General features: G+C 41.1%; 1 protein-coding gene, 2 non-coding genes and 2 pseudogenes across 4 annotated transcripts; 4 read left to right on the forward strand and 1 right to left on the reverse strand.

Moving 5' to 3' along the window:
- The first annotated feature begins 4,995 nt into the window (after nt 1-4,995).
- On the forward strand, nt 4,996-110,556 carry TNPO1 (transportin 1). Of its 2 annotated transcripts, none has more exons than XM_075541157.1 (25): nt 4,996-5,125; nt 54,739-54,852; nt 59,263-59,338; nt 63,161-63,310; nt 69,558-69,664; nt 72,184-72,317; nt 73,423-73,504; nt 76,281-76,403; nt 78,521-78,639; nt 84,341-84,401; nt 84,948-85,116; nt 91,477-91,629; nt 92,304-92,529; nt 94,893-95,064; nt 96,066-96,152; nt 97,237-97,344; nt 97,428-97,586; nt 97,666-97,753; nt 99,670-99,768; nt 99,950-100,045; nt 102,797-102,872; nt 103,736-103,835; nt 106,671-106,745; nt 107,506-107,648; nt 108,961-110,556. In XM_075541157.1, the coding sequence occupies exons 1-24, from the start codon at nt 5,111-5,113 to the stop codon at nt 107,611-107,613; spliced, it is 2,697 nt and encodes an 898-aa protein (XP_075397272.1). In that variant the 5' UTR covers nt 4,996-5,110; the 3' UTR covers nt 107,614-107,648; nt 108,961-110,556. The 2 variants fall into 2 exon arrangements, with proteins under 2 accessions (XP_075397272.1, XP_075397273.1); XM_075541158.1 differs by lacking the exon at nt 4,996-5,125 and adding an exon at nt 54,483-54,605.
- LOC142442034 (U7 small nuclear RNA) lies at nt 11,544-11,604 on the forward strand. The gene has a single exon (XR_012783297.1). It is a non-coding gene; the product is annotated as a U7 small nuclear RNA (small nuclear RNA).
- On the forward strand, nt 69,865-71,177 carry LOC142438787 (nanos homolog 3 pseudogene; annotated as a pseudogene).
- Nucleotides 110,557-122,160: 11,604 nt separating the features above from the next.
- LOC142441784 (U1 spliceosomal RNA) lies at nt 122,161-122,326 on the forward strand. Its single transcript, XR_012783125.1, has one exon. It is a non-coding gene; the product is annotated as a U1 spliceosomal RNA (small nuclear RNA).
- Nucleotides 122,327-141,701: 19,375 nt separating this feature from the next.
- Nucleotides 141,702-142,108, reverse strand: LOC142440835 (small ribosomal subunit protein eS26 pseudogene; annotated as a pseudogene).
- Nucleotides 142,109-144,179: the final 2,071 nt, after the last annotated feature.

Genomic DNA, 144,179 nt, shown 5'->3' on the forward strand with positions numbered 1-144,179 from the left:
CCTGGAGAAGGATATCATGTTTGGTAAGATTGAGGGGCAGTGAGAAAGAGTGCCCTTCCTCTTGAAGGCCCTCAAGGAGATGGATTGACACTGTGGTGTAGCAATGGGCTTAAGCACAGAAACATTTGTGAGGATGACACAGGATCAGGAAGTGTTTCATTCTATTGTGCATAAGGTAGCTATGAGTTGAAATTGACTCAATAGCACCTAACAGCAACAACAAGTAAGGGTGGAGTGCAACCTCTCAATGAAATCACAACCTGAGGATGGCTCCTTGAGGGTGTGGCCTTCTTTTAAGAAGAAAAGCCTTTTTCTTTCTCTGGCCATTCTGTCTTCTTGCTTGCTGAGAATCTTCTTGCTTCTGGCCACAGGCTCATACAGGCCACCTGACTGAGAGCTGTCAGTGCCCAGCCACAGTTTGACACAGTTGCTATGACAATATGCTCATTTATTATGAAAATGGTGCAGGACTAGGTAGCGTTGTGTTCTTTCCTACAAAAGAACTGACTTAAGGGTAAATAACAACAACCACAACAATTAATCCTGTAATAGAAACTCCCTCCAAACTGGGGTCATAGCAGAAAGCAAAGAGGCCAGAATTTAAAGCATCACATAGGAGTTCAAAGGGCCATATTAATTGGTTACATCTCATGCATATAGTCCTAGGCCTCTAAGCTTCAAGGGTTCTTTTGTTTTGCTTTTTGTTTTAATGTTATTTTTCTTTCTTAGGTGAATGTTTAGAGATAGGTTTTGTACTTAAAGCAGGTGTTGACTCTCAGTCTCTCACTCACTCACCCACTCACTCTCTCACTCACTCACTCTCTCACTCACCCACTCACTCTCTCACTCTCTCACTCACTCATTCACTCACTCTCTCTCAGTCACTCACTCACTCTCTCTCACTCCCTCTCACAGTCACTCACTCCCTCTCACTCCCTCTCACAGTCACTCACTCACTCTCTCTCACACTCACTCTCTCACTAATTCAACCACTCATTCTCTCTCACTCACAAAAAAAAAAGCAGGTGTCATTCTTTCTTTAAATGTTATTCTGTAATTTATACATTATTACATGTTATTCTGTAATTCACACCAATCTTTATCTTGGTCAATTTATTCAGTATGTTATTTAATAATACCAATTATTTCTCAAAGTTTTACCATTCTGAATAAATGTATTGCATTTGATAGCAAAGAAAAAAAACACTACTAGATATCTGATAGTTCATGGGTGAATCAAAGAGAAAACATAAAAGATAAATAAGCAGTGTCAGTAAATCCTCATTAATATTAATATTTACTGTTTGTTATTGTTATGAGCCTATGACTCATAGCAACCCTAAGCACCACAGAAAGAGACACTGCATGGTCTTGTGCTATCCTCCCAACTGTTCCTATGTTTGAGCCCATTGATGCAGCCACTGTGTCAGTGCACCTTTCCACTTAATCAAACATGACGTCCTTTTCCACGGAGTGATCCCTCCTGACAATATGACTAAAGTATGTAAGATGAAGTCTAGCCTTCCTTGCCTCTAAGGAGCACTCTGTTTTTCTTATACAGATCACTTTGGCCTTTTAGCAGTCCGTGGTACTTTCAATAGATGGGTACTTCTCCAGCACTATTCGAAGGCATTGATTCTTCTTCAGACCACCTTATTCCGTGTCCAACTTGCACATAAATATGATGCAATGGAGAACACCATGGCTTGAGTCAGGTGCACCTTAGTCCTCAAAGTAACTTCCTTGTTCTTCAATACCCTAAAGAAGTCTTGTGCAGCAGATTTACCCAATGCAATACAGCTTTTGATTTTTTGACGGCTGCTTCCAAGAGCATTGATTGTAGATCCAAGTAAGACAAAATCCTTGACAACTTCAACCCTTTCTCCATTTATCAAGATGTTACCTTATTAGCCCAATTGTGAAGATGTTAGTCTTCTGTACTTTGAGTTGTAATCCATAAAGAAGCTTACAATGCTTGATCTTCATCAGCAAGTGCTTCAAGGTTGTGTTATCTGCATATTGCAGGTTGCTATTAAGCCTTCCTCCAATCCTGGCGCCACATTCTTCTTTATGCAAGTCAGCTTCTCTGATGATTTGCTCAGCAAGCAGATTGAACACGTATGGTGAGAGGATACAACCCTGATGTACTTCTCTTGATTTAAAAAAAATCATTTATTTTCTTGATTTTAAACCATGCAGTATTCTCTTGTGGTGTGCACAACTGCCTCTTGATCCGTGTATAGGTTCCTCATGAATATAATGAAGTGTTCTGGATTTCCTATCCTTCTCAAGGTTATCCACAATTTATTATGATCCACATGGTCCAATGCCTTTGCATAGTCCTGACAAGTCAACATCTTTATGGTGTTCTCTGTTTTGAGCTAAGAGCCATCAGACATCAGCAATGCTATCCCCTTATTCCATATCTTCTTCTGAATTCGGCCTGAACTTTTGGCAGGTACCAGTCAATGTACTACTGCAATCATTGTTGGATAATCTCAAGCAAAATTGTACTTGCATGCAATGCAATGATATTGCTGTATAGTTGGAGCATTCTGTTGCATTACCTTTCTTTGGAATGGGTACAAATATGGATCTCTTCCAGTCAGTTGGTCAAGTCACTGTCTTCCAAATTTCCTGGCACAGACAAATGAATTCTTCCAGCGCTTCTTTGACTTGCTGAAACACATTAATGGTTATTCCATAAATTCCTGGAGCCTTGCTTTTCGCTAATGAAGAGTTACTGTTTAAAAGATGCCTTTTATAATTTAACTTAGAAGTGAGACAAAAAGGCTAATTTCTCTGTTAGTCTGGGTTGACTAGAGAAACAAATCCAGAGCCACTCATATGTGTTTAAGAAAGAGCTTTATATGAAAGAGCAATTGTATATTGAGAAAGCATCCCAGTCCGGTCTAGATCAAGTCCGTAAGTTCTATGTTAGCCCACATGTCCGATCCCAATCTATAAATTCCTCTTCAGACTCACGAAACACATGTAAAGACGCCGCATGCAGGAAGATCACAGGCCAGTCGGTGGAAAGTCTTGTGGATCCAGTGGCAGTGTAAGCATCTCAGCACTGGCAGGGTTCTCCACAAGGTCCCTCTGGCTCCAGAACTCTGGCTACATCAGCACAGCTCTATCAGGCTTGTCAATAATGTCTTGCAGGGAGTGACTGTGCATCCCACCCTCTGCAAGCTATTTATCTCCTTAGCCCTCCAAATGAGGTCATCAAGCTGCGACCTGATTGGAGGCTAAACTCCACCCATTCACTGTTAATACTCTTTTCAACACAGATACCATTCATTTAAATTTCATACAAGCAGGGATATTTAATTTGTCTAATCTCAATTTCACAATGTTTGACCATCAAGATTTCTTTTTCTCTCTCAAAAAATGTTGGCCAATATACCCTTTTACGTACTTGAACTAATGCTTCCCTTTAAAAAATTCATTAAAAATTACCCAAACTATTAAACTGGTGACTCCCTTACTAATTATCTAAACAATAAGTCATGGACATTTTTAAAGCATTTCTGCTGAATTTTAGCTGTTTTGTGCCTTCCGGCTGCTCCTGCCTCAGAGCCATCCTATTTTGACAAGGGTTTCCAAGGCTGTAATTTTTATGGAAACAGTTGTCTACTTTCTCCAGTAGCGTAGCAGGTGGGGGTCAAACCTAACCTTTCCATTATCATCTTCAACATTGGCAGCCAGGACACCTTTGTTTTTCGTTAGCAAACCAGATGCCACATATCTCACGATTTGTACAGAACAGGCCTCTGCATCCACAACTTAACTTTTCAAATGTAGAAATAAGTGAGGTTTGCTATTTAGATAAATTCCCCAGATGCCCAAACTACCATTTGGCAAGATTCAGGTTACATTTTTTTTTTCTTAGTGATCAATTCCTATTTGGGGTGGGGGGCATTTTCTGATGTACACTACTAAATTCAATTGCAATCAAGTAAACATGAGGAAACCTTTAAATAATGAAAACACGTAAACACGCTTAAAGAACATGCTGAAAACATATGAGCATTTTAGTCATTGAAATAGTTTCCTTTGCTATGTTCAATGTCCTAATGATGAAAATGGTCCTTCTGATTCAGGTTAAATCAGTCATCCCTGTAAAATGACTATGGTTACAAAATAATTATTAACAAAGTCTATTTTAGAGAAAAAAATTTAAAAACTCTCTAGCATTTTCTATTGCAGTTGTACCTAAAATACACTTGAAAAGCAACTACTACATTTTCCAACCATAATGTACAACACTTGCAGGAAGGGTAATTGGGAAAAAAACAAACCCCTGCATTTTACATGCATTGATACATGGGAAGAACAGCTTCCATGACATCGGAAATATAATGATCTGTAGAAACTTGGAATATGCATATGCTGTAAAGTTACATACAGGAATACGCAGAGGGAAGGAAAAATTATACGTATCTATTCGTTACCATCTGAGTACAGAAAGTCTTGTCTCTTCCATTTTGAACTATTTCCTCCTCAGAAACCAGACGACATTTTAACGTTTCACGACGATGGGGGAGAGGAGTTCTTAGTTCTAAAGTCATGTAATCAGTTTCCCGAAGTCCACACCTGACGACGGGAAACCGAATGTCACGTTCAATTTTAGCTACGAAGCGGTGGATAGGAACCCCACGTGCCGCCAGCCCATCGGGTAGGGTACTAAGCAGGCCCCGTGGGCCCTCTTCCACCCACTGCCCACCACGCGGCACTGCGCGGTGGGGCTCGGGGCTGCCGAGCAGGCTCGGAGGGGCCGCACCTGGGGAGGGTGCTCACCGGGAGCCCACGCACTGCCCGCCGCAGCCGTGCCAGGGCTGCTCTGCCCGCCGCCCCGCAGCACAGCGGCCGCAGCACGTCGGCGCCTCGCGACCAGCCGCGCCGCCCGCGGGGGCCGCGCTTTCCCACCCCCGCCGCCGTTGCCAGGGCGACCGCCGCGGAACGTTCCCGCGGCGGGCCCCGCCCCCCGGCCAATCGCCCCGGCGCTCGCGGGCGCCCGGATTCCCTTTGTTCCGCAGCCATTTCGGTCCCCGCACTGGAGGCAGCGCCGCGTCGGCGGAGGGCCCGAGCGCCGGAGGCGTCTGGGATGGTGTGGGACCGGGTAGGTGGCCCGAGGACGCGCCGCCTCGCACCGGCGGGGCGGCCGCGGCGGCTGGGAGCGGCGAGGCTGCTCGCCGCGCCGCGGGAGGGGCGCCCGGCCCGCCCGCCCGTCCTCGGGCGCTGCCCGGCCGTTTGGAGCCGGGCGGCGGCGGCGGCGGCGGCGCGGTTCTAAGCCCAACAGCTGCCGGCCGGGGCCTCCCGGCGACTCGGGGACAGGGCGCGGGAGGCGGCCGCTCCTCAGGTGTCTAGGGCAGGCGTGGCCGGCAGGGCCCGCCCGCACAGGGGAGCCTTCCCTCGGGCCGGTTACCGCACGGCGTGTGGGCCCCGGGGGGCTGCAGTTCGCCGGGCCCTGGACCTCCTGCTTCCTGCCCGCTCTAGGCGTCCCCGGGTGGGCCCGGCTTTGTGCGGCCGGGATAGGGGCTGCCCGCACACACCTTTGCTCGCCTTCCCACTTCGCTAGCCGAGCCCTTTGCTCCAGGCAGCTTCTTGCCTCTTTCCCCTTGGGGCTTCTTGACCTCCCCGGTGTTTCCACATTTTTCACTGTTCGTAATTGCGCGGGTTTTGTGTAGATATTTGCGTGTGTGTGTGTCTGTGGCTTTATGCTTCCGCTCCCACGCGTACACGCAACAAGGGGACAGCTGCAGAGCAACCGACCGGCTCCCACAATCAACCTGTTTGCAGGATTGCTTGCTTCCATTAAAAATGATCTTGTGATGGTCATGGGTTTTTAAAACCAACTGGGTTTTGCAAGGATTGCTTACAGTGCACGTCACTTGTCTTAGCCACGAAACAGCGTGGCCCAGCAGTAAAGATCAATCTAGAGCCGTTCAAGTTGGAGGTGAGCCATGGATTTTGACAGTTGGATGAAGAAGCTTAATGAACAACCCTGTGCTGAAGCTGTGATGACTTTCACGATAATGGACAAACATGGCCCTTTTTTTTCTCCTTACCCCAATGAAATGCTTTTTAAATGCAAGATGTGCGGTGTACTAGGGGTTTTTAAGGGTAAGGTAAGATGACTGTCCTGACGGACTTCCTATTTAGGATTAAAAACAAGTTTCTGCTGGAAGTTTTCCTGCTATACCGGAGCATTCACATTCCAATGCTCAAAGTCCTGCTTAGTGGTGTAGTCCACTGGGGCAAAGAGAACCTTTCCCACCTTTGCGCTTGCGTTCTTGGAGAATGACTGCACCAGGTTGAACATTTGCACCAGGGAGATGGAAATAATCCGTTTAAAGGGGAAAATGCCCTCTCTGGCTATCTCTTTCTCTGCGTATCCAAGACCTAGATGCATACAGTTTGGCCGTATGGTTTTTATTCCATGGAAGTTCATGAAAACCTAAGGAAATATTAGTGCCCCGTTTTCATTTTCCTCAGAGGTATACTAAAGGGGACCCTTAAAGGAGTCCTCACCCTGGATTAGCGTTGACGGGGCTACTTCTAAAGTTGAGTTGTTACAGGAGCAAATCCATCAAAATTATTACTACAAGAGCATGAGAGCAAAATTAGGTTGGTGAAAAATGGTAAATGGGTCTGGCTATAAAGATTTCCAACTTCAATGTTAGAATGTATTGTTTTTATCCAGGTGGCAGTTCTTGTGTTTCTTATTTATATCATGTTAAACCCATCCCAGGAATGCAATTTCTCTAAAGCCTAATGAAGCGCAATGTGTGAAATGTACATGTCCTATACTTAGAGGGATTGTTTGCCTTTGAAGCCCGCTGGGTTCAGCATACATTTCTTAAGGAAAGGAATTTGGCTATGAAGAAAGTCAAACCAAATGGCATGTAATGAAATGCATTTATCAAATGGAGACTGCAGAGAGAAGCACAAGAGTAAGCAGGAGTTATTTTTATTGTTCAGGATATAAATTATGAATATTTCTTCCTGGAATTGATTCCTTGGATGTATTTTGCTGCCCAGAAGATCTGGTTTCCTTTACCAAAAGGAAAACAAAAAGAATGTTTACCAGCAAAAGGGTGAGAACGTCGGGAGAATCAAAGCAAATGATGACAGGATGCGGTTTTCCAAACGGCTGGAGAATAATACCGTCTCCGGTAAGAAGTAAAAACGAGCTCTTCTCAGAGAAGTCCCCCAGATGCTGAGGATCTTTCTTAGTTGGTCCCATTTAACCCAGTGATGCTGTAGGTATCAGGACAGAGGGAATGCACTTCACAACAGAAGATCCGATGTTTGCAAGGGTTGTAACTGATTAGTAGCTCTATGGGTAGGTGTGAGTGCAGGAGACGGGTTCTAAGAACCAGACTGGGTTTCTCCAGGCTCTCCCCACTGGGTACCTTGAAGTGCTGCCACTACGTAATAGGTAGGAATCCTTAGAGTTGTAGAGCCTCAGTAGTTCAAGGAGATGTTGGCACAGGGCATGGGGGCAGAGTTGTCTTAGAATTGTCTAGTGAAGGTAGAACCTATACAGGAGTGGTGGCTAGCCTCCTCTCACTCCAGGACGACACCTGACGGCAGAGCATGTCCTTGGACTCTGATCCGAAAGAAAGCTGACAGCTGGAAGAACACAAGGTTTGGATTGATCGATGCGTCCTGCATGATTAAAATGTAAAAATGCAACAACACTTTTCTGTGTAGTGTAAAAGTTAAGAAAGGTGCTGAAGAGCCAGACTGCTTGAGTTAAATCACTTCTCAAAACTGTATGAACGTGGGCAGGTGGCTGAATCTCACCCGTGCCTCAATTTTCTTCATCGCATGTTATGAGCTTAAAGTGAGTGTATACGTACGGTCTTAGAATTGTATCTGGATCAGTAGTAATTGCTGTCATCATCATAATCACTGTCACTTTAGAAAACTACAGAAAACAGCCATGTTGTTCTCCCTCACTGCCACCGAGTCTACTCCGATTCATGGCAACCCCATAGTGCAGAGTGGAACTGCTCCTGTGGGCTTCTGAGACTATCAATATTTATGAAAGGAGAAAACCCTCTTCCGGAGGAGCAGCTGGTGGTCTCAAACTGCTGACCTCATGGTTAGCCATGAGGAACCTTCATGTGGTTAGGTGCTGTCAAGTCAGCCCTGACTCATCACAACAGAATGAAATGCTGCCCAGCCCTCCACCACCCTGGTAATTTTTATACTTGCACTGCAGCCACTGTGCCAATCCATCTTGTCAAGGGTCTTCCTTTTCACCGACCCTCTACTGTCCCCACCACAGATGGCCTCTCCTGACAACATGTCCTAAGTACGGGAGACACAGGCTCCTCATCCTCGTTTCTGGGGAACGTTCTGGTTGTACTTCTGCCAAAACACACTGGTTTGTTTTTCATCAGTCCCTGGTACTTTCAGTAACCTTCACCAACACCATAATTTAAAGGTATCAGTTCTCTGATCTTGCGTATTCTTTGTCCAGCTGTCACATACGTATGATACGATTGAAAGCTTCATAGCTTGGGTCAGAAAACAACCGTAAAATAATTTTCAAAGTTTTTGTAGTATCAGGACTATGGGATAATGAAGTGATAACCAATGTAAACCCTTTGGTGCATTTCCTTCCAATATTTTTTTCTGAGTTTATTTGATTTTGAACATTTGAGGACTTTTGTGAGTCATTTGTGCTCTGCTTATTTACACTTAGCTTCCTAAACATTTTCTCATACTATTAAGTTATTTTGTCAACATCTCTGTAAATGCACTCTTAATGTTGCTTTGAGTTTCTTACAATATTTCCCTGTTGAACACTTGGCAGATTTCTAAAAAAAATTTTTTTTACAGGTGCACTATTGTGAGCATTTTCTGCATTTTGGATTATTTTGTTAGGATAAATTTCCCCAAATGAAAGTATTGGGTCAAAGTTGATGAACATCCATCGTTTGTGGTCCATATTACCAAATGGTCTTGCTTAGAGGAGTTTGACAATGGACTTAAAATAATTGAGACAGCACAGTACTTACTGTCTTTATTGCTTCGGGTGGGAGAGGGTAGGATAAGTGACTTAACATTTTCTTCTAATGTGCTAGACCTTATTTTAGCATTTATTGCGACTTTCATGTACATTGCCCTTGTTTACTATCATAGCCCTGGGTTGTACATGGGAATTCTTCCATGTTACCGATAAAAGATCTGAAGTAGAGATCGGTAGATGTGAGGGGGTTTCAGAAGTTCACGCTGTAAGCGCTAGATAGAGAACCCCAAAGTGGGCAGCTCGAACCCACCAGTGCAAACCCACGGGGGGGCGAGGGTGGGGCAGGTGGGGAAGCTGAAGCTGTTTGCTCCTATAATTAGATTTATGATCTTGGAAACCTGGTATAGGGTCTCGATGGGTTGGAATTGACTGTATATGGCAGTGGGTTTTTCTTTTTTTCACTTTTTCCAGGGGCTTGGCGTGTTCAAGACTGGATCTGAAATCCAAAATGACCTTATTGCAAAAGTTCATGCTCTTGTGTGTGTGTGTGTGTGTGTATATAATTTCAATATAATGTACGAGGGAGTACTCCCTTAAGAAAACGGACACCCCCCCCAAAGCTATGTATTTAAATTTTTTCACAAAACAACTTTAACACTTTCAAAGTAATCTCCATTACACTTAATACATTTGTCAAATCTGCCATTCCATTCTTGGAAACATTTTTCAAACTCTTCTGTTTGGATGGCTAACAGCACCTCCCTCATTTTTTTCTTCACCTCTTCTAAGACCTCATATCACTGCCCTTTGATGCCCCTCTGCATTTGCAGAAACAAAAAGAAGTCGTCACAAGGAGCAAGGTCAGGTGAGTCAGGTGTGTTGGGCAAGAAAGGTATGCTATTTTTTGTTCGTTTTTTTTTTTTTTTGCCCCAAACTGGCACCCTGAAATGGCTGCGTGAGCAGGTGCGTTACCATGGTGGCAGAATCAGTTCCCATCTGCCACAGATCAGGCCTTTTTTGGTTGCACACTGTTCACAATATCTGTTCAGAACCTTGATTAACAGGCTGACCTCTTAGACTGAACTCCAAATGCACGCAATTGTCGTCCATTTGGGATGTTGACAGATGTCCAGAATGAGGTTTGTCATCCATCAATCAACATTTCTCCTTTTTTGAAGTGAGGAAACGACCCATACACATGAGTGTTTTTCATAGCATGTCCTTGTAAGCTGTGTTCAACATCACAACAGTTTCTGCAGCATTTTTTCTGAACAGAAAACAAAATTTCACAGCCTCACACTGTTCTCTTAAATCAGCCATCACAAAAAACAAGGTTTGAGTGAAACTGCTTTCATGAAAAAATTCACTATGACCAGAGAGAACCGTCCCAGGCACCACCACTGGGTGCACTAACTCAGAGTGGATGCTTGCCTGGAGCGGGGGGGGGATGCTTACTATGCAAGCTCTGCCCAGGGGAGTTTTTTTCCATTGGGATGGGGGGAGGGGTACCCCCTTGTATATATGCAGAAAGGAGTCCTGGTGACATAGTAGCCCATGAGTTGGCCGGCTATCCCCACAGTCAGCAGTTCAAACCCACCTGCGACACTTCAGGAGAAAGATGAAGCTTTCCTTCCTGCTCCTGTTCCGAAACTTAAAGGAGGCAGTTCTTTTCTGCCCTGTGGAGTCCCTGTAAGTCAGAATCAGCTCAATTCTATTTCAGTATTTTTTTTAATGTGGCGAACTGCCCACAGGGTCAGCAGTTCGAAACCACCAGCCACTCCAAAAGAAAAAGATGAGGTTTTCACTCCCAAAGAGAGTTAAACAGTCTTGGAAACACAGGGGCTTTACTACCCTTTCCTATAGAGTCGTTATAAGTCATAATTGATTCAGTGGCAGTGAGTTTTGGCTTGGTAGATCTTAGACCAGATTTTAAAATTGTTCAGTTAGGCTGGCAAGGATTCTGGGGGAAGTTGGCAGAGTTAAATGAGGCAGGCTTTAATTACATAAAGGAGAGTAAGAGGAGTCTATCTGTAAGAATAATGACTATATAAATGAATTTAAAAGCTACAATTGCAGTATTTGTGAGTGAAGCATTAAAAATCTCAACACAAATGTGTTGTTTTGTTCTGTTGACTTGGTTCTGAACCGTATGCAACAAAATGACACACTACCTGATCCTGTGCCATCCTCACAATCTCTCCTGTTTGTGCTCCCTGCTGCAGCCACTGTATCCACCCATCTCCTTGAGGGGCTATCCTTACCCCCCACTCTGTTTGCCAAGCGTCAGGTTCTCTTCCAAGGACTAGTCCCTCCCGATCACACGTCCTTCGCCTTCAAAGTGGCATCTCTGCTCTTGAACACTAAAAACTTTGTTTCCAGCTGGTTTGCCCAATGTAATATGCTCTTTGATTTCTTGGCTGCTGCTTCCGTGACCAGGCCCTAGTGGTGCTGCTGGGTAAGTGTTGGACTACTAGCCATGAGGTGAGTGGTTTAAACCCACCAGCGACTCCACAGGAGCAAGATGAGGCTAGTTTCTCTATAAAGATTGGCAGCCTAGTGCTACAGCTCTTTTAGAATTTGTCTAGCAGGTTTTCTGGTCTTCCCGGAAAACCCCTTAAAAAAAAAAAAAAGATTGGCAGCCTTGGAAACCATATGAGCTGGTCCCAGTGAGTTGGAATTAACTTGATATTGATGGGTTTCGGGGCTTGCCTTCCACAGGTATTGATTGTGACTCCAAATAAAATGAAATCCTTGAAAATTTTCATCAGAAATGTTTATCAGAATGTTACTAATTAGCCCAGTTGTGGATGGTTTTTTGTTGGTTTGGATTTTTTTTACATTGAGGCATAATCCACACTGAAGGCTGTAGTCTCAACACAAATTGAGGGTAGAATATCAAAGAAGTCCATCAGTTGTAGATGGGATTATATTAACAAATATGGGAGTTAAGTGACTTGGAAAAAGGCACTTAGTAAAACCTCGGGCAAATTAATCTGTCTTAAGGAGGAAGTATCAAAGAAGCAAAAACGACAGAGGTGTCCAGCTAAGGAAAATAAAAGACTAGGCGTGCCACTAATTTAATACTGAACATGAAGAACAGTAGGAGTTGCATTTTACAGGTGACTCGAAAGCTGTTGATACACTCAATGGAGCCCCTTAATCTTTTTTTTTTAATCTTAAAGTGCAGAAATTACAGCAATAGATGAGTGTACAACAGTTACTCTTCTCTTCCATAGTATGTAATGCCAAAGGCTGTAAGGGACCCATGGATGTGGCCAGATAGGGTGGGCACTAATTGGTAGAGCTGTATAATATGCCCAGGCCAGGGAGGAAGACCAGGCTTTTTAACAAGGACAGTTCTACCCGGTGCAGTAGAACTACTGTGAGTCAGAATTTACTTGATAACAGTGAGTTTGGGGGTTTGGGTTTGTTTGTTTGTTTACATTTATCCTTTAATACAGTTACTCATGTGGTAACCCCCCAACCATAACATTATTTTCGTTGCTACTTCATAACTGTAATTTTGCTACTATTAGGAATCAGGTGACTACTGTGAAAGGATCATTTGACCCCCAAAGGGGTCTCGACCCACAGGTTGGGAACCACTGATCTAAGGGAACTACAAACCTCTAAATAGCTTGATTAACAGTCTGACCTGGTGGAACGAACTCCAAATGCACTCTTCCTCATATAAAAAGCAACAAATGACCCTTGTATATAAAATTTTAACAGAAAGACAAGTGACTCAATCATAAAATGGGCAGCAGGCTTGATATTTCACCAAAGAGGACATTGAAGTGCCCACTAAGAGGGAAAGAATGTTCAGCATCGTCAGCCACCAGAAAGATGGAAATTAAAACCACAGTGAGAGATCATTTCCCTCCTACTTGGAAGGTAAAATTAAAAATCCAAAATGACCGGTGTTGGCAAGGGTGTAGGGCAGTTGGAACGTCTGTCCTTCATTGATGGAAATATAAAGTGATGCTTCCATTGTGGGAAAAGGCTGGCGATGGTCCCTCCAAGGATGCAAAGCTACAAGCTGACCTTGCAGTTCTACTCTTCGAAATTTCTGAACATTGATCTTTTAGCCAGAGCCTTTGTTACTCATGCCACATGGCCTTTTTTCCTGATGAGTCTGCATAAGAAGGTGGGGGAAGATACTGATTGGATGATAGGGTTCTGTGTGAGTGATTGTTAACAGGCCTTAATTGTGATTGCCATCTTGTTGGGAGTAAAATCAGATGTCTCAGAATCAGGAAGTGGGAAATCTCACTGCCTGACCAGCAAAAGAGGAGTCAGGAGTGAAGAGCATCATATGGATCCCAAGATGAATGTGCATCGAACCACCTTGATCTATAGACAGCTCTGACACTAGAGGACCAGTGTAATTCCCATCCCACGGAGCAAATAGAGCTAAAGTGCTTTGAGGCAGAAGGCTGATTTGTGGAGTGCAGTGCCTCGGTACTCAATTGGGGGAGCTGAATTTGCTGATTTACAGAACTGGAGCTGCGTGGGGTTGGGTTGAGGCTTATAGTGGAGTGGCATGCCCTTTGAGCATTTATTGGGAGCCCTAACTAAGCAGAGGAGAGGCCAGGACAAGTGGCTGAGAGCCTACAGTCACAGCAGAGAAGAAACTGTCCTGACTGAACAACTATAGCCTGAGCATTTCTCACCTGAACTGTTACGTTGTTCACTTCCCTAAAAACTCCATAATCGTGAGCATCATCTGTGAGTTCTGTGTGGTCATTGCATCGATTACAGAAGCAGAATGTTGGGGGGAGGATGGTTGGTATCAGAATAGGTTCAAAAAGGATGGAGGATAGAGGCATGTCTGACTTCTGCCTTGAGTCAATTGACTTTGGAAGCCAGAGGAATCAGATGTGACCCACATGCCTCTTCAGCAACTGCACCCCCAAAGACTCGAAAGCCGAGACTCAAAAAAGAGAACACCAATGTTCATTGCAACCCCATTCACAGTAGCCAAAAGATGGAAACAACCTAAATGGTTATCAACAAATGAAAGGATAACCAAAATGTGGTGCACGCATACAATGGAGTATTTGTTATTCATTCAGTGGGGAAATGAAGTCTTGATACGTGCTACATGGAGCTTGACAATATTATAAGTGGAATAAGCCTGACACGAGAAGAAATATAACAAGATAAAAAAAAAGGCAAATGTATAGAGACTAAAATTTATTACCAGTTAGCAGAAGGAAGGAGACGGGGAAGAGGGTTAGTGGTGAAGGGAAAATCTCACTGCTTGAGGCTGGTGGTACAGCCAACCATTGTAATTGCCGTGAGTAAGTACACTCCTGTAAAATGTGGGTTCTTATGTACAACCAAACGTCTCATGGAATTTGGTTCCTTGGTTTGAAGGTAGGGCTGTGGTTTCATAGGACACCCAGCAAAGTGGCATAATATTTGATGCTTCTGTTTAACCTCCGAGTTCTTGTGCAGTGACTGGGGTTCTAAAATCTTGCAGGCAGCCCTCCAGGACACAACAACTGGTCTCTCTTCACCGGAAGCAATTTCTCTTGCTCCACTTTGTCAATATTTTTTTCTCTTTATTGGATTGCTTCCATCAGCAAACAAACATGCTATTATTTCTGCTGTTTAAAAGCAAACTTGATCTACTCTTCTCCAGCTGTTTCCCTGTTCTTTCGTTTTCTTTTGCAGCACCTCTTGAAAGAGACATCTGTGCTTGCTATTGCCATGCGCTCTCCTCTGACACTCTATTAAGCCCACTCTTAGCAGGCCTCACCGGTACTACCACTGAAATGGCTCCTCAGGTTCACCAGTAACCACATTGCTAAATGCCATATGCCAATGAATTTCTTCATATTTGACCTTTCACCAGTACTTGGCACGGCTGTTTGCTCCTTTTTCCTTTAAACATTTTCTTTGTTTCCTGGTGATGCTTCAACTCACTTAATGTGGGAGAACCCTAGAGCTCAGTGCTTAGTTTTTGTTTTTATCTCCACTCATTCTCATGGGGATCTCAATGCCAGTAATGGCCTAATATGGTGTTTAGGCCTGACCACTCTCCCTGAGTCTGGCTCACTGTGTCCAACTGCTATTAAATATTTCTACCTGGCTGTCTTAACAGTAGGCTTACACCTCAGCACATGCAAAACTAGACTGTTGAACTACCTTTCTTACCTACAGGCTCCTCCATCTCTGTCACTCCAAGTCCATCCGTCTAGTAGCTCTGGCCAAAACCTCAGAGTTAACCTTGACTTATCTTTTTCTTTCATTCTCCAGATACATTCTGCCAAGACAACCTGTTTTCTGTACCATCAAAATGCAAGGAAGCTTCAGAAAGTTGACAGAAAAATGGGATGACAAGATAATGATGCTTTCCCATGATCTTTTTGAAGCCCCTCCTATATCTAGAATCCTGCCATCCCAACATCCTATCCCTTTCACTACCACCACCCTGGTCCAAACCCCTGCTGTCATGTCTTGTTGGATCACTGCTCAGTCTTCCCATTCTATCCAGATCCCTCCCAACAGTCTTTTCTCAAGACAATAATCAGAGTGAGCTTTTTAAAACGTAAGACAGTGTATGTCACTTCTCCATTCAAAGTCCTGTAGAGGCTTCCCATTTCATTGAGAGAGGAACTAGTGATCCCGCTTAAGGCCCTATGTCATCTGCACAACCCTGTTTTCCTTACCTTACTGACCTAATTTCCTACCATCACTTCCCCCACTAACTCGCCGGCCTCCTTGATCTATTTTAAACACCTCAGTTGTGCTCCTATCTTAGGGCCTTTGGTCTGGCTGGTTCTGTGGTCTGGGATAGACTCCCAGTAGCTGCCTGACTCACCCACCTCACCTCGGGTCTGTGTTCAGAGCTTATCTTCTCTAACCACTCTGTTTAACACTGCATCCCAAGTCCTCTCCTACATCAAGGCCCATGGGCTTATAACCTGTGTTTGGCAGCCCGTGAGCTAAGAACGTTTACATTTTTTTAAGAAAGTTCCACTGACATACAATTCATATAACAAACAGTTTAAATACTCAGTCATATTAAAAAGAGTTGTGCTATCGTAATCACTTCAGAAATTTTTCTTTCTCGAACTCATTGTTAATTCTCCATTTCCATCCAACCTCCCTTGCCTTCCCCCTAGTGAACTCTTAATCCAGTTATTGTCACTATAGATTTACCCACCCTGGATTTCATAGTCATAAAACAAACAGAGACCCAACAACAGTGACAAAACCCAAACAGCGAAAAGAAAGAAAATATTAAAAGCTGGAACAACTTTGAAATGGGTCAAAAGGGACATCAAGTGATCGGTGTTACATCTTAACCTAACCACATCCGCCCTAATTGATTTCAGAGTGCTCTCTGACGGACAGAAACGCTATTCACACCCCTTGACTGTGGTCAGCAGGCATTCACCAGAGGCCTAATCCGCACGAGGACCTTGCAAATGGATAAAGAGCTATAGAACAAAGACTACAACCAACTATGAAGTCTAACGTATTCTACTGACTGGCTTTTTGCAGAAAAAGATTGTACTGTATATTCTGTTTATGGTCTAAGCTTTCTTTAAGTAAATTGCTTGAATACTTTTTCCTGTAAGAACATAATTTTTATTGAATTATTTATGCATCTATAGCAAATGGAGCAGTGGCTAAGATATAGTAAGCACTTAGTAAATGTTTGTAATGGCAAAAGAGTTGATCAGTAAGCTGAACTGCAGTTACATAATGGAACTGTGTGGACAGGTGCAGCCAAGTCACCTTCATTCAACTCGGCCCCTGTGATAGTAGCACTGCTCCGTGGGTTTCCTGTACAGCAGTAGATCGCCGTGTGGGTTTGGACCACCACCCTTGCCAGTTTGCCATCAGGTGCTTAGTTTTGTTCCTTAAATAATGGCGTATGGCAATATGTAATGGTTAGGAAAGTGAAGATATGTTTTGAATTGGTTGCTATAGAATCTGATTGTAACCTCTTAAAAATTTCTATACATATATGTGTATTCAGGTGCACAGAAAAGAACTTTGCAAGGATACAGATTGGATGAATAGTGGAGTAGCTGTGGAGAAGAGATCAGGGTTGGGAATGGGGATAGCACTGTATTTGAATTTTAACTGTATTCTTTTTCCTTTTTTTCAAACAGTGAAAAGCAGTTAAAGGCCTTTTTTTTTTAAGCAAAGAGAAGGGGACAAATAAAATAGGTAAAGAAAATAAAACTGATAAGAGACAGAAATGTCTTCTTTCCTAAATGTCATATTTGGTCGGCAGTCTGAATGAGAGGAACGAACGAGCAATGTGAACATTTAGGAAAGAAGATGCAAGAGGCCTCAGGTGGGAACACGCTTCCCATAATGAGGGACCGGCAAGCAAACCCGTGTGTCTGGGACAGAGTGAGCAGAGGAGACAGCCTGGTCAGAGTTGAGTTCAGACAGAGGCAAGGACCCAAAAAGTAGGGACAGTTTTGTAGGCAATGGTAAAGAGATTAAGTCTAACTAAATGTAATGCGAGACAACTGGAATGTTTTGATAAGGGAACGACATGATTTCATTTCAGCATCGTTTTTGTTGCTTAGGAGAGAACAGGCTGCAGGGGAGCAAGAGGAGGCAGGGCAAGCCATTGCTTTGGGAGAGCATGGCGTCTGCACTGCAGTGAAAGGTGGTGGAGGGGAGAAGTGGTCCGATGCAGTGGTTTTTTGAAGGTGCATTTTAGGAGGACTAGCTGACGTTTGGATGTGGGATGTGAAGGAGAGATAGGAGTCAAAGATGACTATTTTGACCTGAACAATTGGATAAACACTGGTAGCAGTTAATGATGTTAGGCAATTAGGAGCCCTGGTGGCCAAGTGGTTATGAGACGGGCTGTGATCTGTAAGGTCGGCAGTTAGAAACCACCAGCCAGAGGCCAGTTCTACCCCGTCCCATAGGGTCCCTGTGAGTTGGCATCAATTTGATGGCAGTGAGTTTGGTTTTTAGGCATCTGGGAAAAGAGCTCAGTCAGTCAGTGTGGGAGTAGGGAGGGGAGTCAAGAAACTGTTAGAGCCAGTGAAATCTGTGATATTCATTTAATAAACAGGTGGATATGTCCTATAAGAAGCTGGATGTCTAAGTTATTTACTGGCACAGACTGGTTAAACATACTTAGGAGCAGGGGGGCCAGTAACCCAGATGGAAAAAGAGCTGCTAGTGAGATAAAGGAGAAACCAGGGAGATGCGTGTGGTGCTGCGGGTTGAAAGATGAGAGTTTGGAATTAAGAATAAGCACTTGTTTTGAGGAGAAGAAGAAACAAAGATGAGCCCAGGGAGAAATTGTTGGATTTGGTTTCACAGAGATTTCTGCCTCAGTGGAATAGAGTGAAGAAGGGGATACAGTAGACTATACACCACCTTTTAAAAAAATGCAAGGGGGTTACCAAAAATAAAACAAAACCAGATCTCCCCCTCCCCCCACCGAAACTATGTATTTAAAATTTTTTTTACAAAACTCTTTATCACCTTCTAAGTACTTTCCATTACACAATACATTTGTCAAATCTGTGATTCCATTCTTGGAAACGTTTTTCAAATTCATCTGTTTGGATGGCTGACAGCACCTCCCTCGTTTTTTCCCTCACCTCTTCATCATCAAATCACTGTCCTATCATGCCCTCATCTTTAGTGGAAACAAAAAGAAGTCAAAGGAGCAAGGTCAAGTGCGTGGGTCAAGAGAGGCTTGCTGCTTTTTGCCAAAAACTGGCGCACTGAGATGGCTGCCTGAGCAGGTGCATTGTCGTGTCAAAACCAGTCCCTACCCCCACCCCCTACCCCCCGTCTGCCATAAATCAGGCCCTTTTTGTCACTATCTTTTCAGAACCTCTAAACAGAAAGTTTGATTAACAGTCTGACCTGGTGGAACAAACTCCAAATGCACGTCCTTTTGGGAAGTTGATAGATGTTCAGAACGAGATTGTCATCAGTTGATATTTCACCTCTTTTGAAACGAGGAAACCACTTGAACAAGAAACACCGTACACTTGAGTTTTCCCCATCACATCACAACAGTTTCTACAACATTTTTCCTCAAGCAGAAAGCAAAATTTCCCAGCCACATGCTGTTGTTCTCTTAAATCAGCCCTCACAAAAAAATGAGGTTCCAGTGAAACTGCTTATTAAATTAAAAAAAAATTCATTGTGACCAGAGAGAACCTTCCCGGGTGACACCACTGGGATCCCTAACTCAGAGTGAGTTGCTTGATGCTTGCCTGGCAGGAACTTTTTTCCATTTTTTAGGAGGTGCCTCGTACTTGATTTTGTTTCAGGTAAAAGTTTACATGGCAGAATTAGGTTCCCGTTCGACACTATTTGTACAAATTGTTTGGTCATTGGTGGCATTTTTTACATTGTGTCAGAACCTCCTAATGCCCATCCTGTTGGTTGTCTCCATTGACCCAGCATGCCAGTCTTTACTTGCCTTCTAGAACCTTTTCTTACTGAACACAGCTTTAAAGACATTCTTTCATACTACAGTGATTCCAAATGCAGAATTTGTAACGTTTTGCTGGATCTGTTTGTTCTCTTTCAGTGCCTCCCTCCCTCCCTTTCTTTCTCTCTCCACACACACACCCCCACACAGCTGACTTTTGGGTATTTGAGAATGACTTGCTGTCCTCCAGTGTCTTCCATGTGGCACGTGGAATATCTGAAGTTCTTATCTCAAGAAGATAATAAGTCAAGCACGTAGATCAGCAGCAATGGTTCTTACAGCAAAAGGATAATTTTTAATTTGCACACATGGGTTTTAGTGGTGGATCAGAGTTTAATTTGCCATCCTGGGGAGCCTTAAGACAGGAGGGAAAACGCTATTTAAACTTTTGTATAAACTGTATCAGACTTTGGCATAAATGATGAGTTTTTGAGTAACTGGTGCTGGTTGTTTAGAAATGTAAAGTAAGGTAATCGGCTTAATTCTTTAATGGTAGAGTTTAATTGATGACTTACCCCTGGTGGCAAAGTGGTTAAGCACTTGACTTCCTGCTAATCAAAAGGTTGAAGTTCAAACCCACCAGCTGTTCCCTGAGAAGGATAAAACAATCTACATCCATAAAGATTACGGCCTTAGAAACTCTGCAGGGCAGGTCTATGTAGGTTTACTCTGAGTCTGATATTGACTCAGTGCCAGTGAGTTGGGGTAGTCTTTATTCATTCGTTCGTTCATTCATTCACTAACTAGGAACCCTGGTGGTTAGTGATTACACATTGGGCTGTGATCTGAGTGGTGGGCAGTTTGAAACCACCAGCAACTGCTCTGGAGAAAGACGGGACTTTCTACTCCTGTAAACAGTTACAGTCTAGCCAAATACTGGATTGTTGAGTTTAGTAACTCCAAGAAACCTGGGAATTTCCTAATTTATCCTAATTCCAGATTTATTGTATTTGTGGTTTCTACCTATGCACTCCTGCATCTGATACAAGCCGTTACTGAATTCACACTTACTGAGTTAACTCCTGTGCGTCCTTCCGAGTGCACATCCTACATGCAGTGGTTACGGCTGGTGCCATCCAGTGGGTTCTGACTCATAGCCACTCCATACACAGCTGCTCAGTCCTGCCACCACCTCAGTTGTTCTGTTGGAGCCCATGCGCCTGTTCTCATTTTCAATGACCCTCTACTTTACCAAGCATGAGGTCGTCCTCCAGGGACCGGTCTCTCCTAAGAATATGTCCAGAGTACCTGAGATGAAGTCTGGCTGTCCTTGGTTCCAGAGAGCATGCTGGCTGTCCTTCCCCCAAGGCAGATTTGCTTATTCTTCTGGCGATCAGTAGTACTTTCTATTTCAAAATTCTTCACCATAATTCAAATGCATCAACTTTCCATTCTTCTGTGTCTTCTGTTCAGGATTCACATACATAGGAGGCAACTTAAAGCACCATGACTTGGGTCAGACGCACCTTAGTCTTCAAAGTGACATCTTTGAGCTTTTCCATTTTAAAAATAGGTCTTGTGCAGCACATTTTTCAGTGCAATATGTCTTTTGATTTCTTGACTGTTGCTTCCATAAGTATAGGTTGTGGGTTCAAGTAAAGTGAAATCTTAAACAACTTCAATCTTTTCTTCATTTATCATATCTATTTGTCCAGTTGTGAAGATTTGTGTCTTCTTTACATTGAGTTATAACCCATATGAAAGCTGCAATCTTTGATCTTGATTACCAAAGGCCTCACGCAAGTCATCTTCCCTTTCAGCAAGTAAGATTGAGTGATCTGCGTATCACAGATTAATGAGCCTTCCTCCAAACCTCCAGCCTATTTCATAGAGTCCAGCTTCTCAAATACACGCTTAGCTTACAGATTGAATAATTATGCTTGAAGGATACAACCCTGCACCTACCTTTCCTGTCTTGAAGCTGTGCATTGTTCCCTTGTTCTGGTCTAATGACCGCTCCTTGGTCCAAGTTTGCATGAGCACAATTAAGTGTTCTGTAATACCCATCCTTTGCAATGTTATCTATAGTTTGTTGTGACTCATACTGTCAAATCCCAATGCATAGCCAATAAAACACAAGTAAATATCTTTCTGGTATTCTCTGCTTTCAGCCAAAATCCATCTGATGTCAGCAATGATAACTCTCTTCCATGTCCTTTTCAGAATCAAACTTGAATTTCTGACAGCTCCCTGCTGCAATTGCTTTTTAAATTATTCTCAGGAAAATTTACTTGCATATAGTATTAATGATAATATTCTATACTCCCTACATTCTGTTGAGTTGGAATGGACACAGATTGTGTTCTCTTCCAGTCAGTTGGCCAGGTAACTGTCTTCCAAATTTCTTGGCAAAAATAAGTGAGTTCTTCCAGTGCTTCATCAGCTGTTGAAACATTTCAGTTGCTATTCTCTTCATTCTTGGAGGCTCTTTTTCCCTGAATGCCTGTAGTGTCCCTTGGACTTATTCCTTAAATACTATTGTTCTTGATCATATGCTACCTCTTAAAATGGTTGAATGAACGAACGCCGGTTCTTTCTGGTAAAATGATTCTGTGAGTTACTTCATTTTTTTTTTTAGGAGTAGGCATATACCGTACATATATGATTTGGTCATTCAATCATATTAAGACTTGTGACTTCCGTCTTTTAATGCTTTCTGTATTGCTCACTCTTGTGCCCATAGAATCCTCCAGTATTGCAAGTTGAATCTTGAATTTTTTCCCTCAATTCTTTCAGCTTGAGAAATGCTGAGTATACTCTCTTTGACTTTCTGACTCTAAGTGGTTGCACGTTTTATTGTAATACTCTTTTCTTTTCAAAATTGCATTTTAAAATGTTCTCTTTAGTACTTTCACTTTATCGTTTCTTCCCTTCTGCATTCAAGAACAAGTTTTATAAGTCTCTTTGCTTTCTTCATACTTTTTGTTTGTTTGATATTCTTGGTGTCATTTCACAAACTGTCAGATCTCTTGGCATTAGTTTTCAGTGCGTCAAATCTGTTCTTGAGATGGGATATACTAGAGGTCGTATTTTGACTCTCCTGGACTTGTTTTAATATTCTTTAACTTCAGTCTAACCTTGTATATGAGCACTTGAGGGTCTGTTCAAAGTCAGCCTCTGGTCCCGTTTTATTGTTTTGTAGAAATGATTCATTACCCAGATATAAAATACTCAAACAGCAAAATTATTATATATTTTAGTGTATACTAAGGTCGCTATGAGTCAGAACCAACTCAGTGGTACTTAACAAGTGTCAGGTGTAAATTATTTGTAGTTAGGGACGGCATGGGAGCCACATCTGATGTCCTCCAGCCATACAGGAGGGAAGAGGATCTAACGCCACATCTGCCCTTGGGTGGTTGCTGTGAGGCTGAGGTCAGACATACTTGCATCCTCTAGCTTTCTTTATCCTATTCTGGCCCCATTTGGCATTCCTGTAGCACTCTACTAATCGGCTGGGTTTGATAACCCCTGGCAGTGGCCACACAGAGCTCACAGACAGTACTCACCCTTATGGAGGGGTTATTGGGGAAGTTTAGAGATGACCACAGGTCAGGATCAGAAAGCATTATAAGGATACAGCCCCTTTGTCCACAGCAGCACCTCCTCTTGCCCATGTACATCTCTCTTTGGTCCTTGACCTCTCAATTGTATAGTCCCTTGGCATCCACCCTGCTTGGGCAAGTGTTACAAAGCTCCTTTAGCCCTGGTAAATGTCTAAAGGGCACCGCACTCTGCCAGCCAGCCTCTCCCCTGAAGGTACTCGGTTTTATTCCTCGGCCCTATGAGCTTTGTCTCATGGCCTCAGTGCTGCAGTGGTGCCGTCTCTGGTGCCTCTGGTGCCTTCAGGCAGGGATCTCACAGGATCCATAACTCTTCTTCCTCGTCTGTCATGGGATTCTGTCTGTTCTTATTTCTGAAATGGCCCATTTTATGCCCAGAAGAATGTCAAAACTGGCCAATTCCTGAATTAGAGTCCTCTACACCTTATTTGCTTGCTTCAATTCAGTGGCAAAGAATATGGCTAAAAGAGCCATACCAAGTAATTTTACTTCACTGCAGTGATATGTACTTAGATTGAACTTAGATTTATTTTTGCAATAGAAAGTTTATTGTGCAGTAGCTGGCATTTTTTTTGCTTAAATACATATGGTTATGAATCCTTGACTTATTAATATTACTAATAGTATAGTACATGGTTTAATTGAGCTGTGCATTGATTTTTTTTCTTAAATAGCATTTTCCAAATTGCGTATTCAATGTTTTCAAAAATTGGGAAGTTGAATAAAGGATGTTTGTAATTGATATTCAGGATATTTTAGTAGTCATAATGCTTTTTTTGTTTCATAGTTTTTGAATAAAACTCACATTAATGTATTGTTTAAAAGACATTATTAAAATTATTTTCATATATATGATATTAAAACAGCTGTCACAGCTCAGTTATTAGGTGATTGAAAATGTCAAACTCGCTGCCATCAGTCATGTTGACTCCTTGCAACCCTCTGTCAGTTTTGGAGACTGTAACTGTTTACAGGAGTAGAAAGCTCAGTCTTTTGCCAGAGGAGCTCTGGTGGTTTCACACTGCTGACCATGGGGATGCGCCTAAGACAAGTGAGGGTTGATTGCCACAGTCCCTACATCTCCCACTAGTATAAAGTGTAACATAAAGAATATTGTAAACATTGTATTTTCCTTGATGACAGCAATGGCAAAATAGAGCCAAAATAGTCATTTGGAAGAGATGGAGGGTAGAAGAAGCTGAGTGGGTGGGGAACTCTGTTAGTAAAGAGAGTGCACCCTGAGATGGGAGCTCAGTTTCCCCTTTCTTCTTGCCCAAGTCTACACCTCACTCTTTACACCCGGTACTATGTGTAATGGAGACTTCCATGTCAGCGCTCAGAATTACAGTGCTGAGCATTCTCAAAGGAACGCTCTGATAGTCATCGGTCTTCACTCTAACAGCCCTGTCGCTCCTAGAAACTCCCTAGAAAGTTCCGTTCCTTCTACTTAACGTGAATGCTGCTTAGGAATCACTTGTGATAACTAGTTTAGGGTGATACACACCTAGGTAGCTAGTCTTCCTATGCTGACTGGACTCTTAGTTCCAAAGAAGGGACACTCATTTAGATTTCCTAGGACAAAGGGGAGGTTTATTTTAAGTCACTCTTGGATTAGCAATAGAGAGCCTGTAGGAAGCAAGACAGCTCCTTCCCAGGAGAGCCTTTACTCTCACCGGTGGACCATGTGGTGGTGTGTGCACTTTCTGCCTCCTCTGCTAGCATAAAGTTTCTGCCCCTTTATCATTTTCTCTTGCACATGAAGTCTCATAGTGGTCACCTGCCTCTTGATTTCTGCTTTCAGAACTGTTCGTACTAAATGATCTTATATTTCCTAGACAGAAAATCTGGTTGATTAACTCATCTTTTAGTGTGTGTGCACCAGAATTCATTATATAGAGGATCAGGTGCCTAAGTCTGGTTTAACCAAGTGAGATTAGGAGGTGAGGTCGCAAACTGGAAACCGTGGCATTAAACCCATCTCTTCGACCTATGTTAGAGGCCACCCAAATCCTTTTGAGGAAACCCTTTGGGTTTAGTGATTGACACCTATCAGAAAAATCCATGTGCTGTGGGGAAATGTTGGGGAACCTCATAATTGAGTCTCATTCTTCCCTTAAGTTTCATGTTGATTTCTGGGTCATCATTTCAACATCTTTAAATCAGTGCATTGGATGTATGCCATCAAATGCTCTCTCTTGCAAGATGCCATGATAGTCATTCTTTAATTACTGTCTACATGGATAGCCCCACTTTTCCTGGAATGAGGAGGATGAATGGTGCAGTGCAGTGAATTACTTAACACGACCCGCCTGGTAGTCCTCCATTTTGTGATGTATGGTAAATCCTAGCCTCTGTGTCTGTGGAGATAGGCCCAGTGAGTTGTCTGTTGTGTTAATGAGACAGGATTAAGGAGGGATGTATCCTGAATCCCTGTCTTACTAGAGAGTGTTACTCAAGTCTCCTCATTTATTTTCCTTGCGAGTGTGGTCTGTGTTTAGTATATGTAGGAATTGGGCTTAAGTTGGGATTCATCTTTCCCCTTGTAAAATCAGAGGAGGTCCCATATGCCATTTTTATTACCAACATGATAAGGAGCTGGTAATCATTCGGCATCTTGCTTGCATTTTTACTCTAGTGATCCTTTTAACCCTAGACTCAGTTTTAAGGATGCATATAAAACCAAACACTTTATTAATACGTATAATAAGTTAGTATTATCCTTTGTGCCTCCTGGCATCTCACATCTCTCTCTAGATCTTAAACTTTTTTTTTAATGAATCCTGCTTGATTTCGATTTTGAATCTTCTTTGTCAACAGCAATAGGAAAACTTCCTTCAGCATTTACAGAATATGTGCTGTTTGGGTTTTTATGGTGTTGGTGGTATAGTGCCATCATCTGATATTACTGTTCCATTTGGGGATTACCTTTTAGGATATTTCTTGTGATTTTTTTTCTTGCCTGTTTGTAAACTCTGCGGACTAACTTCAAACAATTGCTTAATTTTTGCCCTTATAGAATTTTTGCAGACTGATTTCATTCATAACTGTTGTAAGACTCATCACTTGATTTCATTTCTTTTCCTTGTTACTCTAAAATCAAAACCAAACCCACTGCCCTTGAGTCCGTTCCAGCTCACAGCTTCCCTGTAGGATGGAGGAGAACTGCCCGTAGAGTTTCCAAGGATGTAAATGTCTACAGAAGGAGATTGTCACGTCTTTCTCCCGCAGAATGACTGGTGGGATTTGAACCACTGACCTTTTTGCTAGCAGTTGAACACTTTAGCCACTGTCACACCAAGGCTCCTTTTGCTACTTTTGTTGCTGTTGTTTGGTGCCATCAAGTCACTTCCAACTCAGAGCAACTCTGAGTACAACAGAATGAAACACTGCCCAGTTCTGCACCATCCTCACAATTGTTCAGTTTGAGTGCATTGTTATAGTCTGTCAGATCATCTCATTAAAGGTGTTCTTCTTTTTCACCTTCTACATGACCAAGCATGATGTCCTTTTCCAGGAACTGGTCTTTCCTGATGACATGTTCAAAGTACATGAGATGAAGTCTTGCCATCCTCAATTCCTAATAGCATTCTGACTTTACTTTTGCCAACACATTTTTGTGCAGATTATTTCCAATACTCTTCACCAGAACCATAATTTAAATGTAACAATTCTTCTTCCATCATCTTATTCAGTATCCAACTTTCACATGCATATGAGGTCATTTGAAAATACCGTGGCTTTCACTTTAGGCCTCAAAGGGACTACTCTTTTTTTTTTTTTAAAACAATTTATTAGGGGCTCATACAACTCTTATCACAGTCCATACATATGCATACATCAATTGTATAAAGCACATCTGTACATTCTTTGCCTTAATCATTTTCTTTTTTTTCTCCTCTTTTATTACATTTTATTAGGGACTCATACAACACTTATCACAATCCATACATTCCCTGCCCCAATCATTCTCAAAGCATTTGCTCTCCACTTAAGCCCTTTGCATCAAGTCCTCTTTTTTGTTTCCCCTCCCTCCCCGCTCCCCCCTCCCTCATGTGCCCTTGGTAATTTATACATTGTTATTTTGTCATATCTTGCCCTATCCGGAGTCTCCCTTCCCCCCCTTCTCCGCCGTCCCTCTCCCAGGGGGGAGGTCACATGTGGATCCTTGTAATCAGTTTCCCCTTTCCAACCCACTCACCCTCTACTCTCCCAGCATCGCCCCTCACACACTTGGTTCTGAAGGTGTCATCCACCCTGGATTCCCTGTGCCTCCAGCTCCCATATGTACCAGTGTACAACCTCTGCCCAATCCAGCCCTGCAAGGTAGAATTCGGATCATGGTAGTTGGCGGGAGGAAGCATCCAGGATCTGGAGGAAAGCTGTGTTCTTAATCGGTACTACCTCGCACCCTAATTAACCCATCTCCTCTCCTAAACCCCTCTATGAGGGGATCTCCATTGGCCGGCACTTGGGCCTTGGGTCTCCACTCTGCACTTCCCCCTTCATTCAATATGGTATATATATATATATACACACACACACACACATATATATATACATATACACACATATATCTTTTTTTTGCATGATGCCTTATACCTGGTCCAAAGGGACTACTCTTATGTCCCTAATATTTCTTCTGTGATTTTTTTTCTCTATAGATTAAATTTTATTTTTGTCAACACAATATTTGCTTGCCAGTTTAACATTTTTACATATATTCAATGAAATAAAAATACATATATTTTGGGAAAGCTTATTTTTCACTTTCTTTTTCATTTTCATTAGGAATTAGATGGGGGTATAAATTTCAGATAATCATTTTTGTATTTGTGTGAGTCTGGGTTGACTAGAGAAACAAATCCATAGAGACTCATATGTGTATAAGAAAGAGCTTTATCTAAAGAGTAATTGCATATATATATATACATTTTATAATAAATAATTTTATTGGGGACTCTTAGAACTCTTACAACAATCTGTACATCATTTGTATCAAGCACATTTGTACATATGTTGTCACCATCATTTCCAAACATTTTCTTTCTACTTGAGCCCTTTATATCATCTCCTCTATTTAAAAAAAAATCATTTTATTGGGGACTCATACAACTCTTAGCACAAGCCATACATACATCCATTGTGTCAAGCATATTTGTACATTTATTGCCCTCATCATTCTTAAAATAATTGCTTTCTACTTGAGCCCTTGGTGTCACCTCCTCATTTTTCCCCTCCTTCCCCATCCCAAGTAATTATATATTAGGAAAATATCCCAGCCCAGTCCAGATCAAGTCCATAAGTCCATTATTAGCCCATATGTCTGGTACCAATCTATAAATTCCTCTTCAGACTCATGCAACACATGCAATGATGCCAAATGCAGGAAGATCACAGGCCAGTGGGTGGAAAGCATTGTGGATCCAGTGGTGTGGTAAGCATCTCAGGGCTGGTATGGGTCTCCATGTGGCTCCTCCAACTCCAGGACTCTAGTGTACCTCCATATGTCTTGTCAGGAGGAAGACAAAGCAGAATGTGAGTGTGGGACCTCATCTCCAGTGAGCTGTTTATGTCCTTTGCACTTCCAAAGTGAGGTCATCAAGCAGAACCTAAATGCCAGGCTAGACTTCACCCCTTCGCAAGTTGACAAAAGATTATATAATCACCACAGACCACCCCTTGTCAACTTGACACTTTGATATAACTCTTTAGCCATACATAATTTTTAACAAAACAATAATAAAATCATATCTGTACCTAACAGGATAAAACTGAAATGCATACAATTCAATATGTACCAATTCAATAGCCTTATTTAAACATAATATTCTATAAGTGAACAATGCCACAAAAGTCTAAGCCTAACAATTGCAGTTAAGTAACACCTACACCTTAATTCTGTAATCCTATGAATATATTCCCCCACCTATGAAGGTTTATAAGCCAGCCACTTCATGCCTTTATCCGCCCAATTTTTGATATCCAATTTCTATTCTATCCACTTACATCAACCCAGTGCTCTGAGGAGGCAATCCTAATCCTTGATGTGAAGAATCTCATTCCCCTTGGAACCTTGTGAAGTCTGCATCCATAAGCGAAATCAAATCAGGACAGGCCATCCATAATGTCAGCAGCACTATGTACCAGTTCACTGGCTCAAAAATCTTCATCTGGTCGGGTTCTGGTCACCTCAGTGTCGGCTGCCTCACTTAGCCTCACCTGGGTGACCATAGGTCACTTTGCCTTTAGACTATGGCCCCATCACAAATTCTCAATAACCCCAGCCCCCTTGAGCTAGGTCATAGCATAGACTCAGGTTTCACACAACTCTAAACTTCAGAAGCCAACCCATTCTTGTCTTCTCTAGTTCCTGTAAACCAGATTCATGATGGCTGGCCAGACTCAACCCATCCCTTTAGTGCTGCGTTTCTCCCACTTCCACTCAAGTTGATCCAGGTGGTCACCTAGCAAGCATCTCAGCCTGCCCACAGGATCCCTTTAACGTCTAGTGCTAGAGGGAGTTTTCTTCATGGTTCCAGATTTTTTCCAGTTTCTGATAAAAGCCACTAATTCAAAATTTAAAAATCCAAAGAGTTTTTTTTTTTTCTCAATCTGTCAACGGTCCCCTAGGCAAGTATTCAGCTTTGAATGTCCTGAGCACTCAAGACACTGGGTGGGGCTTATCTTTTCAGAACCTTCTTTGCAGGTGTGGCCTTAACTCATTTAAGGATCCAATTTTAAAGGCTGAAGACAAGTGGGTTTACAAGCTCTCTCTTTTCATACTTCCAATACACATTTCTATCATTCATTATATCAATAACAATAGGCAGAAGAAATCAGTATAAACAAAGTAGAATCAGATCCTAAACTCAGTTCTAAAAAGAGTGAGGTTCAATCCTTATCTAGATTATCTTAATCCTTATCTAAACTGTTGCATTGATACAAAATATGACCTCAGGCTTCTGGCTGAGTACCAGGCTTCATGTCAGCCATTTCGACCTTCTGTCAGTCATTTTCTCAAAGCAGCATGGTCCCTGAGAAAATTCAAGGGGTGATTTAGTTCCCTGAGCTCAAAATACACATTGATCACATTCCTTCTCACGATTTCCCACAGGAATAACCAAAGACAACAAGCAAACAAAATAATCAAAACATTAAATTGCCATATTCTTTCCAGAAAACAACCCAGTAAACTGCATGTCCATATTTGACCTTTGGCTAGCCAAAGAAGAAAAACTATCATGAGGCAGAGGTCAAACAAGCACCCACTCTCCATCTTTATGATTTGTTTCTTTAGTACTCAACTCCCAAGGTACCATAATGTGTTGATCTGGGTTGGCTAGCAAAACAAATCCATAGACACTATGTGTCTATAAATTCCTCCTCGTCACTCACGCAACACATGTAATGATGCCTACTTCAGGAAGTTCCCAGGCCAGTGGGTAGAAAGTCTTGTAGATCCAGTGGCGGTAGAAGCATCTCAAGGCTGGTGTGCCTCCTCCAACTCCAGGGCTCCAGCGTAGCTCCATGTGTCTTATCAGCAGGAAGACGAAGCAGAGAGTGAGTGTGGGTCTGTTCTCCAATGAGCTCTTTATCTCCTTTGTGCCTCTAAAATGAGGTCATAAGGTGCAACCTGAATGACAGGCTAGACTCCACCCCTTCACAAGTTAACAGAAGATTATGTAACTGCCATCGCATTCAACAATTTAAACAACATATCACACCTCCCAATAGTGGGCTTTGTCCCCTCCTTTATTGTTTCTCTTCTTCCTTTTGTAGAATGTTATATTCCCTGTCACTTGCTGACACCTGCCTGCGCTCTATCCTATTGCTTTCCCTTTTCTCACCCTCCTATCGGGTAACCATCAAAGGCTGCATCTTACAACATAAAAACTTCCTTCTTGACTTTTTCCACATATAATAATGATTTATATAATATTTGTCATTTTGTGATTGACTAACTTCACTCAGCATACTATCCTCCAAGACCATCCATGTCATAAGGTGTTTCACAGTTTCATCAGTATTCTTTAGCTGTATGTACTACTCCATTGAATGCGTGTACCAAAGTTTACTTAGCGTTCCACTGATTGGCATTTAGGTGTTTCCATCTTGCTTTTATGAGTAGTGCTGCGGTGAGCATGGCTGTGTATGTATCTGTTTGTGTTATGGCTCCTACTTCTTTAGGGTCTGTACCGAGTAAAGGGATTACCAGGTCATATGGTATCTCTCATCCCAGTTGTTTGAGGAAACACCACGCCACCTGTCACAGGGGTTGCAGTTTTACTGCCCCAGCAGCACTGGATGAGGGTTCCAATCTCCACATCTTTCCCTCGCTGCCATCAAGTTGATTCCAACTCCTATCAACCCTGTAGGTTTCCTAGAATATAAGTCTTTATAGGAGTAGACAGCCTCATCTTTCTCCTCTGGAACAATGGGTGGGTTCAAACCACTGACCTGTGATAACCAGTTCAATTCCTAGCCCACTATGCCACCAGCATTTGTTATTTTCTGTTTTGTTGTTAGCCCTCTGTACCAATGGTATCATCATTGTTTAGTTTGCATCTCTCAGATGGTTAGTGCTCATGAGCATTTCTTCATATATTTGTTGGCCACCTGGATGTCTTCTTTGGTGAGCTGCCCTTTGCTTTCATGCCCTTTGCCCCTATTTTAATTACATAATTCATTTTTTCCTTGTTGAGGTTTTACAGTGATTAGTCCCTTGTAACAGGTATCATAGCCAGTTTACTGTCCTTGTGTATGGGTTCCCTTTTTACTCTTGATGAAGTCTTTCAGTGCACTGAAGTGTCTTGTTGTTAGGAAGTCCCAGTCATGTTTTTTCTTCTGCTGTGGGGGTATTTGTCGTTATATTTTCTAGTGTGTCATGGCACATGTATTAAGACCTTTCAATAGATATAGATTTTTCTGTTTTTTTTACAGTGCTTCTTAAGTAACCCAGGGGCACTGCGAAAGCAGATACCTACACTTTATCCTGGATAGCTACAATACAAAAGTTTTTAATTGTCAGAGTTTTGTTTTGTTCTTCTGTAGGAGCTGGTGGACCAAATACGTAAGTTTGGAGACCTATGCTTTGGGATATTGCTTAATGATAAATAGCCAATTACATATTTTCTAATTGTTTAAAAACAATTTAGGTAATCTTCCTCTTAATGTTATCTGATGATACTTGCTGCCAACAGTAACGGTGGGCTTTCACAGTAATTTTAGTGGAGGGTGAAATGTGAAAGGAACACAGTAAAGCAAACCAGGCCCACTGCCCTTGAGTCAGTTTCAGGCTTAGCCACCCTGTAGGACAGAGGAGAGCTGCCCTGTAAGGCTGGTCTTCAGGGAAATGATTGTTCATCTTTCTCCCACAGAGAAGCCCACGGGTTAGAACCCTGCAGTTAACAACGAGGCATTTTAGCCCTGTGTCTCATAATGGTTTAGAAAAACCCTCACTGCTGCCAACCCTAGAGGAGAGGATGGGATAGAACTGCCGCTGGGGATTTCTGAGATCGTAACTCTTCATGGGAGTAGAAAGCCCCATCTTTCTCCCATGGAGCGCTCAATGGCTCTGGATTGGATCACAGCCCAATTCGTAATCACTACACCACTAGGGCTCCTGGATTAGTGGCTAGGCTGATAATCGTGAACTTTTATCTCACCTTTCCTTTGTTTATGATAGTGTCACACACACATACAGTGGGCCCAGATCAGTCAGATTTCAGTTGTGAGAAGACATACACAACAGAAAAATAGCTATAGAGGAAGGTGTATTTTTACAGTTGTAGTTGCTGAGGTGAATATCGTTCAGCACTATTTATTGCTGTTAAGCAGCAAGGTTTTATCTTTGTTTTTCCAGGTTCAGTTGACTTTATTATTTTTTTCTAATGCTTTAAAATTTTATTCTATCTTTTTAAAAATAAATAATTTTATTGGGGGCTTACACAACTCTTACCAAAATCCATCTATCTATCCATTGTTTCAAGCACATTTGTACATTTGTTGCCATCATCATTCCCAAAATATTTGCTTTCTTGGAATCAGTTCCTTATTTTTCCCCTCCCTCCCCCATGAACTCACGAACTCTTGATAATTTATAAATTATTGTTATTTTTTCATGTTTTACACTATCCGATGTCTCCCTTCACCCACTTTCCTGTTGTCTGACCCTGGGGGGGAGGGTTATATGTAGATCATTGTAATTGAACCCCTTTTCTCCCCCACCTTCCCCTTACCCTCCTGGTATTGGGCCTGAGGGGTTTATCTGTCCTGGATTCCCTGTGTTTCCAGCTCTTATCTGTACCAGTGTGCATCCTCTGGTCTAGCCGGATTTGTAAGGTAGAATTGGGATCATGATGGGGGGCGGAGAGAACATTAAAAAACTAGAACAGCAGTTCTCAACCTGTGGGCCATGACCCCTTTGGGAGTCAAACGACCCTTTTCACAGGGGTCTCCCAATTCATAACAGTAGCAAAATTACAGTTATGAAGTAGCAACAAAAATAATTTTATGGTTGGGGGATCACCACAACATGAGGAACTGTATTAAAGGATTGTGACTTTAGGAAGGTTGAGAACCATTGAACTAGAGGAACGTGGTATGTTTCATTGGTGTTATATTGCACCCTGACTGGCTCGTCTTCTCCCCACAACCCTTATGTCAGGGGATGTCCAGTTACCTACAGATAGGTTTTGGGGCTCCACTCCGCACTCCCCCCTCATTCACAGTGACATTATTTTTTTTGTTCATTGATGACTGATACCTGATCCCTTTGACACCTCATGGTCACACAGATTGGTGTGCTGCTTCCATGTGGGCTTTGTTGCTTCTCAACTAGATGGCTGCTTTTTTATCTTCACACCTTTAAGACCCTAGATGCTCTATCTTTTGTTAGCCGGGCACTATCAGCTTTCTTCATCACATTTGCTTATGCACCAGCTTTGTCTTCAGTGATTATGTTGGGATGGTGAGCATCATGGAATGCCAGGTTAATAGAACAAAGTGTTGTTGGGTTGAAGGAGTACTTGAGTAGAGGCCCAGTGTACATCTGCTACCTTAATACTAAACCTACAAATATATGTACATAGATCTATTTCCCTACTGTCATATATAAATATATTTACATATGTACATACCTATATTTAGACCTCTATAAATGCCCTTTGCCTCCTAGTTTTTTCCTCTATTTCCTTTTACTTTCATCTTGTCCCACTATCATGTTCAGCCTTCATTTGGGTTTCAGTAATTCCTCTCAGTTACATTGCCCTTGATCAAGCCCTACCAGACCTCCTACACCTCGTTGCCATCAATTTTGGATCACTTGTTGCCCCCTTGTCCCTGGGTTTGTTGACACTCACTTCCTTTACAACCCTTCCCCCTCTCCTATGTCCCCCTGGAACCATCAGTCCCATGTTTTCTCCTCCAGATTGTTTATCCCACCTTGATAGACCTGCAGAGATAATAATATGAGAAAAGCAAAGCAACAAAAGAAAGCCAAACAGCAAGAACAACAACAAAAAGAAAAGCCTGTAAATAGTTCCAGGTCTGCTTGTTGACCTTTAGGAGTGTTTTCTGGTTGAGTCTGATGGGGTGCCGCTTCCTGACCCCAAAGTCTATGTTTGGTATTCCCTGGAGACCTTGTTGCTCTGTTCCTCAGCAACACACCCTTAGTGTTTTGCCTCAGTGTGGTGGGGTCAGATTGGGCACACTTCCTGCACTGTGTCTCCAGTGTTGTCCCCTGTAGTACTATGGGTCAGTGAGGAACACTGTGTCTCATAGTGGGGCTGGCCCTATGGTCCTCTCTGTATATTGGCTGCTCTGAGCAGGAATATCATCCTCGGGGATTGACGCATCAGGATGTGTTCTTCTCTCTCTTCCTCCCCCTTCATTTGCTCCCATGTGCTCTGATCAGACATGTCCCTCTCCCTGAGCTGTAGCTTCAGTACTGTCCTCTGAAGTGAATTCTTCAGGCAGGGGGGTCTGTCTATGTAGTTGGGATTGGGACTGGCCCCTCAGACCAAGCAGCAAGGTTTTATTGGCTTTTGTTTTCAGATAAGTTACATAGGAAAGTATTTGGCTATCTCTAGTGGATAAGTTTTTAATCATTCTATGCTACTATGTTTTGCCAGGTGCCACCTTACTCTTGCTGAAGTACACCCAGATTTGGTTTTGGTGCTTATATACCCACACATAATCAGCAAGTAATCAATCGAATAGTATAGATCAAACCAATGGCCATCAAGTCAATTCTGACTCATAGTGACCCCATATTAAAAAAATTTCCAAGTCTGTAAATCTTCACAGTAGCAGACAGTCTCTTCTTTCTCCTGAGAAGTGTCAGGTGGGTTTGAACCACTACCCTTGTGGTTAGCAGTCCAATACTTACCTGGCAGTGCCACCAGGGCTCCTTATCTAACAGTACAGAGCAGGTTAAAGACAAGCTATTCTTTTCAATGATCATATCTAGATATTTAATAGACTGAATTAAGCCATTTAGGAGAATAGAAACATTGGACCAGGAGAAGGGGAACATAAGAGAGAGGGTTTCAGAAAGTTTGTGACAAAATGGAATGAAAAGATAGTGGAATTTCCCCCACAAACTTCTTAAAGCTTCCTCATATACCCTAACCTCAACTCTAACATTTATTGGCTGGTTGATTTACCTGGCTCCTTAATATCCCCCAGACCAGTTTCCTCAACACACAGGATAGCCTTGAAAATCAAATGAGTTGTAAGAACAGACTTTGAAAATTATTACACACTCTATTTACTTGAACCCACATGGCAGTGATCCGTGTTCTGAAATGGAATTTATAATTGAGTTACAGTCCTTAGAGAAGACCTGTTTCTTAGCCAATGTCACAGAAATGACAACTGCTGGGCAGAGTTGACAGAAGCAAAGTGAACAGTCCGTGGGTCTATGTCAGTAAGGAGCGCTCAGGCTGAATGCAGCAGCTCCCGGGAAGGTCCCTAGGAAGACCTATTTGAATCCTGTGACGCCGAAAGAATTAAGGACCTTTCTCCCCTTTTGATACCGTTACGTGTGCTCAGTATATTCAGAAGAAGTTAGTTTTATGCATGACTTAAGATTGCCATTTGAAGATTCAGTTATTTACAAGATAAGTTGAATTTAAATCTTATTTGGACAATCAGGGACTATAATCATCTAAAACTTCTTAACGTCTTCTTACATTCTGCAGATAAACACATTCTTCTCCTAAATCTTGATTTTCTCCCTAGTTTTCATTTTGATCTTAGAATTTAAGTGCAACTCCTTACATTCCCCTTAATAGCCCTGACTGCATCCGCACCTTACTAAGTAGTACAGATTAGTATGTGACTTTAAACAGTGTGTTCTTGGGTTTTGGTTTTCATCAGAGGCATTTTTTCTAGCCATTAGTGTTTCCATGTTTGTCAGTGTAGTCTATAGTACACTCTTTATTCTCCTAGTATACTGCTGCTCATTAGAGTAAAAAACTAATAAAATTACTGACAACCACTGTTTTAGTGCTAACAATACATGGAGTGTGAGGCCAACCGTGACAGTTAAATCTGTTGTAGAAGTCAAAGGTGACTGATGGGACCAAAAGTTCAATGTATGAGATGTATTATTCCTAACAGCCACTTATGTTGCTGAAAAATAGAAACTCTGCATTCTGAAAAGCAAGGTGCAGCTATCACATCTGAAATGATTGATGTGCAGAAAGAAGACATCCATCAATTGAGCTTTTGAATCCTTGATCATGTATGCAATAGAAAAGGAGATGTACGCCCAGCAGCTTTCAGTAGCCACCTCGGGAGTTCCCGTAGGGTTAGTCGCGTGTTTGAGGAGGTGGTGGCATGAGAGTAATGGCAGAGTGGGTCCGGCCGTGGGCTCTGGAGGTGGGTGCATCTAGGCTGAGTCCTGGTTTTGCTAGTATCTTTGTGACCGTGAGCACATTGCTTAGCTTCTCTTAAGCCCGTTCTTCTATAAATGAAGATAAGAATAACAGTAGCCATTAAGTGAAAGAGATGGTTCATTTAAACCACTTAGCATAATAACTGGCACACACATGTTAGCAGGGCTGTCGTTATTACCGAGCACAGTCCAGATTTTGAAACCACACATATTTGGCTTTGCATGCTCCTCTGCCACATTCTGACTAAGCAAGCCATTTCACCTCTCTGAACCTCAGTTAATGGAGGTAAAATAACTACCCCATAATGCTGTTGTGCAGAAAAAACAAGCTGAGATACATAAACTGCTTGAGATTGGTAGGATAGATTGAGGGTTGAGATCAAGCTTTTTTTCCTACCATCCGCATGTCAAAAACTACGTTCTGTTAAGTTGATTCTGTGACATGACCACTCCAAGTGTATCAGCAGAACTAACTGCTCTACAGGGTTGGTTTTCCCCAAATAGATCTCTAGGCTTTTTTCCAGAGGTGTTTGTGGATTGACAGCCAACCTCTCAGCACCAAGCATGTTAACTGTATGCATCATCCAGGGAGTCTCTTGACGCTGATTCATAGCCTCCCCAAAACCAGCCTTACCACCATGGTGTCAGTGCTGACTCACAGAGACCCACTGTGGGTTTCCAAGACAACTTTTTTGTCTTTTAATTTTTTAAATCATTTTATTGGAGGCTCCTATGACTCATCACAATCCATCCATCCATCCATTGTGTCAAGCACATTTGTACACATCATCATTCTCAAAACATTTGTTTTCTACTTGAGCCCTTGGTATTAGCTCATTTTCCCCTCCCTCCCAGCTCCCCTCTCCCTCATGAACCCTTGATAATTTATAAATTATTATTATTTTGTCATGTCTTACACTGTTTGACATCTCCCTTCACCCACTTTTCTATTGTCCGTCCCCCAGGGAGGAGGTTATATGTAGATCCTTATAATCAGCTCTCCCTGTTTACTCCACCTTCCCTCCACCCCCCACCCCATCCCAATCACCACTTTCACCACTGGGCCTGAAGGGATCATCTGTTCTGGATTCCCTTTGTTTCCAGTTCCTATCTGTACCACTGTACATCCTCTGGTCTAGCCAGATTAGTAAGGTAGAATTGGGATCATGCTAGTGGGGTGGAGGAAGCATTTAAGAACTAGAGGAAAGTTGTATGTTTCATTGTTGCTACACTTCACCCTGACTGGCTCATTACCTTCCTGCCACCCTTTTGTAAGGGGATGTCCTCAGATTGGCTTTGGGTCCCCAATCTGCACTCCCCCTCCTTCACAATGATATTTTTTTTTGTTCTTTGATGCCTGATACCTCATCCCTTCGACACTTCGTGATCACACAGGCTGATGTGCTTCTTCAATGTGGGCTTTGTTGCTTGTCAGCTAGATGGCCGCTAGTTGACCTTCAAGCTTTTAAGACCCCAGACACTATATCTTTTTATAGCTGAGCACCATCAGCTTTCTTCACCATATTTGCTTATGCACCCATTTGTCTTCAGCGATTGTGTCGGGAAGTTGAGCATCGTAGAGTGCCAGTTTAATAGAACAAAGTGTTCTTGAATTGAGGAAATACTTGAGTGGAAGCCCATTGCCCATCTGCTACCTTTATACTAAAACTGTAAATATATGCACATAGATCTGTTTCCCCATCATCATATAAATATATTTACATATGTATATGCCTTATCTAGACCTCTATAAATGCCTTAGCCTCCTAGTTCTTTCCTCTATTTCCTTTTACTTTCCTCTTGTCCCACTATCATGCTCAGCCTTCATTTGGGTTTCAGTGGTTTCTTTTTTTTTTTTCCAGTGATTATATTACCCTTGATCAAGCCCGACCAGGCCTCATACACCCTCCTCACCCTCATCTTTGGATCACTTCTTGTTCCACTATCCCTGGGCTGGTCAACATCACCTTCTTTCCCCCACCTTCTCCTTTCCCATTTACCCCCCGGAACCATTGGTCCCGTCGTCTTCTCCTCCAGACTGTTCATCCAGCCTCCTATTTATAGAGACTAGCAGATATAATATGCACAAAAAAAAACACGACAGCAAAACAAGATGACAAAAGAAAACAAAAGGACGACAACAACAACAAAAATGGCAAAAAATGAAAAACCTGTAAATAATTCAAGGTCTTTTTGTTGACCTCTGGTTAAGTCCAATGGGGTGCCATGCCCTGGCCCCAAAGTTTATCCTTGGCATTCCCTTAGGACCTCCCTGCGCTACTCTGACCTCCTTCCACCCCCCAACCCCCGCTGCTCTGCTGCACACCCTTAGTGTTTTGCTTCGGTGTGGTGCGGTCAGACTGGGTGCAATCCCGACACTGTATCTCCAGTGTTGTCCCTTGTAGGGCCATGGGTCATGAGGGACGTTGTGTCTCATAGTAGGATCAGCCATATGGTCCACTCTACGTTGGCTTCTCTGAGCAGGGATATCATCCTCAAGGCTTGGTGGGCCAGGATGTGCTCCACTCTCTCTTCCTCCCCCTTCATTTGCTCCCGTGTGCTCTGATCAGAAGACATGTCCCTCTCCCGAGCTGCAGCTTCAGTGCTGGCCTCTGAAGTAAATTCTTGGGAGAGGGCAGCTGTCCAGGCAGTTGGGACTGGGGCTGGACCCTCAGACCCCTCCACTGGTTCCCCGCTGTATGCTGGCATTCACATCCTGGGTTGAAGTTTGGTCTCTCTTTTCCTGTGGAGCTATAAACAATACCCTCCCCTCCCAATTTTCTGGTCTGGCTGCAGGAGCTCAGGAGGGTGAGTCTTCACTAGACCCCATCTTCCTCAGTCGACTGTTTACAGGAGTAGAGAGACAGATCACAGCCCAATGTGTCACCCAGACACCTCCAGGGCTCCTGTGATTGATAGCAGCCTTTTTCCCCCCTCCTTCCTTCCACACCAGCGGTTCTCAACCTGTGGGTCGCGACCCCTTTGGGCGTCGAATGACCCTTTCACAGGGGCTACCCCATTCATAACAGTATCAAAACTACAGTTACGAAGTAGCAACAAAAATAATGTTATGCTTGGGGGGGGGTGTCACCACCACATGAGGACCTGTATGAAAGGGTCGCAGCATGAGGAAGACGGAGAACCGCTGCTCTAAACTTTAGCCAGCGTCTGAGTAGCATATCTAATCACCTTCAAAGATCTTCCTAAAAGAGCCTCTCAAAGTACATATATGAATACAGTCTTTCCTTGGTGCCTGATTTCCCGTTTTCTTTGTTGTGTTACTCTTCTAATTCTTACATAACAATACATTTTCAGTGCCAGAAAATTGTTCTTTTCCTCTCAGCATAACTCTTTCAAGTGTTGCCCTCAATCATTCACTAATCAGTCAATCAGTGGTGGTGTAGAATTTACTCCTGTTAAGACCAATGGCCTCAAAACCCCAAGAGTCAGTTCTACTGTGTCCTGTAGGGGTGCTGTGAATTAGTCAGCACCTTTGGGGTGTGCCCACTCAGGGCCCCCTGGTGGTGCTTTGGGACAGGCCCTGAGCTATGAACTCCTCAGGAAAAAGAGGAGTGCTCAGGTAAAGAATGATGGTCATGGGAGTGCTGTGGAAGGGCTCCCGTGCACCTGATTGACACATTAGCAGTAGGTATATGCTCCTCAGAGGTTGGATCTCTTGCAGTAAAGAGTTAAGAGTCTCAGAAATCCACTGGGCAGGCCTACTCTATCATTTAGAGTTGCTATGAGTCAGAACTCATGGCAATGAGTACGTGCTTAGTAAACAAGCCCTCGTGATGCCGTGGGTTATATGTTGGAATAGCTAATGGCAAGTTTGACAGTTCAAACCCACCAGTTGCTCCTCAGAAGAAAGATGAGCTGTCTGCTTCCATAAAGATTCATAGTCTTGGAAGCCCTAGAAGTCATTTAACCTCTGCTTTGATTATAGATTCTCTAGAGGACTGTCTGGTTTCTGCAGTAGTTGTAATAGAGCAAAAACCTATTCATGTTGGCATTTTCTTTGACACTAACACTAGGTTTTCAAAAAGTGACTAATAATCAGCTACCTTTGACTTTCTGTTCTTCCCCTTTATACCTTTGGTTCAATTTCTCCAAAAAGTTATATTAAGTAACTTTTCTCTCTGAATAACATGTTCTTTAAAGCCCTTGGAATATTTTCATTTGGTTTTTTCTTTGTTTATTTTATCATCTTTATTTTTAAAAGCAGTGTAAGACACTTACATTGAAAGGCTACAGATCTGATTCATATATAGTAAATGGTCTGGCACATTATTTAAGTTCTGCTTTTGCATTTTTTCATTTGTTGAATGAAGATTAGAATGTTCTGAACTCTGATTCAAAATGCTGTCTTATTTTGACTAGATTTTCAGACAATCTACATACTGCTTCTTTGGTTCTAATGTAGTTTGTACCATGTAAAGGGTAATTTTTTACTTTACTATTTTATTACTACAAAGGCTTCAAATATATAGTATTTAATAGGAAAAGCGTTTTGCTTATGACATTACCCCCTTGTAGAAATCGGTGTTTCTATTGGAAAGACATTATATTAGGGGTTTAGAGACTGGATATTGTAGCCAAATAGTTGCATTTAAATCACAGGTCTGCCGTTTTTCAAGCAGAGCAATCTTGGGCAAGTGGCCTAATTTATCTGCTTTGGTTTACTTATCTTTAAAGCACTGGTTAATTCCTATATTGTAGAATTATAAGGATTCGATTAGTTTACTTATGCAGGCTCTTAGAACACTAACCTGGTACTGAAAAGTATTGTTCATTGAGTCAATTCCTTCTCATGGTGAATCCAGTGTGCAGAGTAGCACTGTGTCTCACCAGTGTCGTCGTCTAGTGCTGCTATAGCAGAAACACAAGTGGGTGGCTTTTACAAAACAGTTCTTTGCCCTCACAGTTCAGAAACCTGAAGTCCAAATCCAGGGTGACTGCTCTAAGAGAAGGCTCGTTGTTGGCGCCGAGCAAAGTCTTTGTCTACTTCAGATTCTGTCCTTGGTCCCCTGGTGATCTTCACATGGCCTGGCATCTATCTTACCTCAGCTGCTTCCTTAATTTACTGTTTTTATATTTCAAAAGACATTGACTTAAAACATTATAGCAAAGTATGGTGAAGAAATCAGATAGAATATCAGGTAGAATAGTGTCTGAGGTATGAAAGGCTTGCCTGAAAACACGCAGTCATCTAAGTGAAGTGACAGCTAAGTCTGCACGGAAGAAGCCCACCTACCTGTTTGATCCAAGGATTGCAAATAACAAAGTCCAAGACTAGTGGAAGGAGTGGTATTAGAGCTGAAATTCTGAGCACCAGGTTTGCGGAAGACTATGGATGACAGTGAAAGCCCCAAATCCATTTGCCAGGGTTCTCCACATGGATGACGTCTCCAGTGAATCCCCTCTGACCATTGACCAAGGATGTGCCTAGCCTTGCTGTCAGACAAAGTACATTGGAAAGCGGACTATTGCACATGTCGTTAGGCTAAGATTGACTTTATCATTTGTTCTCCCTTTTGACCCATTTTAAATTTTTCTAGTTTTTATTATTTTATGTTATCTTTTCCATTGAAGTTTTTCTGTTTTATTTTGTTACTGTTGTTGGTTTGTTTTTAATTGTTTTTTTGTTTGTTTTGTGGGGTGTTGGTATGTATATGAAACCCAGGAGAGGTGATCTGTAGAGACATTAACTGGGTTGGTGGTTTCTTGGTGTTATAGCAGAGAGGTTGTATTTAATAATAAACACAAGAAAGAAGAAACTTCTAAAATTTATTGTGATAATGATGACACAGCATTTTAAAATATGTTTAAATTATTTAATTGTATGATCTGTGAATTATATCAATTAAAAAAACCTATTTTAATACTGCCACCCAGAGGCTTCTCAGATGAGAGAACCAACAATCTACTTCTAAAATATCAGCCATTGGAAACCAACCTTGTGGTGTGGTACGTGTACACTGCTGTTCTGACTGACACATGTGAGGTCTCATAGGTTTGAGTTGACCCTATAGCAGCTGTTTCTTACATTTTTTTATTGGCAGTTTGTGGGTGGGAGTCAGAAGTGTTAGATGCTTGCTGTAAACAATTAATTGTCTAAGACATAGGTTCCCAAACTTATTTGGTCTACCATTTCCTCTTCAGAAACAAACAAAATCACTTAACCGGCACAAACGCCCCTGTTTTTGTCTCGGATGAAGTGTAAGTGTCTGCTTTTGCAGTACTCCTCCCCATCATTTCAGGACCGACCCCCCCCACACCCCACTCACCCCAGGAAGGGGGCGATGATATGTCCTGCTTTGGTAGATACTGATTTAAGCCTTGCATGATTTTTAAGCCCCTTTCAGTAATCATGTCAATGAAAAATAGTCAATAGTTTTTAGACCCTAACTCATTGTACATATAAACATGGAATTTGCTGTAGTGTTTTCATATATGTTGAGTGTTCCAGGATAAAACTACTATGGTATTGAAAGAGGATTGGACTTTGTTTTATTTAGAATCCTACCAAGAATTATTTACATCTTGGAAAATCATATCACCCGTAGTTATCACATTCATAGTGATTCACAGCATATGAGTGGAAACATCTGACTACTCAGTAAATGTTTGTTTGAGTTGAAGTGAAATTAAAAGGGGGAAAAAATTCTCTGAACCAGATTTGGGGGCAGAGGAATATACTTTCTTTAGAAGAATATATTTGCTTTCTTCCCTCTTCCTCAGGAACCCTGGTGACACTGTGGGTTAGGCTTTAGGCTCCTAATCTCAGGGTTGGCAGTTCAAACCCACTAGCTGCTCTGTGGGTGAACGATGAGGCTGACTGCTCCCCGAAAGTTTCACAGTCTCAGCAACCCTGTGGAGAGTCACTGTGAGTCGAAATTGAATCAGTGACAGTGAGTTTTCTGTCTTCTGATTGTACTTCATTCATCGCCTGCTCTGAGGCAGCACGTTTGTCACGCTCTGAATGAGAACTTCTGAGAGCAAGAACTGCATTTTACTTACATACGAATCTCCGGTTCCCCCTGCGCACATGGTAGATGCTTGACGTAAAGTTTATTCAACTGGATTAATTGCAGCAATAGTATGTACTCAACAAATCCATATGGAATCAGACTGCTAGACAAAGAGGACAAAAAGATCTGGTCTCCTGCCCCCGATAAACCTAACACAGACAAACCTGCAAATAATGGTGAAGCAGTATGGCAAGTTACAGAATGGAAATAGGTGGGAAGTGCAGATCTAGAATGAGAGAAACTTAATACTTGTGATCCAAGCATAATGTCTCAGAAAAGAAAGAGTATCCAGAGTGCCAAGTAAAACGCAGTATGTTGTCTGGGAATCAAGAATAAGTATAGCTCTGAAAACTGAGAAAGGGTATGTCAGGAGATCAGTAAAAGAGGGCATTTCAACCAGGATTCCCCCATTCCAAAACCCAAAAGTGTCATACTACTGGACCATTAAGCTGAGGTTGAATTATAGGAGATAAAGTTGTCCTTGGGTGTGATAGACAAGATCATGAACTTCGTACATGAAAAGAAGTTAACATTTTATCTTGAAAGTAATAGAAAACAATTGATGTTTAATAGTTAAAACTACCATCTTTAAATTGCCAGTTGCCTATAATCCTTTCACAGTCTATCTGTTCCTTAGGACAGAATTTGATGCATTCAAATTCAAAAACTACTGGAAAGTTGCAAAAAATATTGAACACGCATACTGATACTGTCAGACTAACAGCAGTTTAAAAAGAATTACAACTAAAATGCTTCTTAGAAGTGAAGATGAGCCAGACAGGGTGTGATGTAGCAACGATGAAAAATACAACTTTCCTCTAGTTCCTAAATGCTCCCCCCCCCCGCCCCATTCTCATTATCCAAATTCTACTTTGCAAATCTGGCTAGACCAGAGGATGGACACTGGTACAGACAGGAACTGGAAACACAGGGAATCCAGGGTGGATGATCCTTTCAGGACCAGTGGTGTGAGTGGCGATACTGGGAGGGTAGAGGGAGAGTGGGTTGGAAAGGGGGACCAGATTACAAGAATCTACACGTGACCTCCTTCCTGGGGGGATAGACAACAGAAAAGTGGGTGAAGGGAGACATCAGACAGGGCAAGATATGACAAAATAATAAATTATAAATTATCAAGGGTTCATGAAGGAGCGGGGAGCGGTGAAGGAGGGGGGAAATGAGGAGCTGATGTCAGGGGCTTAAGTGGAGAGCAAATGTTTTGAGAATGATGAGGGCAATGAATGTACAAATGTGCTTTACACAATTGATGTATGTATGGATTGTGATAAGAGTTGTATGAGCCCCTAATAAAATGATTAAAAAGAAAAGGGGGAAAAAAAGAAGTGAAGATGGATAAGACTGGCTTACATACTTTGGACACATTATGGGAGATCAGTCACTAGAATAAGCATCAAGTTTGGTAGAGTCACCACTTCTATGTGGCCTATCGAAATGCCCTTTTCTGGGGTCATATTGAAATCCATGGGGCAATCACACATGACTTGCATACTCTTTTTTAAATCATTTTATTGGGGATGTACAACCCTTTTCACAATCCATACATCCATCCATTGTGTCAAGCACATTTGTACATTTGTTGCCCTCATCCTTCTCAAAACATTTTCTTTCTACTTGAGCCCTTGGTATCAGCTCCTCACTTTCTTCCTCCTCTCCCCTCCCTCCCATACAAACCCTTGATAATTTATAAAAAGTTTTCTATTTGCATACTCTTAAGGAGGAAATTTATGCTTTAGAAGCAGCAGTCAGGAAATCACATAACATACTGTTTTGGGCAAATGTGCTTCAAAAGACCCCTCTTTAAAGTGTTATAAAGGAAAGATGTCAAGTTAAGGACTAAAGGACACCTGACCTAATTTCATCTACTTCATGTGCTTGCAAAAGCTGGACCATGATAAGAAAGACTGGAGGTGAAGAATCGATGTATTTAAATTATGGTTTTGTCAAAAGAGTATGGACTGCAGAGACCAAACAAGTCTATCTTCGAAGAAGTAGTTAGGCTAGAATCGCCCTCGAAAGTGAGGATGGTGAGACTTTGTCTCTCCTTTTCGCAGGAGGGGCCAGTCGCTTGAGAGGAGATCATGCTTGGTCAGACAGTGGGTCAGCAAACAAGAGGAAGCCACTTAATGAACTGGGTTGGCACAGTGGCTGCCCCAGTGGGCTGAAGCATGGCAGTGCTTGGGAGGGTGGCCTCGGCCCCGGTAGTACTGCGTTCTGTTGTACTTGGGATTGCTGTGAGTCAGAGCTGACTGAAGCACAGCAAGTTAAGCAACACAAGAAAATTACTGTGAGGTAGAAAATCAGTTTTGAATAGTAAACTACATTGTATATCTTAATTAAATTTAATATCAGGATTAATATTGGATTTTCTTATAAAATTTAAGTAATTATTACTTGAGATATTCTTTTTCCATGTTCTTAATAACTCATGAGAATTTTTCAAAAAAGGAAGAAATACTTAAAATTTTTCTCTGCTCTTGTTTCAAAACTCAACGTTTTAACAGTGACAAAAGAAAAATTTTAAGTACGTTTTCACTTTTTTGGGAAAAATTTTTATCTGAGTCATCAACATGGAAGAAGAATACCCAAGTAACTTGCTGACATTTAATAAGAAAATCCAATATTAATCTCTATGTTAAATTTAATTAAGACATGCACATAAACCAAGTTTACTATTCAAATAAATTATACTCTAGCTCATAGTAATTCTGTGCATGGTTAGTTTGAAGTGCTTCAGACATGATCAAATTAACCCTCCAGTCTCTCTGATTACCCTGGGATAAGATTCTTCCTAATTTTAATGGATATGGCTATTAAAAAGAAGTTCGAAGTGGTCTGAGATCTCTTAACAAGCAATTATCAATCCAGTGTTTTTGAGTCTACTATTCTATAACTTAAGGAAAGCATGGAGAAATAGTCTGTCTGCAATCGCCCTATCTCATCTCCATAGTCTGGTCAAATGAAATGTTTATAATCATTTAATACGGCTCTCCTAGGCATAGCCCTGAGCCCTGGTGCCATAGTTGGGTATGCGCTGGGCCGCTCTGAGGAGGGGCAGGCTTTCTACTTCCAAAATGATCTATAGTCTCATAGCATTGGCTACTTCCACCAAATGGCCTTCCTTTTCCTGATGGATCTGGGCAAGAAGGTGGGCAAAGATACTGATTGGATTATGATTCAGCTGTGAACGAGCTCTGGTGGTGTAATGGTTGGGCTCCCACAAGGTCAGCAGTTCAAAACTACCTTTTGCTCTCAGGGAGACAGATGGGAGTTTATACTCCTGTAAAGAGTTACAGTCTCAGAAATCCACCAGGTCACCATGAGTTGAGAGTCACTCAATGGCTGAGTTTGGTTTTCTGTTGCATGATTGTTAATGGGGCTAATTGTGATCGCCATCCCGGTGAGTATAGAAAAGGCCACCTCAGAAACAAGGGATTCACTGCCATCAGGAGAGAAGAGCTAGGAGTAGGGACACCGGGATTCCTGCACATTGAATGTTCTCAGTGTAGGAGACAACTTTGACACTCGATGGAGCAGCAACAGCAGAATCCAGAACCAGCGCATGAGACATTGCAGTGAATCTGAATGCCTTTGTTCAGGTTGCTTGTGGGGTGGGTGCCTCTGCGCATTCAATTGGGGGAGGTAGGTTTGCTGACCCACTCAGTCTGAGTGCCTACAGATTGGGGCTTATATCAGAATGAGTAGCATACCCTTTGGGTATTTACTCATATTCTCAAAAGAGCTTTGTAATGTTGTCCAAGCAGAGCAGAAGCCCAGCCAACTGGCCAAGGGCCAGAGAGAGGCCTGCCTATAGACATAACAGAGAAGAAACTGTCCTGACTGAACAACTGTATCTGAGCTTTTCTCACCTGCATTGTAACCTGGTAACTTTCCTAGTAAGCTCAGTAGCTGTGAGCGTCATCTGTGAGTTCTGTGTGGCCATTGCTATGAATTGTAGAACCCAGCCACAGAAGTAGAGTGGACAGTTGGTGTCAGAATAGGGCAAAAAAGGATGGAGGGTGTACACAGTCTTTGCTTTGCCTGTGGCAGTCAACCTGGAAAGCCAGAGGAGTTTAGGTGTGGCCTCCATCCCATTTTTACAATGCTCTTAATATTAAGCTGTCTGAAAAGTGAAAAGAATTCTATTTATTTGATATCAGAGTATAAAGAAGGAAGGATGGCTTTGGCTCAATATTCTTATGATGTGTTCATCTGCAGGATGGATAAGACACTAAAGGTGCCTTTTGGGCTTGACTGCTATTGGCCTCCTGGCTTAAGTTTCTGTTCACAAGAGCAGTTAGTGGGCTATCAGAATGTCACATCAACAGGTGAGGTAGGTTTTGTAAACTCTGACTCATAAAACAGGGTTCAGCTAGTATTGGGGAAAATTTAATTTTTTGGCTTACTACATTCACAAACATGAAAAGACCTCCAAGTGGTGAAAATAATGACGTTAAGGCAAAAAGTGGTTGTTGTTAGGTGCTATCAAGTCAGTTCCAACGCATAGTAACTTTTTGCACAACAGAGCAAAACAAGTTACGGTCCTGTGCCATCCTTACAATGGTTCCTGTGCTTGAGCCTATTGTTGCAGCCACTGTGTCAACCCATCTCCTTGTGGGCCTTCCTTTCTTTCACTGTACTAAGCATGATGTCCGTCACCAGGGACTGGTCTCCTGGCAACATGTTCACTTTATGTAAGATGAAGTCGTGCATTCTTGCCTCTAAAGAGCACTCTGGCCATATTTCTTCCAGTACAGATGGGTTTGACCTTTTAGCAGACCATAGTACTTTCAATATTCTTCTCCAGCATAACAATTAAAATACATCTATTCTTTTTCGTCTTCGTAATCCAGTGGCCAACTTTCACATGCATATGAGACCATTGAAAATACGATGGCTTGGGTCAGGCACACCTTAGTCCTCTAAGTAACATCCTTGCTCCTCAATACTCTATAAGAGGTCTTGTGCAGCAGTTTACCCAATACAGTTCTTTTGATCTCTGGACTGCTGCTTCCAAGTGCATTTGTGGATCCAAGCAAGACAAAATCATTGACAACATCAATTTTTTCTCCATTTATCATGATGTTATTTGGGGGTACAGTGGTTATGCATTGAGCTGCTAACTACAAGGTCAATCGCTGTTCCAAGGGAGAAAGCTGAGGCTTTCTACTCCTGTAAAGAGTTAGAGTCTGGGAAACCCAGTAGAGGCACCATGAGTCAGTTGTGAGGAAAATATCTTCTTTACACTGAGTTGTAATCTGTACTAAAGACTGCGATCCTTGCTCTTCCAGTCTTCCCCACTCTCAGCAAGAAACATGGTCATCTGTTTGTCACAAGTTGTTAATAAGTCTCCCTTCAATCCTAATGGGGAAGTTTACTTTGATGCCGCAAAAAGTATTGCTACAAAAACAGAAACTTTTAATAAAAATATCAAGATGAGAAGCAATGGTTTCTTGACATATCCTCCATCTAGAGCTACAGCTTGGTAAATCAAAATATATTGCTAATAAGGCTCCAATTTATACATGGATGGGTTTATTCCAAACAAAATGTGTTTCTACATATTTCTGCAGTGACTGGATGGCTGTACATCAGTTTTCTCACTTAAGTCTTGTGCCTTACTCTCACTGCTATTGAGTCAATGCTGATTCATAGGGACCCGCTCTGGCTTTCTGAGGCTATAACTTGTTTGTAGGAGTAGAAAGCCCAGTCTTTCTCCTGACGAGCTGATGGTGGTTTTGAACTGCCAACTATGAAATCCCTTCAAAACAGTGGGGTCTGCTCCAGAACCCAAAAAACCCAAACTCACTGCCATTGAATTGATACCAACTCATAGCGACCCTATAGGACAGAGTAGAACTGCCCCTGTGGGTTTCTGAGACTATAACTCTTTATGGGAGTAGAAAGCCTCATCTTTCTCCAAGGAGCAGCTAGTGATTTTGAACTGTTGCTCTTATGGTTAACAGCCCAACTCATAATCTACTCTGCCACCAGGGCTCTGAAAATAAAATAATGAGATATTATCTCACCCCAGCATTAATATCAAAAGTAAAAAACAAAAATCTTATACCTTGCTGGTGGGATTGTAAGATGCTGCAATCACTGTGGAAAACGGTAGAGCACTTCTTTCAAACTTTTAAAATAGAAATGCTATATACTCCAACCATCCCACTACTTGGCATACATCATATCGAAATAAGAGCCATGCCATGAATTGATACATGTTCATTGCAGTACTGCTCACAAAAGATGGAAACAGCCAAAATGTCCATCAATGGAAGAATGAATTTTAAAATGTTGGTACAAACATATGATGAAATAATGTGTGGGAAGGTTAGGGATTGTGCCAACTAGAAACTCCTGGTTAAGGGTAGGGGTGGAGCTCAATCTATCAATTGCATCACAGCCTGATGATGCCTCCTTGATGTCATAAAGGTTTTTGTATAAAAGAGAGGAACCTAGGAGAGTTAAATCCACTTGGCCTTTTGCCTTCTACTGGAGCTGGATCTTGGGCCTGGTTCCTTAATCTTGTGCCATGTTGCCTGTTGATCCCAGGAGCCATCAGTGGGCTCATAATGGTGGATTCATTCGGCTGTCTTCAGACCTCTACATCCACCAGCTTGTGCCCCCTGCTATTTCGGCTTCATGACTCTGCTTCCTGATCCTCAGCTTCCTTATGTCAGGAACAGCCTGACTTAACAGGACTGAGTTTACCTATTTCTTCAACTATGCACGCCATTCCTTGATTTAAACCTCTTTATACTGCACGTAGAAGCGCCACTGGTTTTGTTTCTCTGGAGAACCCAACCAAAACACATTGTACAATAAAAGAGTAATTAAAGAATAACAATGAAAAAAAGATGATGGACCTGTGAAACACCTCAAAATAATGAATGAACCTGGGCAACGTTATTATGCTCAGTGAAATTAGTCACAAAAGGACCAATATTGTGAGACTGCTATTATAAAAAGTCAAGAAAAAATTTCACATTAAAGGAAACTTAATGATTACCAGCATGTGGGAGAAGTGACAGGCTAAATGGTAGACAAATGTTCACTTGGGTAAATGGGAAATCATTATACAATAAGAGGGAAAGTAAGGGAAAATGATGGAGACGGGAAGATATTGAGGAAGTGGAGTTAAACAGGCAAATACTGTCAGGCACATAATTCTACAATAGTGGTGATCTACGAGTAAATGCTTGGATAGACAATGCAGACTGAAGAGGGGTGGGAGGGAGAATGGGAGTATTCCCAAGAACATAGAAGTTTTATGGAAGATATTAGCTGTAAATATATCCATAAAAATGTGGTGGTGTCTACAGGGGACAAAGTTGTGGCATCTTGGTGGTCATAACCAAACACCCTGAGGAATGAGGGCAGGCCCTCGGGGCTCAGGACCATAATCTTGGGGGGCATTAAGGTCAATGGTCATAGCCTAGTTGTCAAAGACTTACTCCTGCTTTGGTGATTAGCACTGGGTTCTTAAACGCTCTTGAGCAGTCATCTAAGGTGCAGATATTGGTCTGCATCTGGAGCAAAGGATTAATGAAAATCAAAGACCCATGGAAAAAGTCCAATGACTAATGGACCACACAAACAACAGCCTAAACAGCCTTGAAACCAGACGTAGATAGTGCTCAGCTACCATTACAACTGCTCCGAAGGGATTGCATCAGGTTCTGAACGAAGTAACAGAACCCAAAATCGGGATCAGGCATCATCAGAACAAAAAATCCTATCACTGTGAATGAGGAGGAGTGTGGAATGAAGACTCAAAGCCCATTGGTACGCAATTGGACATCCCCTTACGGAAGGGTCCCAGGGAGGAAGGAGACAGGCCAATCAGGGTGCAGTGTAGCAACGATGAAACGTACAGCTTAGTTCCTAAATGCTTCCACCCCATCCCCACTATCATCCCAATTCTGCGTTACAAATCTGGCTAGATCAGAGGGTGTACACTGGTACAGATAGGAACTAGAAACACCGGGAATCCAGGGCAGATGATCCCTTCAGGACCAGTGATAAGAATGGCAATACCAGGAGAATGGGTTGGAAAGGGGGAACCGATTACAAGGATCTACATATAACCTCCTCCTTGGGGGATGGACAACAGAAAAGTGGGTGAAGGGAGACGTTGGACAGTGTAAGATACAACAAAATAATTTATAAATTATCAAGGGTTCATGAGGGAGGGGGAATGGGGAGGAAGGAGTAAAAATGAGCTGATGCCAGAGGCTTAAGTGGAGAGCAGATGTTTTGAGAATGATGAAGGCAATGAATGTACAAATGTGCTTTACACAATTGATGTGTATATGGATTGTGGTAAAGTTGTATGAGCCCCTAATAAAATGATCACAGATCTAAACTCAAAATCTTAAGACACCAGGCCTCATGGTCAGTAGATACTGGTGGGAGCCCCCAAAACATGGCCCCTACTCACCTTTAGGTCTAGAACTCAACCCATCCCTGTGTTCAAATAATCAACTACCAGGGAGCCAAAGGACACTTAGGACAGAGTTAGAGGAAAAGGAGGAATGGAAACAGGAGTTATTGGGAGAAAGCAGGATGATTGACTGAGGGGATTGAAATGGTTAAGTTGAAGAACACTGTGTAAATACTTGAATGTAAACATGATGGTTTACTATGTAAACCATCAGCTAAATCACAATAAGAAAGATTAGGGGGGTAAAAAACTATCAATGAATCTGTGAAATTATATACTGCTTTCAAAGGTGCTTTATAAATCTACATGGAATATATGTCCTCAAACAATAATGCACATTTGCATGTTCTTGCTTAATAAAGGTTTCTGTAATTTTGTAGCCTTACTTTCTGATTTATCTTTGTGTAAGCATACACACAAACACAGCTCACTGCCATTGAGTCCATTCTGAATCACAGCAACCGAGCTGCCCCTGTGGGTTTCTGAGACTGTAACTCTTCTTTGAGACTCTGTAACTCCATGGGAGCAGACAGCAGCATCCTTTCTCTCTCTCTCTCTCTCCCCCCCCCCCCCCACCTAGAGGCTGGTGGGTTTGACCTGCTGATCTGGATGTTAGCAGCCCATGGTGTAATTCACTGTGCCATGTGGACTCCTTTTTCACTCTATCTTGATAGATATTAAAATAGAGATTGCCCTTTGGAGGGGTGGTAACTAGGAGTGGGTACAGGAGACACAATGATCATGAGCCAGGGATTGTTACATGGGTATGTTCACTTGGTAAAAATCTCTCCAGTTGTATACTTAAGATTTTGAATGCTTTTATATTTATCAGTGAGATGCTTTTGTATACATCAACGAAAAGGATTTAAAAACAAATCATAGCAGCGATGTGGAAGAATCCTATTGGGTTTTTAAAAATATTTTCATGAATATTTCATGATATATTAATTTAGGCAACAAACAAGACCATCCCATTATTACAGAATAAACTGTAGGTGCAAATGATATTTTTGTTTTAAATAGGAAGTTTGATTTGTTGGATTGACTAACAAGTCAAAAGAAGGTGGTGAACAAAGCCAGATTGCAGAATATTAACTAGAGAAGGAATGAGACAAGGAAAAATAGGTGTTAAAAAAATAAGCTACTACTACTAGGGAGGGACTTGTGCAAATATCAACTGTCACTATCATGTAGCAATAGGGCCATATGAAAAAGTCTTTGTTTTTTCATCAAAATCAATATGGTTTTTACAAATTCTTTATTCTTGAGACTTGTTATGTTTTTGTTTGAAAAACTTATTGACAATTTATATATGGATTGTGATGAGTTGTATGAGCCCCTAATAAAATGATTTTTAATGTTATTGGTATAATAGTTTCAATTGACTAGAGAGATGCAACTGATAGTAGCTTAAACGAATCTTTCTTGTCTCAGTCTTCACTAATTGATAATTTGCTCAGATAAATTTTGAGATGATTTGAGGTCAAATCATCTCTCACCAGGTTGTAGTCAGACTAGGTATATGAAAACACCGTGATAGAATTAAACACTATCTATTGGTAAAGTTACATTATTTTTCAGGTCTTTCCCTCCAGCCCCAAATCCACATACAGTTGTGGAGTGAAATTATTTTACAATGGAATTTATTTCACGTATTCGAAAGAAGTGTATAAAAGAATGCTTACCCCACCCCACCCCCAATCCATTCTGCCATTGTTGTGCTGAATACCGTTTGAGATGTGGGTTTTGATTGCAATGCATCATTGAGAGTCCGGACTAGATGTTATTTAGCTCTTTATATTTCGAGGTGAATATATTTTTATTGCTTCTCACTAATTGTCTGAAATCTGTAAGAGTTGTCGTCAGCCTATACCCTTTATTTCAATCATTCTTATTTCAGTTCGCTTACTTAGTAGGAAACAAACCCAGATCTCTTCAGGTGTTTGGAAGCAGTTAGATTAGCCCGAGTCTGCAAAGGTGTGTGGACAGAGCTAGTTGTGCTGGGCTGTGGGAAACTGCGTGGCACTAGGACCCAGGGGGCTCCCGTGAGCGGATCTTCGGGGCCAGATTGCAAATTCGCGGTGACTCAGTCTGGTCGGCTCCTTGCGCTCGGCGGCCGCGGCAGCAGCTGCAGACGTTGGCGGCCGAGCTGCTGGGAGCAGTTCCGCTGGGCTTCACGGTCCGAGGCTTCTTTCGGAGCACCTCCGGCAGGTTCGAGGCTTCTGGGGAAGAGTGGGGTCGTTCTCGTGGGGAGAAGAGGGTTGCTCGGCGCGGGAAGCCTTGGGGCCTGTGCACGGGGAGTAACATTTGCTCGGTCTCTTCCTGTGTCTGGCTTTATTTGCAGCAAACCAAGATGGAGTATGAGTGGAAACCTGATGAGCAAGGGCTTCAGCAAATCCTGCAGCTGCTGAAGGAGTCCCAGTCCCCAGACACCACCATCCAGAGAACCGTGCAACAAGTATCCTTTCCGAGGCCTCGCCGCCGCCCGCGCGGCTCACCCCGCGCGCCGGGCCAGCTCCTCGGCGGCCGGGAGGCTGCGCCGCCCCTCCCCCGCTCCCGTTCGCGGCCCCCCTCCCGCGCGGCCGCGGGGAGAGGCCCGGCCGCCGCCGCGGGGAGAGCCGTCGCGCACGCGGCCCTCGGGCCCGGGCCGGGGGCGCCGCTGCGTGGGGCTCGCGGCGCGCGGCCTCCGGCTTCCGGCCTGCGGGCGGCGAGGGCTCCGGGCCCGCGTTCGCGACATGTGCGCGGGCCGGGCCGCGCCGCCACGTCCCCGCCCGCCGCTGACCTGCCGAGGGTGGGGAGGGCGGAGCTGCGGGCTCCCGACGCCCCGAGCCCACACAATGCGCCCCGCCGGGTGGGGACTGGGCCGGGCGCTAGGGCGCTGGGAGCGGCGCGGCCGGGAATGGTGGAGCGCGCGCGCGGTGGGGAGCTCCCCCGCGCTGGGCCTGGGCTTTCGCCCCCGTCCCTGGTTCCAAAAGGCCGCCGCGACCTAGCGGTGCCAGAAAAGGGTCTCTGCTCAAGCCTCTTCCCGGGAATGCCCTGCTCACACCTGTTGCGAGCGCCCTGGCTCCCCGTGAGGATTGCTTTTTCACCCGTGGGCTCAAGCCTGCTCAGTTTTGCGTCTCCCTAGTTTGCTGGTGTGGCCGCCCCATTGCTGCGGTTGCCCAAGCAAAAAGTTAGGAACGGAGCCGCCGTTACGTGTTGTGCTTTCTGCGGCATCCTAAACGAGGCTTGGGGAGTCCTTCCTGCCTGTTGGACTCCGAAAGAAACCGGGCACTCGCCCCATCGTAAATGCCCCTTTGCCTTTGTTTTATGCTAATTTTTTAATCTACTTCTGCAGAAAAGTTTTCATTGTTAAGCACAGAGTTGCTCAATACAGTTTTAAGTAGGCTTTTATTGGTGTTAGTCGGGCTTGTTGGGAAGTTAAATGCCACAGAAGTGAGGCTACACTTACAGAGAAGCTCGGATAATAGAGGAACATAAGTAACGCATGGATGTAGCGAAAGCCCTTCCATGGAGGAGTGGAACCTTAGCTTCTTGGTTCGTACACCGCCCATTCAAAACTGGAAGGTGCTCTGGTTTGCTTTTGTAAGCCCTTCCCTTTTGGATGCACTGAGTGAGGAAAGCCTAAGGTTCGGGGGGGGGGGGGGGTGTGAGCTGTGACCGAAATCCTGTGGTTCGTGTTTTCATAGCCAGCAGTTCTAGGAATGAAAGAAAACATGTTGGAATTTTAATGGATTACAAGTATTACATGACAGTTTGTATCATTGGCATTTCTAAAATTAACCAACCTCAGAGCCATATTGTAATTTCTTCCTAAAATAAGCATATATGTGTACATACACAAATGTGTGTACTAGCTGTGCACGAATTCTTTTATGTCTCTATTAAGTAACCATTCTTATGCTGCTGTTCTTGGGTTTGGTCAAATTTACCACCCTGATCTCTGTGCTCTGAGGAGGGAAAGATGAACTTTATCTTACTAGTAAAGGGGAATATTTAATTCAAAATATGCAATGTTTTCTATTTTCCAAGTGCCTAACTGTCCATAGAGGGTCTCTGAGTCCAGTAGGTTCAACCACAGTTTAATGATGGCCTTGTTCTTTCAGGAAAGAATGTATTATTGGTTTTATATAGCCTTAGGTACCCTTTTAAAACAATAAAACCCTATTTTCACTTATTAGAATATACATAAAGTTTCAGATTGTGTAGGTTTCTGGAGGCTAGAGGTGTATACTCATCGCACAGGTAACAAATGGTTCATGTTCTAGTCCACAGGCACACTTGATCTTTTTCTGAATTGTATTAATTTTTCTTGTGAGAATATATACAATGAAACACACTAGTTTGACAGTTTCTGCCTGTTTAATTTAGTGATATCGATTATATTCTAACAATGGCATAACCATTCCCTCCTTTTCTGCTCTTTGCAGCTCCTGCCTGATCTATGAGTTTCTCCTAGTCGTTCTGATCGCATATGGATAGCTCTTAAAAAAACCATGATGCTCTAGGCAGAACTTCGTTATAGGAGTTAAAGGTCAACTTCTATTCTGGTTGTAAAGACTTCAGGGGATACTTCTGGTTTAAGGGTTAAAGATTATCTCGGCAATAGTTTGACCGTCTGTGTTTAAATAAAATCTAGAGTCTGTTTTGTACTTTCTCCCTTTTGATCATATTCTATAGAATCCTGTTCTGATCTCATGAAGCCATTAGCCACATATTTCATTTTCCAACTCCTATTGATGGTCGTTGTTGCAACTAGAACACTTTTGGAAAACCATCTTACTAGTATAATTATCTGTATGCTCATATTGTGAGGAAGTAAACTTTGTTAGGAAATGTTTATGCTTTAGTAACCTGTCAGCATGCTGTTAATCTTCACGAAAAAGCCATTCACTAAAACAAGAAATCACTTGTCTGCAATTTTCTGCTCAAAGAAAGTAGTGACAGCTTGGAATTTTACTGGAGAATGTATTTTCTGGCCAAATTACATTTTGACCTCTAAACATTGTGTGTATTCAAATGTGGGATCAGTAGCCAATATGTGTGCCTAGAGTGTTTATTATGGATTTGATCCGAAATTTAGGGCAATTGAGTAAAAGCATTTACGTCTGTGTTGTAAAGCACAGTTGACAAATACAGAAGGAGTTTGAGAATTTCGGTGTGAAGAGAGACTTAACGGCAGTATGCCACTGTGGGGGCCAACAGCTATGAACAACAAATAACTCACTGCCTTAGAGTCATTCCTGCTCATCATGGCTCTGTAGGGCAGAACAGAACTGCCCTTTTGGGTTTCCAAGGTAGTAATCTTTGTGGGAATGGAACCGTCATCGTTTTTCCCCATGCAGGGGGTACTGGTGGTGCGAACCACCAACCTTGTGGTTAGCAGCCCACTGCATAACCCACTAGGCCAGGTGTCCTCAAACTACCGCCCATGGGCCACATACAGCCCGCCGAGGACATTTATCCAGCCCGCCGGGTGTTTTTGCCCCGTTTGTTTTTTTACTTCAAAATAAGATATGTGCAATGTGCACAGGAATCTGTTCGTGGTTGTTTTTTTAACTATAGTCCTGCCCTCCATCAGTGAACTGGCCCCTGTTAAAAGGTTTGAGGACCCCTACCCTAGGCCATCAGAGCTCCTTCACAACAAGGAAGCATCTATAACTTTGTGTCACTGAAAGTGTTAGATCTTGGGGAGAAACAGTTGTAGTGTAAAACTATTGAAATGGACTAATCTTTCCTTTTTTTTACATTTTATTAGGGGCTCATAACAACTCTTATCACAATCCACACATATACATACATCAATTGTATAAAGCACATCGGTACATTCTTTGCCCTAATCACTCTCAAAGCATTTGCTCTCCACTTAAGCCTTCTGCATCAGGTCCTCTTTTTTTCCCTTCCCTCCCCGCTCCCTACTCCCTCATGAGCCCTTGATAATTTATACATTGTTATTTTGTCATATCTTGCCCTATCCGGAGTCTCCCTTCCCCCCCTTCTCTGCCGTCCCTCTCCCTGGGAGGAGGTCACATGTGGATCCCTGTAATCGGTTCCCCCTTTCCAACCCACTCACCCTCCACTCTCCCAGCATCGCCCCTCACACCCCTGGTCCTGAAGGTATCGGAAATGGACTAATCTTATAGTGCGATGGGATTGGATAAATGGACCTTTGCATGCAGGGCAGTTCTCTAGCATACTCTCGAGCTCAGGCCCTAATTTGAGGGGGGGTGGCATTCCCAGGTAAGCCTTGCACCGCCAACTTCATGTTCAACTATTCAAATCTACCAGCCACTCTGCAAGGGGGAACATTGGCCATTTACTGGCCCCCATAAAAGATCCACAGCCTCAGAAACCCTATAGAGAGTCATGAGTCATATTTGACTCCCAAGACAGTGGGTTTGAACAGTGCATCTAAAGAAAGTTAATATTTTTTATTCTTAAAAAGCCCGTTTGTAAAGTTAATTTCCCTAAAAGATCTTTGATGCCGAAAGACTTGTTTTCTTTAAAGTGCTTTTTCATTCTTGTCTATATTTTAAAGGTCAAATAATCATTGTTTTCAAAAAAAGTGCTATGTATGTAGAAGCTAGAACTTGATTACCATATATACTCATGTAGGCCAAGTTTTTCAGCAAGCACATTTTTAATGTAGCTTTTGTGGTAAAATTAGGTGCCGGGGCTGGTATCAGGTCAGCTTACATGAGAGTATATTCAGTGTGTTGTATTGACTATAGTTATGTATGGATATGTTTAATAAGCTAACCTTAACGATGGGGAGCTAAAAATCACAGATTTTTTATTTTAGTATAAAAATGCTTACTTGTTTCCATAGAATACACTGCAAAGTTTCCTTAATTACTGTTTGCTCTAGAAACTGGAACAACTCAATCAGTATCCAGATTTTAACAACTACCTGATTTTTGTTCTTACAAAATTAAAATCTGAAGGTAAGTAAGTTTATGTTGATAGAAATATTTTCCAGTTTTTAAGACTTTAGGAAACACCGTATTTTATGCAAGCAACAGGGCTGTGTAGTTTTAGCGATCACCCATCTCCCTTGAGGTATAGGAAAATACTGGTTGTTTGGAATTAATTCCTCTCAAAGGATTTTATTTTGTAAGAACCTCCTGCTTTTACAGTTGTGCGGTGGGCAAACTTAAAAGTAACAACTGGATGCTATTAAACATCTAAATGTTGTTAATTAGGTGTTTATAAAATAAATCCCCTTTGCAAATGAAAGGAATGCAGCAAAGTCTACTTTGGTGTTTTACTTAAGTCCTGTGACATGGTTGTCATAGATTGTTATCTTTCAAAGCATAAAATTTGTATGCTTAGTTTAGTAAAACAGTATGTGTTTATTGGAAAATATATTTAAAAGACAAAAAAGTTACTTTTCATCCTGTCTTCCAGGCATGATTGTTTATCTCTTGAACTGTATGCTCCCACCCTCTAGTATGTTTGTATACCCTTTTTTTTTCATTCTTCACCCAAAATGTATCATTATCTTCATTGACTTTTTTAATACCTTTTCCAAAAAACTTAAAGCTATCACTGAGGCACGTCTGCCCTCATGGAGCTTAAGTTGTAGTGTGGGACATTCTTCATGGTGTTGTTTGAATGTTCAGAAGTCCATCCTGGAACATGGTCAGACACATAGAAGCCCTCAGATATTACTGAGTGACTGGCTAGCCTCTAAATGAAAGTGCTGTACCCTATTCAAGGATAAGTGTTTCAGAAGCAATAGTGCAATTAGTACAAAACACTTAAGAGTTGAGAAATAAGTTTTAGACTCTGACACTAAGTCACTTAGCTTGTTTTTGTGTGTGTGGTTTTTTTTTTTTCATGTAACTTCTCTTGCTTCTTTCAGCTATAAAATGCCGGTGTTACACTACCAGACCATCTATAAGGTTCAGCTCCAAGACCTCTTGAGTCAATCTCTTGAGTCTTAATCTGTAGTAAAATCTCATATTTATTTAGATTTTTATAACTTTTTATAAATCTGTATACAGCCCAGTGATTGAATTTGAATTCGTTTCAAATAAATTTCTCCTTAATTTGGTGGGTTTAATTTTGTGATCGAGGGATGTGTAACATTTAAAATTTTCAATCCCAAGTTTTAAGAGACTAGAAGTTCCTTCTGTATATTTTTTACCTCAGCAATCAGTATTCCCAGTTGATGTGTTTATGATACATTGTGTTTTTCCCCATTTATAAACATATAATCAATGATACGGGCTATTTATTTTTTAAAGCTTTAAACGTATTTAGTGAATTAACTTAGTTTATCTAATTGTTATACTTGAAAATTTTTAAACTAACTTTTACCAACCATCTAGCCTCTACCCTGTTCCCACCCTAAACTGCAAACTTTAAGATTGTTACAGTATTAGACTCCCATCGGACTATGTTGAAATAGAAGAATACTTCGTAAGTGTTAAAAAATAACCTGTAATTCAAAAGATACTGGATGTAATTGTCTCTACAGAGATTAATTGCAAAACAGTAATTGTTAGAAAGGATTTTGAGCTTCTTTAAACCTCAAGAGTATCTCTTCCCGCCCCCCAATTCATGTAGGCAGTTTCTCAGAGGACTTTGTAAGAGCTGTGCCTGTGTCTGACACTCGATAGTTCTGCTCATGCTTCAGGTCTTCCTCCCCAGGAAAACACAGGTTTACTAAATCTAGTTTTCTGTTTTAACAAACAATAGTGTTTTGGCCATCCATATTAAAGGAGAAAAAAAATAGGCAACACCTTAAAAAAATAAAACCACCTATCTGATCACCTAATCATCGTTTCTCATGTCGATTTGTATGCAGCGGTGGTGGAGTAAAGCGTGGATCTGGAAGAGACTCCGCTGATCTCATTCTCTGAATTGACAGATGCGGGTATTGAAGCCCAGTGAAGCTTTATACTTTTAAAAAAGAAAATGATCAGTTGGTTTTTCTAAGTGGATTTTGGGCAAAGGGGGTACACCTTTTTTAATTTTAAGCAGTTTAACCTCGTGTTGTAAATTGCCCAAACGCTTCATCTTGTAACTTTTATTGTAAAAAACAATATAGAGTATGCCTTATAAAGAAATACACAAAGCCATTTAAGCTACTGTTATATGACTGAATTATTAAGAGCTAACAAGACAAAAGCTAATTGCTTGAGGAAGTTAAGTATCTGGCTCTTGCTTTATTTCATGCCAGTTTTCCATTTTAAAGAGGATTTTAAATGAGAAGCACATGTGTTTTTCATTCTGTGTTTCCCACTGGGAAAGGATTGTAAATGAAATTGGATAGAAGGCTCTAGATGGTGACATAAAATCTTAGGCTGCCTTGCCGGAATGGATTGATAGCCAGAGAAACGGTGCTGTGTTTTTGCCCTCTCTTCATCTCTGAATGTTCCAATGCTAATCAGACTTGGGAGTATACTGCTAGCCAGAACATCCTTGGGTTTTATTTCTTTATAAAGTATATAAACAATAGCACCAGGTGATTAGGTATGCAAGCAGTAGTAGCACCAGCTGTTGGTGAACGTCTGAGGAAGGAGATGCTGTAGGGTGGCTCTAAGTTTAGAAGTGGGGACCTGGCTCCTTTGGTTCCCCCATTTGATAGCCTTTTATTTAGCAAAGAAAGGCCTCAGTTTCTTCACTTTTGCAATGGGGATAATATCTGTCTCTTGAGCTTTTGGATATTATGCAGTAGTCAAGTCCTTGGAAGCACTTAGTTCACAGTAAGCATGTAGAAAGGCTTCTTGCTAACAGCAGAAGATTTTTTAGTTTTTTAGTTTATGAACAAATGGAATTAAAAAGTAATGAGATTTTCCCAAGAACTTTTCAAAACACTGCCCCCCTTGTATGATTGGTGGTGAGGTCAAGTGGTAAAGCTTCCATTACATTCTCAAAAAAAAAAGCAAGCCCTCAAACTCTCTGTTATTTAGCTGATTGTGACTTTTAGTTACCCAGTAGGACAGAATAGAACTGCCCCTGTGGGTTTCCGAGATTAAATTTTTGGAGAGCAAGAAACCTCGTTTTTCTCCTGTGTATCTGCCAGGGGATGAACCACTGACCTTGTGGTTTGCAGCCTAGTGAGTAACTCACCCTGCACCAGGCCTCCTTCCATTGGATTCTACTAGTAGTACAATCAATATCTTTTTTAGTACAATTTTTTTAAGTAAAAACTTTTAGTGGTCTTAGAAATTTAAAACTAATCTCACCATTTTATTAACTTAAAGGCATTTGGTGAAAAGCATGATATAAATTAAGAGCAAATATATAGATTACAGAAGGTGATCTGTGCACTTGATGTTTTTAATTGGATATTTTCTGATTTGTAATTTGGTGTTTTTATCAGGTTCCATTAATGCTTGAGTACAATCATCTTAATAAATAAAACTAACTTTTAAATGGAATCGGTAATTCTCATCCAGAGACTATGTGGCTCCCCTCTCCTAGGGACACTTGGCACTCAGGGAGACATTTTTGGTTATCGCCATGGAAGAGGTGCTAATGGCACCTAGAGGGTGCAGACAGCGATGCTGCAGAGCGCCCGAGATATAGGAGAGCCGCTTCCAACAAAGGACCATCTGGCCCCAGATGCCAGCCGTGCAAAGGTCCGGAAACCCTGGGTTAAATCACGGAGCTAATCTGTTGGTACTTTTGATACTTCTTCCTGATTTATACAAAATTTACAAGGAGTTGCAATCAGGTTTTTTGACAGAATTTTTTAAGCCACTGTTCTTGGTGTGTATTGAAATGAAAACTGCACCTCTGTCATTTTATTGCAGATGAACCCACAAGATCATTGAGTGGTCTTATCTTGAAGAATAATGTGAAAGCACACTTTCAGAATTTCCCAAATGGTGTAACAGACTTTATTAAAAGTGAATGTTTGAATAATATTGGTGATGCTTCTCCTCTGATTAGAGCCACTGTAGGTAAGTTCACCAGTTCAGCTTTCCTTTTTTGTAACTACTTGTTAATTCAGATGTGGCAGAATTCTTCCATAGGAACTTTTGTTCTGTTAGCCGTTTCACGTTGAATTTGTGGTGAAGCGTAAATTGTGTGTGTGTGTGTGTGTGTGTGTGTGTGTGTGCTACTTACGTGCTTTTGAAGTAATGTTAGAGTTGTGTCAGCTGCCATCAAGTCTGTCCCGATGCATGGTGACCTGTGTACAACAGAATGAAATGTTGCTTCTGCACCATTTTCACTGTTGCTGGTTTGCTCAAGTTCATTATAACCACTCTATTTTTAGTGTTTCTAACATTGGGGGGGGCTGTCTTCTAAAGTAGATCTTCAGGCCTTTCTTCCTAATCTATCTTAGGATAGGAACCTGTCCACCATGGATGACCCTGCTGGTATTTGAAATGCAGTGGCCTAGGTTCAACGTAGCAAGCCCACAGTTACCCAGGCTGGCCAGGTCTAAATCAAAGTTGGTCAGATAAAGCATCAAAAAGGGATGTGAACCTTAAAGAATTTTTGTAAATTTAGGATCAGAGTCTTCTTGAGTACTTTTCATAATGTGTGGCCATTTCACTTATTTTTATGTGAAAAGAAAAACTTAGTGAAGCAGTGTAAGTGTAGAACTCAAGCTTCTATTCTCCAGTAATTTTTAATAGCTGCTTTAGCTATATCTCACCCAGCATCAGTTTTTGAGTCTTTAGAGCATTCAATTTGTTTTCTATGAACAACTACCACTTTATGTGATGTTCATTGGTTAATTTTAATTCACTGCCAGCAAGTTGATTCTGACTTAGAGTGAGTTGGCCCTATAGAACTGCCCTTGTGAGTTTCCTAGACTCTATACTCATCAGAAGACCTTATCTTCTCCCTTGGGGTGGCTGGTGGTTTCAGAGTGCTAACCTTGGAGTGAGTAGGCCAACATGTAACCCACTACACCAGCAGAGCCCCTAAGCCCCTACATTAACTATAACTGGTGTGAACTGGTTTGGGGTAAACAGCTGACAGTAAGCCCACATTGACTGATAGAAGTAGAAATAACAAGTGTGCTGTGGCGTGGCGTACTACTGGCCAGAATTCAGGATACTGTTTTTTTTATAAAGAGCCTCGTTAAGAAGTGATTACGAACTTCATAGTGACTTGAGATCTTATTTTTTTTAAAGGGACGAGTGATTATGACATACATGAATAATAACATTTTTATTGCTTTGTGACACAATAGAATCTGAAAAGTTCCTGGTCTCGTTTTTGTATACTGAGATATTTTTGTTGTAAGAAGCTATTGCAGTTTTGAGTAGAGAAACAATGAAATTTTTGTTTTGTTTCACTAAAAAATTTTAGAGCTGCAAAAATACTTAGCAGTATATTTCCAAATAAAACAACTGTAAGTATGTAAATATGAAGTGTTGGTAGAAATATAGATGAAACAAGATTGACCATTTTTTGATCAATTGTTATTAAAGCTTGGTGATTACACTACATGTCTCTACGTGTATATGAGTTTGTAATTTTTGGTCCAAAAAATTGTGTTGTCTTTAGGTGAGGTCCTCCAGAGAACGAAAACCAGTAAAGTGTGTGTGTGTGTGTGTGTGTGTGTGTGTGTGTGTGTGTGTGTGTGTGTGTGTGTTTAGAAGGGTTTATATCAAAGAAATGACTTAAAACAGTTGTAAAGGTGGGCAGGTTCCAGGTCCCTGGGTCAGGTGTCATGCTATGGCGTCTTCTAACTCATGCAACTGTGGGGCCTGATGAAACAAAGATCAGGTCAGGTGGTAGGTGCCTGGATGCACAGGTGAATGAATCCTGGGTCAGCATATGAGAGGCAGGCTGCTGACAATTTCCAGGATCAGCAAGCGGTGTAATAGGCCACCTTCTCAAGTGCACAAAACCGTAGCTCTGATGACAAGCCAAGATGTGTGATCTAAAGCCCACTGACACGAGGGGATTTTGACTCATACCAACCCTGCATAGCGTCTCTGAGGCTGTATTATTTACAGAACCAAATAGCCTCAGCTTTCTCCTTTGGAGCTGTTGGTGGATTTGAACCTCTGACCTGTGGTTATCAATCGAGCACTGACCTGACAATGCTACCAAGGCAAAGTGCTGGGTCTTGATCTGAGCAAGATGCAGACTTGGCAAAAAAATCATGTAAGGTTTTCCACAGTGGCCAACACCCTGCCCCCACCCCGGGCTGATTGCCCCAGGGCAGAGGTCAGATCTGCATCTGGCCCTTTTCTCTCCTGTTTGGATACCAGCCAGTCTGTGTGGCACTAGTTCTGCGGCTGGGTTCTATAGTCGGTGCAGTGGACACACGATTCACAAGTGCTCATGATGATGCTTTTCTGAGGGATGCAAACAGGTTACAATTTGAGTGAGAAATGCTCAGGACACAGTTACTGATTCCTTATCTGTCAGGCCTTTCTCTGGCCCTCAGCTACTTGACCTGGCCTCTACTCTGCTCTGCTCTGCTCCAGCAATGTTACAGAACTCTTTTAGGGGTGTTAATAAATGCTCAGAGGTCGTGCCACTTTTCTGCAGGCCTCCATTTAAAAGCATTCAGCTGTAGCTCCATGCATCAGCAAACCCAGCTTCCTCAATTAAGTGGCCAGAGGCACCCACTCCACAAGCCAGCCACCTGCCCCAAAGCACTCAGCTTTACTTGGCCTGTGGGCTGGGCATCCACTGCATTGTGCTCTGGCTCCTGGTTCTGCTGTCACTGCTACTCCTCTGATATCAAAGACATGGCCTGGATCAAAGAGGTTTAAAGCACTGGCTCATCACTTTGGAGTTTGAGATTTTCTCTACAGCTTTTGAGATGACTCATTTCATACTCCTTAGGATGGCAGTCACGTTGAACCCTGTTAGCAGTCAACCACAGCTGAATCATAATCCAGTCAGTATATTCCCACCCACCTTGCCCAGGCCTATCAGGAAAAGGAAAGTTGTTTTTAATATGCTGATTAACATCCAGCGAGGCACTGGACAACTCAACAGAGTGATCTGATCTACAATGTCAGTGGTGCAAAGGTTAACAAAGCTTGATTTAGAGGAATAGTAGGGCCCGACCTACTTAAACTAATAATGTAGTACCAGCTCCTTTGCTATGCTGTTAACTGCAGAAGGGACCACTGTAGGGCTTTCATGAGCTCATTTCCCGAAAGAAATTGCCAAGTCTTTTAGTCTTCCTCAGCCTAGAAGCTCAGCTGAAACTATTCAGCATCACTGCAGTACAAAACTACAGCTGACAGAGGCTACTTCTGAAGTGCCTCTGCCAGAAATTTGAACCCAAGACTCATGTTAAAGGCAGTTCATAAAATAATTTAAAAAAAGAAAGAAAGAAAAAATCATAAAAATAGAGTATCTCTTGGGAAGTTCATAAAAACCAAAACCACTGTCATTGAAAAAAAAAAAAAGGCAGTTCATGGGATTGAACTCAGATGGTAAATTAGCTGGAGGCTCAGTGGATGCGCAGTGTTGACCCAGAGCTCAGGACTGCAACTGGCCCCACAGAGGACTGTGGCACCCATTCCAATCAGCATAAAGGGGAAACGAATTCGCCCTAGGGAGGGCAAGATTAGGTGAACTGGCATGGGAGAATTTGAGCTTCAGTTTTCCAGAGTTTAAAGAAAGAGAAAAGCCTGCTTGTCAGCTCACAACCGGAGGGTCTTAATTTAAAGAGAACCTAGACCCAGCTTTGATATTCAGAATCAGTGGAGCCAGCTTGAGTGGGCAGGCAAAGTGCTTTGGATATTGCCTTCACTCTCCAGGACATTTATTAGTTGTTGGCCTACCTACACACTCCCTGAAAAAAAACACAGGAGACCAGGACCTCAGTCGGGGCAGTGCATAACTTTCCTGTCATGAGCCCCTGCATGGAATAGGCTATAGCCACACCACCCTAGTCTCCCTTCTCTATTCCAGAACTAACGTGCACAAGGGGTGCTGTTCACCTCAGAGACAAATACAGACCTCGTGTCTCAGAGACATCAGCCAGTCCCTGCACTTGAGAAAACAAGATGGCACAGTCACATGGGAAAAGCACAGATCTAGCTGCAAAAGATGTTGGAGCTGAGCAGAAAGGATCCTCTTATGAGGGAGTTTAAAGGAATGGGGTATATGGAAAATAATTACAACAAGAAAAAAAAAAGTTTCACAAGAACCATCTGACAAAATAATGAAAAATTGGGAATAATTCAACAATTCCAAATAGAAATCCAGAAGGCAAACCCAAACCCTAAGATGTTAGAACTGGATGATACCTTCGTAAAACAAAACAGAATAATTCAAGCAATAGAAATACAAATCCATGATCTCATAGACAAATATCTCTAGACCAACATACACGATCAGTCTATAAAAATCAAAAAGAGAAATAACCAAATCAAAAAGGTTGAAGAATTATGTCAGAATTCTATGGGACACTATTAAATATTAAAATATTCCAGGACAGGAAGGAGCAAAAACGGAGAAACTAGTTCAAGGAATAATAGAAGAGAACTTCCCTAACATTATAACAGAACAGAAAACAACCATCCAAGAGGCCTAGAGAACCCCAAATAGAATTGTCCCCCAAATAAAATCACCTCGGCACATCAGAGTCGCTTTCTAAAATGAGTCTCCTGAGAATGACATGGGGTGGGGGGGGGAATCACCTATCAGGGCAAACCAGTAAGAAGAAACTCAAATTTTTCAATGGAAATCATGTAAGCAAAAAGACAATAGATTTCCTAATGGATGTGTGTAAATCACTGCCATCGGGTGATGCTGAGTTACAGTGACCCGATAGGACAGAGTAAAACTGCCCCTCCCCCAATTTAGACCTAACCTTTTCCCCCAACAGTATTGGTGTGTAATTTACATATATAATTTACATATCCTACAGTTCAGTAGTTCAGTCGCATCAAGAAGAGTTGTGCAGTCAGTCGTCGAACATTTTCTTCATTCCTGTGCTCATTATTTATAAGTCATTTTGTTGAGGCTCTTAGCACTCTTACAACAATCCGTACTTCAATTGTATCAAGAATACTACCATCACAATTTTTAAAACATTATCTACTTGAACCCTTGGTATTCCCTTTTTTCCCTCCCTCTCCCACCCTCCTGACCCTTGATAAATTATAAATTCTTATTTCCATATCTTACACCATCTGCTGTCTCCCTTCACCCACCTTTTTGTTATTCCCCCCCCCCTCGGGAAGGAGGGTTGTTATACATCAATTATTGTGATCTTGCTCATCATTATTAGCTCTCCATCCCTCTGCCTAATTCCCTTGCCATTAATCCAGTACTCTGTAGATTCCATATGCAGAAAAACATCAAAAAACAATAACAAAATAAAACAAAAACAAGTGAAAAAGAAAATACTGAAAACTAGAACACATGTAAATGAGTCAAGGTAGATCAAATGATAGCATGTTAAATTTTAACCTAGCTGTATCTGCAACAGTCCGCTTCCAGTGCATTCTACACGTTAGCAAGTCTCACCCCTGGTCAGTGCTCGGGGCTTCACCAGGGGCTTAGTCCACTTGTAGTTTCCTTTGGTCTTAAACGGAAACAGCCTTAAAATGGGTCTAAAAGGAGATCAAATGATACATAACTGCATTTTGACCTAACCGTGGCTGCCATAATCCACTTTACAATGCTCTCTGTCTGATCATCGCCCTTCAAATCCCTCAATGGGGCATGCTCGGGCGGGGAGTCACTGGAGGGTAAATCCGTGGGTGGAGCCGGCAAGTGGAAGTTGGACTCCGCCGTCATCCATAGCCGCTTGCAAACCAGGTGTTCGCAGTTTGAACTCTGGTGCCATTCCCTCCTGTGGATTTTTATTATTTACAATCCTTGGATCACATGGGCTGCTGGTGTGCTTCTTCCATGTGCACCTCTCTTACTTAGAGAGCTGCTTGTTTGAAAACAAACCTTTAAAGACCCCAGACACTGATAGCGGGGCAAGATCTGGCTACTGTAAAGTCAGTACTTCGAACCCACCCGCCATTCCTCAGAAAGATGAGACTTTCTACTCCCGTGAAGAGTCACAGTAAGTCTTGGAAACCCAGAGGCCGTTCTCTGTCCTATAGAATCACTGTGAGTCGTAATCTTATCAATGACAGTGAGTGAGTTCTTTTGGTTCTTTGTTTTGGCTGATTTGAGAGGGAGAAAAATTTGTGCGTGCTTGGTGGCTGTCTTACATAATGCAATCGAATTTCCTTAAAATGGGTGTTTTCTTTCAAGGTATTTTGATTACAACTATAGCCTCCAAGGGAGAACTGCAAAATTGGCCTGACCTCTTACCAAAGCTCTGCAGCCTGTTAGATTCAGAAGATTACAACACCTGTGAGGTAAGGACTTGTACCTTCCTGCATGTATCATTTTCTCTCCTGCTTTTCTTGTCATTTTGTGCATTGGCAACCTTAGGGGAAATGTTTTCTCAAACATAATTTCAAAAGAGTAAAAGCCTAAAGTCGCCTTTGTGTCTTAAATTGTGATTAGTTTACTATTTCGTATAGGAAGATTATCTAGTTTAAAAAACCTCTTTACTATGTTTCAAGTATTCTTGGGTATGCTGGCATGTGATTAGCCGACTGTTGTCAGGTACAGTCAGGTAACGTGCTATTTTGTAAAGAGAGTCTGAAATTTAACCAGTTCCTAGACCAGGAGTACTTTTTTAGTTTTTCTACATGGTTTGTGCCTCTTTTGAGTGTGTTCAAAGTATATCTAGGTTTTCCGTTTTAATCGTACATTCCAAAAAGCACACTGACTGCCATCAAGTCAATTCTGACTCAGTAGCAATCTTCCCATTTAGGAGGGTAAGAGACAATACTAGGGATTTATGTTCCTATTATTTTCTCACCCCTCATTGGTGAGTACTTTAAGCCTCCATCATTATTAGGCTTCCAGTTTGGACCAAAAGCTGTTTGAAACATTGGGTCTGTCTAAAGCAGAGATTCCTTTCCTTAGGAAAAATGGGTTTGTAGAAGGGATTAGAGGTGAGGGCGGGTACAGCAATAATCGAACAAAAAAAGATTCATGTCTAATGTTTTGGGGATTTATTTTGCCTGACCTCAGTGGAGCTGGGGAAGGAAAGATGAGAAGAGTAAAAGTTAGCACAGAGGTATTTATAAAATTACCTTATCTCTCCCAAAATTCTGTATTCTCATGTGCGTTTCTTAGGAATGCCTTCAGAATATACTGATAAAATTCTAGGAAGCTGAAAGAATACTCCCTAGCCATCCTATAAGAATTGATTAAGAAAACTCCCAGGCTCTTGAGAGAAGTAGGAGCAAGGGGCTGAGCTACAGGCAAAGGTAGCTTCTCTGTCTGCACCTCTGCCTGGCTCTCCCCCAAGCCGTGGGGTCTTTCAACCTGTGGACCGAAGACCTGGGTTTGGCACGTCTGGTGGGGGCCCCACGTGGGGAAAAGAAGTGCGGGACCAGGTTGGACTCCCAGCCAGCGCCAGCTCCACAGCTTCTGGATCAGAGCCTGGCCCAGAGTCCTCTCTGGCCCCGAACGATTGTGCACCTTCTGCAAACACAATGGGGAGTCCCGGGCCATCTATTAGTCTCATATGCTCAAGGACGAGGCTGGCCGAGTACTGTGCCCCATCCTGCGAGACTATGTGTTCCCCCAATCTGGTGCCACCCGATAGCGGACCCACACACCCGCCGGTTCTGCCCGCTCACGGGCCAGGGCTACACCTCTGTCCACAGCCGCAACTCTGCTGGCAAGAAGGTCATCCAGTCAGACAAGACGAGGATGCAGGTCCAGGGTCATGGCTGAGGAGGAGAAACAGGTTCCAAAGGTGCTGGGAAGCCTTAAGGACCCTCGCCTTCTTCCTGCAGTCCCTCCACTTAAGCCTAGGAGGCCAGCTCTGGGAGAACAGACATCCACCTCACCTCACACACAGCCCCCTCCCCACAACCCCCTTTTCCCCGCTGGCCTGCCTTCGCCTGTGGGCAGGGACTGAGGCTTGGTGCAGGCAGGATTTCCAGGAAGATACACCCCACCCGACTAGGACTGGCCCCCAGAACTAGGCATGAGGCCACAAAGGTCTGGGAGTATGGCCTCGATGGATTGATCCTTCCTGTGGGGAAGGAGGGGAGTCCCAGGTACACCCCACCTCCTTCCCCCACACTGCTAGCTCCAAACCCCCAGCCTGTCCCGTTCATCTCCCCACCCCCACCCTCTTGGAGTCAGTGCTCAATAAAATGCCGGATGAATGGGGAAAAAAAGAATTGATTAGAATAAGTTTGGTATATTGATAAATAACATAAAATGAGTTGATAATTTTAAGCACTTTTCCAAAAGCAAAAAGAGAAAAAATGTAATGACAAGAATCATGAAAATTGCAGGCTATATAAGTCTTATTTTAAATACGGTTTTTCACGTACCTGAAACAAAGATGTGAATCGGTATGTGTTTGGTGTTTTGACTAAATGTTAGCTTTTGGTTGAAATACTGATAATTTTCTTTTACAATAGATACCAAGTTTGCATTTAGTTTTAAGTAGGATATCAAAGTTAAGATGTGTGAAATTTTTTACGTGGCAATTTTTAAATCCGTAATGTTAAATGTATGTATGTTAGATCTAAAGACTGAATTTTAATATTATAAACCCTTTAAAAAGATTTCAGACAAAGTATTGTGTTATTTTTCCTTTTAAATGGAGTGTTTAAACTTACAGCTTTTGGAAGGCAGCATTTTTGTTAACGGAAAATATTAATCCTTAAGTTTATCAATATTTATTTTTAAATTTATAAGCAAAGTTTATTATAATCAAATATATCGATATCCCTGATTTTGCTGTTTAATGATTTCTTTAATCGTGGACTAGTTATATTTAAATGTTTTTTTGTAATAGGGAGCATTTGGTGCTCTTCAGAAGATCTGTGAAGATTCTGCTGAGATTTTAGATAGTGATGTTTTAGATCGTCCTCTCAACATCATGATTCCCAAATTTTTACAGTTCTTCAAGCACAGTAGTCCCAAAATAAGGTATTTCTATAGCCAGTATTACATTTTTATAAGCTCTGATCATTGTTTGATACCACTTTACTATTTTTTTTAAGTCATAATATTTGCGGTGAAAATTTGCACAGAAAATTATTTTCCAATTTAGTAATTCCTACACAAATTGTTCAGTAATATTTACACTAGTTACGTTTTTTACAATGTGTCAGTATTCTGCTTTATAGAGGTGTCTCTAAATTTCTCGCTCTTTTCCCCTTTAACTTTTTATTGTGATTTGAGTGATTATTGACGAACGCATTGTCTTACATGCCTTGTTGTGTGACATTGACTGCAATTCCTCCATTGTAACAGCTCTCTTCTCACTTCCCTTCCCTTCCTGCCTTGCTTTATCTCGACTAATCTCACATGGTTAATTGTTCCAGGGAGTGGTGTCTCCTTCGTGTTATTTTTTTATCTTATAGGCCTGCCTGTTGTTTGGCTGAAAGTTGAGTCACAGGAATGAGTTCCTTTCTGGCCTTAAAGGCTGATAAAGAGCTATAGCCGTGTGTGTTCCGTTGGTCTCTATTAGACCAGTGTATTAGGCAAAGTTCTCTAGAGAAACGAAACAGGACACTTTATAGTCAGCAGTTCACAGCAAGGCGACATACGCCGCAGGTTGGCTCAGCGATTAGCAAACGATATTGTACGTTCCACAAAGAGTAAATATACTCTTTTAATAATTAAATCCAGTAAGTGATTGATTCTTTGTAATGAAATTTTCATTAAATAGATAATTTTCTACCTTATATTTAGTTAATTACTTTGTTTTAAGAACAAGGATAAGTTTGTCAAGTAAAAGGTAAGCTCCAAAAGATTGCATTCCATATAACTAGCCTTTTTATGATATTAAAGCAAACACATACAAGCTTTTCATATATATATATATATATATATATATATACATGCAATAAAATCATTTTAAAAGAAATGTAAGGCTAGTGGATGGTATTAGCTATAATTTTTAATGTTCTTATACTTAAGGAATTATATGTACCATAGTATTTGTTGAAGGAATATTTAACTTTCTAATCTTCTGTAATTGGAAAAAAATCTACCAGGAGCCGATTTTAAATGTTGAATGTGTTTCTAGGTCCCATGCTGTTGCATGTGTCAATCAGTTTATCATCAGTAGGACCCAAGCTCTGATGCTGCACATTGATTCTTTCATTGAGGTAAGATTTGCTCTCTCCTTCTCCTCGTTCTTTAGACAAGTTACATAATACGACCTGCAGTATTTAATTTTTTAAAACTGATAGTGTATGATTACAGTATACATTGCCAATATTTACTTTATTTCTGTGGCATTAGAATTAGATACAGAATACAAAAGACACTGCTATCTAGTAGATTCTGATTCATAGTGACCTGAAGGGCAGCTACATCTTTCTCCAAGTGAATAATGGGGTTGAACCGCTGACCTGGTGGCTAGCAGCCCAACACCTAACCCACCGTGCCATCAGGGTTCCTTAGACACTTGCTCATTGAAAATTATTAAAGTACTTTTTGATTAAGTTTTTTTGACTACATCATTTATAAATTGATAATAGTCTATGTGTTTAATATCTGGACTTAAGTCAGTTTTTCCAGCTACAATATTAAAATGTTAAAATTGCATATGAAAGCGTAAGCTCCAAGTTCATTTGCAATACTTTAAATGAGAAGCCCTGGTAAACTTGGGCAGATTTAGCTTAGTAAAAAAATTGAAGGCACAGACTTAAAAGAGCAGTATTTCTGGTTTTCCAATCATTTCCATTGTGCCACACAGGTGGGAGTGGATTAAGTCTTAAATCTGAGCCACGCTCTCTAAAAGCACTTTAAACATTTTTCTAAAAGCAGAGAGATGGACAATAAACTGACCATGAATCATAAAGTGGTAGGATTCCTTCCTGGAACCTCTCTATAGCTTGATAATATCAAAAGAAAGAGTTTATAGTTTAAGTATTTCTATATCCACTAAATGCAATTTAAATAGTTCATTCCTTTTCAACTGTTCGTAAAAATTCCCCAGAGGTCATGTGGCTGCTAATTCTATTGGAAAATTATAACAAAAGGGGGAGATTACACCATATTTGTTTACAGGGAATTCGCTTTATTTTGTTTTTCCTAATTTTGAATTTATCAATTTCGTATATTGATAGACTAGTAGCCATAGGGACCCTCAAACCATTTACAGGGTAAGTGGGTTTTATTGAGTACCTTCTATCAAGGGCCCCTGGTAGTAGCCACCAGCCGAGAGATGAGGCTTTCTACTCCAGTACAGAACTGTCATCCCAGAAACCCACAGGGGTACTGCTACCTTGTCCTGTAGGATCACTGAGTTAGAATCGACTTGATGGTAGTGGGTTTGGGGTGTTGGGATATTCAGTATCTAGGGGTCTTGATGGTGCTTTCTGGTTAGCCTTGGACTGCTCTAACTGCCGCTGCTCCACAGGAAAAAGTATAACTTGTCTGCTCTCATAAAGGTTTCAGCCTGAGAAACCACCATATGTGGCCACTGAGTTAGAATGAACTACAGGGCAGTGAGGTTGGTTTGGGCGGGAGGGGGGGGGTTGTTTTTTTATTACATATTTGTTTCTATAAATCAGGCGCTCTGCTTGATGCAGACATCCATAGTCCATTTTATACCTTTAAGTTAAAAATTCAACCTGTATGATTAGAGATGGTCTAGTATAGTGGCTAAGATTGGTGATCTGAAGTGAGATTGCCTAGATTTAAGCCCTCATTTCTTGGTTTAGTCGCTGCATGCCCTTGGGCACTTATTCAAATGATGCTTGCAGTTTCATCGTATGTAAAATGGGGCACGCCTTATTAAATGGCTCTAAAGAGACTCCCTGCCATCAAGGCATTGCCAATTCACAGCAGCACTGCAGGAGTGGGCAGGGCCCTTGTGAGTTTCTGAGACTGTAACTGTTTACAGGAGTAGAAAGTTCCATCTTTCTGCTACTTATGTATACAGTTTGTGGGAATAAGAAGCTCTCTACCTGCTACCTGTTGTCCTTAGTAGTAGTTGTTGTTACATTGTTGTTCAATAAAGGAACAATAATAGTCATGTCAACATAAGGAATTATTATTTAGAAAAGAAGAAATTTTCTCTGAAAATAAAAATTTCACAGGGCTAGATTCGGCAAGCGGGATAAGATTATTTCCCAACATTTAAAAAAGTTTGCGTAGGTGCTAAATTGAGATACTAGTTGCTGCTTTTATAATCTTCCCAGATTTAGTCACGCCACCATCTACAGGGAAGAATGGAATTCTCACCCAAAGGATAATGAGAGAGACGTTCTAAAATTAAGTCCTTGTGCCCACTGCTAGTTCCGTTCCTCTTTTCTGAGTCTGGGGCATGTCCCGTTTTGGATACATTATATTCTGCCTGTATTTTGTAACATTGCTCCTAAAAGTGTTCTCCTAGAGCTGATGTTAACCCACAGATTGTTACTGGACTGTAATGGGAAAAGAATAGAAATTAGGGTCATTTAGAAACTTGTATGAAAATATATAATTTTTTAAGCTAACCAAAATATTAGTAGAAGCACTTTATATAAATCCTACTGCCATAAACATTTTATATTCTAGTTAACATTTTGTAGACATACCAAAAGGTTTTCTTCAGTTTAAGCCAAACTAGCTCAATTTAATGATTATTTCTGTTTGTGAGCGAATGCTCTTGATAACATGGTTTCAATGTCATAAACTAAAAATAACTTCAGAACACTAATGATCCTACTCTTATCAAAGACTGGAAATAATTGTTAAACAAAATGATAGTTGGGAGTGACTATTGTCCCACATTTAATTGTCTTATAATCTTACAGGCCAGTAAAATTGGTCATTATTTGTACAGTGTTTCTTAGACTTCTTACTGTCTCCAACTCAAATATTTTTATGTATGAGCCATTCTGATGTATTGGAATTTTTAAACTAGAAAAAAATGTGTTTATCATGCAATAGAATCTCTTTGCATTGGCTGGTGACGAAGAACCAGAAGTACGGAAAAATGTGTGCCGGGCTCTTGTGATGCTGCTTGAAGTTCGAATGGATCGCCTCCTTCCTCACATGCATAATATCGTTGAGGTAACCCAAGCAATTTTAGGGTTTCCTTCCCCTCAAGAAAAAATTAGGATAGAAATAAATAATGAGACTGCTGATTGCTAAGTTTCTGCAAACATAATAGTTGATGGGACAGTGGGAATGGGGAAAGCTTGATTGCCTTGACATTTTACATAGTTACCTCTGTGATGATTTTCTTTCATGGGATTTAAGGTGTTTCAGGAGAAAAACGTTAGGTAGAGAAATTGCCAGCTTCTAACCCCAGGCAGCTGGCAAATGGATTATTTTTATTTCATAGATGGATACAGGTTAAGCTAAATGACAACATTTTGGAAGTTTCCAAAATTCACCTGAACAGCTTGGACTTGTTCTAAGAGATAAAATACATTATATTTAGTTAGATTAAACCAGAGCGATATCAAGGATTGCTTTAGGGTTCCTTATTGGGGGTGATTAAAGTAATTTTACTAAGAAATTCTAAATATTCTCAGATCACAGATTAGTCAAACCTAAATAAAAGAATATGAAGACTTTGTAAAAAGTCTATTGCTATTAAGAGTTGTGGTTTATACATGCATGGGTTTGTTCCAAATAAAATGTATTTAAATAATCTCTGATCAGTGGATGGCTACAAAGAATTTTTCTCAGTGATACACTTTGTTTTTATTCTTTGTGAGAGTTCTTGGGGGAGGATGTCCAAATCTAAACTTCTAAGGGGATCTGTTGGGCCAATTCAAGGTGAGCGTTCAGCTCACAGTTTCTGGCAACTCCTTTGCGGGTGGTGCAGCTTCCAAGGGGGTGGGCGTGGTAGATTTTCTCAGGAGGACAGGGCGGCCATCAAACTGTGAGGAAAATTGAAAACGGCAGTGGTAAGAAATTGACCAGGGAAATTGTACTGAGAAATTGTTTTCCTTCACAATAATGAACCGGCTCCAAAGGAAACAAGGGCTATGAGGAGTTTGTTGGGACAACATACCCAACCACCATTATCTTGCCCCTTCAGACTTCTCTCTGTCCCCCACAGTCAAAGACCATTGCAAAGGCACATGATTCCAGTCCCTCACAAATGCCGCAGTTGTGCTTTGATCATTGTAACTGGGAGAGTGCAAAGTTCTTTGGGGAAGGATATAGACTTAGAGGGAAGGCATGTCAAGGAAAAATGGCTTCACAATTTTTTATGTTTTGCTTTGATTTATTTTGTAGCACTACTTTATTTCCCTACAAGATGTAATTATTAAAACAGTAATTTACTGTTTTGGCAGTACTAACTACTGCTAGACTCAAACTGTGCTACCTAATTTTCATGTTGCTGGGTATAGTTATATGTGAATATGGTAATAGCTTTGCAAGTGTTTTAAATAATAAATATACTAAATGTCTATGTGGTGTGAGGGAATTTATATTTTAATAGAGAGGGTGGATCGGTTTTTAGAGGATAGGGCCTAAGAACTGCCTGCAGAATATGAGCACCTCTGGTGTGCAGAACATCTTTTGTAACGCTTTAGGAGAAAGACACAGAAATAAGGATATGTAGCGACATGAAATAGAACTAAAGAAATTCTCTTTCAGCGTATTTTCTGTAGGAAATAATTTAGAAGCGTAAGGCGGCATTGAGCTCACCAGAAGTTAAGAATGACGTAGTTGCTATGGTCAGGTCACAGCTAGAAAACTTAACTAGCAGTGAATGCCCTACCGCACTCAAGTAGGACATACAGGGAACGGACTAGCCTATGACCGTTGTGTTCCAACATTTTATCTTGAACTGTTTATATTCCTGCAGAGAAACCGTTTCCCTCCAGTTCCAGACCCATGTGTCTTCTAAATCACACAAAGACTTCCAGTTATATTCATTTTCCTTTAACTTGTACTTTAAATATGTATGCGTACTTCAAATATGTGAGTCTGTATAAAGTGAGATACAGCTATACATAAACAAATACGTTGAACGCTTTTTTTATTGGGCAACATTGAGAGCTGCTTAAATTTGGCTGTATTTTAGAATCACCTAGGAAGCTGTTAAATTTTATCTAAAACTTATGTTACCGAATCCCTGTGAAATACAAGGCCATAACTTACTGGTGTAGGGTTGCGAGGAATTGTGTGATTGAACCTGAGCAGTGTTATGGTGCCTTTGCTTACAGTACATGCTACAGAGGACCCAAGATAACGATGAAAATGTCGCCTTAGAAGCTTGTGAATTTTGGCTCACTTTGGCTGACCAACCTATATGCAAAGATGTCCTCATAAGGCATCTCCCTAAGTAAGTGTTCTTTCTCTAAATGCTTCTGTATTTGTGGTTTAGAGTCCCAGGGGTGCAGCTGTTACCCAGGTACTCGCCAAAAGGCTGGTGGTGGGGACCCCACCCAGCCAGTCTGCAGAGAAGGATGGAGCAGTTTGGGTTCATGGTCTGCAGCTTTGTAAGCCCTGTTGGTTGTGGGTTAGAATTCACTCTGTGAGTCAGATTCCATTTGATGTCAATGAGTTTCATTTTTAGACTCTTTATTATTTACTTTTTTATTTTAGGTTCTAATTCATTTCTGCATAGTAGTTCTTCACTTTACATGTTTAAGTTACTTTTTTTGTCATTGTACAAAGGTAAAGTTCTAAGAAGTCACATTTTTATAAAAAAATTATCTTTGATGAAGTAATTATAAGAACTGGATGGTGTTGGATATCATTAATGAATATTTTGATCAAAGATTCTATAGAAGAATCCTGATCACGGGGGAGGGGAGGAATGTAAAATAGAATTTCAGAATGGAAACCAGATTTTCTGGAGCCATAGAAGGTGGATGGACCCTTGGAACTAATGTCCTGAGATAATCTTTAAACTTGAAATAAAAAATGTCCCCTGAAATTATCTTTAACTGAACTAACAACAACAGCAAAGATGGTGTCTTGAGTTACACATGGAGCTGCAAACCACAGGGTTGGCAGTTTGAACCTGCCAGTTGCTCCAGGGGAGAAAAATGACCGTTCCTTTAAAGCAGGGGTCCTCAGACTTTAAACGGGGGCCAGTTCACTGTCCCTCAGACCGACTAGTTTCAAATAAAAACTATGAGCAGATTCCTATGCACACTGCACATTATCTTATTTTGAAGTAAAAAGCAAAACGGGGCAGAAGCACCCGGCGGGCCGCATTTGGGGACCCCTGCTTTAAAGAGTTAAAGCCTCGGCAACTCAGAGGGGCGGTTCTGGTTTTGTACTCTGTCCTGTAGGGTTGCTCTGAGTCAGACGCGACTCGGTGGTCGTGGGTAGTGGTCGAACTTTATGTTCTTTAAAGAGCTGTCGTGATGGGTTCAGGGTGACAACAGCAACTTGCAAAATTAGATTAGGCCTTGGGTGGCACTGAGTGTGTATTAATGAGGGAGAAAGGGCTCAGAAAGGATAGATGGTGAGAATGCAAACGTATGAAGGCTGTTTATCCCCAAAACCAAAATTCTGAAGAAGTCATGGCGTAATTCTCTGCTGGCATCGTTCTTATGAACTCTGATGCCTCGTTTTCCTCAAAAACTATGCTGCAGAGCTGTAGTGTTGGTTGTTTTGAGCTTTATTATCTGCATTTTAATCAATCCTAAGTGATGCTTGCTTCTCAAAGTAAAATTATACAGGCTTGTGAAAATGATTAAAATGAAGAAAAATATACCTGATAGTCCTTCAGTAATCAATAGATTTTCTGTTGCTTTTCATGTTTGTTTTGACACAGATGCCATATATCAATGTTTGGAAGAGATTAAATTGGGTAATAATGTAAAACATTTAGCATGTCCTTTTTAAATCCTTTTATTCGGGGCTCGTACAACTTGTATCCCAATCCATCCATCCGTCCATTGTGTCAAGCACATTTGTACATTTGTTGCCACCATCATTCTCATAGCATGTCTTCTAATCTATTGTTAGTGCTTAAAGTTTGATTTTATCATCTCTTATCAGTTACCCCACCAGATGTGAGTGAACTAGTCTCTTGACTGTAGAACTCCATGTGCCATGCGCACCATGGCTGTATGACTAAGCTATCTTGATTGTACAACTGACTGTTTCTCTGTTGATCCTTTGCTTGTACCTACTTTTCTTAGTAAGTAATCTTAATGTAACAATACATTAATGTTCTACAGCATCGCTTTTGAGAAAGAAAGAACCACAAAGCATGGCATTCTTGTTCAAACTGCCAGGTGCAATACATTATAAATAATAATAGGGTGAACATCTTTGTATTTATTCATAAAAGGTTGGTCTTCAACAATTCCTACGAATGAGTTTTACCATGATCAAAATTTTAAAGGGCTTTATATAATTACTCCAAATGCCAATCAACACGCCATCAATATTTCTGTCGTCATACAACATTTGTTGGGTTTTAATTATACTTTTGCGAATCTTGGCAATTTTCCCCTACTAGCATTGGCAAAACCATTGTTTGTATTGGTAACATTTTTTCCTAACAGTATTTGGAAATTCTCCTCTCATATAGTCACTCCAGTTTTTTTCTCTACTCTATCTTTTCTAGTAAGCATTTCCCTGACTCAGCAGTGCTTGTTTTATGGCTTACCTTTCCTCTTTAGGAAACAGACACACCTTTTCATTGCTGGTTTGGGGTGCTACTTCTGTGGTATGCTTATTCCATCCTGTGTTGCTGTTCGGAAGCGCCTCCGAGTCATTTCTGACTGCACAGTTAGTTTGTGTGTCAGCCCAGTGTTGTAGCCACTGAGTCGTGCATCTGACTCTGATTTACCAACCACAGTATCCTCCTTCAGGCACGGGTCCCTCCTGATAGCATGTCCAGAGTACATGAAGCAACATCATCTTACCGTCTTCAGTTCTAAAATACATTCTAGTTGTTCTTCCAAACAAATTTATTTCTTCTTCTGGCAGTCCATGCTCTGTATAACACTCTTTGCTAGCACTCAGATTCCAAAGGGCATCCGTCTTGTTTTGGGTGGGGGTGGGAGGCTGCCTAGTGTACAGTTTGGTTTTGACCTGCTCTAGGGCATCAGTCTCTCTTGGTTTGCCTTACTCGTTGCCAGCTTTCACATGCATATGATACAAAAGAAACAAATGAGACACTGCTTGCAGCGAACGTGCCTCTAAGCGTCCACGTGTGGTGTCATTGCTTTTTAACAGTTTGAAATCTTTTGCAGCATATTTGCCCAATATAATAAATTATTTAATATTTCCGACTGTGCCTTCTGTGGGCATCGTGGGACCAAGTAAAAAGAAATTCTCTGAAAAAAAAAGAAATTCTCTGTAATTGCAGTCATTTATCCATTTATCATGTCTTAAGGGGCCCATTGTGAGGATTTTTGTTTTTGAATGCTATAATCTTTTCTCTTATTCAATAAGTGCTTCAAGTCCTCCTTCCTTTCAGTAAGCAAGGTTGTAACATCTGTATACTATATGTTGTTAACAAGTCTTACCTCCAGTCCTGAAACCATGTTCTTCATGTAGTTGAGCTTCTTAGATTATTTACCCAGCATACAGATACTGAAAAATACTGAATAAGTATGATGAAAAGATACAACCTTAGCATATCATATACATTATCTTTTCATTTTACACCACTCAGTAGCCCCTTCTCCTAGAATGACTGCCTCTTGGTCTCTGCAGGTTCTTCATGAGCAAAGTGTTCAGGAATTTCCATTCTTCTCACTGCCACCATCATTTTATGATCCACACAGTTGAATGAGTTCACATAGTCAGTAAACCCATGCAAGCAACTTTCTGCTATTCTATGGTTTCAGCTTAGATCCATCTGCTAACGACCGTGATGTCCATCCCACGATCCATGCCCTCTTCGGAATCTGACTTGTGTATCTGGTGGCTTTCCAACAGTCTGTGGCTACAGCCATTTTCTAATTCCTCAAACCATTCGTTTGTACTGGAGAACTTAACGCTGTTGCACCACAAATCAAAACCTGTTGCCTTTGAGTGTACTCCAACTCCCAACGAATGTACACCAAGAGAGCAGACAACAAACTGACTGCCTCCTAGTGAACCTGTAAGACAGTAGAACTTAGCCCATGGGGTTTCTAAGGAGAGAAGTGTAATCTTTTCAAAAAGAGACTACCACCTCATTTTTCTCCTGTGGAGGGAGTGAGTGGTGGGTTCAAATTGCCAACCTATCCTTGTTGGAGATCACGGTAAATCTTCCAGCAGAGCAGCTATCTCAAACTTTTACTACTTAAGTTTACATCTTGTACGTTTACTTTCAAGTAAGCTGCCACCCTTCCTAACCAGTCTGAGAAGCAGGACTTGTGTTTATCCTCAGGGACCTGACCACACCATCAACTGTGCACGTGCCATTCTCCCCGCTTCCACGTTCTCCATTAAGATTTCAACCCGCTTCCGTTTCTCTCATCTTAAAAAGTTCATAATTAAACATCAAAGCATCATTGGGACTCGCTGTCTTCATTTCTTAGAGTTTTTCTTTGTTTAATTGTCATTACGGCATGAAACTTGGAAGGAAAGGCTAGCAACAATTAAAACTTTAATGTGGAGAATGAAAGTTTCTTAAATCTAGTACAACAAAGCAAAAACACTGCCATCTAGTAGAGTCCGGCTCGTAGAAACCCTATAGGACACGGCAGAAGTGCCCCTTTACAGGATTAGAAAGCCCCATCGTCTTCCTGCAGAGCTGCTGTTGCTTAGAATTGCCGACCTCGTGGTTAGCAGCCCAACACCTCACCACCACGCCTTCTCTGTAAATAACGGTCAGCCAAGTCGATTTGAATCCTGACTGGCATTTACTTAAAGCTTACTTTTGGTCTTAAGCAAATAATACAATCATCCTGCTTTTTAATTTATTCATCTGTAAGGTGAGTATTGTAACACCTTATAACCCAGTAGGTTATAGTGTAAAGATTATGAATAAGCCCACAGCTGGCACTCAATAAATGTGAGTCCTTTCTACTTGTTCCTGGACAAGCAGTCCCATGCCTTCTGTCCTCCTAAGACTCTTTTCAGATGAGTAGGGTAGGTCAGTGAGGAAACAAACCATCAAAATTTAAAGCTGGCCAAGTATATAAAACTCATCGCTATAGGAAGATTAAGGGTAATGTTTTGGCTTCTCAAATGTCTTGATACTTTTTTTTAAACTTTTTATTTGGCCATTGTAAGTATCTCATGTCCGTAAGTGTTCTATGTCTGCAGTCTTCATAGTTTTAAAAATAATTTAGATTATTTTATGAAATGAGCATTTTAAATGTTTTAAATATTTTTCCAAAGTCTACTGATAACTTTGTTATCAGAAGAAATTCTTTTCCCTTTTTTGCATTATTTAAGGTAAATTAGCTTCCTAGTTTAAGCACTATATTTTTGTTGTAAAGAAACAATTATTGATCATTGACTAACTGTAAAAATGTTACATCATTTAGAAATAAAGTAAAAGATGTTCTTTTTCCCTTAAGCCTGCTCGCTTCTCTCCCCAAATAAAGTTTCTTATATAGTCTTCCTAAATAGTCTGTGCAAGTACTGGAGCGGGAGATCTCATTTATTTTAATCCTATGGGATTGTGCTGTCTACATTTTACGCCTGAGGTCGGTTGGTTGGTGCTCATCTCTTTTCAGCCACGCCTTAAAGGGTCAACATTGACCTTGTCCCCAGTGTTCCTGTTGAGGGTCCCCTTTCCTGTCAAAGTACAGCATTCCTAAGTGAAGCCTTTCATAAAGCAAAATGGAATCAAGCAAAGACAAGCACCCTTAATTTTTATAGGAAGATTGTGTGAATGGTCCTAGATCCAAAAAGGAACCTGCCAAATCACACATAAAACCTAACGTCGCCGTAAGCTAATGTGTTCACAGACACAGTTCAAAGATGCAGCAGTTTGATGTCGAGGGCAGCGTATACTGCTGTGAATGTCTCAGTGGTACGTATATGTGGAGTTATTAGTGTAAGTTGCTGTGTTGAAACTTCCTAATAGTTCTGAAAAGATCTTTAGACTTGTTTTGTGGATTTATTTTTTACAGGTTGATTCCTGTATTAGTAAATGGCATGAAGTATTCAGATATCGATATTATTCTCCTGAAGGTAAATAAGCTTTTCTGATGAATAGAGAAGATGATTTTATGTTTATGTTGGCATGGTAAATCAGAATTTAGCCAATAGAGCATTTATTTCAAATAAACCTTAAGTAAATAGTCTACCTTGTTACATAATATCAAAGATAGAAACAAACTAATAAATTTGGGTGGTCATAGATGATAGCTTAATTGGCGCTAGATGCTTAATGTTCATTGCATTACTGGTTTCCTGAGACCTTAACTTTAACCTAAATTCTTTGGTGCTTACTGTAAAATATCACTTTGTAAATTTATGGATACAAGGTTGATATATGTACACTAGATTGTCCCAGGCGATGAGCAGCTGCTGGTGTCTGGTACTTCACAGGTACGCTGGGCAGTCTGTTCTCCCTAGAGAAGTGATTCTTAATCAAGAGGTACCATATCTTCAGAATCTTCTAGGCGTTTTTCAATCTATGCATGTCATCTCTTGAGTATTATTCTTGTTCTTGTTAACAGCTTACAATGAATGTCACCCCCAAAATTTCCTTTTTTTTTTTTTTTTTACAAAAAGGGTGATGTAGAAGAAGATGAAACTATTCCTGATAGTGAACAGGATATAAGGCCACGTTTCCACCGGTCAAGAACAGTGGCTCAGCAGCATGATGAAGATGGGATTGAAGAGGAAGATGACGATGATGATGAAATGGATGATGATGATACCATTTCTGACTGGAATCTAAGTAAGTGAGAGGGGAAGTGCAGTCGCTTGCTTTAAAACATCATCCTGGAGATAAAATTCACATATACAACCATCACCATGGTCAACCTTAGAGTTTTTTTTTGTTGTCTTAAAAAGAAGTCCTATGCCCATTATTAGCTGCCAATCCCATTTCCTCCCAAGCCCCGGGCTACTCTAGTCTCTGCCTCTCTAGCTTTGCTGATCCCGAACCTTTGGTATAAATACAATCTTTACAGCATGTGGCCCTTGGCGGTTGACTTCTTTGTGTTGTTTTTAACACTCACTCATGTTATGCCACGTATCAATACTTCATTCCTTCTCATTGCAAAATAAATCAACCTGTCATGGGTGTGTGACACATTTTGTTTATTCGCTCTTTAATAAGGTAGAAATGTTGTGTTTTCCCTTTGTGACTATTACAAATAATGCGGCTTTGAGCATTCAGATAGGAGTTTTTGTGTGGACATACAACACACATACTCGTGTATAAGCCATATACCATACATACTCATGCATAAGCCGAGCTTTTCAGCACATTTTTTAATGTAGTTTTTGTGGTAAACGTAGGTGCTTCAGCTGATAACTCGGGTCGGCTTATGCTCGAGTGTATACAGTATGGTTATTTCTCCGGGACTTCCTGTTACGTGGCTAGGTTTTATCCTTTGAGGAACGCTGTCAGGTTATTTATTTTACAAAAGGCTGTATCGTCTCATGTTCTCATTAGAAGTTCCGATTTTCTCCTTTATATTTGCCAACGCTTGTTCTCTGATTCTTTTTGGCTGATGAGAGCCATACATATATATAGTGAGTATGAAATAGTACCTCATTGTGATTTTGATATGTATTTTCCCGATTGGTGTGTTTTTATATTTGATCATGTTATATTCCTTAAAAATAATTTTTATTGCTCAAAACACGATGCATTTTATTTGCTACCAAAAAAGGATACTTGGCCACAAGCTGTTTGTTTCCCTACCATAAATTGATTTTCTGTGGTAATTTATCTACATGAGCATTTTTGATAGTAATATGATTTTTGTCCTATTGAGAACCTTAAAAATTTGCTTCCTAAAATTTCTTGTAGTGGTTATCCTTAACCTACATATTCATTTCCTCCTGTGGAGCCAGCATTCTGCCCCAATCTCTTAAGAGTAGCTTGGTAAGAACCTCGTTATCTGCTTAGGTTTGCTTCCTTTGTCCGCTTTTGAAGCCCCGCTGCTCTAGTAGTTTCTCAACCTTCTCAAAGTAGTTTCTCAAAGAATCAGGAGATTCTTTGTGGTGGGAGCTGTGTGTGGTACGCTGTTGAGCAGGATTCCTGACTACCTGGCAGGGGCCTGTGGCAAACCCCCCTCCACACATACCCCACACACAGTTGTGATAACCAAAAATGACTCTGCATTGCCAGGTATCCCCTGAAGAACAAAATTGCCCCCAATTTAAAACCAGTGGTTGAATGCGTGTTGGACTGTCTAATAAGTGATGGAATGGATTGGTCATCAGTCCAAGCTGAGTGATGCGTTTGGTTAGGTAATTAATTCTCTTTCCTTTGTTACCCATTCCGTTTCCTGCAACAATCATTATTCAGAGTGTCTAAATGTGCCAAGCAGTAGGCCAAGGACTGCCTTCTGCATTCTCAACGTTCGACATTTCAGACTCAACGTCTTAGGGGAACTATAGAAAGAGAAACCTGGCCGATGTCAGTCTAATTCATGAGAGGGTCCCAGGTCTTCATTGTTAACCGCATGTTACCCCATTGTAGTCCTACCTTCAGGGTGGAAGGTGGGGTGGGTTGAAGTGTTATGTAGAGAAAATGTAAAAGTAATAACACACAGCCTTTGTACGTCCCCAGATAGTTAAGGTATTGGTTCTGACCAGTGTAGCAGCTTTTGTTTTAAGTTTTTACCATCATCTAATTTTTGTTAGCCAAATTTACCAAATTGGAAAAACTGTAATACTTAAAATTCCATTTTTGTTCTTTTTTAAAATACGGTGCCAACTAAAATTTGGGTTGATTTCTTACAGTCCTGAAGTTAATCTTTTTGCCGAAAGAACATTGTTTAGTGTGTGCTGTGCATCATATGCTGGACACTTGCTTCGGTTTAATTGTCTTGCTCCCAACTAAAGCACTAACCACTTGATTCTAAGTAATCTCCCACCAGGCGAGTCACGCAGAAACATTGCACATAGCTGGCTGTGGGATTTTCCAACAGTGGCCTTAGCGTTCTGCAAATACTGAAGGAGGGCTGTTTCAACATTTCTATCTAAGCAGTTCTAGTCTGACAATCGTACCATTCGTTTGTCCTAGAAAATAGATTATGTTAAAAGTATTTTTTCATGTGATAGATGCTTTTGAAGTATGTCTTGGTGCTTTGAAGTAAAAACAGCAGCTAGCCAATTGTACACCATTGTCACAATTTTTTAACCATATTCCTGTGTTCTAAGGGAGTTCTGTTTGACTCATTTTTTTGTAATCTCTCAATCAGTATTTTTGGTGAAGTGACAGATTTGATGTGCTACCCTAATTGCCCTAATGTCATTAAAATATTACTGTTGCTGGTAGTTCAACATTTGAGGAACTGCCAGCATTTTACATTCCCACCAGGATTGAATGGGTGGTTATTTTCTAGTTACCCTGTAATCTCACCACCTTGTTCTTTTACTACAGATTTGTGTTGTCTTACGGGTGAGCTGTGGTTTCTCATAGTTTTGATTTGTATCTCTAATGATTCGTGATGTCTCACATCTTTTCATGTGATTGCCAGCCATTCAATAGTCTCTTTGGTAAAATGTCTGCAGATCTTTTGCCGGCTGTTTTTCTTTGAGTTATTTGTTTCCTTTGCTGTTGTGATGTGGAACTATGTGTTTTGTATGTTGTGCCCATGTTGATGCATGATGTACCAAAGTTTTATCCTGGGCGGTAGGTTGTGTCTTCACTTTGGCCCTCTGATGAACAAGAATATTTCGTTTTTATGTGGTCTCATTTATCTGTTTTTTTCTTTGCTGCTTGTGCTTTTTTGTTCACGTTTGAAAATGCATCGTTAGAAAACTAGGTCCTGCAGCCACTCTGTTAAATTAAAATCCATGTGCCTGCTGCATTAACTGGGTTTCAGTCCTGCGTGCTTATGGATCATTGTGCATTATTGGTCACTGAGTTAGACGGTTCTACCAAACACTGACAGATTTCTTTTTGCCATCTGAGAAATCCACATTGCTATTATGACCACCTGTAATTAGGAAAATATTGAGAAGCTGTATGGCTTATGGTGGCAGATTAAAGGTTGCCAAAATTAATAGTTTTTACTCGAAAGCTTGGATTTGTTGTTAATGACAAATTAGTGTCTTTTTTCCCCAAAAAACACCCAAATTGCGGAACAGGACTTTTATGTCAGTCTTGCGAATGAAAGTAATGTCCCTGGGGAAGCAGGTTCAGTTTGTGACTTAGAACCGCTGCCCCATCCCTTTCCTCGGGAGAACCTTCCCACGGTAGTCTGTGCGCTTCCCGAGTTGTAGCACCTTCCTGAAAAGACTGTCCTTATGGTGGACCCTTGATCAAGGCCATTTTTACACCGCTTCAAAAGCAGTCTTCAGTGAAGCGGGCCTTCTTAGTGGGTTTCTATGGCTGTGGCGCCGGCCCGGCCGCATCTCATACTGTTGGGCACAGGGTTGCTGTGGGTCAGAGCCATCGGGCGGCCCCTCACAGCAACAACATGGCATGGAGGGACACAAGGACTAGAGTAACCTGGTTGCCACTTTGTTAATCGTGCTAAGATGCCAACAATCTTAACGTCTGTTGGCGTCTACCCTGGCAGTCAAATGTTGCTGTGGAAGGAAAACTAGGAACAGCAGTGTTGTTGAAGGCGTTGCAGCCTTGTTGGTCGCTGAAAGGGTCTGTTCCACGCTGTGAGGACCACTGACTTCACCTGTAGCCTCGCTTCATAGGCTGTGTTTGTCGCTAGTGTGTCAGGAAGTCTGTCAGACAGGAAATCAGAGTTTGTCAGGTGAACGGCATGAGTGTGGCCTTTCTCTGCACCATACTCACATGGTGGCCTGGGGGCTTTTAAGAAGTTCCTCGACAAGATCCTATTCTGCAAAGAAGGAAGTGCCCTGGCTTAAAAGTCTCAGGTCTCTTAGGAGCCACCTTTTATAGGGACAGCTTGCAGAGGCCTTCTGGAGACTTACCCATTACAAGAGAAGCTCCACACCGGGCTATCACACCAAGTAAAGTTCAGGCATAGGTTTGTCCAGCCTTGATTTCACGGTAAACATAGAAGTATCTTTATCAACTTACCAGAAAGAATAAAGCAAGTTAACAAAAAAGTTAGATTCTTATGCAGGTAAACAGTTGACCCCTTACCTTAATGACCCAGGTACTATTCCTTGAAATTGTTGGTGTTAGATGTTGTCGAGTTGGCAAGACTCATAGTTGTACAACAGAATGAAGCACGTACAATTGGGGCTACTCAAAAGGGTTCATCTTTCAGCCACCAAAAGTTATCTTGTTTACTGGTAGCATTTTAGGGGGAGCATTATGGTAATGAATCCCCAATAACTGTGATGGGTGATGTAGGGCAAATATTGCTTATTTTAATTTTTAATCTTTTTATTGGGGGCTCATACATCTCTTATTACAATCCATACATATATCCATTTTTTTCCTCATGTATCCATTTTGTCAAGCACATTTGTACAGTTGTTGCCCTCATCATTCTCAAAACATTTGCTTTGTACTTGAGCCCTTGGTATCAGCTCATTTTTTCCCCTCCCTCCCCATGCTCCCTCATGAACCCTTGATAATTTATAAATTATTATTTTGTCATATCTTACACTGTCCAATGTCTTCCTTCACCCATTTTTCTGTTGTCTGCCCCCCAGAGAGGGGGTTATATGTAGATTCTTGTAATCGGTTCCCCCTTGCTACCCCCACTCTCTCCACCCTCCCAGTAACGCCACTCTGACCACTGGTCCTGAGGCGTTCATCTGTCCTGGATTCCCTGTGTTTCCAGTTCCTATCTACCAGTGTACATCCTCTGATATAGCCATATTTGTAAGGTAGAATTGGGATCATGGTGGTGGGGAGAAAGCATTCAAGAACTAGAGGAAAGTTGTATGGTTCATCTTTGCTACACTTCACCCTGACTGGCTCATCTCCTCCCCATGACTCTTCTGTAAGGGGAGGTCTAGTTGCCTTCAGATGGGCTTTGGGTCCTCATTCCGCACTCCCCCTCATTTACAATGGGGGAACATGGGAGAGGGTGAGATGGCAGAAAGGTAGTGGTGTTAAGAAACCCAGGAACAAGGGAACAAGTGATCCAAAATCAGTGGCGAGGAGGGTGTAAGAGGCTTGGTAGGATTTGATCGAAGGCAGTGTAACCAAGAACTACTGAAACACAAATGAAGACTGAGCATGATAGTAGGACAAGAGGAAAGTATAAGGAAATAAAGGAAAGAGCTAGGAGGCAAAGGGCATTTATAGAGCTCTAAATACAGGCATGCACATATGTAAATGTATTTATATATGATGATGGGGAAATAGAGCTATATGCATATATATATTTAGTATTACGGTAGCAGATGGACAGTGGGCCCCCACTCAAGTACTCCCTCGAGGCAAGAACACTTTGTTCTATTAAACTGGCATTCCATGATGCTCACCTTCCCTACACTTGCGCTGAAGACAAGTGAGTACATAGGCAAATGTGAAAAAAGCTGATGGTGCCCAGCTTTCAAAAGATCAGTATCTTAAAGGCTTGAAGATAAACAAGCGACCATCTCTGTCAGAAGCAACAAAGCCAAGAAGCACACCAGCCTGTGTGATCACAAGGTGTCAATGGGATCAGGTTTTAGGCATCAAAGAACAAAAAAAAAATCATACGATTGTGAATGAGGGGGAGTGCAGAGTGGGGACCCAAAGCCCATCTGTAGGCAACTAGATAATTCTTATTTTTTAATCACACTCTTAGAGTAATTCTGTGCATATCGTTCTTTGTTATCATTTGATTATGGTCAGTTTTGTTTTAAATCTTGTATCCTTCAGAACACTGGTCTTTTCATATTTGAATCTATATCTCAGTGGTGCTCAGACACATACATGCTCTCTGGGTGATTTTTATAGGTAAATAAACACATACTTATTTGCTCAGAAAACAAACTTAGTGGCCATGGTTTGCTCCGATCACACGGTAAAGTGATGGTCAAGGTTGTTTTTTTCTAAATACCCTTTGAGTCGAAGAATGTACCAAGCTCCAAAATAAGTACTTACATTGTGAAAGTGCGGTGCGTGTCATGTAAGTACTTGTTTTTCAGTTTATAAAACTAGATGCTAATAAAAAGTTAACATTTTTTGCACTAAATGTTTCCTTAGGAAAATGTTCTGCTGCTGCCCTTGATGTTCTTGCAAATGTGTATCGCGATGAACTTTTGCCACATATTTTGCCTCTTTTGAAAGAATTACTTTTTCATCGTGAGTGGGTTGTTAAGGAATCAGGCATCTTGGTTTTAGGAGCAATTGCTGAAGGTAAGTCTGAATCGAGGTTGAATTACAGAGTTCTTAGTTGTCGCTCTTAAGCCTCGACTTTTTTCAGGACTTGTTACTCTGGAAGTGAAGACTGGTTAGTGTTGAGTTTACACGCTTTTTTCATTATAAAGCATTAATACGGATTTTGTTAGGACATTCCTATAAACATCTGTCTGACAAAATAATAATTTATAAATTATCAAGGGTTCATGAGGGAGGGGGAAGCGGGGAGGGAGGTGAAAAATGAGGAGCTGATGTCATGGGCTTAAGTGGAGAGCAAATGTTTTGAGAATGATGAGGGTTATGAATGTACAGATGTGCTTCACGCAATTGATGGATGGATGGATTGTGATAAGAGTTGTATGAGCCCCCAATAAAATGATTTTTAAAAATATCTGTCTCCAAGAAATGGAAATACGTACTCGTACTGAAAGCCATGAATTTGTGACAAAGGTAAAGTGAGGTCTCTGTACCCAACTGGAAATTATCTAGGAACAATTGGGTTTAGCTTCACTTTCTTTATAAATTTGAAGTGTATTGTTAACTTGTTATTTGTTGCATAGTAAATTATCTGAGTGCTTTTCATGGTGCATGTCTGTTTAGTATCCAACTGAAATAATTTTATGTGAACCAAATTTCAGCGTTTGAAATTTTTGCGGTATTGTGTTTTCTAGGTTGCATGCAAGGTATGATTCCATACCTGCCCGAGCTCATTCCTCACCTTATTCAGTGCCTCTCTGATAAAAAGGCTCTTGTGCGTTCCATAACGTGCTGGACTCTTAGCCGCTATGCACACTGGGTAGTCAGCCAGCCCCCAGACACGTACCTGAAGCCATTAATGACAGAATTGCTAAAGCGTATCCTGGATAGCAACAAGAGAGTACAGGAAGCTGCCTGCAGGTAGGCGAAATGCATAATTGAACATTGGTTGTCAAGGAAGGGAGTGGGTAGTTCTGAGAGAGTCACTGTCCACCTGTGGTGGATGTCGGTATCAGTCATTAACGGAGTCTTGCAGGTTGGTGTTTTTCTAGCTGTAGCAGAAAAGTTCGTTTTCCTTGTGTTTTCTTGGGTTTTTGAGGGACTGGTTGTAGCTCTTAGGTTTGCAAAATAGCCTATTTTATCACATTGTGCTCGGCAAGAACAATGTTCTAATCTGCAGCTTTCAGTTGGACATTTTGTAAATTCAAATGTGAGTAATTAGCTAGAGTTGGTTTTATTTAACCATTGAATAGCCTCGGTAACTGTCACATCATCCTTGACCCCCAGACCCCACAGATACGTGGCCTAGCGCTGGCAAGGATTCTGTTGAGAGGAATAGCAAATTTAAGTAGACGGACATTTCTGCAGCCCAACTGTGTTGACTACCCTGGCTCCACAGAAACTCCTGCGATTTGTCTTTGTTTCTCTCCTGAAAATATTCTGGTTCTTGCCACAAATCTGTATGTTAGAAAGAGCAGGTTGATTGTGTTTTGGGATTTTAGTACTCAATTTTTTTTTTAACTGCTATCGAGTTGGCGCCAACTGATGGCGACCCTGTGAATTTCTGAGACTGAGTAGTTGCAGGAGTCGAAAGCCCCGTCTTTCCCACAGAGCGGCTGGTGGGTTTGAATGAATGCCTGCTCTTCGCAGCCCACCTCGTAACCACCACTATGCCACCAGGGCTCCTAGACTCCCACTAGGCATTCAGCAGAATTTTTTAGCTCTGCTAATTGTTAGACACATACTGTGTGCTGTGTTTTTGTCTCTGCCATCATAGGTCTTCTAGGCGTGGTGGTTGTGTGCTAGCTCGTTCAAGTGGTTCTGGCTGATGGTGGCCCTGTAGGGTAGAGTTGAACCTGCCCCGTAGGGTTTCCAGAACTGTAAAGACTCTGGATCACCAGGTCTTGCTCTCTGGGAGTAGGTGAAGCCAGTGTGGGTTTGGGCAGCTGAAAGTTAACCCTTGTGCTACCAGTGTTCCTGTAGAGGCTCAGTAGCAGACACCGAACAACTTACTTTGGGTCTTTGTTATGTGATCATTATTCCACATTTTCACATTTGCCTGTTCATTAAAAGTGCTCATGTCTTAACAAACAAGTTTAGATCTAGAGCCCAGAAAAATTCCCAACTGAGATCAAAGAAGACTCGTTCTGTATGTGACCGTTTGAGGGCATTGGACAATGTAACTAAGGCGCCTTGGTGGTGCTGTGGGTTAGGTATTGGGCTGCTAACCACTGGTAGTTCAAACCCCCAGCCGCTGCTCCACAGGTCTCAGAAAGGCTGTCCATACCTGTAACAATCTACAGTCCGGGCAACCCTGCATAGGGTCGTTGAGTAGGAATCGACGCCGTGGCGGTGGGTATAAAATACAGCTACTGCCCATAATGAGACTGGACTGTGATTAAAATGTACAGCAAGTGCTATGTAGGAAATGAGTAAGAGTTCCCAGTGATACCAGGACATTGATTAACAGCTTAAAGCTGTCATTTTAGAAAACCGCTGGTCAGAAGAACAGAAAATACTATATAAGTGTTCCAGAAACTAAGGACTGAATATACCATGCAGTCAAAACCAATTGAGGTCTCAAATGGAAACTTAACTCTGAGATGCTGCAGGTTTGGGAGTTTTTTCCCCTTTGCATATTTCTCCTGATGAAAGGCCATACATGAGACAAATTTGAAATACTCGTAATACTGCGTAGAGCTTAGCGGAAGCTTGGAAGAGGGAGGAGGGGTAAAGATACTCCTGGGTGCTGGGGTCTCAGTGATTGCTAAGTGTGTTCCTCTCCTTGCATTGTGGTTGCTGGTGGCATGTGAACTGACACCTGACAGTTTTCCATTTTCCGTCATCTAGAACAACTGCTGCAGATGTGCAAATGGGGTCTTTGGTGTGTTAATGTCTATGTTCCCAGCACTGACTCAATACATGTAGTTGTTGTTGCTTCTTTGGTCATCCTTCTGCAGTGTCCACAACTTTCACCTGCCTGTGAGGCAGTGTCTGGGGTCCGGTGCTCTTAGTCCTCAAAGTACCATCCTTGCTTTTCCATACTCTGAAGAGGTCTTGTGGAGCAAATAACATTTATTGACAGAATAAGTCTGGAGGATTGGCACAATTTGTTTTGGATGGCCAGCTTCTGGAGAGGAAGATGGAGAGCAAAATAGGAGAGGGACAAGCAAAGAAGCATTTGGTGCCATGAAGCAAGGAAATGGGCTAGTAAAATATGTTTCTAGAGACAGCTTAGATTCTTTTATAAACTGCTTTTATCCAATAATTGTTTTTACTTGCAGTGCCTTTGCTACCTTAGAAGAGGAGGCTTGTACAGAACTTGTTCCTTACCTTGCTTATATACTTGATACTCTGGTCTTCGCATTTAGTAAATACCAGCATAAGAACCTACTCATTCTTTACGATGCCATAGGAACATTAGCAGATTCAGTGGGACATCATTTAAACAAACCAGTAAGTGTCTGTGATTCACTATTTGGGGGGTGGGGGTGGGGCTATGTAATATATCATGAATTGGCCATCAGTACTTTGGGAATACAGGCATACAAAAGTGGCAAGTTTATTCATCTTTGGAAATAATAATATTTCACAAATAAATGTTTGTTTAATGTAGAACTTAGACCAGCAGTTTACGAGTATACTAATACTTTTTATGGAAAATGAGAGGGACTTTTTAAAAGACAAAGATCTTTAAACTCTTGTTTTCTGTTTTTTTATTTAATTCCAAGTATCTTTGTACCTATCATTTCATAAGCCTTTATTTGTGTTTGTTTTCTCACTGGGAATTTGGGAGGGACATCATATAAGACCTGTGAGTGCAGGAGTAGGAAAAATATTCCTGGTGGACTGTAGGGTTTGGCTGAGAAATGGCAAAACTCTTGTGTCCAGTAGGACAAAGAATAGAAGAGAATGGGTGGAATCGGATGTGTTTAAAATAGGATTTAAATAATAGAACTTAATAGTAGCCAAAAATTCCCTGGTGAAGAACTAATGTGGGTGGTTAGTGTAACCAATAAGGAAAAGGTTTTGTGTTGTTGAGAGGTTTGGGGGACTCTTGGTTTTTCAGGTTAGTTTGGTGTTGGTGTTGATTGTTGCGTTGGGTGTGGTTTAGTTTGGTTTTTGCTTTTCGGAAAGACTCGGGAGCGCATCAGCAGATCTTAGCTGGCACAATGTTGCCTCAGCGGCCCATCGCTTCACCAGGGCTCCTAAGTTTGTATGTAAACATGCCTTTGTTTCTGAAGGACAAGGCGATTTCTTGAAAGTAGACTCAGGTTGGGTAAGTCAGTAGGTGAAAACAATTTTAAAGGTACCAAGTTCAGAATGACTGAGACTTGGTGAAATCACTCTGTGATGGTGTTTTAGTTACTCTGAATGGGTTTGAATTTTTATAGATTCAAAATGGACTTGTAAAATGTAGTAGTGAAACTTGTATGTGTTTTTATCATTGTAAATAGGAATACATTCAGATGCTAATGCCACCCCTCATCCAGAAATGGAACATGTTAAAGGATGAAGACAAAGACCTCTTTCCTTTACTTGAGGTATGCTAATTTGGTGACACGTAACCTAACCGTGCTTCTAACCAAAAATGTATGACCTACTTTAAAATAGGTAGGTGCTTTAATAAAGTTTATATTATTTGTGTGCTGAATCATTTCTTTTAAAATGCTAAATAATAGATCTTCTCATTCCTTCAGTTATAGTACATCTATACCAAGAATTAGGAAAAGCGTAGGAGGCATAATAAATTTTTGTTGTTTTTAACTAGATAGGGGGCTGTGTTATACAAGGTCGTGTTGACCAGTTTTCTAGCTTGCTCTGCTTGTTGTGGTCGCTCAATGCTCTTTAGTCAGTCTGGCCCGATGCCACTGTAAGCACAACAGAAAGAAACGCTGCCTGGTCCTGTCAGCCTCACAGTTGGTACTGTGCTTGGACCCATTGTTGCAGCTACTACCTCAGTGCCATCGCATTGGGGGACAGTTTGTTTCTCTGGTTTTTTGGGGGGGATTGCTGCCCCTCTTTGTCAAACATGATATTCTTCTGTAAGAACAAGGGTTCTTCCCCCCCCCCCCCCAATAACATGTCTAAAGGTAGTAAGGTGAAGTCTTGCTATCTGGGGTCTGAGGAGCATTCTGGCTAGACTTCCTCCAAGACAGAATTGTTCCTTTTGTAGCGTCCATGATATGTTCAGCATTATTTTGCCAGTCCCATAATTCAAAGGCTTCAACTCTTACTCTGCTGGTCTAGCTTCCTCACGTAAGTGGCTCACAAGGGTATAGAAGCCAGCAAGTCTCGACCCCATGGATCAGGCTGGAGGCTATAAATGACCAAGTCTCTTAAATTTGAGGGAAGAAGTAAGAGCACACACGGCACTTCCAGTCTGTTCTTTAAGCGTAGTGCTCGTTCTAGGGACTTCTTCACAGTTCATCTGAGTAAACTCTGATCTCCGTGGCCGGCCGGCTGGCTGGCTAGCAAGATAATAGATAACAGGAGTGAGCAGCATTAAGGGAGAGGCTTGAAGAGCAAAGCGTATGAATGACTGAGATTTTACTGAATGCATTTCACATTTTGTCATGACCCCAGACATGCCCAAGAAATGTAGTGCATGCTCTTTGTTCTTCTCAGTGCCTATCTTCAGTCGCCACCGCCCTGCAGTCCGGCTTCCTTCCATACTGTGAGCCTGTGTATCAGCGTTGTGTCAACCTGGTGCAGAAGACTCTCGCACAAGCCATGGTATGTTTTTCAATCTTTCTCTTAGTATTAATACGCATTCTGGTGATTAAAGTACCCTTTCTAAAAAATTCTCTTAATTTCAGCTAAACAATGCTCAACCCGATCAATATGAGGCTCCTGATAAGGATTTTATGATAGTGGCTCTCGATTTGCTCAGTGGCCTGGCGGAAGGACTCGGCGGCAACATTGAACAGCTCGTCGCACGAAGTAACATCCTCACACTAATGTACCAGTGCATGCAGGTAAGACTGGGTGCGTTCAAACCAGTTGAAAGCTGGTGCTCCGGTGACATCGAGGTTAATTTCTCTTTGTTTGTTCTAGGATAAAATGCCGGAAGTTCGACAGAGTTCCTTTGCTCTGTTAGGAGACCTGACTAAAGCTTGCTTTCAGCATGTTAAGCCTTGCATAGGTAGGGATATTTTCTACTGTGGCTAAGGTTTTTAAGATATTTTCACATGAGCTATGTCTCCTATTGTTAAGTTGAAAACTTTTAACATCTCAGCATTTATAAATGTATATATTTACTGACTTAACTCAGGCACTTGGAACCACTGCCCCTTATACCATGAGCTCATCATCACTTGCAGCAGCTCCTTAGGCAGGTGTATGAAGAAAGGGGCGTTTGCACCTAAACGGTGAAGCCTGAAGCCGCGGGGCCTGTGTGCTAGCTTATTAGCTCTGTAGGGGGGGGGTATCATTAGCTGGAGTTGTTCCACAGCAATATTGTCTTATCGGATAACCAACGTTACTTGACAGATAACTTAGGAAACTTTGCAGGTGAATATGTGCTAAAAGTAAACAATGATTTGGTAGTTTGTTGTGAAGATAAAGGTTCCTTAAGTAATGCAGCCTGCCTTGTAATCAAATTTCCTGGATTAAATGGTGGTGTGTTTGATTCTAGTTTTCGCTTCTTTGTATATCTCCCAAAATCTGAAATAATTATTTGTAATACATGATTTTAAAAACACTGACCTAAGTGTTTTTCTCATTTGACATATTCTAATAACTGTATCTGAACATTGAGTAATAGCCCTAATTGTATTGTCAAGAACCACCAGACTTAAGTCTGATGACTCAGATAGCTCGCTCCTACTAACAGTGTATTGAATTCTTGTGTAATGGAACTTCATCATAAATCATGCAGTATTTGCCACCTAATTTAGTTTTTAGAACTTTGCCAAAAGGACTATCTTAATAAAAAAACTAAAGTAGAAATATGGAACAGTGAACAGTTTGAGCTTTATGTTTCGCTTCCAACACTTATCAATATGTATCCAATCTTGTCTCATATACACTGTTACTCAGATGGGTGTCATTTCAATTTTTTCTTATTTTAAAACAATATGTGGTGTTTACTTTCTTCTGGAGGAATACAGCATCTAGTTATACCCTTTTAAATGTCTAAATTGGTGGTTCCCAACGGGAGGTGATGCTGCCTCCCGCGGGCATTGATTGACAGACATTATTAGTTAACACGAAGCCTGACTCCTGGCATGTGGTCAGAACAGCAGGTGAAAGTCCAGAGAGCTGCCAAACAGTCCACTGTGCACAAAGCAGCCCCTCATTTAACAAGGAATTGTGAGGCTCCAAATGGCCAGTAAGGCTGGGGGTTGAGAAATGCTGGAATTGATCCATTAAGTTCTTGTGGTTAAAAAAAAAATCATGTTTTCATTCTTCATTTAATTAGGAGAATATTTGTATCAGAAGACATTTCTCATATCACTAAATTGTTTGTTTCTCTAAGGGGTAAGTCATGTTGGAGCAGAGAGGAAGCTACTTACGTGATTCTTTCCTCCTCTTCTCTGAGAGCGCTCATTCCTTTCTGTGTGACGGGGTGTTTGGAGACCACAGTCTGGGCACTAGAGTACAGAGCACTTTAGCAGCTCAATGTGTTTATTTTTTTTTTAATTGTTAAAAACTGCTTTTGAATTAGATTGCATTCTATTTTGCTTTTCCTGCTTTCATTTCACATTTTCTCAATCTGGTGGTAAGAAAGATTATTCTGACACTTTGTAATAGTACTGCCTAAAATATACCAAAATTCACATTTTTATGGTTTGCTTTTCATAAAAGTTCAGTCAGTGGCCAATTATTGATTGCCTTCTGACCCTTTAGTTTCTTGAAACATATTACTTGGGACTTAAGTCATTTTTAAAATAGTTCCTTCTTTCCTACAATTTTGTATTTCATATTACAGTGTTTAATAGCAAAACTTGTTGTGCCTTGCTTAAATTGTTTCTTTACCTAGTGATTTCCTTTAAAGCACAATATACTGCTACTGAGAGGTTTACTATGTAGTATTTTAATTTTTTTTTCCCCCCTTAGCCGACTTCATGCCAATATTGGGAACCAATCTAAATCCAGAGTTCATTTCCGTTTGCAACAATGCCACATGGGCAATTGGAGAAATCTCCATTCAAATGGGTAGGATATTTTTCCCCCTTTAAGAATTCAAATTTCCAGGTATTGTAGTAATTTTGTGATTAATTTTTAAGTTGAATTTTATTTGGCTTATATCACAGTTAATGAGAGCAACAAAGTATTTCGTACTGGTGTTTTAACTTACAAACCTTTCTTTTCTGTTTCTCTTTTTGGAATGATCTAGGCATAGAGATGCAGCCTTATATCCCTATGGTGTTGCACCAGCTTGTAGAAATCATTAACAGACCCAACACACCAAAGACGTTGTTAGAGAACACAGGTACCATATGACTGATCTGTTACGGTGCATAGAGAAAATGAGTTGCCTTTTACTTCTTTTAAATTAAAATGCGTAGAGAAACCAAAGCATAGCTAGTTTTAAAAGCCCAGCTTATTAACAGCTAACTTAAATTCTTATTACTGAAGTGTGCTTTTAGCTACATTCCTCAATCAGCTTGTTGAAACTTTTTTTTTAATGCCTTTTCTCTTGTTCCATGTTCCCTAAGATGGGTGGGTCGTGTTTTTGAACCACCTAGTTTTCCTTTTAAATTAATTCAAAGTCAGTTCTGTAAAGATGTGTGGCTTTGCACTTGTGGAGAATTTTTATTTTCAATTTTTTTTTCAAGTGGTTTAAGAGCTGGGAAATTTTCAAAGGCATTTAAATTTTTAATCTTAAAAAAATTTGACTTAAGTAGATGGTAGTTTAGTGGCTTAGTAGTGTAGCACATATCAACCTGTCATTTTCTTCAAATTTGAAACTTTTTAACAGAACCTTAATGGAATTTATACTTAGGGGGCTTGTTTCTCTTTTGCATATATAGAGAGCATGTTTATATTAAAGAATACCTTCCATACTATAGAACACATTTCATTTGGGGATGATTGAGCCCTTTCTATCATCCCTGATAGAAATAACAGCAAAATATATACATTTAATTACTTTTCATTCTTTATGTATTAAGAAAGCTTTAATTTAACATTTGTTAATTATGAAAACCTTGACCGTCAATGTGATTTCAAATGGACGTGTTCATGGGTCTGGAAGGAGATCTTTTCATTATGAAACAGTTATCTGGCTGTTTGGCTGTGTGGGTACTGTTATCTTACAGACCGAATTTAGGGGGGGGGGGGTTTGCTCTAAACTATGCACAGGATGATTTTTAATCTTGTCAGGTTTTTATCACTTTAGAATGCAGTACCTGTACATGACATTCAGATTTGAAACACTTAGCATTATGAAATTAACGTTGAATTTAAAGAAACTTAATTATTTTTAAATGTGAATGCATAACTGCGAATAAATGTTGAGTGTAATGTATATGAAAGTTTCTTGTGGGATATCAGCTAGTCATTTTTTATCGTTCTTCAACCAATTGGCTTTAATTACAAAATTATGCTCCCTAATTGTTAAGGGAGTTGATAGTGTCCTTCAAATTGATGGATTGAATGGGTGTAATAATCAAGAAAAAACTGAGTAGTCATTGAATTAAATTTTTCACAATGGCCTAACAATTCCCATATATCTTAGCCGAAAGAGTTATTTTGTTGTTTTTTTTATTACTAACTGCTAGATTAAAATCACTGTTGATAACCAACATCTGTAGATTTCAACAAACTCAATGGCTATTAAAATCATAAAACCCAATTCCATAGGATCCAGCTATTTGCGTTTTCCCAATTAGTATATCCTACACTTAACTTTTTCAATGGACATCATCTGCTTTTATCGCATGTTTCATTGGATTGTTCATACTTGCCTGTTTAATGAGAATGTTCGTTGCATAGTTTGTGTCTGTTGAGTGCATAGGTTTTCTTTCTCTTGCTTCATATGATTCTGCTGGATTTTAGTATTATCTGTGTAGTTTGCTTCAAGTAATCCTTAAACATTTTTCTTTACTCCCACCCTTTTTTATGAAAGGTTAACCTGTTTTTGAGAGAACACCATTAAGGCACCTCATGGTTTGTTTTCTGTTTGTATCCCCGTTGTGTATACATGTATTTTATGTGTGTACCTTTGAATTGCAGAGTGCAGCTCAGGCTCGTACTTGAGCACTCTGTGTAAGTTTGACTTCCTGGATTTTGATGGTGAATATACCTGCTTGATTAAACCCCACTTTAAATTATTTAAATAGAATATTAGCATGTGAATAATACAATGTTTATCATCAAATTTGTGCTATGCCTTTTATAGCAAAGCAGATTTGTTATTTCCTTTAGTCCACATATCATGTCTCATTACAGTGGACTGTCTAATTTTTATTTTTTCAGAATTTTTATGTCAAATATAATTTGAAATTACTGAACTGTTAATCTCGGTTTTTCTCATCATTATCTGGGACTTGTTGGACTGGGATTTGACATCTCAGCCATTTTCCAGTCCATACATTCCATGGGTACCATCAGGCAGCCTGTGAATGGTCCACTGGTTTGTTTTGGAAAGGTCAGTGAAAAGGAAGAAAAAGTTTACCAATATTTGGATTTAATTGCTAGGTAATTTCCAAAGAATGGCAGTCACTTATAAAAAGATTAAGGAAAGTGGGGAGTAAATTATTCACTGCAGAGAAGCATGTGTGGCTAGACCATTTGGAAACGTAACCGCACTTTGCTGGTTTATTTCTTGGGGAAAAGCATTATTAAACCTTAATTTCTGACTGGTTTAGAATGGAAATTCTCTCAAACCATCTACTCAGTTGTTCACCTGATTGTTGATAGAATGGTATTTTGCCCCTTAAATCGGCAAGAAAAGCAAATTATCCTGGTTTTTGGTGTTCTCTCAATCTTTAAAGTTTTTTTTTTAATTCCTTTTGTTTTTCTTTTTCCAAGAGTATGCCATATATGTTGCTGCCCCTTATTTTAGGGGGTGGTAATAAACAGCACTGGTGAAATCTTATGTTTATTATCATACACAAATTCTGTTGGTTTCTGTTTCTGAGTTATTTGTTGTTTTTTCTTTATTTTTTCTCCTTCCCCCTCATTTGCTCATGTCTTGGTTGGCGTTTGGTGGTGTATAACCGTGATTGCGTTACCTTAGCAATAACAATTGGTCGTCTTGGTTACGTTTGTCCTCAAGAGGTGGCCCCCATGCTACAGCAGTTTATAAGACCCTGGTGTGTATTATTCAATCTTTTTTTTTTAATTCATTTTTCTTCACTCTTTCTTTCTCTTTCTATCTCACTTTTAGATATATTTTCAGTTGGTTACAAAAATCACAATCCTTAATCATTGCCAACCATGTGACTAATCTTGTCCTATCAGGTTTGTGAGGTTTTTTAGTAGCATCGTCATGTATATTTATTTTATGTTGTGGCTAACGACTAATTGATGCATGGGATAAGATTGTCACATGCTTGCTGTGTTAAAAAGCTTGATTATACATACAAAGCATTTAAATATCCACCAGAAAAGTAAAAATGCATGCAAATACTCTAAAAATTTAGGTTTTTGCATTACCTTTGTTTTTTAGAATTAATTTGGAAACTTGGATTGCATTTAAAAATACACGTTTAAACTTGTTATGTATGAAAATCTTATTTGCTTGTTGATGCAAAACTTAAACATCTACACCATAAGTTGTATAATAATTTATATTGTGGCAGTATAGTCTATGTTCTGCTTCTTTGGTAATCTTTCAGTTCAAGTAATTTGTTGTAGTGTTTAATGGAATATAAATTATAATATTTTTTTAAGTAATTTGGAAATTTATTCATGACTCAAAATCATTAATATAGATAAAATAGGTGATTCAAATCAATTATAGATTGTCGATGCAATCTATTATTAAGGCAGTGTGGATATCATAGTTTCCAGTATATGGAAAATAGACCTGGCATGCAGGAAGTATGAAAAATTTAAGCTTTCTGGAAATACTGTATTTGTACTGTAGTGCTTATTCCATTAAATACTGTTCATTAGTATTGTCATTTAAAATGCTTCGTATTTCAACACTAAATTCAGTTCTATAATTTAATAGGTGCACCTCTTTGAGAAACATAAGAGACAATGAGGAAAAGGATTCGGCATTCCGTGGGATTTGTACCATGATCAGTGTGAATCCCAGTGGAGTAATCCAAGTAAGACATTCACAAGGATTTGTTTTTAGCAATATTTTATTGTATTTATTTTATTATTACAGTTCCTAATGTCTCGGAATGATAATGCCAGTTTTTATTTTCTCAGTCTTTGTCAGGAAATAACAGTAGTCAATTGTGAAAGTCAGGCTTGGCTCTGGTCTTTAACTAAAGCTTCTGCATTTGTAGTCCACTCTTGTTGGTTGGTTGTTTGGTTTGATTTTGAGAGTTTTCAAATTATTCATCAGTACTTTGTCATTTTGTGGTGGGGTTTTGTTTCGGTTTAGTTGACAGTAGAGCATGGGGTATGATTGTAATCAACCTGCTGAACAAAATCACATTGCAGGATTGACAAAACAATAGCGCTGACTATGTGCAATCGATGAAGCTCCAGATTCTTGGACAGATCAACTGTAAGGAAGAAAGGAAAGGGAAAGGGGGGAACCTAGAGATTCCAAGAAGCCCAAGACATAGCCAATCTGTTTTAAATGTGTTGGAATATAGAATTAAATTCTTGTGTTTAGAAATGTACACTTGATTGCTGAGGCGAAGGAAGCCATTGCTGTGAAAGTCAAGGTGGTGGTTTTTTAGGGAGCCTGGCACAAATTCTACTTCTTGATCCATGTCACAGTTAAAAGAATTGTCACCCTAGAGATACCATTATACTTTGTTTTATGTGGATGCCTGAATAGTAAAAGTTTGCTTTGGAAGACAGGGTTGTTTGTTTTTAAGTAAATCAAATAGGTGATATTTTCTGGTAATTAGACTTTTTTTTTTTAATATAAAAAACATCGCATCGCGGGGAGGAGACAAGTCAGTCAGGGTGCAGCAGTGTAGCAATGTTGAAGCATACAACTTAAGTCTAGTTCCTTAATGCTTCCTTCTCCCCACCACCCCCACCCCTACCCACTATCATGATCCCAGTTCTACCTTACAAATCTGGCTAGACCAGAGGGTGTACACTGGTACAGATAGGAACCGGAAACACAGAGAAACCAGAACGGATGATCCCTTCAGGACCAGTGCTGAGAGTGATGATAACTGGGAGGGTAGAGGGAAGGTCTGGTAGAAAAGGGGACCTGATTGCAAGGATCTACCTATAACCTCCTCCCTGGGGGGGTGGACAACAGAAAATTGGGTAAAGGGAGATGTCGGACAGTGTAAGATATGACCAAATAATTTCTAAATTATCAAGAGCTCATGAGGGAGGGGAAAGTGGGGATGGAGGGGGAAAAATGAGGACCTGATGCCAAGGGCTCAAGCAGAAAACAAATGTTTTGAGAATGAGGATAGCAACAAATGTGCTTTGACACGATGTATGTATGGATTGTGATGAGTTGTATGAGCCCCCAAGAAATTTTTTTTTTTTAAACAAACTTCTCACTTCCAGGAAAAGGTGTTTTGAACATTTCTAAATTGAGACCTTTTAGTAGTTCCTGTCTTCGAAACATTATGTATGAATTATCAGCTTGAAAATTCAAGTTGATGAAGATGATCGACATGCAAGCATACAAATTACCCTCCCAAAAATGTATGCCTTAGAGCAAGATGAGTTTTATTGACATGCTTTTATTTGAATTCTGTATAAAAGAGAATACCCTAGTATGATTTTTAAGTTTAAGTTCTTTATTTCACGGGGGACGGACAACAGAAAAGTGGGTGAAGGGAGACATCAGACAATGTAAGAGATGACAAAATAATAATTTATAAATTATCAAGGGTTCATGAGGGAGCGGGGCGGGAGGGGGAAAAATGAGCTGATGCCAGGGGATTATGTGGAGAGAAGATGTTTTGAATTTTGATCAAAGTTGTATGAGCCCCTATTAAAATGATTTTTTAAATTCTTTATTGCAAACATGTGCAAATTAAAATTTTATCATCTGGCTCTAAGATTTAGAGGAGAGATGGTTGTGATTTGAACAAACTCTGAACTTGAAGCAGGTGACCTTTTCGTTGCGTGAAGTGTTTTACATATATGCTTTAGTGTACTGCTGAATTTTGAAGTTCTTAGAGTTCTCTGAATCTGGTAGTAGTTCAGTAGTTTAACATGTTAAAATATCGGTGATATATATGTGTTCTGTGAGCTATTGATGTATGATACTTAAGGTTGAAAAGTATTATTAATTAAATTATGATCTGTGCACTATGAAGGGAAATAAGAGTATGCTTATTTCATGGATTTTAGAACATGCAGGGACTTCTGAAAGTTTGTGAAAATTTATTATCTTTTAGTTATAATTTTCTACAAATTTTTTAAGTTCTTTTGCCATCTGTTGCCACCTTGTTTTTATCAGGATAACTTATCTTTTAAAGTGTGTGAGAATTGGATTTTGTTGGTTGGATTGGGTTGAGTGTTGTTTGTAACTGCACGATTTTTCTTCTAAGTTTTGGTTATTTAAGTTTTTGTGTAAAGATGATATTAGAAATTTAATTCCAAGCTAGCACTTAAAATATGTACAGGCCAGTCAGAACTATAAGATGATTAATTTATAAAATTCTATAATTCTCCAAATGAAAGTTTGTTGTTTTCTATTTAAATTGGTGCTGGTTGGATGCTTTTAGTCCGTTGCTGATGGTAAACATTGGCTTGTTATCCGATGAAAAATCCAGCAGCATCAAATCTTCACTATAGCCTGAGAATTTGTTGACGATTCCTTAGTAGTCCCGTGTAGGAACCTCAGGATGACTCATCATTTACATTCCAATGATCATGGTTTATTTTAAATGTGTTCTTTATTTTAGTTAACATGCTTAACGTGAAAGAAATCCTGGGTCTCAAATGTATTTTCTTACTGCCTTTGACAAATATAATAATCTAAGATGTATTTCTTGTTACAGGATTTTATATTTTTTTGTGATGCTGTTGCATCATGGATTAGCCCAAAAGATGATCTCAGAGACATGTTCTGTAAGGTAACTAATTATAATGCACCATTTGATATTTAAGTCTTGTGGAAGGTTTTGATTACTTCTGTATGCAGCATAAGCTCTTCAGATCAATATTAGTAAATCGTGTATTTTCTTGCCTTTGTTCTTGGAGAGAGAGAGAAGGCATCATGTCATCTTCTTAAAGCAGGGAGTTTGTATCCATAGAACATGCACTTCAAAAGTAGTTTCCCAAACAATAGCACTAATTCATGTTTTTCCATAATCCCATTTACATGAGGGATTTTCAAAGGGTTTTGGGAAGCTTCCATTTCCCCCCAAACTTTTTGAAAGCTCCCCTGTGTCAAGTCAAGTCGCATGTATTTTCTAAGATGGCTAACTGAGCTTTGGCGTGTCGCTTGGAATCATAAATCATTCTGGCCTCTCCGGGGACTGGTTAGGTGTTTTGTTGGCTCCCTTTTTTCATAACTCCAGCCAGAGGCCAACAGAATTTAGACGCTGTGTCGTGTCAATTCGGTTTAATGAAATACATTTGCAGCTACGTTTCCCATTTGTAAAAAGGATTGAAATGGCAAAGGTTTTATCCCTTGCTTGAATTCTGTAGGGTGTGTGTTTGATTTTCATTGAAATATCTCGGCTTCGAAGTTAGACGCCTGCTAGGAATTGCTTAGGTGAGGTTGCACAATGGTGCGGCGCCCAACATCGTATGATTTGAGAATCATACTTAAACATTTTTTTCTTTCCTTATTGATGACCTAATGTTTTGTTTTGTTTTTAATCTTTGCAGATCCTTCATGGATTTAAAAATCAAGTTGGGGATGAAAATTGGAGGCGTTTCTCTGACCAGTTTCCTCTTCCCTTGAAAGAGCGTCTTGCAGCTTTTTACGGTGTTTAATCTTGTGCACTTAAGCTGCAGTCCCATAATTAGGGGTAAGTTGCAAAAGAGCTTTGGAAAGTATTTAGAACAAAACATTTAGTTAGGGCTGTCAGTCTGAAAACTACTAACTAGAATGAAAGCTATTTGTTTCTACAGAGGTTGAACCCAGCAGTTAAGTAAACATTATTTCATGTTCTGCTGCATTAGACCTTGAGATTTAAATTATTTCTATAAAGGCTTGAGGTTTTTTGCCAAGACCTAGCAACAAAAATACAATAAATGGCTCCACTTCTGAATCCTAGAAATAATTCCAAGCAGTTTGCTGGCTAGATTTCTTAGCGCTGTGTCCACTGAGGAAGCCAGGATCCACAGAGATGTGGGATGAAGATGGCTCATGATTTCCTAGTTGCAGATATTTTGAGGTCATTCTAGACTCTTAAGTTCTAGGAAAAACAAAAATAGAACTGGAACTGGGTTTTACTCAGTAGGTAAGAACATTTCTATTTCTTCACTCATCAACAACTAGTAAGAAATTATATCATGTGCCCGGCACACTTTATAATTACGTAGTCGGCATTTTCATTTTAACTTGGGTAAGTCTGCTGCAGATGTTTGTTCCTTGCATATTTTTTTTCTGTACTTACTAGCTGGGGGTTGTCAGTATTGAATACTACTGTAATCCATGTGGTGCCATAATTTAGGATTGTCTAGAAATACACAGGTCAATTAGTGTTAACATCATGATACTCAACAACTCAAACTCACTGCCAGGGAGCCAATTTCAAGTTCATAATGTTCCCAAAAGGACTGAGGCAACCAGGTGTTAAGCAGTACCATCTGAAAAGCAAAAGTAGCTAAAGTTCTTTGGCTAGCTGGTGGATTTGTTTATCAGGAATGCTGCAGGATTGGAATGTTCTAGCTCTCAACTAAAGAAGGTCCTGCTGAACTTTGAGGGAATAAGACAGCCTTGTATGCGAGACATAGAGCTGGTCATGGGACCCCCGAGGTGGAAAGACAATGGAACATTTTCTCTATACCAGCTGTGTTTGTCCCCAGTTTGCCTTCATTTTCCCTATATGATATCAGGGAAAGAACTAGCCGTTATAATGGACTAGCAGGAACTTAGGCAAGTTGCTGTTTATCCTGTTTTTAAATAGGTAGACATAGTATTGTTGATTAATTTTTTGTTTTAGTGACTTAGAAAATAGATAATTAAATGTAAGAATCGTTTTTGTTTTTCTGGGGTTTTCCAGTTTTATTGGCACATAATGCACATATCATATATTTCAATCTTGACAAAAAGAATTGTACACTCATTACCACAGTCAATTTCAGAACATTTTCTTTTGTTTTTTATCTTCTCAGGTCCTTCGGTCTTGGAGACTATGAGGAGCCTCTGCACCCAGGGAAAATGTTGCCCTTGACAGGGGGGAAGGGTAAACCAGTAGGGAATACAGTACAATCCCAACCCTACTGGGAGGGGCGGGAGGGAGGTGTTGCCGTCACTGTATTAAGTCGATGTTGGGAAATGTTTTACCATCTGGAGCCATTGTGGGTGGAAATCTGTCTCCAATTACAAGTCCGCACTGGATATGAAGAAGCAAAAAAAAACAAATTTCAGTCTACTCACAACACAGTACATTCTGGAATATGATGGGGAATTGTACCAAAACAAGAACCGTATATGATGCATAGGGTAAAGAAAGAGGAAACATTATATAGTGCACAAAAAAGGAAGCTTAAGAATGGGGGTTATAAACAAAAGCTTCCCCCCCCTTTTTTTTTTTTAATTTAAAGGTTTTTTTATATAAGTTTCCCACATGCTGGGACCTTGTCTTGCATGCTGATGAGCTGCACAAATGAAGCTAGCAGAGTTAAATCAGCTTGCCTACCCAGAGTAGAAAAGCAGGTTCTTGGGAGTTACAATTTAAGGTACCCCAGAAAATGTTGGAAATAAAATGAAACCAATTTAAACAATGAAGCACCCTGTGAAATGCCAAACGAGTCAGTCCTTTACCTTTGTGGGGTGGGCAGGGCGGGAGAGTAAATGGGGCTGGGCATATCAAACTAAAGATTGATGTCTTAAATTTTACATTAAAACATTAATGTAGTGCATATAATTTGATGGTTGTACTTCGTTAGATTAATTTGTAGGCCAAGACATTATTTTTAATGTGCAGTTTAAGGTTCAGGCATGCATTCTGGCTCATAGTGATTGAAAGTAATTTAAATTAGTGGGAAAGTAGCATGCTTGCATCACATAGAGTGAGGTTGGTACCTTTGACCTATGTTGCGCCAGTTTGTGTTGCAGTTTACCAATTCAATATAGCCCTGCATTTAAAATTCCTTTTTAAGATTTGTGGACTTTATTTTTATTAAGAATATAGATATAAAGTACTGTAGTTTACAGCTAGGCCTTGAAATATCTTTCTAGGAAATCTTAGGGATAAGATTGATATTGTATTGTGTGTAACCTGCACAATGTGGAAAGCTGATATACCTGTGCAAAATCTTTGGCTCTGTGCTGTCAGTGTGATGTGCTTTCTGCATGGTTATATACTAGTGATTTTATCAAAACTTCTAACACTTAAATTACATGGGTAAAAGGCTGCATAAATGTTAGTTGGCACATAAAGACAATTGTAGAAGTTGAAGATATGATTGCTCTATTTCAGTGTTTATTCCCACTCAGCATATTGCCTTCTAAGCTTTCTTTTTCTGTTCAACGCATGATCTTACAAGATATGTTTCAGTTCATGGATGTAATGCAGGGTTCCTACACTGTGTTGGCGCATGTTGGTGGCCCTCTGTGCCCTAGATGAATGCACACAGGTTGCAAGTTCAAAGCTACAGAATGAAAGTTGGTTTGGATCCTCTTCATTTCATTTATTTAGCTTTTCTGTTATTTTTCTCTACTTACATGTATTCCTGTGAATAAATCCTTGTTAAGTTAACCCTTTACTTTTCCTTCCATGTGTATTTTTCTTATATACTGTGACTGTGAAAACCTAACTGGTACACTTGATTTTGTGTCCATAAAAAAGTGCAAGTCTTTATTAATTTGGATTGCCTGAACAGTGTATCCCATGATGAAGGAAAATGGAGAGATTTTTCTTTTTAGCTCTGCTGGTCAGAGACGAAGCCACACCTTTCCATTTTCAATGCTGCATATTTAATCTGCAACAGAAATGTTAAGCCATAACAACCTTTTTTATATTTTGGTTTGTCACCTTTGCATTGCAGAATAAATACTGAATAACCATTTTTTTATAAGCAGTTGCTCCTCTTTGCATGGTTCTATTCCCTGAAGGTGTTGAATGATACGGCACTGCACTGAAGTTTGCGCTGTGTGCGTGCGAATTTCTAAATATCGGTTCGAAACGTTTCAAATGCATGGTAGCATGCACAGAGGTTTTTGTTACCGTATCTGTGTTTGTGTTTTTGTTGTTGTTTCCTTTTTTTTTTAAACATTGTTTTCACCACCTTTACTGCGGCTTTGCAAATTTCAGTCTGTAGAGCCTAAATTGAGTCTTTCTGATAATGTGTCGTTTCCCCCCCCCCTCTTTCTTTTCTTTTTTTAATTACAAGTTGGATCCAAAGATACTATGGCATTTTGTTTCATGCACCATTGTTTCTCTAGAAGCTCAAAACCTGTTTTAGTTAGTCTGCATAACCTTAAATAGAGCTATTTTTATTCTTCAGTTTCAGTAATACACTATAATGCTTCAGCTATTTCTTTAGATTTTAATATGGGAGATATTTTAGTGTTTAGGAATAGGTAATAAATAGGACAACATTCTTTAAACCCAGCAAAACAGAAACCACCTAGTTGTCTGGGCCTCTGATTAACATTTCCACATTGTCACTTATTTGATTACAAATCCATTTTCAATTAGACAGCTAAATAACGGGACTATGCCCATTTCATAGTCATTTGCCCTCTTAAGGAAATTTAATTTATAAAAATGGAGACTAAGTCAATATTATGAGTAACCTTGTGGATGGGCTTTGAGCTTTTCCCCGTTTTCACCGCACTCCCCCGTCTTGAAATTATTTTGTTCCTTCCTAATTACACTTCAAATACTTAGTGTAGCCCAGGGATTCACAGAAGCCATGTATTTTCAGTTAATTTCTTAATTTTTGTAGGCTCTGGTTTAGCATCTATTATTGTTCTGATAAAACTCAATACATCATGGGATATCTATATAAAGCAACTTAATTCTTGTGGTGTAGTCTTTGGTAGTTTTGAATGTTGACTGAATGTCTTAGGAGGTTGTGAGTTTGTCTTTGTTACATTCCAGTGTTTTCTGCCTCTTGGCATGCTTAACGCACGGCTTACTTCATCCGCTTCTCCCACACCAACATGCTGTGGGTGTGCTCAACTACAGAAATAGCCGCTGCTGAGTGATGTAGATTTTCTACTTGAATATGTTTATGTTGTAGTAACCTCAGGAGGTCAGTGTTTACTGTTTTATATATGCCTTCTTTTTCCTGTGAGCTTCTCTCTCTCGGAAGGGTTCTAACAGAACAAAAGCTGCTGATCAACCTAAGTTGGAAACAGAAAGTGTATTTAATATAATTTAATGCATGTTTGGCAGTTCCATGCTGTAGTCCCATTCATTAGTAAGTGAATTTAGTACCATGGGTAATTCATTTTTCAGAAAAGAATTCTGCTTTGGGGGGTATTGTCTAATCTCTTTAATGACTTCATACTGTGTTAAAAAATACCCTTTTTTTTTAACATACTTTGGTTGGTTATTTTCCAAATAATCAACATGTAAATAATCTTTAAGAGCCAGTTTTGATGCTTTACATTATTGCTACTTGATTTTGTGAGGCAAATTAGATTTCAAAGAAGAGAGGTTTTAAAACACTCAACCAAGCCATTACATCTGGAAAACAAGACAAGTAGCATACATTTTGTAATTAACGTTGAACACTGTGATTTTTTTTGTTGTTAAGACTTTTTCATTGATCTGAATTGCTTAAATTGCATATATTGTAAAATAGGATCAGATGTATATTTTAAAATAATTTCAACTGACTTTCCTCTATTGAAATGCTTTGTCTACTCAGTTGTAAAATATTCAGATACAAGTTTTATCTCAGGTGAATACTCTTGTATCAGTTTTGCTTTGGTGACATATGCTTAGAGAGGTCATCATACTTCTAGTCTTGGTTTGGTTTTGTTTTTAAGTGTGTTTTTTTTTTTTTTTGAGAATCTCCCCCATTTAGTCTGATTTCACAGCCCTTACTCAAGCAGACTGGAGTGTTGGGTCCCTCTGGGCAAGTCGTTTGCATGCAGGCTTGCTCCTCCTCCTCACCAACTCCCGAGAGGAAAGAAACATTTCTCCCCTTATTAAGTCACCCTGCGTAACTGACAAGTCAGAATTAGACTCACGATGTCCGAAACCCTTTAGTCTAAATTTAAATGAAATCTTTTACCATGAGGGGGGATGAAAGTTGGTTTTTGCTTCATATACTTAATCTGTATTATTCATATTGAATGTATTAACAGATAACGGTGCAAAAAAAAACATTCTTCCCAGGAGAAGAATGTATCATGCGTAACTGCAGTTTAAGCCCTTCCTTTGATAGTACTTTAAAACATAACACAGTTTTGCTTAGTGTTTTTTTTTTCCCCAAAAAAAAAATAACAAATGGGGGGTAGCGGGGGGGACACTAGCTGTTGCTATTAATACTGTTAAGAAAACTGGTATTGGGATTTTTAAGGACCTGGAATAGGAATGAATAGGCTAGATGAAAAATCAGATCAATAAAGAGCTGTGTTTATCACAATATCTAGTAATACCACGCAATACTATGACATACTAACTTAGTGCATTCACACAGTTAACTGTAGAGTTATTTCTAATGCCTCTTAAAAATCAGATTATACATTTAGTTTCATTCGCCTGTACAATTTCCATAGTGACTTGTGAGGTTTTGGGGGGAGGGTTCCCTGGTTTTCTTTCCCCCATGGCTGTTGAGTATATGTAGAGGATTCTATTATCTTTAGCCCTAATTATACTTATGTTAAGGTAATACATTTGAATTGCATAAGTATTTCTTGTGGTTTCTATCCCTGGGTGTGTGTGTGGGTGTGTATGTGTGTGTGTTTTCAAGATGCTTAATAACTGAATGTATGCATGATTTTAAATATTTTAATAGATTTTTTTTAATTTTGTTGTACATTAAAGCCAAGCCAAATCCATTTGCCAAGCATTCTATCACTAATTAGAAAACAGGTTCTCTCTTACTGCAGTTCCTTTCAACTATCAAAAAATCCTATTTTGCCCTGGCTTGGTATTATGCAGAATTTGTTCTTTTTCAGATCTAATTATCTTAGGAAAAGCCTAATATCACATGGTTAGCCTCTAAGGCAATGTTGGTTCCCGAGTTCCAGCGTCATAAAGGAGTCCCACTGTACTGTCTGCATATTGCTTTCCCTCCATGGATGTATACGTGTCATAACCAAACGAAAGTGGGGTGGTTTTATAGAGATAATAATTAGACAATACTGTGTAATTAACTTTACTGAATAGACTATCATCTTGTGAGAAGAGATGTTTAAACATTATAAATTACTTCACTTCATAATATAAAACCGTTTTACACTTAATACTCATGTTAACTTTGGGTGCAATAATTTAGTAGTTTTAGCTTTAGTTATAAATAACTGGATCTTTCTGCTGACAACTTAGGTTGTATGAGTTATGCTTAAAAGCTTTAAATCTGATGTTTCTTGTACCTGCCACACTATGTTAGAATGTGTCCTTCAGACATATCCTCCTGCAACTTCTCAAACTGTACTAAATTGATATTTCTTGAAGTCTAACTCTGTGCTAACAAGATCTTCATTTTAAATAGAATACGGTTTTAATTTTTGATAAGCTGCTGAATTTTAAAGAGAGTTTTTTGGGGCCACCAAATATTTTGGATCATGCAGAGAATATATATTGTACTGTAGTAATTTTGTATTTACATTTGTATGATGTGACATAATAGATGTGAATGTTAATCACTGCTTGACTATGTTAATAAAGTTGTTTAACTATAGATGTTGCACTCTGATTTTTAACAAAAGGAAATGAGCTCCCTCACCCCCCTTATTTTGGGACCAGGTAGGGCTTGTTACAGTTGGGTTCTTTTTTGGTTTGTTGAGATGTATTTTATTTGTTTGTTTGCTTTTTTTTTTTTTTTTTTGGCTTGTTTGCTTTTTAACCCTTTACACAGTACACTTTTGTGGGTTAGCCTCATCAGTTTTAAAATTGAGGCTTTCTTGTGTACCGGAATATAAGTTTTGTTCCCTCCCCCCCCCCCCCCCTGACTTCCTCCCATGACTGGTAGATTTCTAGCAGTTGATTCTAGGGCCAACTGTTTTGGTGGCGGGATGGAAATAGCTGTTCTGGGGGGGAAATTTGAAGTTATTAAAGCTTTGATGTTGGGATCACTGACGTGAGTGTGTGTGTGCCCTATTAAGGCTTCCTCTGTACCCTTGAGAAAGACATCATATTTAGATTTATATCTATAAAAGTAGCTTCTCTGTAGCTTACAATCCATTCTTAATTGTTGCATGTCACTAATCTCAAGAGTAAAATGTATTACTTTTCTGGGGAAATGGGCACCTGATGGCCAGGTGTAATACATTTTTTCATTTGAGAGGAACAGAAAAGGACCCGAGATTAGAGATGGTTCCAGTGCAGCCAAAAAATGTTCTGAAGTAGGTGAGGCTTGGTTTCTTTTTCCTTGAAATACTTGAAGTACCTCTAGTGGTTTTCCAAGGGGAAAAAATTGTAGCTTGGTTATTAAATTCTAAATTCCATCTTTGAGGTAGAATCTAGGAGATGCTGCCCATCAGCCTACATCTTCAACATCGTAACAAAATAGGATCTTTTTTCATCTTGGTTGAAATGAGTAAGCCATCTACAGGAATAAGGTACACATTAAGGTGTTTTTACTTTATGCCTCTTTAAATTGACAGGCACTTTTATTTTGTAATGAATTCCAGTGATTGACATTACATGTAGTTCTGTAGGAGTGGTTGAATAACAATTTACAGTCTTTGCCAAAGGATTGTACCCCCTACGTGTTTGTTTGTCTTCCTCAGAGATTGAACAAATGAAGGAATTTGTATCATAAAAGCACATACTCATGGGAAATTACTTGTTTTCCGGGTTGGACATGGCTGTGTGTTGCCAAGTTTGTTTATACTGAACTTGGGGGGAAAGCTGCTGTGTACTCTAGTCTCCTCAGGTTAAAAGTTCGGATGGAGAAGGACTGCTATTAGGACTGGAAGCTACATGGCTATGCACTTGGATTACCCCTATGATACAGAAGTGCCCTGGTGGCACTCTCAGATCAGCATAGGACATGCTAACTACAAGGTTGCCAGTTCAAAGCCCCCAGCTACTCTAGGAGAAAGATGAGCAGCTGCTCCTGTAAAGTTTCACAGCCTCAGAAACCCACTACTATACAGGCATGCACCAGGGAGCGAGTTTTATAGATACGACTGAGTACAGAAGTCTTAAAAAGTCGATGCAGAGAATTGCAGATGAATGGATACCTGGGATGATATAAGATATGGCAAATAATAGTAATAATATATAATATAACATTAAGGGTTCCTGGGGGGTAGATTGGGGAAGGGAAGAGATAAGGGTGAGCTGGTATCAAGGAGTTCAAGAAGAAAGAAAATGCATTGATACCGATGGTAGCATTTGTAAAATTATACTTGATCTAATTAAAATATGGATTGTTAAAATACCTATGAGCTTCCAATAAAATAATTTTTTTTAAAAATCGATGCAGAAGCTTGTGAACATGTAGATAACCCGTCTAGTTTGCAAATCCCAGTTTAGAAGTTTAACAATTTCCAAACTTAGCAAGAACGATACAAGGAAGAATTAAACTAAGGAGCTGTAGACATGTCCGCAATTCATTTCTGTGCACCCAGCGCTGCTGCATTGATGGTTATAGACCTTTGCAAGATAGGAGTATATGTTGACTTTTGAAGCTCATTAAGTGAGTTTAAGCCTTTTAGGTGAGTTAATTCAGCTAGCCGTATTTCTTTGTATGTGTTGCTATGTAGTGTTATTTATGCTTATATACAAATTTGCTTATATTTGACATCTAATATTTTGTGAATTTAATCATAACCATTGTTGGACACTTAAGTTATTTGTAATACATTCTTAACAGACATTACCACTTTTTTTTTAAGACTACCCATTATTAACACTCACTGCCATTGATTTTTCTGATGCATAGGAACCCAATAGGACATGGTAGGACTGCCCCTGTGGGGGTTTCCAAGACACCTTTATGGGAGCAGAAAGCCTCCCCTTCCGTGTAATAGCTGGTGGTCTTGAACTGTGGACTGGTTAGCAGCCCAAAGCGCTTCATTTTATTACACAGTTTATAATTGCATGGGAACACGTTGGGCAAATTGGACTTTACAGCTTAAGACGCCCTGCCCAAGCTAAACACCTGACTGTAAAAACCGCTGGGACCTGGCTCCGGAAGTCAACAGGGAAGTGGGAGTGAGTGCAGACCCCAACCCGCCATGCCCTCAAGGCAACCGAACCACAGAGTAACTCCTGGGCAAACAGGCCTACGGGGGTGGCCCCATCGGCCTAACTAGTCTCCTCCCTAGAAGTATGTGCTACAGAAGACCGCTAAACCTACGGGTTGGGGAGAGGAGCCAGCCTGCCATGCTCACACGAAAGCAAAACAAAGCGAGGGACTAGAGACTATAGTGGCACACCAAGCCCTGAGGAGGAGCCCCTGCACAGCTCTGCTAAGGTAGAGCTGCAGAGGACTAAGGCTGACAACAGCTCAAGACATTAGGTCCCCTCACTGGAGCACACCTCGATAGAGGACAATACTGGGGACAGCAGGAATGTGTCCCATTTAACACACCACAAACACAGGTGAACCACGATCAGCAACCAGAGCCAAAGAGTCCCCAAAGTAGACCAGGCTTGAAGGGGCAGTTCCCGGAACCCGCCAGAGCCAGTGAGGAGATAATCATAAAGATCAACACACAAACCTGGAATTATGTATGCTTGGAGGGGGAGATTCTGGAGAAATTTGATGGGAGCATGGAAGGGGAGCAGAGCACGGGGCTAGCGGTGAGCAAACAACGCCTTCGATGGGAACGACTAGGGAATTAAAATCAATGGGAGGATATAAAAGTCCCAGAGGTGTTGGAGCAACAGCAATCTAGCTGAGAGGAATTACGAAGAGGCAGGAGAAAAGTGGGTGTGATGGTGGGACAGGAGGAAGATAAAAGGAACAGAGGAAAGATCTAGGAAGCAAAGTTATGGGTAAAGGTCAAAACAGGTGTGTGCATATGTAAATATATTCATAAAAATTGAGGTAGTGGCCTATGTATATATACTTATATGTCAATACTTTGAGGAAGTGGATTTGGGGCCTCTGCTCAAGCCCTCAACACAAGAACACATTTTTCTAACAACTTGGCATTCTGTGATGCTCACCCTTCCAATAGATCACTGAAGACAAATGGGTGCATAGCTAATGTGAAGAAAGCAGATGGTGCCCGGCTATCAAAAGATACAGCGGCTGGAGTCTTGAAGTTAAACAAGCAGCCATCTAGCAGAGTAGTAAGAAGCCCACCAGCCTGTGCAATCATGAGGTGTCGATGGGATCTGGTAACAGGCACCAGAAGACACCCGACACACACACCAAAAAAACAAAACTTTGTTGAGAATGAGGGGTTGAAGCAGAGACCGAAAACCCATATGTAGACAATGGGACATCCCCTCACAAAGGGTCACAAGGAAGGGATGAGTTGACCAGGTCGCAGTGTAGCACGGAGGAAACAATATTCTTTTGGTACTTTGAGGCTTCCTCATCCCCCACTATCATGACCCCAGTCTTGCTTTTCAGTTCTGGCTAGATTGGAACATGTACACTGATGCAGATAAAGTTCATAACACATGGAATCCAGGTCAGATAAACTCCTGTGGGGGGAGGGGGGAACCCTCAGGAACAGAAATAGGAGTAGCGATACCAGGAGGGGAAGGGGTAGAAGGGGGAACCCATCAAAATGATCAATGCATAACCCCCATCCCCACCCAGGGAGACAAACAGGTGAAGGGAGACAGCAGTTGGTGTAAGATATGGAAACAATTTATCAAGGGGTCATGGGTGTGAGGGGAGATAGGGAAAAAAGACATGCTGATATCAAGGACTCAAAGTTTAGAAAATGATGATGGCAACATAATATGTACAAATGTGAAAAAAAAAAAGTTTACAGAGCTCAGTTTTACATTCAATTCACACACATTTGCTTCAAGGCATCCATTGCAATCCCATCAATCTACCAGCACATGTCTCACTTGTGTTTCCTGTGTCCATCCCTCCTTTCCTAACCCTCTGTATGGGGATAACCCCCCACCACCACCAAAAATAAGTAAATTTTTTCAAACCTATGTATTTACTGTAAATATTTTTACAAGACAATCTTAACACCTATCACCATCAAAGTACTCACCATTACACTTAATACATATTCCAAACTGCGATTCTCTTGGAAACATTTTTCAAACTCATCTATTTGGATTGCTGATAAAACCTCAGTTTGTTTTTCTTCACCTCTTCTACATTGTCAAATTGCTGCCTCTTCATGTCCCTCTTCATTCACAGAAACAAAAAAGTCACACGAAGGGGGTCAGGTGAGTCGTGGTGTCAAACCCACTCCCCCATCTGCCACAATCAGGCCTTTTTGGTTGCATACTGTTAGGCAATCTTTTCAGAACCTCTAAATAGAAAACTCAATTAACAGTCTGGCCTAGTGGAACGAACTCCATCTGCACTGTGAGTTGACATTTTCATCCGTTTCAGAAGTTGACAGGCTCCAAAATGAGTTTTCCATCAACATTTCATCACTTTTGAGACAAGAAAACCACTGGTGCACTTGAGTTTTTCCTATGGCACTGTGCATGCTAGCAGTGTTCAACATCACAAGTGTTTCTGCAGCAATTTTCCCAAGCAGGAAACAAAATTTCACAGCAGCATGCTATTCTCTTAAATCAACCATCATAAAAGTGAGGTTCGAGTGAAACTGCTTTTATGAAAAAATTCACTGTGACCAGAGAGAACCTTCACAGGTGACACCACTGGCTGCACTCAGAGCAAGTTGCTCAGTGCTCGCTTGATGGGGGAAAATGTGTACTGTGTGAAAGCTCCTCTTCGTCCAGCACAATTCCAGGTTTTGGGGGGTACCCCCCTGTTACTTTGTACTTAGATAAATGTTGCCCTTTTTATCTAAATGGTTGATTGAGCTAACATGGGGTGAAATCAGTTCCAGGCTGTGGGAAAACCAGGAAGAGTATGCGGGCAAACTTTCCGCATTCAGCGTTAAGGAGTCGGAGGCCAGGGTTCCATGGAGATAACTTTCACTTCCATGGGGTGCAGGAGATGCGTCTCACTCACATTCTCCTAAGTAAGACTTATTTCCCTCAATGTCCCCCCAGGATAATGCCAAATTTGAAATGCTGTCTGCAAACGCATGGTTGTTTCCTAAATTCTTGAAGGGCAACTGCTTGAAGGCTATCTGCCTGAAGGCTGTCAAAAACAACCACTCCCTTCTGATAGGATCATAGGTAATTCCTCTGGAGAAGAGTTCAAAGGCATCTAAGGTCAAACCAACTCAGATGACCAAGTTTAGATCGCCTTCTTGACTAGAGCCTGCCCATCTTGTTATGGGTGTACCTTCCTGTCACATGTATGCCCCTAGTACAACCCCTCCCTATTGCATGAATACCCCTGGATCGTCCCCCTCGTGTTACATGTATGCTGTTAATACAACCCCCTCCTATTATGATGAGCTTACTATGGCTTGCTTGCATGAAGTCTGTGAGAGAATAAAGTACGGTCTCATTTTGGTTCTGGTTCTATAGGAAGAGGTGAGTCCTTGTATGCTTTATCTTGTCTGATGTCTCTTTAATTCACCCCTCAATTACACAATTTCCATTCAGTTGTGGAAAGGCTGGTCCCCAACATCAGACCTTAAAAGTGACCATGAGCCATAGTATGCTTGGTCTCTTTCATGAATTTGACTTTGTTCTACATTTTTCTCTCATTCCATTCATGGCCCTCTAATGTGTAGGTACTGTTCAGGCACTTCCAACTCAGCGACCTTATAATCAACAGGGTATTAATCTGGGTAGACGAGAAATAATCCAAAATAATCAAATGTGTGTAAGTGAGAACTTTATATCAAAGACCAATTTTATATTCAGAAAACACGCCAACCCAATCCAGAGCAAGTCCGTAAGTTAGATATTAGTCCATATATCTGATGCTAGTCTATAAATTCCTCTTTAGATTCATGCAGCACATGCAATGATGCCAAAGGCAGGAAGATCACAGGCCAGTGGGTAGAAGGTCTTGTGGATCCAGTGGCAGTGGGAAGCATCTCAAAGCTGTCATGGGTCTCCACAGGTCTCCTCCAGCTTTCTGAGTAGGAATGGGAAGGCAGAGAGAGTGTTTGTCCTGCCTCTAGGGGGGAATACAGGAGCTCCCAGAATCCCCAGGAAAAGGCCATGCCCACACAGAGACATTATTGACTATGACCTGATTGACAGGCTAGACTACACCCCTTCTCTCAAATTAACGGCAGATTATGTAACTACCACAAACAGACTAAAACTCTCCCTGGTTCTGCACCATCCTTAAAATTGCTTAAAGGACAAGCCAGTCAGGGTGCAGTGTAGCATCGATGAAACATACAACTTCCCTCTAATTCTTGAACACTTCCTCACCCCCGCTATCATGATACCAATTCTACCTTACAAATCTGGCTAGAACAGAGGCTGTACACTGGTACAGATAGGAACTGGAAATACAGGGAATCCAGGACAGATGAACCCCTCAGGACCAAGGGTGAGAGTGGCGATACCTGGAGGGTGGAGGGAAGGTGGGATTAAAAAGGGGAACTGATCATAAGGATCTACATATAACCCCCTCCCTGGGTGCTATAGTTTATTGTGCCAGCCTGGCCGATAAACACAAGTAGGATTAACTGAAGGGCAGAGGGATAAATGGCTCAGTGAGCCTCACCTTGGTTGTTCTGTGCCTCAGTTTAAAGGGGTACACTACCTGTGGGATGCCTAGCCTGTGGACTGTGTCGCTGTAAGTTGAGGTCCCTTTAAGCCCACACGATTGGAATGTTCATCTCTGGAGCTGGGGACTGACAGTTGATGACAGTTGAGGACCTGCCTTGCTGTTTGCTGCCTGGGTATATATAGCCCAGCTCTTTCTACAGAAGGGGACTGGCACCTGGCAGCTCTCAAAACTTGAAGGACTGCTAGTGTCTCACTGCTTTATAATTTAACTGTTAATTTCTTGTATTATCTATCTGTATATTATTTAACGGTTTATTTCTTGAATTATATATCTATATAAATATATTTATATATAATTACTAGCAATCTGGTTTGTTTCTCTAGAGAACCCTGTCCAGGGGAGGGACAACAGAAAAATGGGTGACAGGAGACATCAGACAGTGTGAAACATGATATAATAATAATGTATAAATTATCAAGACTTAGTGAGGCACCTGATCACGAAGGTGGTTTTCCCAGGGCGAGGCTTATCCATTGCACTCCGGATGTGCTGACCCCTGTGATTTCCCCAAATGTGGGAAACTCGACTGCAGAATTTGTGGTAGTGGGGGACTGCATTCACGTGCGCACTCTCCTGTTTTAAAAAAAAAAAGACTTAGGGAGTGGGATGTGGGGAGGGAGGGGGGAAATGAGCTGATACCAAGGGCTCAAGTAGAAAGCAAGTGTTTTGAGAATGATGAGGGCAACAAATGTGCAAATGTGCTTGACACAATGGATCTATGTATGGATTGTGATGAGAGCTGTATGAGCCCCCAGTAAAATGATTTATTTTTTTAATTGCTGTTAGGTGTGAAGCCATTGCTGTAGCTGCTGTGTCCACTCAGCTCCTCAGGGTGCTTCGTTTTTATCTCTGACCCTCTGCTTTACCAACTCCCCTTTCCAGGGACTTGTCTCTCCTGATCACATGACCAACATCTCTGAGATGAAAGCTCACTTCTGAGCATTCTGACCATACAAGTTTTAAGACCAATTTGTTTGTTTTATTGAACAAAAGTCCCCAGGACTTTCAATAATTTTTCGCCAATGCCACAATCCAAATGCATCCATTTTCTTAAGGTCTTCTGTATTCAATGTGCAACTTTCACATGCATATGAGGTGATTGAAAATATCATGGCTTAGCTCAGGTACACATTGATCCTCAAATAAGTCTTGTGCACGATATTTGCCCAATCCAACATATCATTTAATTTCTTCACTGCTGCTTCCATGAGCATTGATTGTGGAGCTTGGTAAAATGAAATCCTTGACAACTTCAGTCATTCCAACGTTTCTCATGATATTATTCATTGGTTCTATTAAGAGAATTGTGGTTGTCTTTACATTAAGTTGCATTCCATACTGCAGTCTTTCATCTTCATCAGGAAGTGCTTCAAGCCTTCCTCTCTTTCAGCAACCAAGGTTGTGTCATCTGTATACCAAATATTTTCAATAAGCCTTCCTCCGATCCTGAAACCACATTCTTCCTCACATAGCCGAGTTCTTGGGTTATTTGCTTAGCATACAGATTGACTAAGAATGAGGAAAGGGATACCACCTTAAGACGTACCATTCCTGATTGTAAACCATCAGACTCTCCTTGTTCTGTTTCAATGACAAGAAATCTGTGTTGAACTATGTACAGATTCCATATGAGCACCATTAAGTTTTCTGGGATATCCATTCTTCAAAATGTTATCGATAGTCTGTTAAGCTCTGCATGGTTGAATGCCTTTGCATATCCCATCAAACACAAGTAAGCATCTTTGGGCATTCTCTGCTTTTAATTAACATCCACTTGATGTCAGCAGCGATAGCCTTCTTCCTACATCCTCTTCTCAACTGGCTTGAATTTCTGGTAGCACCCTGTCAATATACTGCTGCAATCATTTTTTAATTATCTTCAACTAGATTTTACTTGTCTGTGATATTAATGATATTATTCAATAATTTGCATCCTGGTGGTCACTTTTTTTTAATAAGCGTAAATATGGGTCTCTTCTAGTTGTCTGATCAAATTTTTTGACAAGACCAGTGAGTACTTCCTGTACTTCACCGGCTTGTTTGAACATCTCAATTGGTATAACATCAGTTCATGGAATCTATGGGATTTCCCCACAAACTTTTTGAAGTGTGTGTGCGCGTGTGTGTCCCCCTAAGGGCCCTGTAGTGGCCCCAATCTCTAATTGAAGTTATTTGTGTCATGTCTCTTTTTTCCTTTGCGAATTAACTGCAGATTTTTATTTTTATTGACCTTTACAAAGAAGCATCCTCTGGATTGTGTTATTCCAGGCAGAGTAAATCACCTGGTGTTCTTATTCAGAATGGCCACTATCAGCCCATTTGAGATCACAAATGCCTAGGATATTGATCTTTGTGCAATACGTTTCCTATCTTATCACTTCCAATTTTCCTAGACTCATATTTCACACATCCTAAATTCTCACAATTTGCAGGTGTTTGCAGCTGTTTCTCCTTACTTGGAGTCGTACCCCACGAGCAAATGAAGATCATGAAACCTCCACTCTCACAGGTTTTACCAGATTCATATCAACATGGTCAACTTGCTCCCCCTCGGTCACATTTTGATTGCCCTCTGACCCCAGGGGTGCGCCCTCTGCCACTATCTCAGACAATGTTCTGCTTCCATTCATTAGAGTTTCATAATCTGACAATGTTTCAAAACCAACCATAAGGTTTTCAGTGGCTTCTTGCTCTGAGGTGAGCAGCTGATTCCTTCTTCATCATCTGCTCTTTGTCGGGAAGCTCTGCTGAAACCTGCTCACTCTGGGTGACCCTGCTGGTCACTTGAAACACCAGTGACATAACTTCCAGTCTCACAGCAGCACACAAGCCACCGCGGTATGACAAACGGACCAACAGGTGGTGGATCCATAGACATCGAGAACTATAAATCTCTGTCTGAGAGGTGCCCTTTCACATCCCCTAAATTTGAGCATGCTGGAGTTTTGTTGTTATTCATCTCTTAAATATTTTCTAATTTGCTTGGGGGTTTTAAAATGTCCATTTATTTATGCATCATTTTGTTCCTTTGAAGAGAACTTTTTTCCTGCTTTCGATTTCTAGTTTCCGCTGTGATCTGGTAAGATGTGTGATAAGTATGTTTAGATTATTTGAGGTTTGTTTTGTGGCCTACCACACCATCTACCTGAAGATTGACTCCTGTGGACTCTTGTTTGAATGGGTGTTCTGTCTGTCTGTCTGTCTGTGTGTCTGTTAGGATTATATGGTGCTCAAGCCTCCTTCTATTCCTTACTGGTGTTTTCGTCCATATGTTCTGTCCATCTTTGAAAATGGTGTATAGGCGAAGGAAGCTGATGGTGCCCGGCTATCAAAAGATATAGCATCTGGGGCCTTAAAGGCTTGAAGATAAACAAGCAGCCATCTAGCTCAAAAGCAACAAAACCACATGGAAGAAGCACACCAGCCTGTGCGATGACAAGGTGCCGAAGAGATCAGCTATCAGGCATCATCAGAACAAAAAATCATATCATAGTGAATGCGGTGGGGAGTACCAAGTGGAGACCCAAAACCCATGTGTAGGCCACTGAGCATCCCCTTACACAAGGGTCTCAAGGAGGAGACAAGCCAGTCAGGGTGAGATGTAGCAATGATGAAACATACAACTTTCCTCCTCCCCCACTATCATGATCCCAATTCTACCTTACAAATCGGGCTAGAACAGAGGATGTACACTGGTACAGATAGAAACGGGAAACACAGGGAATCCAGGGCGGATGATCCCTTCAGGACCAGTGGTGTGAGTGGCGATACTGGGAGAGTAGAGGGAGGGTGGGTTGGAAAGGGGGAACCGATTACAAGAATCTACATGTGACCTCCTTCCTGGGGGATGGACAAAAGTAAGTGGGTGAAGGGAGACGTTGGAGAAGGTAAAATATGACAAAACAATAATTTATAAATTATCAAGGGTTCATGAGGGAATGGGGAGCAGGGAGGGAGGGGAAAATGAGGAGCTGATGTCAGGGGCTTAGGTGGAGAGCAAATGTTTTGAGAATGATGAGGACAATGAATATACAAATGTGCTTTATACAATTGATGTATGTATGGATTGTGATAAGAGTTGTATGAGCCCATAATAAAATGATTTTTTAAAAGAAAATGGTGTATTCAAGTCGCCAATTATTATTTGATTCTGTCAATGTTTGCTTCCTATATTTGGTGGTTATGTTTTTAGGTGTATTTTTGTTCCCCATTATTATATATCTTCTTGATACACTTTATTGATATATAATGTCCTTCTTTTTCTCTGTTTTCTGATAATATTAGTATACCTGCCACTGCTCCCTTTTGGCTACTATTTGAATGGAATATTTGTATGGAAAATTTTTTCCTATCCTCTCCTTCTTACCTTACTTGTGTTTTGGATCTAGAGTGAGACACATCTAGACAGCATATGGTTAAATCATGTTTTGTTTTTCTTTAATATGCTCTTGACCCCTGCTATGGTTTATTGTGCCAGCCTGGCCGATAAACACAAGTAGGATTAACTGAAGGGCAGAGGGATAAATGGCTCGGTGAGCCTCACCTTCCTTGTTCTGTGCCTCCGTTTAAAGGGATACACTACCTGTGGGATGCCTAGCCTATGGACTGCGTCGCTGTAAGTTGAGGTCCCTTTAAGCCCACACGATTGGAATGTTCATCTCTGGAGCTGGGGACTGACAGTTGATGACAGTTGGGGACCTGCCTTGCTGTTTGCTGCCTGGGTATATATAGCCCAGATCTCTCTACAGAAGGGGATTGGCAACTGGCAGCTCTCAAGCCTTGAAGGACTGCTAGTGTCTCACTGCTTTATAATTTAACTGTTAATTTCTTGTATTATCTATCTGTATATTATTTAATGGTTTATTTCTTGAATTATATATCTATCTTTATAAATATATTTATATATAATTACTAGAAATCTGGTTTGTCTCTCTGGAGAACCCTGTCCAGTACAACCCCTTTATTGGAGAATTCATTCATTTACATTTAGAGCCATTACTGATAAGGAAGGACTTATTTTCCATAATGATATTTGCTGTTTGTTTGTCTTATTTTTGTTTATAATTTTTCCTTACTGCTTTTTTTTGTTTGAATTGATTTTGTCTACTGAACTACTTTAGTTTCTTTCTTTTTTTCTTTTATGTGTATTTTTAAAAGTATGTTCTTTGTGGTCACCTTGGGGAATTACACTTAATAGCCTACATTTATAATAATCCAAATTGAATCAATACCCACTCCAATAGTATATGAAAATTCTTCCAGAATTCTATATGGTATTTCCCCTCTTCTTATGTAGTGGTTGTCACAAATTGCATCTTTATATATTGTGTGACTGATATCACAGATTTATCATAATTTTCTGTACGGGTCTTTTCAGTGATGTGTTGTAGTTAGGCGCCGCTAAGCCTGTCCCGACCTATCAGAAGCCTCTGCACAACAGAGGGACACACCGCCCAGTCCTGCACCCTCCTCACCATGGCTGTTCTGATTGAGCTGGTATTGTAGCCACTGTGTCAATGCGATGTAGGACCGAAAAAGTGGGGTTACAAACTGGAAATTCCACAATGGTGATTTTAATATTTGCCCACGTGGTGACCTTTACTGAAAATCATTATTTCTTAACATGGTTTAGAGTTAAATTCTAGAATCAATCTGAACAACTCCCTTTAGAACAGCGGTTCTCAACCTGTGGGGCGCGACTCCTTTGGGGGTCGAACGACCCTTTCACTGGGTCACCAATTCATAACAGTAGCAAAATTGCAGTTACAAGGTAGCAATGAAAATAACTTTACGGTTGGGGGTCACCACAATGTGAGGAGCTGTGTTAAAGGGTTGCGGCATGAAGGTTGAGAACCACGGCTCTAGAATCTCTTGTAGGCCAGGTCTCGCACTAACAGAGTCCTCCGTCTTCCGCTGCCCTCCACACTTCTTATTATGAATTAGAAAGGGGATAACATCCAATCATGGGTTTTGCATCTCTCAATGTAAACAACCTATCGAACCTGCCAATGGATTGCCCTGTTCTCCCTCTGGCCATATTTTTTAAACTATTCCTCTTTTTAAAAAAAATCTTTTATTAGGGGCTCATACAACTCTTATCACAATCCATACATACATCAATTGTGTCAAGCACATTTGTACATTCATTGCCTTCATCATTCTCAAAACATTTGCTTTCCACCTAAGCCCCTGACATCAGCTCCTCATTTTTCCCCTTTCTTCTCTGCTCCCCCTCCTTCATGAACTCTTGATAATTTATAAATTATTATTTTGTCATATTTTGCCCTGTCCGACGTCTCCCTTCACTCACTTCTCTTTTGTCCATCCCCCAGGAAGGAGGTCACATGTAGATTCTTGTAATCGGTTCCCCCTTTCCAACCCACCCTCCCTCTACCCTCCCAGTATTGCCACTCACACCACTGGTCCTGAAGGGATCATTCGCCCTGGATTCCCTGTGTTTCCCGTTTCTATCTGTACCAGTGTACATCCTCTGTTCTAGCCAGATTTGTAAGGTAGAATTGGGATCATGATAGTGGAGGAGGAGGAAGCATTTAGGAACTAGAGGAAAGTTGTATGTTTCATCATTGTTACGTCTCACCCTGACTGGCTTGTCTCCTCCTTGAGAGCCCTCTGTAAGGGGATGTCCAGTGGCCTACAAATGGGCTTTGGGTCTCCACTCCACATTCACTATGATATGATTTTTTTGTTCTGATGATGCCTGATAGCTGATCCCTTTGACACCTTGTCATCGCACAGGCTGGTGTGCTTCTTCCATGTGGGCTTCGTTACTTTTGAGCTAGATGGCTGCTTGTTTACCTTCAAGCTTTTAAGACCCCGAAGCTATATCTTTCGATAGCCAGGCACCCTCAGCTTTCTTCACCACGTTTGCTTGTGCACCCATTTGTCTTCAGCGATCGTATTAGGGAGGTGAGCGCACAATGATATGACTGTGTTTGGGTTTTTTTGCTGGTTCACCATTTGTCAACTCTTCGTCTTATAGTCCAGTATCTTCTCCTTCACCTGAGTGAAGCCTCTGGCTTCCCCTTTCCATCCCTGAGAGCCACCAGTCTTTCTTTCGGCATGAAAACCTTTTCCTGATTTAAAATTAAAAATGGTCTCATACAATATTTTCCTTTTGTGTTTGACTAACTTCCCTCATCATAATGTTCTCCACATCCATCCATATCGTGAGATCTTTCAGAGTTCCATCATTTTTCAATGAAGTATAACATCCCATTGTGTGTGTACCCAAGTTTATTTATGCATTTTTCCACCGATGGGCCTTTAGCTCGTCTCCATCTTCCTGCTGTTGTGACTAGTGCTGGCATGAACATGAGTGTGCACATGCTTGTTCGTGCTTTGCGGTTTACTTCTGAAGGTTGTATGTCAAATAGCACTATTTCCGGGTTAGATGACATTGCTATTCCCAAATGTTTGAGGAAGCATCACTCCACTTCCCATGATGGGCAGATGGTTTTTACATCCAACCAGCACGTATGAAGGTCTCGATCTCTTGGCATCCCCTCCAACATTTGTTGTTTCCTGCTTTTTAAATTTTAGCCTTGATGTCCGTGCTGGTGTGAGGCGGTTTCTTGTCATTTTTTTTATTTTCATGTCAGTCATGGAGAGTGGTGGACAGTATTTCTTCATATGTTTACTGGTGTCTTCCTGGGTGAACTGTCTGTTCATGTCCTCTGCTCATTTCTTAATTGGATTATTTATATGTCTTTTTCTTGGTGACGTTTTGAAGCTTTCTGTACGTTTAGACATTAGTCCCTTGTCCATAGGTCATTGCTAAAATTTCCCCTCAAGGTGTGGGTTCTGTTTTTGATGCACCTGGTTTCGTCTTCTTAGGAGGACCCAGGCACCTCTTCTTTCTCTTGCTGTTTGTGCGTATTTCATTCTGCTTGGTGGTGTGTTTATGCCATGTGTTAGGACCTCATGTTTGTCCCTGTTTTTTTCCCCATTGATGATCTTTATGGTTCTGGGGTTTATATTTAGGTGTATAATGCATCTTGAGTTCATTTTTTTTATATGGAGTGAGGTATGGGTCCTGATTCCTTCTCTTGGAAATGGAAATCCAATTTTCCCACAAAGTTTGCTGACGACACTAATTCTGTCCCCCATTTAATTGTTTTCAATCCTTTGTCAAGATTGGTTGTCTGTAGGTGGGTAAGTTTACTTTGGGGTTCTCTAGTCTCCTCCGTTGTTGTATGTATTTACTCCTTCATTTTCGGTTTATCTGAAACAAGTCTCAATTCCTTCATCGTTGGTGTCTTTATATCACCAGACATAGAATTCTTTGATAATAGTTCTTTTTCTTTTCGTCTTTATGTTTTCTGAGGCTAACATTGCTATGGATATTATTGATAAAATGGAAACAAAACACCAACTGCCATCAAGTCTATTCCAACCCATAGCAACCCTCTACAGAGTTTCTGAGCCTATACATCTTTATAGGACCAGATAGTCTCAGCTTTCACCCTTGGAGTGGCTGGTGGGATTGAATTGGCCACCTTGCTGTCCCTAACACCTTTCAGGACTTTCTTTTTGTTTTTCAAAATTTGAATATATTGTGTCTTGGCACGACGCTCTACTAGTTTGTTCCTATTGATAAAGACCCATGGTTGCAGTCTTTAAAATGGATTACATCTCAATGCAAAGAAAACCCAAATTCTCAGAACTAGATCAATAGTTATCATGCTAAACGGAGAAAACATTAAAATGGTCAGATTTCATCATGCTTGGATTCACAATCAATGCTGACAGAAGCAGCAGTCTAGGCATTAAGCAACATATTGCACTGGAAAATCCGCTGCATAAGACTTCTTTAAAGTGTTGAAAAGCAAGAATGTCTTCATTGTTGAGGCAGGTCTAAGACGTGCTGCCCAAAGCCAGGGTGTTTTCAATCACCCCACATGCATGTTTCAGTTGGACACCGAACAGAGAAGACTGCAGAAGGTTGGATGCATTTGAATTAAGAAGTATATTAAAAGTTCCATTGACTGCCGAAAAAACAAACACATCTGCCCCGGAAGAAGTAGAGCCAGAATGTTCCTTGGAGGCAAGAATGGCTGGGCTTCCGCTCAACTGTTTTGGTCGTGTTGTCAGCGAGAGAAGCGCCTGGAGCAGGGCACCATGCTCGGTCAAGAAGATGAGGAAGCTCCTCCACCAGAGGGATTGACACAGTGGCTGCAACAATGGCCTCAACCACAAGCACAGTTGGGGAGGATGTCACGTGCTGGGCAGTGCTGCATCCAGTTGTACATTGGGTCTTTCTGCATCAGAACCTACTGGATGGCACCCAATAACCACCACAACACGTGCAGTTCATTGAGTTTCTTGGGTGTGCAGCTGCAAGTCTTTCATCAATTGGGGGGGATTTTCAGCCACTATTTTTTTTTCAAATATAGACAGTCGCAGGGGTTCTAAACAAAATCTCTTCTTATGTGTGTCTTTAAGTCGAATTTATAGATATATGTCAAGAACGGGTGCATGCCATGATCATTTAGCTTTACTTTAGTGTGAGAAAAGGCTGAAAGTCTTTTCAATGATCTCAAGGTTGCATGTGCTGTAAGTGAAAGTGATTTTGAGCAATAGGGATTAGTTTGTTTCAAAGTGAGAGAAAATTGATATAACCTTAAAGGACAAAGTCCAAGTTGTCTGTAACTCAAAAAACATTCATAATCTGAGGACTTACTCAGTGGTTCTATCTCTTTCTCTCTCTTTCACTCATTTTTGAGACTCCCATAATGCGTAAGATGGTCTATGTCATGGGGTACCAAAGAACACTTTCTTCATTTATTTTTCTCTCCTGTTCCTCAGACTAGTGATTTCAATTGTCCTATATCTTAAAATATGTTGATTTTGGGGGTGGGAGGTGGGTGTTGGGTAAGTTCAGATCTGCTGTTAAACCCCTCATGTGAGTTTTAAAATTTTAAGTTATTATAGCTTAAGCTCCAGAATTTCTGTTTGCTTCCTTTGTATAATTTTGATCTCTTCAGTAATATCTCATTTGGTTCATCTAGCAGTTTCCTGATGTCCTTTAGATATTCGTACATGCTTTCCTTTAGCTCTTTTGAATATAGTTAAGAGAGTTGTTTTAAACTTTTGTTTGGCAAGTCTAAAGTCTAGACTTCATAAGGGACAATTTATAATGCTTTATTCTGTTCCTTTAAATGAATCATCTTTATTTCTTTGTATACCTTGTGATTTTTCAAATAGAAAATTAACTATTTATATATTATAAAGGAGTGACTTTGGTTTCTAAAATTTTTTATTAAAGGATAATTTTATTTTAGGCTCTTACAGCTCTTATAAAAACCCATGCATCAATTGTGTCACGTATGTTTATACATGTTGTCATTATTTTATAAATATTTGCTTTATATTGAGTCCTTGGTATCAGCTCTTTTTCCCTGCCTCTCTGCCCCCACCTTTGTGACCCCTTGATAAAGTATAAATTATTATTATTTTCATATTTTACACTGACCGCTGTCTCCCTTCACCCACATTTCTGTTGTTCATCCCCTTGGAGTGTGTGTGGTTATATGTCCATGATTGGCATGGGTTCCCCCTTCCTCCTCCCCTCTCCCCAACTTCCCCCCAATCTCCCGGTATTGCTACTCCCATTCCTTTTCCTGGATTCTGTGTGTAGTGAGCTCTTATCTCTTATCTGTACCTGTGCACACGCTCTGGTCTAGCCCGAAGTGAAAGGCAAGACTGGGGTAATGATAGTGAGGGGTGAGGAAGTCTTAAGGAACCAGAGGAATTATTGTGTGTTTTGTCACTGTGCCCTGGTTGACTCATTCCTCCCTAGTGACCCTTTTGTGAGGGGATGTCCCATTGTCTACAGATGGGTTTTGTGTCTCTGCTCCAATGCCCCTCATTCTCAACATGTTTTTGTTGTTAGTGGTGGTGATGTTGATAGTTTGTTTGTTTTGGGTCTTCTGATGCCTGTTACCAGATTCCATCAACACTTCATGATAGCACAGACTGGTGTACTTCATCTGTGTGGGCTTGTTGCTTCTCTGCTAGATGGTCCCTTGTTTAACTTCAAGCCTTCAAGATCCCAGATGCTGAATCTTTTGATAGCTGGGCACCATCAGCTTTCTTCACCACATTTGCTTGTGCACCCATTTTGTCTTCAGCAATTGTGGTGAGAGGGTGAGTGAGCATCACAGAATGCCAGGTTGTTAGAACAAAGTGTTCTTGCATTGAGGGAGGGGAAGAACAGAGGCTTAAAGTCTGTCCACTACCTCAGTGTATTGCCATATAGATCTATGTACACAGGCCAATACCTCTATTATTATGAATTAATGTATTTACATTTGGACACACCTATGCTTATACCTCTATGCATAGCTTTGCTTCTTAGATCTTTCCTTTGTTTCCTTTTACCTTCTTCCTGCCCTACCATCACACTCCCTCTACTTCCACCTCTTAAGTAATTCCTCTCAGCTATTGCTCTAATGGAGTAACTTTGAAAGTCAGATGAGCTTTCTTCCCCAGGGCTACATTTTGTTTTCCTTGGTCCATTAGTATCGTACATTCTCCAACATACCCACCCCCCCATTTTTTGCAAAAATTCCATTTCTTGTCAAGTGTGGTGAGATGGTTAAGGTTTATTGTGCTAACCTGGCCGATAAACACATGCGGGATTAATTGAAGGGTGGAGCGATAAATGGCTCAGTGAGCCTCGCCTTTCTTGTTCTTGGGTTTCTTGCTCTCGGATGTTCCCTGCTTCAGTTAGCAAGGCTCACTTCCTGCGAGACATCCCTGAGGAGAAGCCACATAAGCCTACCCTGATGTAGCCCCTGGTGCTGGAGCAGCGGTGTGGAGACCCGGGTCAGCGCTGAGATGCTTACACACCACTGGATACATACTTTCTACCCACTGACCTGTGATCCTCCTGCATTTGGTGCCATTGTGTGTGTATTTTGTGAGACTGAGGAGGACTTTGTGGATCGGTGTCGGACATTTGGGCTAATGTTGGACTTATGGGCTTGGACAGCACTGGGTTGGGATGCTTTCTTAATGTACACTTACCCTTTATATGAAACTCTCTCTTATATACATATGAGTTTCTGGGGATTTGTTTCTCTAGTCTCCCCTAACACATGAGGTAACTGAAGTTGTGTGTAGGCTCCCCCAGAACCCCCACTGAACTGCAGGAACATTTTGAAATTGCCTACTGTTTGCTCGTGTATGTGTGTGTATCAACATTCATTGGTTACTGTAAGTCTTTGCCTGTTTTCCTGCGTCTGACGATGTTGGTTCTGATTTATCTTGGTTTTTGTTCTTTCTGTCATAGAGCAGGCCGTAAGAACTGTCTACGCTACCAACTTACCAATGTCACTCAAAGGCACGTGTACCAAATGGAAAGGTGCTGCCCTGCCAACACTACAACCTTAGCAAAATTCATAGACATAGAGACAGAGCTCTTGTTCAAAAACCCCTCTTGAGATCCTCTAAGGAGCGCTGGTAGTGCAACCAAACCCACTGCCATGCTTTAGTGCGGACTCATAGTGACCCCGGAGACTTTCCAAGACTGTAACAAGCCCAGTCTGTCTACTGGGCAGAGCTTCTGGTGATTTCAAACTGCTGAGCATGAGGATCACAGCCCAACGAGTAACCATACACCACCTGGCAGTACCGTGGATTATACATTGGACTGCTAGCAGTTCTAGCCCACCAGCCGCTCTGCAGGAGGAAGACGAGGCTTTCTGCTCCTGTAAACAGGTACAGCTTTGGGAACCCACAGAGACAGTTCTACTCTGTCTGATAGGGTCCCTGTGAGTCAGAATCGACCAGGTATCAGTGACTTTGGGTTGTGTTTCGTTGTGTGTTTTTCAAGATCCTCTTACGACTCTGTCGTTGTGAGGCACTACCGAGTCAATTCCAGCTCATAGTAAAGCTATGTGCACCTGAAGGAGACACTGACAGGGCCTGAGCCATCCTTAAAATTGTTCATGGTATATTTCAGCCACGGAGTCAATCCAGTTTAACTCTAGCTGCAAATAAAATGTTCCCACCAGAGGGAGCCATGTACCTATGCTGTTGTTTTACAAGCTGCTAGGGCCTCCTCCAATGCACAGGAACCCAGCCCTGCTCAATCTCAGCATTGGTGTGTGGCCCATAGGAGGAAACACTGGAGTCGGAGCATTTTGTAGCAACATAAGGAATATAGTTAGAGTGAGCAGATTTCCACTCCTTAACCTAACTTTCCTCTATTATCATAGTATTTTCATGAAAATTATATTTCTAATTTTTTTTTCTTTTGAGCAATTTCTCCATTTCTATGCAATCTTTGTCCTTAGGAGATAGGGACTGTTTGAGATCTTTTCTAAATTAAGCTCAAATAGAGTCTACATGTAGGATATCTCAAACTTTAATGAGCACCCTAGAATTCTGTTAAAATGTAGGTCCTGATTCAATAACTCTGAGTGTAACCTGAGGTGGTGTATTCCTAACAGGTTCCCAGGTGCTATTTTTTTTTTTGCATCTTCAAAACAAAATATTTGAATAAAATCCAAATCAATATTGTCATTTACAAATTGGAAATAAGAGCATGAGGCTGAAGAGCAATGTGCTGGTAAACCTTTTTAATTTTTAAACCCCTTTACATAAATTTTCTCAAGACAAAGCTTGTCATTTTATAAAATTCAACTACTTTTTTAAACATTTTATTAGAGACTCATACAACTCTTATCACAATTCATACATATACATGCATCAATTGTATAAAGCACATCTGTACATTCTTTGCCCTAATCATTTTCGAAGCATTTGCTCTCCACTTAAGCCCTTTGCACCAAGTCCTCTTTTTTCCCCTCCCTCCCCCCTCCCCCCTCCTCCATGAGCCCTTGATAATTTATAAATTATTATTCTGTCATATCCTGCCCTATCCGGCATATCCCTTCACCCCCTTTTCTGTTGTCCGTCCCCCAGGGAGGAGGTCACATGTAGATCCTTGTAATCGGTTCCCCCTTTCCAACCCACTCACCCTCTACCCTCCCAGTATCGCCCCTCACACCCCTCGTCCCAGGTGCTATTTTGCTGATAGTTTGTGAACTTCGGTTTGAATTAGCAAGAACCTAGAGAGGCATTGTCGCTAACTCCAAGGTCAGCAGTTCAAAACCATCAACCTCTGTGGGAGAAAGAGGAAGTCTGTAAAAGCCATCAAGTGTTCAGTCTTGGACACCTACAGGGGCAGTTCTTCCCTGCACTATATATATAGGGTCGCTGTGAGTCAGAACGGCCTTGATAGCAACAAGTTGGGTAGGTTTTGTTTTTGTTAGAAATGGTGTGGTATACAGAAAGGTTCTTTGTCCGGTAGTTCCCAAAATACATGCCAAACCTAAGACGCTGCTTGCGTCACATGGTAAATGACTGTACACTTGGAGGTCAACGCAAGCTGCTTATAGGTTATCTTCCTGAGGGTGTCAGCTGTCTAGGGCGGTCAGATTCTATGGTCTGTGCCACCCTAAGTAGGGCCCACTCCCTGCTGTATGCCCCTAGGCCATCCCCTTCCCGGCATGCATATGCCTATTGTACCGCCCCTTCCTGTTACTATTTGGTCACCCTTAAACATACATATGAGCTGTGATTGGAAACATACAGTCCTCTCCTCCTCCTGCTCTCTCTGAGCAGACCTGGCTGCTGGGATCATGGCCATCCCAGAGGTGAGCATGCTACCAGAAAATGTGTCTGACTCCTTTATTTTACTTTCTCTCCTGTCTTCTTTGACTTTACTGTGATCTTTATATACTATAACTGTACAATTGTGCCTACGGACCCCGCGGTTGTTAGAGGCTGGTTTACTCTGATAAAATGGTATGAAAGCAACATAAAATTCTCTTGACAGAGAGAATTTTGGGCTACGAACCACAAGGTTGGTAGTTCAAAACCACTAGCCCCTTCTTGGGAGAAAGAGTGATCTTTCTCCTCCAGTAAAGAACTAGCCCCGGAAACGCACGGGAGCAGTGCTCCCTGTTGGAGAGTCGGCATGCCCTCGGTGGCAGTAACTGAGTGAAAGTTCTCTTACAAAAACAGATACTAAATAGCGTGTGAGTTTTGTAAGAAAACAGAGGCCCTGTGTGTTTTGTTTTCTCAAGTATCTGCAATGTCCTGAATAATTCTTTTTTTTAAACATTTTATTAGGGGCTCATACAACTCTTATCACAATCCACACATATACATACATCAATTGTATAAAGCACATCCGTTCATTCTTTGCCCTAATCATTCTCAAAGCATTTGCTCTCCACTTAAGCCCTTTGCATCAGGTCCTCTTTTTTTTCTACTCCCTCCCCGCTGCCCCCTCCCTCACGAGCCCTTGATAATTTATAGATTGCTATTTTGTCACTGAATAATCCTTAAAATAAAGTAGGTGTTCAATTAGTATCTGTCAGATTAAGAAAATGAATGCAAACAGTATAAAATATAGCTCTGAAGGTTCCCGTCCAACATGGACAGGTCGTCCCAAACCAAAGCTGTTGGAACGCATCTCTCCCGTCAGTGCAGACAAGTTCTCTGAATAACGCATTTGTCTCAGTCTCTCTAGGGCACCTTCCAAAAGAGATACTTAAAAAAAGTATTGCACAAAGATCAGCTAGCGTAATGAGCTGATTTTCCAACAGTCAAAAGCAAGAGGGGGTGAACAAAGAGAGTTTTATGGAAGGAACTGTAACCAGAAACAAGGCTTGACTTTACCCATGTAATCCAGAGAGCAAGGTACAGTCAAATGAAGGGCCTCCCCGTTGCTTTGTTTCATCATTTTTCTTTCTCGTCTTGATGGGCTTACAGTGGACTCTTCACCTTTAGAAGGTAAGTGTTGGTGATGAATTTTCATCTGTAAATGAAATTCTCTGTATCTTCAGTTTAAAAAATAAGGTGTTTAAAGGAATATATCAATAAGGATTGAATACTAGAAGGTACATTATTTGGATGAAAGATATTTTATGTTATTAAGAAAATACCTAATTTCCCATGAACTTGGCATTTTTAAAAAAACCTCCATAAACATAAGCCTATAGAGACAATAACTGGAATACTGGTGCCTTGGCACAAAGCAGGGGAAGTTGGGGAACATGGGAGGGAGTAGCAGTGCAGACAAGGAAGAGAAGGTTCCGTAATCAACTGTGGTGGTGATTGCATAGATCTTCTTCATATGATTAAATCAGTGAATGGCACGCTCTGTGAATTATAGACCAATAAAATTGTTTTAAAAAAATTAACAACAAAAAAGTGGCTTCTGATGCAATTTGCTGGGCTGGTTAAATCCAAGAGAGGTCAGCTCAGAAGGTGATGGTAGCTATTTTGGGGGGATCCCTAGGGAGTGATCTTGATAGATTTTCTCAAAGGACTTGTCAAGAAGATAACTTGTCAAGAAGAAATTTAAGAAAATAGAAAACTGCACTGGTAAGAAAAGGCCGGGGATATTGTGCCGAGGATTTTTTTTTCCCCCTATCATGATAATGCACCTGCTCCTTCTTCAAGGGTAACAAGAGCTCTTCTGCGAAAATGTCCTTGGAAAACCTTTCCTTCTCTGCTTTCCAGCTCTGATCTTGCCCCTTCAGCCTTCCTTTTGGCCCCAGAGCTCATAGAACATTGCAAGGAACACAATTTCAGTCCCTCGAGGAAGCCCAGCTGCTTTTAGGATGTGTCGACTGAAGAACGCAGGATTCTTCTGGGCAAGGTTCCAGAGATTTCCGGAAGCAGTGCGGTCAGAAGTGCTCAGCCTCGGTGGAGGATATGTAAAGAACCAATGGCTTCACACGGGGGTATTTTTATTTAATAAATGCTTCTACTACTTTGTAGCAATCGTTTTGGACTGACCCTCGTAGAGGGCCTCATTTCATTGTCATGACCGTCTGTGAAGTAAGCCCGACTTTAATCCTGTGTCACTGAGAAACAAATCTCAGTCATCTAACTGCACGTTGGCTGTGGGACCAGAACTTGAACTCAAATTGTTGTACTTCGTAATCTGACTTCAAAGCTTATGCTTATATCAAGAATACTGTATCATACTGTCATTCATTCTTAGCTAATGGTTGACAACAAAAGTCAGTTCCCAGACTGATTCAGCCGCTTTACTGTCTAGGAACCTGATGTAATTGTCTGTCGACTGTCACTTGTTCCTGTCAGATTATGGGGTCTATTAAGCCTCTCATCTGTTAGCTTGGTGCACTGGGGTCGCTTGCATTTTGTGGTCCTACTGGATGCTATAGCTCCAGTATTTCAACTGGCAACGGGGCCACCATGGTGAACAGGCTTCAGTGGAGATTCCAGACTAAGAACTAACTATAAAGAAGAGCCTCTCAACTTCTGAAAAATTAGCTACGGAAAGCCTTCTGAATCCCAGGGGAACATTGTCTGACGTGGTGCTGGGAGAGGAGCCCCTGAGGCCGGAAGGCACTCAAAGTGCAACTGGGGAAGAGCTGCCCCCTCAAGGTAGAGTCAACCTTAATGCTGTGGGTGGAGCAGATCTTTGGGGACCTTCATTTGCTAATGGGGAATAACACAATATGAGAAGAAACAGTTGACAATCATCCATCAGTAATTGGCACATGGCATGTGAAAGATAAATTGGAAGTTGTGAGAAAAATGGATTGCAATGAGCTGAAATTCATAGAGATTCGCCATTTTAAATAGACAATCAGACGGTATACTATTCAGGAAATGACTATTTCAAGAGGGCTGATATTGCATTCATTATTTAAAAGAACATTTGACGATCTGTCTTGAAGTTCAGCGTGGTGTGTAATCAGATACTATCTGTATGCCTGCAAGGAAGATCAGTTAATACCAACATTATCAAAATGTATGCACTTACTAAGACAAGTGATGAGGAAAATGAAGAGTTCTCTCAAGCTCTTCACAATAACAATGTATTGATAACTGTGGGTGATTTACAATCAAAGGATAGAAACAAAGAGAAAAGATCCGTTATTGGGAAATATTTTTTTGGACTTATTTATTGATTGGAGTGATTGGAGATACTTCTGTTGGCAAGACCAATAACTTCTTCATTGCCAAAAATACATTTTTCAACAACACAAATGGCTACTGTACACGTGGACTTGTCCAGATGAAAAGCATAGTAACCATCTGTGGAAAGATGATGGTGAAGCTCAATATCATCAGCCAAAACCAGGCTAGGAGCCAACTGTGAAATAGACCATCAATTGCTTAAATGGAAATTCAAGTTGAAATGGAAGAAATTAAAAACAAGTCCACAAGAACCTCAAGTACAGTTCACCTGAATTTAGAGACCAACTCTAGAACAGATTTCACTCGTTGACCACAAACAACAACTGGAGACATGGTGAGTCAGGGGGTGACAAGAAAAACAGACAGCTTACAAGGAGAACACAAAAGGTCATTAAAGAGACAGGAAAGAAAGTGGATGTCAGAAGAGACTCTGAAACTGTCCTAGAGAGTAGCAAAAGCAAATGGAAGAAATGATAAAGTAAAAAAAAACTGACCATGAACTTTCTTTGTGTGTGTGTGTGTGTGTGTTAAAATGTTTTGTTTTTTAAATCATTTTATTAGGGGCTCATACAACTATTATCAAAATCCATTCGTACATCAATTGTGTAAAGCACATTTGTGCAATCATTGCCCTCATCATTCTCAAAACATTTGCTCTCCACTTAAGTCCCTGGCATCAGCTACTCATTTTCCCCCTCTGTCCCTGCTCCCCACTCCCTCATGAACCCTTGATAATTTATAACTTACTATTTTGTCATATCTTGCCCTGTCCGACATCTCCCTTCACCCACTTTTCTATTGTGTGTCCCCCAGGGAGGAGGTCCCATGTAGATCCTTGTAATCGGTTCCCCCTTTCCAACCCACCTTCCCTCTACCCTCCTGGTATTGCCACTCACACCTCTGGTCCTGAAGGGATCATCTGTCCTGGATTCCCTGTGTTTCTGGTTCCTATCTGTACCAATGTACATCCTCTGGTCTAGCCAGACAGAATTTGGAATATGATAGTGGGGGTGGGGGGGAGGAAGCATTTAGGAACTAGAGGAAAGTTGTATTTTTCATTGTTGCTACATCGCACCCTGACTCATCTCCTCCCCAAGACCCCTCTGCAAGGAAATCTCCAGTGGCCTACAAACGGGCTTTGGGTCTCCACTCCAAACACCCCCCCCCTCATTCACTATGGTAAGATTTTTTGTTTTGATGCTGCCTGATACCTGATCCCTTCATCACCTCATGATCCCACAGGCTGGTGTGCTTCTTCCATGTGGGCTTTGTTGCTTCTGAGCTAGATGGCCACTTGTTTACCTTCAAACCTTTAAGACCCCAGATACTATATCTTTTGATAGCTGGGTACCATCAACTTTCTTTGCCACATTTGTTTATGCACCCATTTGTCTTCAGCAATCGTATCAGGGAGGCGAGCACACAATGATATGAAATTTTGTTCTTTGATGCCTGATAACTGATGCCTTTGGCACCTCGTGATCCCATAGACTGGTGTGCTTCTTCCATGTGGGCTTTTTTGCTTCTGAACTAGATGGCCGCTTGTTTACCTTCAAGCCTTTAAGACCCCAGATGCTATATCTTTTCATAGCTGGGCACCATCAGCTTTTCTTCACCACATCTGCTTTGTCTTCAGCGGTTATTGGGAAGGTGAGCATCATAGAATGCCAATTTAATAGAAGAAAGTATTCTTGCATTGAGGGAGTACTTGAGTGGAGACCCAATGTCCTTCTGCTTCCTTAATACTAAACCTATAAATATATGCACATAGGTATATTTCCCCATCCTCATATATAAATATATTTGTATAAATACATGTTTTTTTTGAATGGGAAATTTGTTATTTTTTTTGAATGGCAGCTCACACAAAAGTTATGATTTCCTCAGACATACCCAAGTCCCCTACCCCCCAATCTTACAGATACACATCACAGCATGTCATGAACAATTTCCACTTTATTTCCTTTCAGGTTTTTCTTCAGCTTCTAATCTTTACATAGGCTTTGGAGGAGGTCGTGGGGCAGCACCTGCAGGTCTAAATCGAGGTGGCGGGGTTCGGTCCTTCCGGGCTTCGCGTGACCGGTTCCGGACCACCTTGCTGTGGACGGCACAACTCACACAGTAATGCAGCTTCACGTGCAGCTTGGGAAGCACGTATGCATCGAAGACACTCGCTTCGGAGATGTCTCTGACGGCCGCGGCCTCCACTATGTTTCTTATGACGAACTTCTTAATGGCCTTGTCTTTGGGCACGCAGCGGGCGCAGTTCGTGCAGCGGATGGGCTGCACATGGCCGCGGCCCTTCTTGGCCCGGCCGTTGTTAAGCCTTTTCTTTGTCATCTCGGAAGCGAGGACGCGAGAGAAAGCTAAATACATGTTTTTATCTAGACCTCTATAAATGCCCTTTGCCTCCCAGCTCATTCCTCTATTTCCCTTGACTTTCCTCCTGTCCCACTATCATACTCAGTCCCCACCATTACCCTTGATCATGCCCTACCAGGCCTCCTACAGCCTCCTCATCACCAATATGGATCACTTGTTCCCTTGTCCCTGGATTTGTTAACATCACTTCCTTCCCCCGCCCCCCCACCTCCCCCTCTCCCATGTCCCCCAGAACTGTCGGTCCTGTTGTTTTCTCCTCCAGATTGTTCATCCAGCCTATCTTATTTAGACAGACCTGCAGAGATAATAACACACAAAAACAAGACAAAGCAAAATCAAACAACAATATACAACAAACCAATGACCAAAACAAAACAAAACACAAGAAAGAAAAGCTTGTAGTTCGTTCAAGGATCCTCTGTTGTCCTTTAGGAGTGTTTTCCAGTCCAGTCTGTTGGGGCATCACGCCCTGGCCTTGAAGTCCACCTTCAGCATTCCCTGGGGACCTTGCCGCTCCATTCCCTTGCTGTTCTGTGGTACCGCTTAGTGTTTTGCCTCGGTGTGGCAGGATCAGATCAGGTGCAATTCCCACACTGTGTCTCTGGCGTTGTCCCCTGTAGGGCCATGGGTCAGTGAGAGGCCTCATTTCTCATAGTGGGGCCGGCCATGTGATCCTTTCTGTCAACTGGCTGCTCTAATCAAGAACATCATCCTCAAGGCCTGGTGGGTCAGCATGTGCCCCACTCTCTCCTCCTCCCCTTTCATCAGCACCCGTGTGCTCTGATCAGCTATGTGACCATGAACTTTCAAAGGGCAGCTGGAGAAGACCAAGTGAAGCATTAATAGAAAAGGTGAAAAGACCTGGAATTGGAGACCTGGCAGGGAAGAACATGAACATGGCCAGCATATCTCAAGTTGAAAGAACCGAAGAAGGAAAAATCAAGCACAAATGTGAAATATTGCCAGATTCGATGGCAGACCCAAAGGGCCTGGTGGTGCTGATGGACAAGCATTGGACTGCTGACTGCGAGGTGCTTACGGTGGTTTAAGCAAGGTTAAACTGACCCGCCGATCGGCTGGAGAACGCTGAGTTTATCTGTTCTGGTAAAGATTTGCAAAGTCTTGCAAACCCTAGCTAGATAGGTTGTTCTGAATCAGAATCAACCAGATTGCAGTGGGCTTGGTATTGCTTTTGTTTTTGTCTGTTTATAGACAGAATATTGAATGGCGCAGGAAGTATCAAAAGAAGATGGAAGGAATACACAGAGTCACTGGACCAAAAAAGAATTGGTCAGCATCCAACCATTTTAGGAGGTACCATATGGTTAAGCACCAATGACATTGAAGGAAGAAGTCCAAATGGCACTAAAGGCATTAGTCCAAATCAAGGCTCCAGGAATTGATGGAATCCCAATGGAAATGTTTCAACAAATTGAAATCACTCACTAGTCTATGCCAAGAAATTTGGAAGACAGCTACCTGGGAACCTAACTGTAAGAGATCTATATTCGTGCCCATTCTGGAAAAGGGGAAAATTATCTAATAATATCATGTGCAAATAAAATTTGGCTAAAGATAATTCAAGTATGGTTGCAAGAGTGCATCAGCAGGGAGCGCTGTCCTGCACCATCCTCACAACTGCTCCCATGTTTGAGCCCGTTGTTGCAGCCACCCTGTCAGTCCCTCTTGTCAAGAGCCTTTCTCTTTTTCCCTGTCCCTTACTTTATCAAGCGCGATGTCCTTCTTCAGAGACTGGTCTCTCCGGAGAACATGTCCAAAGTATGTGAGACAAAATCTCGCCATCCTTGTTTCTACTTCTGCCTGTATTTTTCCTAGACAGATGTGTCTGCTCTTTTGGTAGTCCGTGGCACTTTGACCTAGTGCATTGGCAAATCTGCTACATGAGACCTTTAAAAGTTTTGAAAAGGAAAGAAGTCACTTTGAGGTCTAATATGCACTTGTCCCAAGCCATGTGTGGTAGTTACATAATCTCCTGTCAACTTGTGAAGTGGTGGGGTCTAGCCTGTCAATCAGGTCGCAGCTTGATGACC

This window comes from Tenrec ecaudatus, chromosome 2 (genome assembly GCF_050624435.1).
Source record: "Tenrec ecaudatus isolate mTenEca1 chromosome 2, mTenEca1.hap1, whole genome shotgun sequence".
Classification (NCBI taxonomy): domain Eukaryota; kingdom Metazoa; phylum Chordata; class Mammalia; order Afrosoricida; family Tenrecidae; genus Tenrec; species Tenrec ecaudatus.

Coding starts and splice junctions, on each gene's coding strand:
- TNPO1 (XM_075541157.1), top strand. Junction 54,853..59,262: donor TCCAGAGAACCGTGCAACAA/GTATCCTTTCCG, acceptor TGTTTGCTCTAG/AAACTGGAACAACTCAATCA. Junction 96,153..97,236: donor ACCTCTTTCCTTTACTTGAG/GTATGCTAATTT, acceptor TGTTCTTCTCAG/TGCCTATCTTCAGTCGCCAC.